Below are 128353 nucleotides of genomic sequence, written 5' to 3' on the forward strand. Positions count from 1 at the left end.
GACCGAGGTCTCTCCACCGGTCCTGCAGGGAATTGGGAGCCCAGTCTCCATTCCCCAGCGGCAGTGTAAAGTGCAGGGAGAGGAGAGCAGTGTCCTCCCTCCCCAGCGGCAGTGTCATGTGCCGGGAATTGGGAGCCCAGTCTCCATTCCCCAGCGGGAGATACAGCAGGGAATTGGGAGCCCAGTCTCCATTCCCCAGCGGCATAGTATCCTACAGGGAATAGAGAGCCCAGTCTCCTTTCCCCAGCAGCAGGACTCTGTGTTGGGAGGAGAGACAGTCGGTCTCCCTCCGCAAAGACTGGAAGTATGTATGGGAGAGGAGATTGTTACCACCTCTCCCCAGTGGCGGATCATTAATGGGCAGAGTGTTCTATCGGGAGAGGAGCTTGTTACCCCCTCTCCCCAGCGGCAGCTTAATGTACCAGGGGGAGACTGTAAGCCCCCCACCGGTGCAGATGGGACCGTGGTCTCTGCACTTACCACACAGGGGGTAGGGATGGGCGGTCCTAACCCCCCACGACAGAGCTGTGTATCCAAGGGGGAGACAACCGGTCTCCCCATTCCGCAGCAGAGCTATGCACCTAAGGGGGAGACAGTCCGTCTCCAGCAACCAGGCTCCAACCAGACTACTCCGGTTGTAGTGCTGGCACCAGGAAAGAGTACCGCTGGTCTCTGCCCACTCAGCAACCCACCAAGGCAGCCTATCAGTCCCATACACAGCCGTGGTGAGGCACCTGGACATGGACAAGTTTCTCCTCTAACCAGGTGTAGTAACCATTTATTGTGGGTGGGCCGTACTGTTTTTTCTGCTTTGTGGGTGGGCTGCTGGACTAACAAGGGCACTGACCGGCAGGAGGTCAGGTACCCTGTTAGTCTTTTTGGAAAGGGGGAGAGATGTGACGAGACCAATCTCGCCACTGGGCATTGGAGAAGCCTGGTTGCTCGCCTCCTGCAATGTGACTATGGACCCTCTCATCAGCCCATGCTAAACATAAACCCCATGGCAATTTGACTGCGTTTGTGGCATCTGAGTGCTGTTTGGATATGTTGAGCACTCAGATCCAGGCTATCTGGGGATGGGTTGAATGTGGGGGTTCTGTTCAGTAGACTGGGAGTTATGCATTTTTGTGTCTTTTTGTGTTTCTTTAACCAATGTGGCTAATGGAGTCTTGCCTCTATCCTGGAAGCTAAAACGTATTCCTGTAAACTGTAAGGAACAGGAAGTCAACTCCTAATATGGTCATCCCAGGAAGTTCTGAGGAGACAGACTGTCTAAGGTGGCTCCCCATTCACCTTTTGTCAGGTGTGCTAATGACCTGACCTGTTGTCTGCTAAGGGAGATATTGACACTCAGAGTAATGTGTATTGAGGGCTCGTTAGGGAACCATTGTTCTGTGTCTGACTATAGTTTACATTGATTGCTCCCTGGGGCTTCTGTCTCCTTGCATTGGTCAAAGCTATCTGACCAATCACTGTTGACTCATTTTCAAGCCCTCATTTGCATGGGCTGGAGAGGACCTTATTGGGAACTGCAAGGACTTTACAATTGACCAATGGGAAAGCGGTTGTTGGGGGAAGGATGTTCCAATTTCTGTATAAAAGTGTGCTGTGTTCTTCCAATAAATGTTGTTCCTGTTTTACCCTCAACTCGCAGCTTTGTCTCGTTCTTGGGGGGATTCACTGTATGCTGTTGGAGACTGATTGCTAGGAGTGTAAGCTGATGTATGCTTTTCCTGTTCGTCTGCTAGCAGCTATTTGTGAGGTTCCAGGTTGGAGTGCTATTTTGTATCCAGTTCGGGAGTTTGGTGTCCTGCAAGTAGCTGTGCCTGTAGCTCTGGAAGGGGAAGATCTCCTAAGCGGATTTTAACCCCTTGTCTGCGGAAACGGTCCGTTACAACTTGCATTACAGGCTTCTATGAACTGAAGTGCATACACAGCCCAAGCTCTTTTTTTCATTATAAAGGAAAGGTTAAACCCTGTGATTTGTTTACCTATGTCCCCTTGAGGAGGTGTCCTTCCTTTTCTTGCCTCAGAAACGCAACAGGATGGTAGAGAAAATCTTTACACAACATGGGAAATCCCCTCTTAGACCCATATGGACAACACAACAGTTGTCCCTATTTCAAGCTCCACTCTCAGCTCCTGTTCTGAAGACAACTACTGTATGAAATGTTTGAAATCACATAACGTTCTATTTCAGTGACAATGATCAGTGGTCAGTGGGTGAATCTCTTTGTCAGGGCATGGACAGCAATAACAACTTGACAGGGGAAGGGAACTGATTGCGGGAACAGCTTTGGAAAAACTATGCTTAGAGACATGTCCAATTTCAACCATTTATGCTATGTTGTTGTCTTCTATATTCCCCTACAGTGCCATATTATATAGATGAGTGGGAAAAGGAGTTGGAGAGTATAATATCACAAGACATTACCAAAGGGTTTATGTGGACTCATAAAATGTCTACAGCCAGTAGAATACAAAATAAAAATAAAAATTATTAGCAAGATGGTACCAATACCTGGTAAGGCTGCACAGAATATTCCCCCAAAAGTCAAATAAATGTTGGAGATGGTTGTGTCCATGGACACTACCTTTTTGGCCAGCTGTACTTGATGCATACGAAGCTATACCAAATACAGAAATTGCTCAAACTCTGCAGATGGGATTGCTGTCCATTATTCCAGGCTCTGTTAGGGAGATCAAGGAGGGTCTCTTACGTTTTTTCTTAATGGCTGCAAAGGCTATCATACAAAAATATTGTAAATCTTCTGACTCGCCAAAAACAATAGAATGGGTAGAGGAAATGCAATGCCTGCGGAGAATGGAGGAATTGACTGCAATGTTAAGCGATTATTATGAGGAATTGATTTAGGTGTAAAATATTGTAAAAAAGTAAAAAGGATTAGGGGACCTGGATGCGTATGTGCCCATAAGTGGGGGATGGGCGGTTGGGGGGGGGGCAGTGCCGGGAGGGGGGTAGGAGAGAATTATATCTTTTTTTTTTCTTTTTCCTTCTTGTTTTTGTATTTGTTTTTTGAGTGAGTGTTTTAAGACTCATATATGAGGATTATAAGTCTTAGGTACCTGCATGATATTAACGGCTGGTTAAACTATAGCCTGTATAGGGGAGGACTGGGCCAGGGGGCAGGGGGCAATTGCCCCCTGGGCGCTCTGATTCCTGGTAAAAAGGCTGGACTGCTTCTGCCACAGACATGCCTAAATGATTCCTGCTGAAGAGAAGTAAAAAGTCCCTGCTGCTGACCTACTGAGTGCAGCATGAAGACAAGTTACGAGCGCAGGGCCCCCCGGCCCCCAGCATGGATGGTGTAAACTGTGTCTGAGCAGAAGCCAGTTCCATGCCCTACTGGAAACTCTCCCCGTCCAGCCCTAACCGAGCTGTCCCTGCTCCCCCCCAACTGTCCCCAGCTGGCCAGGTTCAGAACCCGGATTCTGCCAGTGGGTAGAGAGTACCGGGAGTGGAGCTTCAGCCTTAAATGGGGGTCAGAAAGAGGCCGGGAAAAGGAAGAGTGGGAGGGGGGCCGAGTCGCTGCACCATGGGCCTCTGGATTGAACTTGCCCCCTGGGCCGAAAGTTGCCAGTCATCCCCTGAGCCTTTAAATTGAAATTTGAGGGCCTTGCTCTTATAAGATTATTGAATGATAATAATTAAAATAAAAATTATAATAATAATAAAAAAAGAATATTATTATACATTTTTCATAGTTTTATGATTAAAAAGAAATTTCAAACATCACCTAAAATCCTTGACAGGATTCTGATCCTTCTTTGTTCTATCCAAAGCTAAAAAAAAAAGCATGCAGGGCAACACTACAGGTTCATTTTCATAACAGCACTATCAGCAGCACAAAATACTTAAAGTATTTCTTGATATGGTGCAGTGCGTGAATTCCGCATAACATTGCTGATGCTTGAAGACTGGCTACTCAGGCACATAGTGCTGTCACAAGGTGGTGAGAAAAAGAGTCCTCCACCTTAAGTAAGCTCCAAGACATGCCTTAGGCATAATGTACACTTGATGTTTTTTTAGCTGCACCTAGGGGCATCTGGCATTTTTTTATCTTCCTCGTAAAACAACCCTGTATGTTAGCTGATATGTTCATGTACGCATAGGCTTTTAGAGGAGTTTAGAGACAGGAGTGTTGAGAGGCAGAAAAAAACTGCCAGTGTGTCCAGGAGCAGCAGCGTTTTGGCAGAAAAAACGGAGTACATGTGAAAAGGCGCATTTAATGTTTGAGCATTAATTAAATTAAAATGGCTGATAAAATTATTATTCTGGTCAATTAAATGAATGAGCACCTAAATGCGTTAAATGCCTTTACAAGTGTCAAGTGTTTTTCGTGCCCACATGCCACTACCAGGAGGAAAGGCATCTAGGAGAGATAGAGACACGTCCAGTGTGTATGAGGACTTACATATAGCTCACTCTCGTCAATCCCAGTATACTGGAGGAGACAAGTAAATATCTGCTGTTGGAGCCATCTTGAATTGGCAAAGTACAGGTTCATGTTACTGTAAATTACTCTGAATATGAAGCACTTACAATATGTCTTTTCTATGTAACACTATAGGTGAACAGCAAGCAACACATCGCATTCCTATGTTTTTGACAATAGTTTGCCACTTAATCAAACAGTTGGAAAAGATACAATGTATTTGTGTATAAACTGTAAATACAGAAACTCAGGTGTGGAAATGATAGCTGCTCCACGACCACTGTTTTACTAATGATACTTTCAGTCCTGATCCATATTCTATTACCATGTACTGTATAAATGACACATCTGGCTCTGTGAAATCAGGGAACTCCTATTTTTGCTGTAAAAATAGGCTAGATTCACATGATAGGAAAGATGACCCATCAGTGAAACAGAAGACATGGCCGTCACCAACACTCCGTGGTTTACTAACAGCCATTTTTAGCAGCTCTCCCGGCACTCGATAACCCTACTTAAAAACTGTCATGATAATTAGTTGCTTGATAAGAACAGAAACGTGTCTTTCTATTTCAATCCATAGCTCACAAATATACAAGCAAAACTTCAGGTGAACTATTACCCTCAAAACTATCAAAATTCTGACAATAGGTATTATAACCATCAAGAAGACATTAGAACATGCTGACAACTACAGTCATTCAGTCACAGAAAACTGAAGAGGAATCATAGCCACTCTGTACAGATATTTTAGAACTGCACTTTACAGCAGTGGCCTGTTTCTCAGCTGAAATTTGTGTAAGGCAAGTATCTCAATAAGAGATATGGAGATGCACTTACCTTGCACGCAATGCAGTGCTGGGGGTTCCTAGCAATGTCAGGAGAGCCCATTTTCGCTGGTAAACACTAACGCCATCTTGCTAGCAGCAAGTTGACTTTCACTTTGTGAGTTCTTTTCTCTGCTGTAAGGTAGCAATGGGAGGTTGTCTGCTGGCTTGTGGTTGGGTAAATTAACATATCGTGGTTTCCATGTGCATAAATTACAAACTACAGACATTCTCAGTTCCTTCTTTGAATTACTTTTTTCCTTTACTCTTTTTTAAATTCTTTTCCAATGGTTGTTGGCCTTTGGGTTTTTACTTAAGTGACATTTGCAGAGTACCTGGAAAATAAATGACTTGTAATAGGTCAATATGGCCTTATTTAGTGAAGAAATCTTATTCTTAAGGATTCCCCATTCACAATTGTCACTATTGATGCAGGCAAAGGCCTGAGACCTCACACACAAAATAAACGTTATAAATAACACTATCTTTATCTCTGTGTTTCCATCCAGTGTGTTTTTTTTTTCTTTTCAGACTTCTGCAGCGTTAACAGAATTGACAATAATCACAAGAAATATTGAATGAAGAACAATCATAATCCATCTTGTACTGGTCTGACCCCAGCATAGTAACTTCTGATTGGATGCTATAGGTTATTGATCTTAAAGCTAACTCCAGCCAAGTTTTTTTCATTTTGGATAGCGTGGGAAAGATTTTAAGCTCTGTGTCACACCCAAACAAAAAATGAGGGGTTTATTTGTCATCAGGACAAAACAACACCAAGCTATCTCTCTCAATACAAGGAAGGACATTTCACTCATGGTCTCATGATTACCATGGATATGTGTGGCACGTTCAACAATATGGTTCAGATTGTAGGCAGGTTGGAATGTGTCCAGCAGCTGGCTCAGGCTGGAGAAGGGGTTAAAACATGTTCGGCTCAGTTCCTGGGCTTTGGTTTTGGTGGGCCCACCTGTTATATAAAGAGGGGACTGCTAAGACCAGAGCCAGGAGTCAGGGTGGAGTATGTAATGGTGGGGGTATGGAGACCCACCTGTGAGCGCTAGGTTGGCACTGAAGATACCGGGAGTCATGGACTGCATCCAAGCCATGGAAAATGTCTACATGGATGCTCACCTCACAAAGAAATGCCTGGGCCACTATGCTATTTTATTTAGAACTAGGAACAGGACCATGTTCATGTTGTATTGTCATGATGCCTTTCTACTGTAAAGTTATATTAACTGTCCTTATCCTGGTCTGAAAATATTCAAAGGGGTGCATGCTGGTTAAAGGTGGCAGTTAACGGTGGCAGGTCCTCCGGTAGCGAGAGGGTTGATGTTCTAGCTCCCTCCCTAGCAGTCCATCTTCTTTGGCAACTGGGAGCAGACTAGCGTTACAGAGGCCAATGGCCTGGTCACGTCATGCAGGAAAGACAGAGCTAAGTAGGAGCAAATATGAGGACGGGACCCCATTCTGTTACTGAGAGTGAGGTAACAGAGGTACTCTGGACTGGTGGCGTGAGTGCAGGCTCAACACGTCCCTTCGAATCCAACATACAAGTACAGTGTGTAGTGACATAGGACAAGTTGTTTCTTAGAGGAACTCTGCACTTTAATACTAGAGATGTCGCAAACATAAAATTTTCCGTTTGCGAACGGCGAACGCGAACTTCCGCAAATGTTCGCGAACGGGCGAAATGCCATAGACTTCAATAGGCAGGCGAATTTTAAAACCCACAGGGACTCTTTCTGGCTACAATAGTGATGGAAAAGTTGTTTCAAGGGGACTAACACCTGGACTGTGGCATGCAGGAGGGGGATCCATGGCAAAACTCCCATGGAAAATGATGTAGTTGACGCAGAGTCGGGTTTTAATCCATAAAGGGCATAAATCACCTAACATTCCTAAATTGTTTGGAATAACGTGCTTTAAAACATCCAGTGTGTGAATACGATCAGGTATGATGTTGTATCGATCAGGTAGTGTAAGGGTTACGCCCGCTTCACAGTGACAGACCAAACTCTGACAGACCAAACTCCCCGTTTAACGCACTGCAAACAGCCGCAAACAGTCCATTTGCAGTGGGCACAGTACAGTCTGAGGGCCTGACACTCACTGGCAGGCAACTGCAATTATATTACAGAGGAAAAATTTAATATATAAATATCACTACTTGTACTAAATTAATAGACGATGTTGAAATCCACTGCGCTTTAGGAAATACAAGTAACACAAACCTGACAGAATAACACAAATAACACAAATTGCTGCTACTTAAATGAGTAAATATAATAAAAAATAAAATTCATCCAGAAAAAACAGGAACTGGCGCAGGGATGGAGATAACCTCTTACCAAATAAATAGGATGATAACATATACCAAAATATATGAATCAGATGTGATAAATATAAGCATAAAATCATAAATACATAAAAGCATGAAATCACATCAATAGGAGTCCATAAAGTCCATAGGTATAAAGTGCATAGAGCAATGAAAGTGCAAACCTGAAGGATCACAGGTGCGACTTATGGGGACCACCCTTGCTTGCCACCACCACACAGTGTCGGGAGAATTATCTGAAATTCAGACTCACCAGACGCCTATGCCTAACCACTCTCATGGACTAGGCAACAACAGCATATAGTAAAATCAGGTTTCCTCCAGATCTCTGATTTGTGCTGCAAAGACTGCTCTGGAAGATTTCCTGGTAAGTTTATAGTGCACTATCAATATCATATATTTTGGTATATGTTATCATCCTATTTATTTGGTAAGAGTCACCATCCCATCCCATCCCATCCCATTTGGTCACCATCCCTGCGCTACTGAAATTCGAATGAAAAAGCCAGTTCCTATTTTTTCTGGATACATTTTATTTTTTATTATAGGAAAAATTAAATGACTTTTTTATCTGCAAGGTGCTGTGCCACCCTATATAAGTGGTGGGCAGTGGGCACAGTACAGTCTATGGACCTGACACTCACTGGCAGGCAACTGCAATTATATTACAGAGGAAAAATGAAATGAATGTTTTATCTGCAAGGTGCTGTGCCACCCTATATGAGTGGTGGGCAGTGGACATAGTACAGTCTGTGGACTTGACACTCACTGGCAGGCAACTGCAATTATATTACAGAGGAAAAATTAAATGAATTTTTTTTCTGCAAGGTACTGTGCCACCCGATATGAGTGGTGTGCACACGGTACAGTCTGTATATATATAGAAAAAATAAAATAAAAGCAGACTGATGTACCAGCCCTAAAAAGGGCTTTTTGGGGTGCTGTCAGGACGCTGTCCTTACAGCAGGAGTGGACACAGAACACTGGCCTAGCTAATGATTTCCATATTAATTCAGCAGCAGCACTCTCCCTGCTCTAACTAACACTGCAGCTTCAGAATGAATCTAAGATGGATGCTGTCCTTGCTTTTTTATAGGATGTGGGAGGGTCTGGGAGGGAGGGTATGCTGATTGGCTGGAATGTGTCTCCTGACTGTGAGGTACAGGGTCAAAGTTTGCTCAATGATGATGTATAGGGGGCAGACCGAACATCGCATATGTTTGCTGGCCGCGGCGAACGTGAACAAGCGATGTTCGCCGGAAACTATTAGCCGGCGAATAGTTCGGGACATCTCTATTTAATGCTACACACGGTTAAGGCTCATATCTAAGTTGGGGAACTGCCTTAAAGTTAAATTGTTCCCATGACCGCAGTCTCCACATGGTACCAGGCATTTATAAATGCGCTCCGCACGAGTGTTAGCCCATGTGCACAGGAGCAGTCAATTATTGTTTCAAAAACAAGCATTGGGTGCATCCATGAGAAAAAGTGTTTATCTATTAATATTTCCAAAGGGCGGGCAATACTAAATTGCAGAAAGGTTGATTTGAATAAAGATAGGATGGTGAAAAGTAACTGAAGACTTAGGTGAGAAAGCTAGAAGTAGTTGACCACTTTCAATTGGTCTGCATTATTGAAGATGTTTCTTTACTCAGTAAAGTAGCTTCCTCAGCTCATTTGCTGAGAATGCTACTGGGATGTATATGGAAAAACATCTTCAACATAACAGAACAAGTTGAGCCAAATGTGACTTCACATACACCTAGGTGAGATATTATTGTCTGTCAAGTCACTCGGCATCAGCAAGAACTGAGTGAGGACATTTCAGAAAGAGGTACATTGGGGAATCTACCCACCCACATTACAGTACTTTTATAAACATTATGCAAATCTGATATTTATAATTTTACCACGAGGTATACACTGTTTCTCTTTAATGCAATTATAACTAAATTGATCACATACAACAGTATCAAACATATTTCTTTATATAGATTTTCTAATTGGCAATCAAGGCCTTTTCAGTGTTCTTCTAGATATACATGTAGAATATCAGTTTGCTGTAAAAATTGTTATAAATTTCGGTTGTAGTAATGCTGAATCTTGTTTTATTGTTTATACCATGTTTATATATATAGTTTGTAAATATATATGTACATGGAGTAGCAAAACCACTCAATACATACTCTTTGCTTCCTGCAATATAGTGCTGCACAAGGTTTATGCTTTACTGCTCCTTCTTGGAATGCAAATAAATGGGAGCTTATACCTATGATAACAGTGCATTCCCTCTGTGGGTGATATATTAATATTTTCTATGCAGAAAGGTTGTGTTACTGCAATTAAATATTTTAGGCCTTGTTTAGACTTGCGGTTGGAGGGTGGGAACAATGCTTGGTTGCGCCATGTCTTTGCTGTCCGCCAACTGCCCTGCTCTTAAGCTGCAATAGGCAGCAGAGGGGGAAGTTTACATGGCACAGGCGCAATGCTTTGCTCCGGCGGCAAAGTTGACCCAGTTTGTAGCGATAGGCGGGTTGCACGTCCGAACTCTGCACATTCAGGGCAATGGAGAAGCAACACAAACTCCTCACATTGTGGCGTGTTTGTTGGCAAAAATCGGGTAAAACAGGTGGTGAGAAGGCATTGCATCGCTTCCTCACCACATGTCAGTAGCCACTGGAGTGCGGATTGCCCTGCAGAGGCAAGGGAGGTTTAGGTGCATGTCTAAATCTACCCTCAAAGTACAACTATACCTTTGTACAGTTATCCTATATATGTCCCGTCCCGTCCCCCCGTCCCGAGTGCTGCCACCCAACAAGATGAAATATTTACCTTCAGCCCTGAAACAAGCATCTTTACTGTGCAGTCCTGCAAGGTGCCACACAGCCTTTCTCCCAGAAATGGCTGTGTCATACTGCGTATGCCCCCTGCTCTCCCACTTATTTTTATGGAAAACCTGTACTCCTATAGGAATGAATAGGGCCATAGTGCACATATACAGTATGAACCAAACACAAGGGCCGCACAGTGAAGAAGATCCCTTCTAAGACCCGCATTTACATATCCAAATCTGATGTCACATAACCATCTATGGCACCTTTCCCCGTGATTGAGACCAGTGATAAAAAGCTGCCTTCCTAGTGCTGCCAACTGGTCTTACTGCCACCTTTTATTTGTATAGTCATGTCTTCCCCTGTAAGTCTAAAGGACTGTGTGGGGAACCTTTGATAGGCCGTTTTGGAAGCCAATGGGTAGTTTCCTTGTCACCAGAAGGCAATGTGGGCACTGTAAGAAGTACGCTCTGACGCTACAGACCAGAAGAAAAAGGAATTGGGATGTGGCATGTAGTGAAGGTGGTTTCAGGTAAAAAATTGGTGCTTCTGAATATTTTGATTTGCTAGAGATGCATGGACTGGAAATGGCAAATGTTTTTTATTGCATGGAGCTAAGCTTTACAGTAATGTAGTATACACACTACAAATAGTAGTACAAATAGTATATAGAACCATACTCATATATGACAATTCACTAATTAGCTTAATGGTTATCATACTATATATTATTTCCATTTTACAATACCTGATCCATATCTAATCACTGAATCATAACATATGTTGGTGGCATACCAAAAAACTGGAACATATGTAAACAATGGATCTGAGAGGAAAGATAATTTGCTCTATTTTAAATAATCACACCAAACAGACAGCATGGAATCCACCTGGAAACCAAATGGTACCAAAACAGTAACTCCCCAAAACTTGGCTAAATCAAGTCTGGGTGCTGGTCCCTTTAAAGTGCCATTTACCTCATGCCGTTTGCCTCATCTGCTCACCAACATGTTAGAATAAAGCATATAAAGTGCCTCCCATAGTGTAGTATTTGAAATTCCACAACTAATTTAATTATAATTATGCTTCCATTAAAACAACTTTAAAATTGCTTCAAAAAATACTAAGGTACATGACAATAGCAGCCTCTCACATAACTTCAGGTCCACGATCACCTCCGAGACGCCCTACGCGTTACGTCACACCACGTGACTTCTTCAGGGTACTTCAGGGGATGGCTATAAGAATTAAAGAAGTTTTATTAGTTTATAGAATGTGAAATAATATAGTGAAAATGTACAATATTTGAATAGTATAGTTACATTGTAACATTTTCTTTCTTGGGCCTTCTCAGTGAATAGGAAAGCTTTTAGGGCTCATACACATGTGAACACAAAAAGGCAACCACCATGCTTGATTGCTTATCTATCATCCGCTTGGCTGTCAAATGCAGTGGGGTCTGTTGATTGAAGTAAGCACTGCAGGTAAGTACTGCAGGAAGTAATGCAGGAAGCATTTATTTTGGCATTGCGTGCACACTGTATCTGGTCTGACTCCCATTCTCAAATAGACATGCACTCCAATTCCACTACCACAAATGCTTTAGAAATAAGAAAAATGCTTAATTCATTTAGGGCCCCTTCAACTATAATGACTTATGGCGGAGCATTACTACAGCGTGTTAACCTGAGCTATTTTGCACATTATTGTGCTTTGCAATAAACAGTCAATTCATTTTAAATGTGGTTGGCTGCAACATTGGGCCATTGGCACCTACTAAAGTTTTGCATTGGAGTGCCATTATAAATGAATAGCTCCACAATGCACTGCACAAACTGCAGTCACTGTGATGCATAGGCATGAAGCCAGCCTTAAAGTGTATGGAAAAACAATTTCTTTTGGATTCGCGGTTTTAAAAATGTGACTAGTTATGCTAGCTTAGGCTGTACCTGTGTTTGAAAAAAGGACTAATTACTATGTTCAAAAACATTGCTAGCACGGAAACTGAACCCCGTCCTTACAACCCGGCACTTCCTCGTTTGTGTTTACATACGTGGAAACTGTCCCAAAACCCAGAACTGATAGCACGCAAATTTCATACATTCTACTCTAGACTTTATGCACCCCCGTACCCCCTGCTTACGTCTAAGGTCGAGTCTTTCCTTAGGGATATCCCCCTGCCCCAACTCCATAAGGATCATGCAGAGCTAATGGAAGCACCGTTTACGGAAGGGGAGATGTCCTTGGCTATAAAATCCCTCCACCCGTCCAGGGCTCCCGGCCCAGACGGGTTTTCGGGACATTATTACAAGAAGTACGCGGAATTGCTCACCCCTCATTTATGCTCCTTTTTCAACGACCTGCGGAATGGGGAATCGTTGTCGCCTAGCGATAATGAGGCCTTCATTAATGTCCTCCCCAAACCGGGCAAGGACCACAGTGACTGCTCCAATTACCGCCCAATTTCACTTATCAATGTGGACCTTAAATTGATGACCAAAATTTTGGCCAACAGACTGCACACCTTCCTGGCCCTATACATCCATCCGGACCAGGTGGGCTTTATACCCAAACGTAAGGCCTCGGACCAAACCCGTCGCCTAATAGACATTATCGCTGCGGTTCACTTCAACTGGGATGGGGGTGGTCCACGTCGGGGTTAGTTGTTATCGCTGGACCTTTGCAAGGCCTTCGATTCCTTGTCATGGGATTATATGTTTTATATATTACAGAGGTTTGGCTTTTGAAACCCATTTTCTTACGGTCCTGAGGGCCCTGTACTCGGCTCCTTCGGCTAGGGTGGTCATTAAAGGGCAAAAATCATCCAGGCTGGATATTAAGCAAGGCACTAGACAGGGGTGTCCCCTTTCCCCTTTGCTAGTTATACTGGCCATTGAGCCCCTGGCTATTAAACTCAGACTGCAGGCGGATGTGCAGGGCATTGTTGGGGGGCTGAACATAAATGTGCTATGTTTGCGGATGATATCTTATTACTGCTCTCCTCTCCTAGCACTTCCATACCGTGCCTTTATAGGACCTTACAACACTTTACTCAAATTTCGGGCCTTTCAGTAATCCATGCAAAATCGGAAGCACTCAATTTAAATTTAGATGATACCACTTTATGCCAGTTACGCAGTATCTTCCCATTTAAGTGGCAAAGCAAAGCCCTCCCCCTATTTGGGTATTTATCTGACGCCTACTATAGACGCACTGTATTGGGCCAACTATCCTCCCTTATTTAGATTGCTGCTCCAAGACCTCCAATACTGGGAAAGGAGTCCCCCCTCATGGTTTGGCAGACTGTACACACTTAAAATGAATTTACTGCCGCAATTGCTTTATTTATTCCGGACTCTCCCTGTAGCTGTCCGGATACCTGTTTTACGGGCCTTAAATGCCAAAATGTTGCGCTTCGTATGGGGTCACCGGAGACCACAGGTGAACAGGGGTACACTGTTTACGCCTGACCTGGTCAAATATTTCTATGCAGCGCAATTGTCACACCTGATTCAATTTCATTCCTCCCACTGGGCTAGTTGGATGTATCTTGAGTCTGCACAACATCCCTCCAAACCCATTAGCCATATAATGTGGATGAAACAGAAGGATAGGCCTCCTATGTTATGCTCGACAATACCCTTTTCTTTAGGCCTCTGGGATAGGTTATTAACGACCCATGGCTTTCATTCCCCCCATGCCCCTCTGGCTCTGATAGTGGGCAATCCTGCTTTCACCCCTGGTCTCCAACCTCAAGCCTTTGCCTGGTGGACCTATAAAGGTCTTATCCGTATTGCAGATTGTTGTAACCATAGAGGGATTCTGACGAGGGCTTTTTTGCAGAAGTATAAGCTTCCTAACACAGAATATTACAGATATGTTCAGCTTACACACTACCTCCGTTCCTTGCAGTCTCACGACCTCCACCCCGATGGAATACTTGTGTAGGTCCTATGACAAGCATACTGGGCACATCTCAAAAATATATGGCATTCTTACCTCCTCCTCGGTCAAACTACCGTACATGCAAAAATGGGAACAGGACCTTGGATCTGCGTATGAACTAGAGGATTGGTTTCAGATAGGATGGATCGCCTCTAGGTCATTTGGGAATACCTCTTTAATCTAAGCTAATTTTAAAGTCTTAAGGTGATGGTATATGGGGCCGACACGTATAGCTGCCTATGCTCCGGGAGCCCCGGCATCCTGTTTTCGTGGCTGTGGCCAGCGGGGCACGGTCCTACATATTTGGTGGGCCTGCCCTAAAGTAAAGAGATTTTGGATCAGGGTGTACAACTTTATATACTCTCTTACTCAGGTGAACCTGTCCAAGTCTCCCGAACAGGCATTGCTTGGACATACCCCGGGGCCATTCCCCCCCTGGGGATAGGAAATTGGTGGCATTTATCCTTATGGCGGCCAGACTGGCAATAGCACACTCATGGAGGTCCCCCACTGTTCCGTTTGACCTTGTCAAGCATAAATTGACTTGGTTCATGCTAAACGAACGCCTCTTGGCCACTCTTTTGGATAGAGTTTGGGAACCCTGGATCCAATATTTGTCTGCCTCTTTGTAGTTGATGCTGAACGGCCCCGTCTACTTCTTTGACATAGTCAAATTGCCCTGGTGGTGCCCACTCTTAGACTGCTCTCAATTCTTTCCCCTCCTGTTTCTTTCCTTTGTTGTTTCTCCCTTTTCTTTTTCTTTGTCTCTCCTCCTGTTTTTAGGTCATTTTTGTGACTCAGCTACGGTGCGGCTATGATTCTTAGCGGCCTTTGGGGCGTCGTTAACCCCCTTGCTTAATGACCCTGTCATGTTTGAGGCCAGGTGGGGGGGCGACGCCCACCCTTCTGGGATGCCCGGGTGATGGCCTCCATGGGGTCGCTGGGCGTCTTGGAACCTCTGGTTGTAATCCGTGTTGGGGACAGCTATTACCTTTTGAGAGATCCATTGGCACACGCGCTATATTTCTCTACTTTTAGTTGACCGCCCTGTATGCCTCATGCACCTGTGCTATCCCACTGTTTATGGTTGCCATTGTTGCCTGTGTTCATTATGACAAGTTTTTATATTCTTACATTTGTTTTATTTGAACTGTTGATGATTGTAACCTTGCTTTTGAAAACTTAATACAAATTATTGCAAATGAAAAAACATTGCTTTGAAAAGCTTATGGATTTCAAAAACTGCTGATTCTTTATGGTGAAGACAATTTGAGGAGTAGCGTTTTAGCTTAAATGTTGCCTTATTATTATTTTATTGCTGATTGCCTTATAAGATTAACAAAACTTTAAAGTGGATTTACACACAAAACTGAAAGCTCCACTTATCTGCTCCCCCCCCCCTCCCTCCGGAGCCACATTTGGCCCCTTTAGGGGGGAGGGGGTAACGGGTACCTGTTTTTGAAAGGTACCCATCCCCACTTCCGTGAGACGCCACCTCAGTGAGGTCCCTCGGAAATTCGGCCCCCCTCCTCCTTCCTCCGACGCTGGGCCAGTTAGAAAGTGCAGCGCACTTCGCACATGCGCAGTAGGGAACCGGCTGTGAAGCCGAAAAGTTTCACTGCCAGTTTCCCTTACCAAGAATGGCGGTGGCAGCACCCGAGAGCCAATCCGAAAATCAGCTGGGGTACCGACATCGTGGGATTCCCTGGACAGGTAAGTGTCCTAATATTAAAAATCAGCAGCTCCATTAGTTGTAGCTGCTGACTTTTCATTTTTTTGGTGGGGGGAACCGAACTCTGCTTTAAAGGGTAAGTTGATCTAAATAAAATTAATAATAAATACACATCTTTTTTTAGGTAAAAAAATGTGCATTTATTATTTATTTTAGAAAGGCATATTCATCTTTTTTTTTATAGGAGCCTGTAAAGGATTGTAATCGTGATCAGCAGATGGCTGGTGCAATCCCAGCCTCCTGCAGACTGTCAGTGTATCTGTCTGCTCATATCTCATACGGGCAGGCAGTTACTAAATGACAGTAAGCATCAATAAACTACCTAGAGTGCTCATCAGCACCATGCTAGTTCATTGAGATCTTCAAGCCTTCAGCCGCAAAGGCTGTCAGTACTTGTAGTTAATTCACAGAACTCTGTAAATAAATGATACAGCCGTGTGAAGGGAGCCCCACACGGCCACATTCTTTCTAAAATGTGACAGGGGGTGCAGGGAGAAGATCCCCGGCCCACTGTCACAATTAGAAGGGGGATTGGGGAAAGGCTGCAGGAACATGTTACATGTTCCACCCTAAAAATGGATGGAACATGTAACATGTTCTCAAAGGTAAACTTATCCTTTAACCACTTAAGGACCGGAAGGTTTTACCCCCTTAATGACCAGGCCATTTTTTGCGATACGGCACTGTGTTACTTTATATGACAATTGCGCAGTCATGCAACGATGTACCGAAATAAAATTGATGTCCTTTTTTTCCCACAAATAGAGCTTTCTTTTGGTGGTATTTGATCACCTCTGCAGGTTTTAATTTTGCTATATAAACAAAAAGAGTGCGACAATTCTGAAAAAAAAAACAATATTTTTTACTTTCTGCTATAAAACATTCCCAATAAAAAAAAATGTAACAATCTAATTTTTCATCATTTTAGGTCAATATGTATTCTGCCACTTATTTTTGGTAAAAAAAATCCCAATAAGTGTATATCGATTGGTTTGCACAAAAGTTATCGCGTCTACAAACTAGGATTGATTTATGTCATATTTATTTATTTAATTTTTTATTGGTAATGACAGCGATCAGTGATTTTTAGCGGGACTGCGACATTGTGGTGGACAGATTGGACACCTAAATGACACTTTTGAGGGGACCAGTGACACTAATACAGTAATCAGTTCTAAAAATATGCACTGTTACTGTACTAATGGCACTGGCAAGAATAGGGTTAACACCAGAAGTGATCAAAGGGTTAAGTGTGTCCCTAGGGGATGCTTTCTAACTGTGTGGGGGATGGACTCACTGGATGAACACAGAGATCTGTGTTCCTAAATAGGAGGAACACAGGATCCCTGTGTTCATCTCTGACAGAGCAGCGGTCTGCCTTGTTTACAACGGCAGACCACCATTCTGTCTCCATGGGGAGCGATCGCATCTGCTGGACCCACTGATTGGCTCCCCCTCTGGCCAATCGGTGTGTGTGCATTCCTCCAGCGGTGTGCGTGTGTCCCCACTATCTGTTACACGAAGTGTCGTTTCGCGTATTAGAGCCGACCTGACAACCAGAGACAATCGGATATTCCCTGGATCAACTTTACCTATAAATATTAGTACCGAGTTATATTATGTACACCTAGGAAAGAATCATGGCCTTTTTTTTTTTTAAAGAATTTATGGAATTCCACGCTTAGGATGGCGAGTATATATGGAAAAATGACACCACACTTGGCTGCTGCCCACTTCAAAGAATGCAACCCTAGAAGGGGAGCATTTAAATAAAATGTGGGAGAATGAGAGAAGTGATTGGCGCTGCCCAGTGGGGTATTCGGGAAATCAATCTATGGTTGTTTCACTCCTCAGTTGAGTTGTATATAAAAATATGTGCAATAATAAATTATACTAAAATCCGTGTAATAAAACTATATTAAGACCTGTGTGTAGTATTATAAAATCATGAAACAAAGGGCTAAAACTGTGTAAGATCAGGGATGGTCTATGTGCAAAATCTAGACATAAAATAAGAGACCATCACAATTGGATAAACATATACATACAATGTGTACGGTTGATAAATATAACGTGCAAAAAGTGCAATAGTGGATATCAGGAGTGAAGTGATAAATAATAAAATATCTTATTATAAATTAGCAACCATAGAATCACAATCAATAAATATAATAAATATAGGTGAAAAAAGATATATATATATATATATATATATATATATATATATATATATAACTGCCAATAAGTAAGTGCAATAGTGCAAATGTGAAGAATTATTATATATAGCTGTGCAAAAACGGCAGCACAAAAAAAGAAGTGTCCATATAAAATATCATACAAATAAATCCAAAAACGTGTGCAATCTCAGTGGTTTGATAGATCCAGCAAAGTCCTAGACATGTATAGTCCGTATATGGTGGTTAAGGTGCTCTTTTCTCTATGCCCGGAGTGTGGTGAATGGGCAGAAGGAAAAAGTGTTCCCCTGAGCCTGGGGTCCTGCGCTTACCAGATTCCCTTACCCCTACAGGGGTAACCGGCGGGTCGATATTTAGGGATCGCTCCCATACACAGGCGATCATGATATCCCTAGACCTCGATCTCCCTCCGTTATAGGTGATAAGCTGTCCGCTCAGTAGGTATAGTAAAATCCAGTACAGTACCCGGGTATGAAGAAGAAAAGGGAAGGAGCCTCCGATAGTGTATTATCGTTTAAAATTAACTTTATTAGTATAAAAGACAAGTACTCACATTATCATAGAACCTAACGTGTGTCCGTCTGGCATAGGAGCCGCAACCTCCTCTCTCGCGGTGCACGCTTGGGAGTAGCGTGCGTGCCAACCGCCGAATGTGCGTTCCGAGCCTCGGGATCGATAGACGGAAATGACGTGGTCACGCTCTCGACGCGTTTCGTCACACTGATGATGACGTCAGTGTGACGAAACGCGTTGAGATCGTGACCACGTCATTTCTTTATTTTTTTAATTTTTTTTTTATTTTTTATTTTCTTCTCCACACTTTGTAGAAGAAATCTGTTTTCCTCTAGACGTAAAGAGTGCCCCCTTGTCCTCTGTGTTGACCTTAAAGTGAATAACACCAAGTTCACTTTATGGACCCCTTATGTATTTATACATGTTGATCATATCCCCCCTTAATCTCCTCTTCTCAAGTGAAAATAAATTCAGTTCCTCTGATCTTTCCTCATAGCTGAGCTCCTCCATACCTCTTATCAGTTTGGTTGCCCTTCTCTGCACTTTCTCCAGTTCGCCAATATCCTTTTTTGGGAACTGATGCCCAAAACTGAACTGCATATTCCAGATGAGGTCTTACTAATGATTTGTACAGGGGCAAAATTATATCGCTCTCTCTGGAGTCCATCCCTCTCTTAATACAGAAAGGACTTGCTTGCTTTGGAAAGCGCAGCTTGGCATTGCATGCTATTATTAAACCCAGATCCTTCTCTGCTATGAATTCCCCCAGTTTTACTCCCCCTAGTATGTACGATGCATGCATATTCTTAGCCCCTAAGTGCATAACTTTACATTTATCAACATTAAACCTCATTTGCCACATAGTTGCCCAATGAAACAGTGCATTGAGGTCAGCTTGTAAGTTGGAGACATCCTGTAAAGAAGTTATTCCACTGCAAAGCTTGGTGTCATCTGCAAAGACTGAAATGGTACTTGTAATCCCAGAACCTATATCATTTATAAAGATATTAAAAAGTAAGGGTCCCAACACTGAACATTGGGGTACACCACTGATAACCTTAGACCATTCAGAGTAAGAATCATTAACCACTACTCTCTGAATTCTATCTTTTAGCCAATTTTCTATCCATTTACAAACTGATCTTTCCAAGCCTGTAGACTTTACTTACAAATTAGTAGTGTATGGGGAACTGTGTCAAACGCTTTTGCAAAATCCAAGTATACTACGTCCACAGCCACCCCTCTGTCCAAGGTTTTACTTACCTCCTCATAAAAAGAAATCAGGTTTGTTTGACAACTTCTGTCTTTCATGAATCCATGCTCTGTTGCTTAGAATATTTTTTCCAGCAAGAACTCATCTATGTGGTCTTTTATTAAACTCTCCAGTATCTTCCCAACTATAGAAGTTAAACTAACAGGTCTATAGTTACTTGGCAAAGACTTTGATCCCTTTTTAAATATAGGCACCAAATTGGCCCTACGCCAATCCAGTGGTACTATTCCAGTCCTTAATATTTATTGTAAGGGGACATGCTCAACTCGTATTGGCAGAGATAGACTATGCACAAGATAGGGACACCAAGGAACAGAATATCAGGTTTGTCCTGTGCTTTTATTCAGCAATGCAGCAAGCAAATAGCCTCAATGCAAGAGGGCTTTGTAAAGCAGATCCATAACATAAATAAAATCTTTATTAAGGGTATTGATATAGCACAGACAATTTACATACTGTATATTCACATTGGTTTATGACCTCAAGGGGCCTATAATCTTAGGTCTTTATCTTAAATGCACAAGGCCCAGTTTGGGCAAGGCCAATAAACCTACCAGCATGTCTTTGAGGTGTGGGAGGAAATTACCAACAGGGAGAACATGCAATCTCCATGCAGCTTGTGTCCTGATGAATACAAGAAGTACAAACCACTAAATCACTAAACTCCATGACCATGCACATTAAATCCTCCAAGTAACTACCTAATCTCAGGTTAGTCCTTGACTAATGGTGGCCCCCCTTTTGGGTTTCCCAAAACAAATAGGCAGCACGTACGTATACCTCTTTCATATTTTGTCAGCACTAACATACAGAAGCAGCCTCCCACAGCAGAGATAGAGAGAGCCATGAGCATCAGTTAGCTGGCATATATGAAGGTAATTGGACACATAAGAATAATAATGAGGTCTGGCTAAAAAGTAAGATGTGGACCCTAAGGATAGACACTTTCAACCAAAGTTTTGCAAAGCCTACATGTTCCAGGACTCAAAAGAGCACCTATTAAGATTCTGAGAAAGCAAAAATAATGTTTATTAATTGAGAAACTTTAAGTGGTTCTAAAGGCTCAAGGTTTTTTACCTTCATGCATGAAGATGAAAAACTTTCTCTGTGTATTAGCCCCCCTTAATACTTACCTGGGCCCCATCTCGATCCAGCGATGTGCATGAGAGCTTCGGCTCTCTGGGGACTCTCCCTCCTCATTGAGTGAGACAGCAGTGGGAGCCAATCACAGCCAGTAAGCCAATGAGGAGAGGCGAGAGAGGGGCAGATTGAAGCTGCGGCTCTGTGTGTGAATGAACACCCAGAGCCGTAGCTTGGGATCGAGCCTACTTGGGTGGCCTCATTGCAAGTTGCTTGTATGTATGACATGTTTGTTATTTTAAAAAAAAGTAAGCCTTTAATACCACTTTAAAGCGTAACTCCAATTTTGTTGTGAAAAAAACATTCCCCTCTGGATGATCTATTTACAGTGCAAGGATTATAACAACCTTCGTTGCAGACTCCTACCTTTTATTATTCTGAAGAAATCTCTGTTCTTCTGTGCACCTGTGCCGAGTGGGTCTAATGGGAGTGGTTTTATAATTATTATTCAGCTGTGGCAGCTGCAGAGCACTAATGAGGAAATCTGCTGGGCCTGTATCCCTTTAGACATGTTCCTATTGGGAGTATCTCACCAAAAATGACATTTTTGTTGCAGGGGATGCCTGAAAACTGACTTGTATCTTGGGCAGACTTCTGGGAAAATCAGTGAGCTAATCACACAAGCAGGAAATGCTGTTTCTAGGGTGTGTTCAGTATACATTCAGGTAGCCATATTGCATTGCATTATCAGAAAATTACAGCAGCTGCTGAAGGAAAGGTAATTTTTAATAACATTCAATTACAATATGACCTGTGTCACAATTGTAAAGGCTATATTATTTTTTCTTTATTTCCTGTTTTTTTCCCCATGAAAGTAGAGTTACCCTTTCAGTGACAACAACACATTGCCAAAATCCTGCTCAGCTGTTACATGGCCAGGTGTGTGTTATTCCCTCATTGTCCCATTTACAAGGAGCAGATAAAAGGTCCAGAGTTCATTTCAAGAGTGCTATTTGCATTTGGAATCTGTTGCTGTCAACTCTCAATATGAGATCCAAAGAGCTGTCACTATCAGTGAAGCAAGCCATCATTAGGCTGAAGAAACAAAACAAACCCATCAGAGAAATAGCGAAAACATTAGGTGTGGCCAAATCAACTGTTTGGAACATCCTTAAAAAGAAAGAACGCACCGGTGAGCTCAACAACACCAAAAGACCCGGAAGACCACGGAAAAGAACTGTGGTGGATGACCGAAGAATTCTTTCCCCGGTGAAGAAAACACCCTTCAAAACAGTTGGCCAGATCAAGAACACTCTCCAGGAGGTAGGTGTATGTGTGTCAAAGTCAACAATCAAGAGAAGACTTCACCAGAGTGAATACAGAGGGTTCACCACAAGATGTAAACCATTGGTGAGCCTCAAAAACAGGAAAGCCAGATTAGAATTTGCCAAACAACATCTAAAAAAGCCTTCACAGTTCTGGAACAACATCCTATGAACAGATGAGACCAAGATCAACTTGTCTTAGAGTGATGGGAAGAGAAGAGTATGGAGAAGGAAAGGAACTGCTCATGATCCAAAGCATATCACCTCATCAGTGAAGTATGGTAGTGGTAGTGTCATTGTGTGGGCATGTATGGCTGCCAATGGAACTGGTTCTCTTGTATTTATTGATGATGTGACTGCTGACAAAAGCAGCAGGATGAATTCTGAAGTGTTTCGGGCAATATTATCTGCTCATATTCAGCCAAATGCTTCAGAACTCATTGGACGGCGCTTCATAGTGCAGATGGACAATGACCGGAAGCATACTGCGAAAGCAACCAAAGAGTTTAAGAGAAAGAAGTGGAATGTTATGCAATGGCCAAGTCAATCACCTGACCTGAATCCGATTGAGCATGCATTTCACTTGCTGAAGACAAAACTGAAGGGAAAATGCCCAAAGAACAAGCAGGAACTGAAGACAGTTGCAGTAGAGGCCTGGCAAAGCATCACCAGGGATGAAACCCAGCGTCTGGTGATGTCTATACATTCCAGACTTCAGGCTGTAATTGACTGCAAAAGATTTGCAACCAAGTATTAAAAAGGGAAAGTTTGATTTATGATTGTTAAACTGTCCCATTACTTTTGGTCTCTTAAAAAGTGGGAGGCACATATACAAACTGTTGTAATTCCTACACCGGTCACCTGATTTGGATGTAAATACCCTCAAATTAAAGCTGAAAGTCTGCAGTTAAAACACATCTTGTTTGTTGTTTTATTTAAAATCCATTGTAGTGGTGTATAGAGCCAAAGAAATTAGAATTGTGTCAATGACCCAATATTATGGACCTGACTGTATATGTAACACTACCCCCACAAGAGTTGCTGAAGTTAGGGCTGCACAGCCAGTCGCATAACATTTCCTTCAATTACTCCAACACAGAAAACAGTCCTTGGCTTGTTGTTGGTTTATTAGGGGATGATAACTTGGATGGGGTGGGTAATTATGGGATGACCAACTTGACAATGTCAATGTCCAGAATACAGAACAAGGGACAACTTCCTCCTTGTTTACAAAGATACTCTTCTTCCTTCCTCGTGCACACACTTGGTTCCTCTATGTACAGCACCTGCTGATCACTCCAGGGTAATTAACAGCATTTTTGTTAATTCAGCAACAGCCCATTACAGGCTAGGAACTTCCCGTTCCTTTCATTGGATAAAGTAGTACATGTGGAGAGAACAGCATCTCCTTCTGCTTCCCTATAGACACAGAGCCCAGTTATACCACTGTAGAAAATACCAGCCCACCTGGCAGCTTGCTGCCTTCAATCCTCCTGACTGGCACACACATGGAGATTCCCCAGGGCAAAGTGAATGAGGACTTGGCACACCACAGTCTTCAAAAGAGCACTGTTACAGCTGGCAGTCTCTCCACTTGTCTTGTCCCTGCACCCTGCTGATCTATTCACTGTTTCTCCTTGCTCTCTCTACTGCCTCTTTGGTTCGAATCCTTTCGGCTGCCTCCTGTGGTGGGATCCGTCCAGGCCAGCTTTCCCTGAGCTCCAGCCAGAGGTAAACCCTCCTAGAAAGTCCATCAAGGGCCACGAAAGCCTCCTTCAGCACTGCTTCTCCATCTTCAACACGACTCCCCTGCTGGCATGGCCCATGTCTATTTATGTGTTTCCCAGTCCCCTGCCAGGCCCACTCCTGGGGATTGACAAAGGGCCCATAAATTTTCAAGGCAGCCCCTCCTAGCCTCCGCCAACTATTTTCTTGAATATTCTCCAACATTCTAGAAACAGAAGGAGGCACCATCAAGCTTCCAGGATGAGTCATCCAGCCCTGAACTCTTGTAACCCTGACCCAATTACAGACTTACCATGTAACATGAGTCAGAGTTTAGTTTACCTACTCTCACTACTAGTAGCACACAGTAGAGGGTGCAAAATATATATACTGTATATATTATGCAACTAGAAGATGCATACATTATACATGCATTTTTACTATGTATTGTATTTGTAATTTTAGAGTTGTATATTGTATAGCAGCGTTTGGTTCCTCCCCAGTGGTCAGTGAAAAGATCACTTTTCTTGAGTACCTGCATCTCTACTCAGCTAATTTGTGCCATAAGCCAGAAGATCAGTACTAGTGCTATAGCAATAGGGATCTACTGGCTTGAGTTCCAACTTTGGGTACAGAATCAGGTTCTGTCAGGACCTGGGTCTGAACCTGAGACTTCTGCTGTGTTTGGGCTTGTCTCTTTTCGATGTGTCACCAGGGAAGCTCAATATCTTCCTGTCTGCTTCCTTAGACAACCTTACCTTGTGACTTGTTTCTCTTGAAGTCTCCACACTTGTTTGCCAGTATATTGTTCTCTCTCCAGCTGACATCTTGCTCCTTTGCATACCTGCTGCTGTCCTTATCCTTGCTACCACTCGTGAACAATCTATGGCTTGTTCATTGACTAAGCTTTCATCTGATCCCATTTAGCTACTATGTGTTATCAACGCTTGGCTTGTTCATCGAGTATGCTTTCATCTGCTCCCATCCAGCTACTACTTGTTACTGACCTTAGGCTTGATTCTTGACTTTTCTTCTGCTTGATCCATACCTGCTATATCTGCTACTGGACCATAGGTTGCTCGCCTCTCTGTGGGGCGATCCTGAGGACAGCTGTCACGGTTCTCGCCATGGCTTTCAGACGGCCAGGCGTGGCCGCCGTTAAGTACCTGACATGGGATTTGAACCTGTGTACTTTGACATTCTGTCCTGTTATCCTGCCTCTGAGCCACACTTCAGCTCATATGGATCCAGTCTTGTTAATCTGGTATTGCCTGCAGCACTAGGGGGCTGGACTTCACCTGAGTATACTCCTGTCTCTCATTGTCCACCTGAAGCTAATTGCTCAATTAAGCAAGCTATTAAACACTGCCTCTCGCAAAGTCAGTTCATTGCTGATCTTTGTTCCAGAGTTTGACAGACTTTGTTTCTGTGTTCCTGTTTCCTAAGCGTGTGTTCCAGACTGACTCTGGCTTCTATTCTTACCTTTGCTCCTTGTTGTTCCTGCGATCCTTATCCGGACTCGTGTCATCCAGTGACTACAGTTATTTCTGGACTTCCCTTCCCATTGTATTCCTGCCGGTCCTGCTTATTGGAGCACCTTCCCTGCCAAGTCCCCGTGCACAGATTCACAGCCCAGGTGGCTTTCTTAACTAGTCACCTTGTACTGCGGATATCTGCAAGGGTGAGCGTACATCTCTCCATTACAGACTCCAACAAAGGTAAGCTCCGTGACAACAGCGACCTGGTACTAACAAGCAGCAAAGCCCATCTCCACAATCAGGAGCTCTGGTGAATTCCAGTTATTGCTTAGACCCTACGCCTAAGGAAAGCCTGGATCATTTGCTAGGGGGATCTGCTTGTATATTTCCAGTTGATTACCTGTAAACCTCTCTACTGGTACAGTAACTGGTCTCTGAGCCTGACCCCAGACCATGATCATGACAGATTCCTTGAGGCCATTTTGTCTGCTGCAGTAAAAAAAAAGAGAAAGGAGGTAGGATTAGGGTGTGGGTGGCGCAAACACTAGAGAAAAGAGGCATAGTGATGAGACCCAAATAGAAAGAGTGTGGCATTCATTTGTTAGGAATGTGTTTGGCCTGATAAACAGAAAGTCCCCCATTGTGGTGGCTGCTGAAGATGGTTGAATTGACCTGAGCATCAAGTGTAACATTTTGTGAGGGAATAACCATAGCAACTGCCACACTCTTAGATCTATTATATAAGCCTTAGTTTTTCAGAACCATGTCAACTGGCCTCCTTTTTCCCATAATAATTCCCACACAGGTGCCTATATTGCCCACAATGCCCAAAAGAATGGCTACCACACACATCCCTCCTATGCACATTAACATACCATATTTCTAGACCATCCCAATGTTCATAGCATTTTTGAAGCATTATATACACCCTCTACTACATTATATGCATTATCTGCATGTCCTCTGTACATTATACTGTATATGTACATACTCCTGAGCCTCACCAACATTAGAAATTGAGACAGAAAAGAGATAAAAGATTTTAACTGATAAAAACAGTCCTGTTATTAGAAATTATAAAAAGAGGTTTTGTTGAAAGGAAAGCTTTTTTTTTTTTTTTGTTTATTTTGTGGCTTAAATTACATGTTCTACAAATCCCATTTGATGTATTATTTATAATGGCTGACCTTGCTTGGACAAAACATGTATTTCAGCATTTGATTCAAGCATGCTTGAATGGGTGTGTGTGTTTATGTGAATACATTCTAAGATCCATTAATAGAAGGCCTTTATATCTTTTATCAATACTACCTTTACCATATGTTTCCTGTTCCATATACCTTGTAATGAATTTAAAGGAAAATTGCATCAGAAACAAAACTCCCCAAGAGATGTGCATAATAGGATGCCTGTATGTTTTTTTTTTTTCTTTTTCAAAGGTTATAGAACAGCTTCTGCAGCTGAAGAATAGAGACGGCCTTGCGGTTCGCGGCGAACTTTGCTCGTTCGCTGTCTGCCGATCATGCAAACATATGGCTACCGCCATATTCTTTTCCGTTGTGAAGAACTTTGACCCATGACACATCCATCAGGTGGTAAAGGACAGCCAATTGAGACATTTCAGCACATGGACATACCCCCTACCTTATAAATAGACCTGACCTGGCTGCCATTTTACATTCTGCTTTTTGTCAGTGTAGGGAGAGGTTTGCTGTGTGGAGCAGGGACAGATTGACAGTGACACAAATCGGTAATAGGTCCACAAAAGTCCTTTAAAAGACTGGTATTTGGTATAGGTGTACTATTGTTTGGTGTGCAGTATATAGGGGTGTAATACACTTATAATATACCGTATTTATCGGCGTATAGCATGCGCCGGCGTATAACAAGCACCTAAATTTTAGGAGAGAAATTTCAGGAAAAAAGCTGAAATTTAAAATAAACAGCTTTGAACTCAGAACATTTTTTTTTCAAATGTAGTCTCACCAGTGCCCACGAATGTAGCCTCATCAGCACAGTGCCCACGAATGCCGCCTCATCAGCGCAGTGCCCACGAATGCAGCCTCGCCAGTGAAGTGCCCCCGAATGCAGCCTCGCCAGCGCAGTGCGCATACATGCAGCCTCGCCAGTGCAGTGCCCATAATTGCAGCCTCGCCAGCGCCATTGCCCCTAATTGCAGCCTCGCCAGCGCCAGTGCCCATAATTGCAGCCTCGCCAGTGCCAGTGACACTATGCAAATCACTTTTAAAAATGTCCAGGAAGCAGCGCAGAGAGGTAGAAGGGGGCAGCGGTGCCGAGGAGAAGGAAGGACGCGCTGTCATCGGAAGTTCCGGCGCCTATGATAGACGTCAGCATAGGAGGCGGGACTTCCGATGACAGCGCGTCCTTCCTTCTCCTCGGTGCCACCCACCCCCTTCCACCTCTTGGCTGCTTCCTGGACTTTTTTTTTTTTTTCGGCATATAACACGCACTGTTACTTTTTCCTCCATTTTTAGAAATGTTGCCTCTTTCGCTGTGTTAACTCTGCTACACACAGTGACAAAAGTTACTAGAAAATATTTTTCATAACTGGTGTGATAGACCAGTGGCCCCCCAAAAACGACAGATTCTCTACCACAAGAGTTGGTTTCTGCGGGAAGTATGGTTGCTTTCAAAAGACTCTTGGACGTACATCTCAATGATCAGAGCATTCAGGGGTATGAGAGATGATTACAGCCACACACACCTACACAGGTTGAACTGGATGGACTATTGTCTTTATTCAACCTCAACTACTATGTAACTATGTTATACTTTCATAATAGTGTTTTTGGGTACTGCAGAAATTATGCCTCTTTCGCTGTGTTAACTCTGCTACACACAGTGACAAAAGTTACTAGAAAATATTTTTCATAACTGGTGTGATAAACCAGTGGCCCCCCAAAACGACAGATTGAAGCCTATACCTTCATCCACATATACTGCGCTTCTCTAGAGACTTTTGTCACAGGGTCATCTAAAAAATGACAGGCAGAGGAAGAGGCAGGCCCTTCCGCAGGGGTGGTAGGGCAGGAGCACCAGGCCGGAGCGAAAGTGGGAAGTTACAGAAGGTGCGTTCGATTATGTCAAAGGACGCACTAGACTTGGTTGAGTGGCTCACTCAGCCTTCCTCTTCATCCTCTCTATCTGCACCCTCTTCACTCTCTGCTGTGTGCACCCGCAAAGACACCACTACCAACACCACCACCACCATATACCCTCCGCTTGAGTCACAGGAATTATTTTCCGATCCATCACAAGACATTTACGAAGTGCAGCCATTATTGGCATCAGATCAGGAAGAGGAGGTAGCAACAGCCGCCACTCAGCAGTCTGACGACAGTAATCAGATCAGCCCAAGGAGGTTGGTCCCCGCTGTTGCTGCCTACTCCGAGATCTCAAATGTTAGTGGTGGGGAAGGTGACGTAGATGATGACGTGTCTATGGACATCATGTGGGTGCCCACAAGAGAGGAAGAGGAGGGGAGTTCAGAGTGAGAGATGGACCAGTAGATAGGGAGGAGAAGCAGGCCGAACTTACATTGCACAGGAGGAACAAACCAGACTGGTAATGTATCAGGAGCGAGCCATCAACCATGTATGGTCACATCTGGTGCTCACAAGATGCCGGCACATGGCTCCGCAGTGTGGGCTTTTTATAACCTGTCCATTGCTGATAATAGTGTTGCCATCTGCAGCCTTTGCAGTCAACGCATAAGTCGCGTTAAGCCCAACACTCACCTAGGGACGACCGCCTTAAGAAGGCACCTGGACCATCACAGAGCCCAGTGGGAGCAACGCCGTCAGAACACACAAAGCCTCTCACTCCAGGCTCTCACCGTCCAGCCTCTTCTCCTTCTCCTCTCTCCTCACAATTGTCCTCCACGCCACCTTCCATTATGCCGTCCTCAAGTTTTTCTGGAAAAAGGCAGGCTTCCGTGGCCCAAATGTTGAAGCGTAAAAAATTATGACGCCGGATAACCTTCTCGCCCAACGGTTGACCGCTGGCTTGTCGGAACTGATAGCCCGCCAACTACTGCCATAAAATGGTGGACTCGGAGGCCTTTAGAAAATTTGTGGCCATTGGAACACCACAATGGAAGGTCCCAGGAAGGAAATATTTCTCGCAGAAGGGCATCCCAGAGCTATATGGCCATGTTCAGCGGCAAGTGAATGTATCTCTGGCACACAGTGTCAGTGCCAAGATACATCTGACCACAGACACGTGGTCTAGCAAACACGGGCAGGGAAGGTATACAACTTTTACTGCTCACTGGGTGAACCTTCTGACGGCCGTCAAGCATGTAACCCGTGGCACCCGTGTAGATTTGGTTTTACGGCCACGGATTGCATGCAGGCCTGCCCCTTTTTCTCCTCCTCCATCCTCCCTCTCCTCCTCAGCTGACTCTTTTTTTCCACTGCTATCGTCTCTTCCGCTGCGCCGCCCAAGATCCCCAGAACCTATTCGACATGCCAGGTGAGACGTTGCCATGCTGTGCTGCGTCTGTTGTGCCTGGAAGCCAAGAGCCACACTGGTCCTGCACTCCTTTCAGCTTTGCGTCCACAGGCAGATCAGTGGCTAACACCGCTCAATTTGACAGTTGGTAAAGTAGTGGGCAACAACGGTGCCAATCTGCTGAGCGCTCTGAAACAGGGCAAAATTACACACGTGCCATGCATGGCACATGTCCTAAACTTGGCCGTGCAGTGATTCGTTGCCAAATACCCTGGGGTCTAGGACGTCTTGCGACAGGCCAGGAAAATCTTGGCCCATTTTAGAAGATCTTACACAGCCATGGCTCGCCTTGCTGACATTTAGCGGCGACACAACCTGCCCGTCAGACGTCTTATTTCTGACTGCCCGACACGATGGAACTCAACCTTGTATATGCTTGATATGCTGCTCCAGCAGAAACGTGCAGTTAACGACTACCTGTACGAAATCTGCGGCAGGACAGGTTCTGGGGAGCTTAGGTTTTCTTTCACTGCGCCAGTGGCTGCTCATGCGCGAGACTTCTGCGGCCATTTGATGAGATCACCAAACTGGTCAGTCGCAGCCAGGGCGCCATAGTGACATCGTACCTTACACCTTCTTTCTGGAGCATGCATTGCGTTGTGTCATTGATCAAGCCATCAAGGAGCAGGAGCAGGAAGATGAGGATGCTGGATGAATTCCCAGGGGGTCTAATCCATATTAGACGCTGGGGCGGATGAGGAGGGGCAAGAAGAAGAGCATGCTTTAAACCTTTCTGGGATCCCTGGTGTTGTCTGTGGATGGGGGGGGGGGGAGGAGAACGAGGATGACATTATCCTAGATGAGCAGGAGCCAGGCCACTACACCGCTTCCAGTTTAGTGCAAATGGGGGGCCTTCATGCTCCAGTGTTTTAAGAGGGATCCCCGTATAAAAAGCATAAAAGGGCAAGGACCTGTTATGGATGGCAACGTACTTAGACCCCCGGTACAAACAAAAAATGGCAGAAATGTTACCACCATCACAGATGGCTGTCAGAATGCAGCACTTCCAGGCCTTGCTTCGGGAAATGCTGCATTCTGCTTTTGCGTGCGCTGGCAGAGGAATTTCCACTCACAGAGAAACAGTTGCGGGTAGAAATCCAACAGCGCCTGCAAGAAAAGGGCGGTTTGAAGATGTGTTGGTCACTTCTGATATGAGATCATTCTTTCAGCCAACCCATCCACAGCTGTCCTCTGGATCCAGCGTCAGGGAACGCGTAGACCGACAAGTGTCCGACTACATCGGGTTAACGGCCAATGTGGATGCTCTGAGAAGTGAGGAACCCCTAGACTACTGGGTGGGCAGGCTTGACCTCTGGCCAGAGCTTGCAGAATTTGCAATGGAACTGTTGGCTTGCCCCTCGTCCAGTGTCCTGTCCGAAAGAACGTTCAGCGCAGCAGGGGGGGATCGTGACCTATAAGCGCACTCGCCTAGCTCACGACAGTGTTGACTACCTCACGTTTATAAAAATGAATGAGGCATGGATCTAGGAGGATTTCAATACATGTGACCAGTAGACCATGTTTGATTCCAATTCCTCATGACAGCCCACAAATATCCGCCACCACCCATAACAATTCATGGTCCCTGTCTTAGGTAAATACAGCAGCATAAATGGCCTTTTATGTCCATTGAATGCCTAATTTTTGGGGCCTGTAATGGCCGACACTTATTTATCCTGTTAATGCCTAATGTACCTTCAGCCACAGAATAAAAAGTTGTTTGCTGTCAGGCGAACGCTTGTGGGCGAATTTTTGGGGCCTGTACTGGCCGACACTTACTTCTGTATCCTGTGAATGCCTAATGTACCTCCATCCACAGAATATCAAGTTCTTTGCTGTCAGGTGAACGCCTGTGGGCTAATCTTTGTGGCCTGTACTTGCCGACACTTACTTCTGTATCCTGTGAATGCCTAATGTACCTACAGCCACAGAATAAAAAGTTGTTTGCTGTCAGGTGAACGCCTGTTGGCTAATTTTTGGGACCTGTACTGGCCGACACTTACTTCTGTATCCTGTGAACGCCTAATGTACCTCCAGCCACAGAATACAAAGTTGTTTGCTGTCAGGTGAACGCCTGTTGGCTAATTTTTGGGGCCTGTACTGGCCAACACTTACTTCTGTATCCTGTGAATGCCTAATGTACCTCCAGCTACAGAATACCAAGTTCTTTGCTGTCAGGTGCACGCCTGTTGGCTAATTTATGGGGCCTGTACTGGCCGACACTTACTTCTGTATCCTGTGAATGCCTAATGTACCTCCAGCCACAGAATACAAAGTTGTTTGCTGTCAGGTGAACGCCTGTTGGCTCATTTTTGGGGCCTGTACTGGCTGACACTTACTTCTTTATCCTATGAATGCCTAATTTTTCAGACTGACATTGAAAATCAATGGGTCCGTAAACGTTCCGCTAAATTGTGGAACAGATGCAGACCCATTTTACAGACATGCGAATGGACCCTGTATGTATTTGACATGTATTTACTGACTGCTGTCAGTTCTGGTTGATTTAGAAAAAAATCTATATATATTTTTTGTCTGAAAAAATTTTTTTTATGGAAACTTTTCCAATAGCAATACTTCTGGTATGTCAGTGTCCATGTTGTGGGACTGTGCACAGCTAGTAAGTATTTTGTGGCTGCAAATATGACCTGGGGGTTTTTAATGTTCGCCTGCCATTGAAGTGAATGGGGTCCGCCGCAAACTTGCAGTTCGCAAACATTTGAGAAAGTTTGCGGGTCACGTTCGCGAACCGCCCCGTCCAATATTCGTCCATCACTACTGAAGAAAGTTTTCAGTTGCAGATGGCAGAGATCAATTTACTATTAACTATTTTCTATTAGTATTATGGATAATGCCTATATTAGAATTTTATTATGATTATTATTGTTATAGTATTAAAGTTATAATTTAGTATTTTTTCTTAGTATTGTTATCGATTCATTCATTTTTTCATAACTTTAATGATATGTAGTTTTATTTATATTCCATTTTGAAGATGCCAGAATAATTTTAGCAATACAGTATAAAAGATAAATGTCCTAGTCACTTATCTTCCACACTTCAGCACCACTGCCTTGTCCATCAAACAGGAAGCATTTTTAAACTTGAGTAGGAGACGCTGTTCCTGCTTGAGTCAGGTTCCTGTCAGTGCACCCAGAGTTTCTACCAGTCTTCAACAGTCACTAACTGTCTGCTACAGTCACCCTGGTGTAGCCCGCTACGGTCACTGTGGTCTAGTCTGCTGCAGTCCAGTCATCACTCCAGTCTGCTGCAGTTCAGTCACTACAGTCCAGCCTACTACAGTCCATTCCATTATTGTCCAGACTGCTGCTCTGCCAGTCCAGCTTCCAGTACAGTTCCACTGCTTGTCTTACTATAAACACCAACGTGTCCCTTATTCCATACAGACAATTCTTTAGACAGTTCAGCTTTCTGGCACCAGTCCACCTCTGCGTTCAATATTTGAGCTGGAAGTAACTTGCATCTAAGTCAAAACTCCTTTATGGGGTACCTAGTGGAGAACCAGCAATCTCTTAGATTCCACCGTTAAAGAAAGCCATATTAATGAGGAAAGGGGTGTAATTCCTTATCCCACATCTGCTGAAGGTAAACATCATACCCTCAGTATGCTGTGGAAACATTCAGTGTGCAGAAGCTGCCAGCCTAGTATTTTTTATTCTTCTAAGTCACTCCACCATCATACCGTTGGATGAAAATAACAAAACAAAACTATCATTCAAGTAAACTTTAGGACTCCAGTGTCAGTAATCCACCCTTTGAATGATGTTATCTTGACTTCCTGCTACATGCGCAAAACTTTATGGGACAGGTTAGTTTGGAAATGGTGTATTCAAAAAGGCAAACATAGCCACGTTTTTTGCAGTTTTATGTTGTGTTTAGCCTGTAGCTGTCATTTAGTTACTTTTATTAATACACCATGTTCATTTCCCCATTGGGAAGTGAAACTTAAAGTCTGTATCTGTCTCGTGCATAGTTCTTAGTAGTATTGACCATGAAACCCACTTTTTTTGAGACATTTGGTAATGGTGTGGTAAGAATTAGAGTAATCATGTGATAATTTACTTCCTCAAATATCAACGTAAAGAGAAGTATACCCTCTCAGAGAAGGGTCTATACAGGTATGCAAATCCTCTTTCCATGTTGCATTTTTTATTTCATTTCCACCTTTTATAATTCTAAAAGCAAAGATTGTTTTAAAATTACCACTAAGTGCTAACGTACAGTATCATGGGCGTCCGCAGAACTTTTTTCAGGGGGGGGGGGGGGGACATTTTAAGGTCACCCATGCTCCGCCTCTTTTCAGCAATGTCATTATACTTATTCTGAGTATTTATTTTTAAAGAGCAATAAGCAGCATTTATTTTTAAAGCATTTGTTAACCTAAAAAAAAAAAAAAAATGTATCCTGTTCCCTTAAAGCATGTTATACAGCACAGTGCTTTGCTGTGTAATTCCCCCCCCCCCCCCCCCGTATCACATAAAATACCTGTCTGATCCTGCCTGGCTATGTCCTCCCCTCTGTAAACTGACCACCATATACCATGGCGGCTGAGCCCTGACACTGTGGTCAGTTTATGTGCCTCCGTCATCCTGTGTGCCCCTGTGTCTGTCTTTTATAAAAATAAGCCATTCTTTACAAGTTTTCAGAGTGTCGATCGCCACTCACGGGACCCTCCGCCTCTCTCCTCCTCCCCTCCCCTCCTTACTAACATCAATGAGGAATCCTCGGCCTCGCCGCTGCAGGCAGCTGTCAGACGGGGAGAGGAGAGAGCCGACGGGTCACGTGAGCGGAGCTCGGCCCTCTGAAAACTGGTAAAGAACGGCTTATTTTTTAAAAACACATACACAGGGGCACACAGGATTATTAAACAGACCAGACAGGATGGTATAAATTGGCTTAAAGCAGAGTTCCACCTAAAAAAAAAAATGACATAAAAATACCCCCGGGACAGTCAGGGCTAGTACATTCCACAATGGCTAGTCTCTGAACTGTCCCGGGTTGCACTTACCTGCAAGAAGAAATACTTACCTTGAAAATGTATTGTCCAGCGCTGCCATCTCAGGTGTGGGCAGCTTGAAGCCAGTGCGATCCTCTTCTGCATCCTCTTCCGTCTTCTTCGGTCCCACGATGCACTGCACCGGCCCCGCTGTCACTTCCGGGGCTGCAGCATCATCCCTGCACAGCTTCTGGGCATGCCCAAAAGCTGTTTAGCAAGGTATGACGCGCCTGCACCGGAACTGACGTCGGGCCGGTGCAGGCGCATTGATTACTGGGAGCGATGACGTTCAGCTCCCAGGAATCATTGCAAGCCAGGAAGTGACGACGGGCCGTGGCCATCGAGGGGAGGAAGAGGAAGTAAGGTAAGTATATTTTCTTCTAATCCAAGGTAAGTAAAAAAAAAAAAAAAAAATGCGATTATCCATTTCTTTTTAAGGTGACCTGGCACAAGAAGATGGACAGAAGTGTAATTTTAAGGTGGAACTCCACTTTAACAACCACTTGAAAGGGGAACTTGAGATTCCGGGGGGGGGCATTTGCCCCCCCTTGCCCCTACCTGCGGACGCCCATGTACAGTATATGTATATAGTACACCTGGGACCATAAAGCCAAGCTCAAGCTAAAACATTTTATATTGTCTTGGATAGTGTAGGGCAGGGTCGGGGCCTCTGTCATGTCAATAGCAGGACTACCATTTTTGACTCCTAGTGGAAGTTAAGAAAAAAATGTAGTTCTACTTTAAAGTGTCTGTATAGACAGAAAAAAAATCTTTAGGAAAGAGTGGGGAAAGATTAAAGCAGTGGTAAACTTCTGAAATAAAAAATAAAAATAAAAAAAAATGGGTCCCAGGCAGTTTAAGCCATAATGTGCTAGTATGCCTCACATGCTAGCACATTATTACAGAATTACCTTAAGGCCCCTTGCACATGTACGACCTGAAAGTCGCGCGACTTTGACGTGACTTTGACACGACTTGAAGCAATGCCTGTGTAATCTTGAGGTCTCTGGACCTCAAGTCACATCAAAGTCAGACCAAAGTAGTGCAATTGCACAGATATGAACAGTTCTCATTGGAAGCCATGGGGTATGACTTGTCATGCGACTTTCCAATCCACAAGTCGCACAAGTGTAAAATGTGTAAGGTAAAGTCTACTGGCTTGGAAAGATCGGTTTGTAATTGGATAGAAAATTGGCTAAAAGATAGAATTCAGAGAGTAGTGGTTAATGACTCTTACTCTGAATGGTCTAAGGTTATCAGTGGTGTACCCCAAGGTTCGGTGTTGGGGCCCTTACTTTTTAATATCTTTATAAATGATATAGGGTCTGGGATTAAAAGTAGCATTTCAGTCTTTGCAGATGACACCAAACTTTGCAGTGGAATAACTTCTTTACAGGATGTCTCCAACTTACAAGCCAACCTCAATGCACTGTTTCATTGGGCAACTATGTGGCAAATGAGGTTTAATGTTGATAAATGTAAAGTTATGCACTTGGAGGCTAAGAATATGCATGCATCAAACATACTAGTTGGAGTAGAACTGGGGGAATCCATAGCGGGGAACATAGGCGTGCGCACGGGTGTGCCGGGTGTGCCTGGGCACACCCTAATCACCCTGTGTCTGTTAGTGTAGGGCCAGATCTCCATCTTTGGCACTGAGGGTAGTGAGATACTTGGTGGAGAGGCCGCTGTGCTGTTGGCTCCAGCAGACAGTGAGGCTTGCCAGAGCTGCGCAGTGTGTGTGTGACACTGTCAGGTAATGTTAATGCTTGCAGGGGGAAAGACGAGCTGTCAAAACTCAGGGGTGATGTCGGGGGTGGGCGGGACCGAACATCTATCAAACACCAGCCAATGGGATGGGGTCTGGGCGGCCGCTTTGTTTATGTGGCTCCGCCTCTTTCTTAAGCAGCCCAATCATTGACACCACCCCCGACACCGCTAAGTTTTGACAGCTGGTCTTTCTCCCTGAAAGCAGCTACATACATGAAAGTGTCACACACACACAGTGGGGTACCAATGGGGGGGGGCAAGCCCTGGGGGGTGTCAGCCGGCGTGCTCTGAGATCCCGCATCGCAGCGTGAAGGCAGCTGCAGTGGCAGCTCCTTCAGTCCGTGCTGCTAGCGGGGGGCGGAGCCGCGATGGGAAGAAGGGGGCGGAGCCTCAGCGGGAAGAAGGAGGCGGAGCCTCAGTGGGAAGAAGGGGCGGAGCCTCGGCGGTAAGAAGGGATGGAGCCTCTCCGGGAAGAAGGTGAGTGCGTGCCCATTGCCCAAGTGTGTGTGCTGGATAGGAGGGGGATTGGGAAGCTGCATATAGAGGAATTCATATTTCCCTATTCTTTCTGCAGGCAGACTGAGCGCTTCTTGCAAGTCTCACTGTCTGCTGAATGTGAAACTCCCCCTCTCCCCTGTTAGTGTCCATAAGTGGTGCCCACCAGTGCCACCTATCAGTGCCCACCAGTGCCACCTATCAGTGCCCACCAGTGCCACCTCATCAGTGCCCATCAGTGTCACCTAATAGTGCCCACCAGTGCCGCCTCATCAGTACCCATCAGTGTCACCTAATAGTGCCTATCAGTGCCCAGCAGTGCCGCCTCATCAGTGCCTATCGGTGCCACCTATCAGTGCCCAGCAGTGCCGCCTCATCAGTGCCTATCGGTGCCACCTATCAGTGCCCAGCAGTGCCGCCTCATCAGTGACATCTAACAGTGCCTATCAGTGCTTCCTATCAGTGCCACCAATCAGTGCCCACCAAAGCCGCCTATCAGTAGCCATCAGTGATGCCTATTAGTGCCCAGAAGTGCTGCCTATCAGTACCCATCAGTGCTGCCAATAAGTGCCACCTCTAAGTGCTGCCAATCAGTGCCCATCAGTGCAGCCTCATCAGTGCCAGTCAGTGCTGAGAACAAGTGCCTATTAGTGCTGCCTATCAGTCCATATCAGTGCCTAACATGTAATTTCACCTGTAATACACATCAAAAGGAAAATAAGGCATACTGTACATCTTTTTCAAAACTTAGCAGTGATGGTGGAACCCCTCTACAGATATTTGCCATACAATTTAACTTAAGTGCAAAAACTTTTTAGTTGGAAGGTTCACACTAGTAGAGCACTTTGGAATTTTTATTTTTTAGATTGTTACACTTAATTTTATATGTTTGAGTTACTATTATAATGTAAATGATTGCACTTGAAGTTAATTTTCCACCACCCATGCTAAGTCCATGTCTTTATGGACCTTGCTTTGTGCACTGGTGCGCAGTCACGTTGGAACAGGAAGGGGCCATCCCACAAATTTGGGAGCATGAAATTGTCCAAAATGTCTTGGTATGTTGACGCCCTAAGAGTCTAAGGGGCCAAGCCCAACCCCTGAAAAACACCCCACACTATAATCCCCCGCAACCAAATGATGTGGACCAGTGCACAAAGCAAGGTCCATAAAGACATGGATGAGCGAGTTTGAGGTGGAGGAACTTGACTGGCCTGCACAGAGTCCTGACCTCAACCCGATAGAAAACCTTTGGGATGAATTAGAGCAAAGACTGCGAGCCAGACCTTCTCGTCCAACATCTGTGCCTGACGTCACTAATTCGCTTCTGGAAGAATGGTCAAACATACCCATAGGCACACTCCTAAACCTTGTGGACAGCCTTCCCAGAAGAGTTGATGCTGGCATAATTGCAAAGGGTGGGTCAACTCAATATTGAACCCTACGGACTAAGACTGGGATGCCATTAAAGTTCATGTGTGTGTAAAGGCAGGTGTCCCAATACTTTTGACAAGTGTGTGTGTGTGTGTATATATATATATATATATATATATATATATATATATTTTTTTTATTTATATATATATATATATATATATATATATATATATATAGTGTGTGTGTGTGTATGTGTACAAAGTGTATATATATATATATATATATATACACGCATGCGTGTTTGAGCTTTGGGGTGCACACCCTAATGCAATAGGCTGCGCACGCCTATGGTGAGGAAGGATCTGGGTGTTCTGGTAGATCATAAGCTTAAAAATAGCATGCAATGCCAACCTGCTGTTTCCAAAGCAAGCAAAGTCCTTTCTTGTATTAACAGAGGCATGGACTCCAGAGAGAGAGATATCATTTTACCCCTGTACAGATCATTAGTAAGAATTCATCTGGAATATGCAGTTCAGTTTTGGGCACCAGTTCTTAAAAAGGATGTCAGGGAACTGAAGAAAGTGCAGAGAAGGGCAACCAAACTGATAAGAGGCATGGAGGACCTCAGCTATGAGAAAAGATTAGAGGAACTGAATTTATTCTCTCTTGAGAAGAGGAGATTAATGGGGGATATGATCAACATGTATAAATACATAAGGGGTCCATATAGTGAACTTGGTGTTGAGTTGTTCACTTTAAGGTCAACACAGAGGACAAGGGGGCACTCTTTATGTCTAGAGGAAAACAGATTTCATCTCCAAATACGGAAAGGTTTCTTCACCGTAAGAGCTGTGAAAATGTGGAATAGACTCCCTCCAGAGGTGGTTCTGGCTAGCTCACTAGATTGCTTTAAAAAAGGCCTGGATTCTTTCCTAGGTGTACAAAATATAATTGGGTACTAAACATTTTTTTAGGTAAAGTTGATCCAGGGAATATCCGATTGCCTCTCGGGGGATCAGGGAGGAATTTTTTTCCCCTGCTGTAGCAAATTGGATCATGCTTTGCAGGTGTCTTTTTTCACCTTCCTCTGGATCAACTGCGGGTATAGGATTGTGTATATGGGATTGTATGGTTGGGTTTTCAATACTGTTTTTTTTTTTTGGTTGAACCAGATTGGCTTGTGTCTTTTTTCAACCTGACTAAATATGTAACTATGTAAAAAGGGGTCTAAAACGAAGCCCTGCAGCAGTGCGCTGTCACGGCTGTCAGCGCTTCCATCTTCACCCGGTCTTCCTTCCGGGTTTGTGCTCTCTGGCTGTTTTAATGGCGAGGCAGCAATGACGTTACCCCTGCGCATGAGCATGGGAGTCACAGCCGCAGCACAGCTCTCTGAAATAATGGCACACTCGGTGTGCCGTCAATTCAGAGCACAATGCGCATGTCCTATTGACGTCACTGACTTCTTAAAGTATGAATATCTCCTAAATGCCACAAGTTTAGGGGACATGTACCTAAAGGCAAACCTTAATAGAGGCCTACCTGTAGGTAAAGTTAAAAAGCAGAGTTTTCTACCGCTTTGAAGCTCTGAGAGTTTTTTTTTTTTTACTGTCTATGTACCATTGGGAGTACTTCAGGTACCAGAGACACAACATATAGTTTAAGGAAAGATAGATCATATCTCCCAAAGTTAGGGTAATTTTAGACAGTTGTCCTTGTAACAGGTGCACCTTTTGAAAGATTTCCCCTCTCCTCTTATTCTGGAGACAAGTCTAAAATTTTACGTTTCCCCTGTTTCTTTTTCAGTGACATATGGTCACCAGTAGAAATAGAGGGTTGAATCTCCCCAAAGAGGGGTGGAGACAGCAAAAAAAATCCCCCAAAAATGTTTATGCCTGGTAAAACACTTTAAAATCAGCTGCTGAGTTTCCTTTTGTGCTTGTTTTGACCTTAAAAAAGAAGAAAACATTCCCTTGTATTTCTTTGGGATAAACATAGAAAGAAGTACTTAATAGTAGATAAAAAGGAATGGGACAACTAGAAAAAGAAGTGTTGCCCAAAAAAAGCGCCATTGGTTAGAGTAGCAGCGGTATAGCAAAAAATGGGTCTACAGAAAAAGGTTGGAAGTGAGGGCCCAATGCAGAATAATAATGGTTGGGCTGGAAAGGTGCAAGACATTTTGTTCATCATTTATTGGCTTTTGGATACTAGATATGATTTCTGTGACTCCCAACAACTCTAGATTCAAATGTGAATTTCTCCATTGGTTGTTGCCCAAAAACTGGCATAGACAGGGATGAAGTTTAGAAATATTTGTAATGTACTATGAACAGCAACAGATTAGGAAATCATAAACATTATTAAAGGATAATTCATGCTGGTCTATAACAAGGGTTCAGGAACTTATTTCCTAGTGTATGTGTGCCATCATCTTGAACAATACTTTCCAAACCCTCATTTACCCTACGGAGATAGCCAGTTTTCACAGGCAGACCCCTGGGACCCACCACCTGCCTCAAATATTGCACCACCCATGGACAGCGAACCCAAGGCTGCAGGACCTAACAAAAACATTAAGAAGGAAAAGATGCTGCACTAAGGCTACTCTGAACAATAAATTGGGTTCTAGCCCCAGCGCACCTTGGGATTGGAAACCTAAGGGAGGGCCTGCAGAGCAGTATATTTAGCAGTCAGTACTCACACCACACCATGTGCATATCCACAGCAATATGGGAAACCTAAAAGCTACAAACGTGACATCAGTGCAATTCCAATCCCCTAAAAATGCACTTCAGCTTCAGGCTGGGATCTTTACTGATGCTGGCTATAATTCTTTAACAAGGTTTCAGCAGGCTTCAGAAAATACTAAATCTTGACGACAATTACTTTAAGCCTAACTCCAGGCTGACTTTTGCTAACTTTATGACTAGGCTCCACCCACCACCATTCTCTCCAATAAGAGTACCTTTACTGGCCAGTAAGGTGGTATCACCCAGAAGAGACTTAACTTGATTCCCCCATCAGAACAATCAGTGTTGATGGGGAAATCCTTCCCGTAGAGCCATGGTGTTCTCCCAGTGAGGGGGTGGGGGAAGCCATGTCCATCAGGAAAACACAGTGATTATTCCTAGCGGCTATAACAGCGGCTAGCAATAAGCGCATGTAAAATCTGACAGGTTGGTTGTACTCAAGTTGATCGATCGATCACCTTGGGTACATTCAGCCCGCCCATACATGGTTTGAGTCGCAGCCAGTTCATCGGGAACCGCCTGAGATTCGAACCGTCTATGACTGATATAAGTAGTCAGTGAAAGTCAGGCCATAGTACCAAACTGAACTTCAGAAGAGGGGGGCACCAATAAAGCTTTTCTGGCTTATTAAGTTAAAAAAACAGGCATCTCCTAGAGTATGCTGTTAGGCAGTTCTTTTCAAAGTTTACATTTGAGTACAGCTTTAATTAGTTCAGCTCTAAAGAAGGACCTCTGATAAATGAACAAAGCATTTTGGTCTTTCTCAGCATTCCCTTTCTCTAAGGTAGTCGGCGGGGGGGGGGGGGGGGGGGCGAGCAGGCAGTTTTACTGTTCCCTAATGCCCACCTAAAAAAGAGCATACAGCTGTCCGGGGCTGTACACCAATGCTATGTTTTACAGCTGCGGCAAGAACTGAACACACACATTTATTTAACAAAAATTTAAAATTGTCACAATGCGACCTATTTAAAGCGGTAGTAAAGGCTGTTAAAAAAAGTTTGAAGCATTTTGTGGTGATGTACATCGCATACTACCACATTATGAAACACTTTCCTTAAAACGCAGCCCTCCAGCGGCACGCTGTCACCACAGAGAAGGCTTCCAATTTTACCAGATGCACAGGTTCCAGCCGTTGGAATGGCCGATGATGTCACTCCTGCGCATGCGCAGGGGAACCACGGTTGCGGCACAGTGTTCTGAGGGGACGGCATTCCCTCTAATCAGAGCACATGGGCCGCTGATGTCACTGGCTGAAGAAGTTCTCCTAAACGGAGATATTCCCTGTACCTACAGGCATAGATGTGCGCAGCCTATTGCATTAGGGTGTGCACCCCAAAGTATAAATACACATGCATGTGTTTGCCTACATGTATATGGCCCCGGTACATTACTCTCCCTGCTGGCAAAGTGAAATAGAAGTGTGTGGCACTTCTCTTATGGCAGAGCAGGTCCGAGGGAGATCTTTCCCATCTCCTCACTGGTAAACAGAGCGATAATGCTAATGTGCCCTAGGTGATTAGGGTGTGCCCAGGCACACCCGGCACACGCCTATGCCTACAAGCTTACCTGTAGGAATAAATGAGAAAGTGGTGTTTACTACCACTTTAGGTGAATGAAGCCGCAACCGCTATGCTACTGTAACAAAAATGCATGTAGTTGTTGCTCAGTGGTTAAGCCTCTTTAGGAATAAAACAGGTGGTGAAGAGGTGTCACCTTCTCACCACCTATTAATTGTCTTCCCAAGGGGTGGCAAAGGCTGCCATATGTAAGAACGAGTCCTTACCTGGAACCCACTGTCACTTGGCATTACCATACAGCATGCAAAAATAACATGCAACCAAAAAAAAAAAAGCATTTGCATTCATTAGGTGATGGCAGTACTTTGTACAGGATCTACCAAAGTGAATTTACTTCATTGTTATGGTTAGTGTTGGTAAGAACAACGGAACGTTACAAAATAATATTCAATTAAATTTATTGGCAAAAATGTTTCTTTTTTTTTTTATCTTCTATACTACTTTGCCCTCTAGTGGCCTTGCTGTATACAACTGAACTCTTTCATTATAATATTTTTTCCACTGATCTTAAAGAGGAACTTCACCTGTGTGCTCCTGTCCCTTTTTTCTGTTCTGTCTTCCTATTTGTACAGGGTTATGATCCTAAAAGACATACACTCAGCAAATGCAGCATTTTCGTGTTGCAATACAATACCCTATTGCCACACGTCAGGTCACATGCAGCTATCGTCTCTTTTTACGTCATTGGGAGCTAGCTGTCTCTTCCACATTCTTACAAGGAGCACGCAATGATGCACTGCCAGGTCTGCCCTCCAGCGACTGTGTGTCCCTGCTCCTGCCACCCCTTGGGATATGTAATGGGAATATCCCAGGAGACTCCAGGAGCAGGGTCATGTCATACTAACCTAGGCAAGAATAGAGGCAGATTTTTATAAATTGGGTTGCAGTAGGCAAAAAGTTTGCTTTAAGAGAATTCTGAGCTAACAAGTTCACTTTAATGCACATCTCCACAGATGCAGATAATTACTTTCCTTTTAATTCCTAACTACACCATTCAGTGGCTGGGAATAAAATGAAAGCCCTGTGTAAGCTACAGGTTTGCTGGATTTGTGGCTTACAAAGGGGCATGGACATGACAGCCCCACTGCTTTCACATGGAATGAGTCATATGCTCCTCCATATCCAAAAGTACCAGGTATTTACTTTGGCTTTCAGCACTGATTGGAGTGTCAGGAGAGCAAAAACAATGTTGCTGTAAGTGAATAGGCAAAGCCAAGGACTCTGATAAAGGGGTGGAGCTTGTGCCCCCAAAATTTGTTAGCCACGCCCCCAACATAGTGACATGATGACAGTGATTCCTGAAGGCTGCCGAAGCTCCCCGAAGTCGTTCAGCTGTGGGAGACATCTTGCGCTCCACACTGCCAATCACGGCAAGGTGTATCTGTATCCAGCTTTCTGGAGATCTTCCATACCAATATACAGTATATGCATCTTTTACACCATATGCAGTGAGTGCATTACTTTTTTATTTCTTTATTTGTGCAACAACCTACATTTAGATGGGTGCGCCCTCTCTCTGTTCACTTTCCACCTGTAAAAATATGCCTGGGCAGCCACCTCCATTAGACAGTTAGGTTTTGGACTATGTCATGCTTACTGTTTCAAGCCTGGTCTGAAGTCATTCAAAATGGTGCATGATGGTTTCTGGCATATGAAAAAATTAGGGTTAGTAAAGCACATGTGGGGTATGAAGCAAAGCCTCTACAAAAGGTTTACTCTGCAAGACAAGCAGGAGGAGAAATGAAGACCCTCTCTGTTCACTTTCCATTTCAGTATTAGGTTACTCAGGACCTGTATTTGAGGAGCAGTGCTCTCTTTAATCCCCACCTTTTTGGCATCTGTAGAACAGATATTTGTTGTTTTTCCATTAATTGTCAACAGTGACCTTCCCCCTCACCGCCACCTGTTTTCCTAGCCCCCCGTTTGCCTCCCTTGATATACATTCTCCATATTTAACAGGCAGTGCCATAGTTTTCATCCTTGTCCATTATACCTTTATAGGTGCTATTCCAAAGCTGATGATCCCCAATAGCTAGTAGTGTCCACCGGAACACTAGCATATTATGCTGATCACATGTTGATTCCTGGGTCTTAGATTTCTTAGAATTGTGGTGTTTCTTCATCCTATTAGCTACCGTCCGACTCTCAGCTTTGCAAAGTGCCTCGGAACCAGACCTTCCCTCTATTTATATATAACAACACTTAGAAGGCCAGCCCAAGAGAAAAAGCCTGGGAACTGAGATGCTTACAGTTAACCTCTTCCCCAGCATGGGCAAGCCAACTACCTAATACACAACACTGTAGGCAACCTGCCGTACCTACATATTCATCCAGCCAAACTGCTGGTGCATACATTCTGTGCAAACTGGGCATAATTGAATGTTCTCTGTTTACTCACAGGTCAAATGTTATTGATTAATAAAAAAATAGAGTGGTTTGGAAAAATAACAATTATGCCCACTAGAAGGAGCTGAGAATAACCAGTTATAAATACTGAACTTATTTCCTATGATTTTCAACTCTATGTAGTATTTTCCTAAACCACACTTTTTTAAATGAATAACAATCAACCTGTAGAGGAAGGAAATAGAACATTCAGTTTTACCCCATTTGCACAGAACAAATGTACCAGCAGTTTTGCTGGATAAATAGCTATGCATTTATTTTTTTTTTTAGAAATACACCCCTGAGTGATTTTACTCATAAATATACAAATACATGAATCAGTATCTCACAAAAGTGAATACACCCCTCAGATTTTTGTAAATATTTTATTATATCTTTTCAAATGATACTTTGCTACTATGTAAAGTAGTGAGTGTACAGCTTGTATAACAGTATAAATTTGCTGTCACCTCAAAATAACTCAACAAACAGCCATTAATATCTAAACCACTGATAACAAAAGTGTGTACACCCCTAAGTGAAATTGTTCAAATTGGGCCCAAAGTGTCAATATTTTGTGTGGCAACCATTATTTTCCCGCACTGTCTTAATCCTCTTGGGAATGGAGTTCACCAGTGCTTCACAGGTTGCCAGTGGAGTCCTCCTTGATTACAACATCACGGAGCTGGTGGATGTTAGAGACCTTGAGCTCATCCACCTTCCGTTTGAGGATGCCCCACAGATGCTCAATAGGGTTTAGGTCTGGAGACATACTTGGCCAGTCCATCACCTTTACCCTCAGCTTCTTTAGCAAGGCAGTGGTCGTCTTGGAGGTGTGTTTGGGGTCGATATCATGTTGGAATACTGCCCTGCGGCCCAGTCTCCGAAAGCAGGGGATCATGCTCTGCTTCAGTATGTCATAGTATATGTTGGCATTCATGGTTCCCTAAATAATTTGTAGCTTCCCAGAGCTGGCCGCACTCATGCAGCCCCAGACCATGACACTCCCACCACCACGCTTTACTGTAGGCTAACTGCTAAAACCAATGACCACTACTCCATACTTCTATTACTTGACCTTTCTGCGGCCTTTGATACTGTTGACCACCCGCTCCTTCTTAACAAACTCTGTTCCCTTGGCCTCCATGATTCTGCTCTATCTTGGTTCTCCTCCTACCTATCACAGCGCTCCTTCAGTGTTACCCACAACTCTACCTCCTCCTCCACATTGCCCCTTTCTGTGGGGGTTCCCCAAGGCTCTGTTCTTGGACCCCTCCTCTTCTCTATCTACACCGCCTCCCTTGGTCACTTGATAACCGCCCACGGCTTCCAATACCATCTATACGCCGATGACACTCAAATCTATCTATCTACTCCTCACCTCACTCCTTCAGTCTCCTCTCACATTGCTAACTTACTTACTGACATATCAACATGGATGTCGCACCACTTCCTCAAACTAAATCTCTCTAAAACTGAGCTGGTAATATTCCTTCCCGCCCGTGCCCCCCTCCATGACTTTTCTATCAAAATGAATTATGCAACCATCAATCCCTCCCCTCATGCCAGGGTACTAGGTGTAATCCTGGACTATGACCTGTCCTTTCAGCCCCAAATCCAATCATTGTCAAAAGCTTGTAGACTTCACCTCCGCAACATCTCTAAAATTCGCCCCTTTTTAACAACTGAAACCACCAAGCTACTCATTCACTCCCTTGTTATTTCTCGCCTCGACTATTGCAACTCCCTTCTCATAGGCCTACCACTTCATAGGCTATCCCCTCTTCAGTCCATCATGAATGCTGCTGCCAGGCTTATCCACCTTACCAACCGCTCAGCGTCTGCCTCCCCTCTCTGCCAATCCCTACACTGGATCCCGATTGCCCAGCGAATTAAATTCAAAATACTAACCACAACATACAAAGCCATTCACAACTCTGCCCCGAGCTACATCACCAATCTTGTCTCCAAATATCACCCAAACCGTCCTCTCCGCTCCTCTCAAGACCTCCTACTCTCAAGCTCCCCTGTCTCATCCTCTCATGCTCATCTCCATGATTTGCCAGGGCCTCTCCCATCTACTGGAACGCTCTACCTCAACCTGTACGGTTATCTCCTACTCTGGCTGCTTTCAGGCGATCCCTAAAAACTCATCTTTTCAGGGAAGCCTATCACACCGCCAGCTAATCTGCCATCAGCTCATTCCCTACTCTTACAACCTCTTGTAACACCTGCCCCACCCCATTAGATTGTAAGCTCTTCTAGGGCCCTCTTAATCCTCTTGTATTTTATTGTATTGTATATGTACTGTCTCCCTCTAATATTGTAAAGCGCTGCATAAACTGTTGGCGCTATAGAAATCCTTAATAATAATAATAATAATAAACTTGTCTTTGTACTCCCCACCTGGTTGCCGCCACACACACTTGACACCATCTGAACCAAATAAGTTTATCTTGGTCTCATCAGACCACAGGACGTGGTTCCAGTAATCCATGTTCTTAGTCTGCTTGTCTTCAGCAAACTGTTTGTGGGCTTTCTTGAGCATCATCTTTAGAAGAGGCTTCCTTCTGGGGCGACAGCCATGCAGACCAATTTTATGCAGTGTATGGTCTGAGCACTGACAGGCTGACCCCCCACCCCTTTAACCTCTGCAGCAATGCTGACAGCACTCATATGTCTATTTGTCTTTTCCCAAAGACAACTTCTGGATATGACGCTGAGCATGTGCACTCAACTTCTTTGGTTGACCATGGCGAGGCCTGTTCTTAGTGGATCCTGTACTGTTAAACCACTGTATGGTCTTGGCAACCATGCTGCAGCTCAGTTTCAGGGTCTTGGCAATCTTCTTATAGCTTAGGCCATCTTTATATAGAGCAAAAATTCTTTTTTTTCAGCTCCTCAGAGAGTTCTTTGCCACGAGGTGCCATATTGAACTTCCAGTGACCCGTATGAGAGAGTGAGAGCGATAACACCAAATATAACACACCTGCTCCCCATTCACACCTGAGATCTTTTAACACTAACGAGTCATATGACACCCAGGAGGGAAAATGGCTGATTGGGCCCAATTTGGACATTTTGACTTAGGGGTGTACTCACTGTTGTTGCCAGCGGTTTAGACATTAATGGCTTTTTTTCCCCCCTTCTTTTAATTATTTTCAAAGATAGAAATACAAAGTTATACAAACATTACACATTAGATACATATTGCGTAAAGAGAAAAATAAAAAAGTAAAAATAAAAGTACAAAAGGTATAAACAAAGTACAAACAAGGTTAGATCCAATTTTTAGTGCTGTTATTACATCCATTTAGCTCTCTGTGTTTTCCAGATAAGAACATTGAAATCTTCAATTTGCTGGGAATCTATCAGTCCATAATTTCCATTGTAGGTCGAAACTTTTCCTAGTACCATGTTTAGTAGCTAGCATTAATTCATATTTGAAAAGTAAGCAGACAATCTCAACAGCCTCTGTAAGATTTGGGGCGTTGCTTGATTTCCATTTGCTATAAGTAGTCTAGCCGATAGGAGGATGTGGGTAGCTATTGACCGACAAGAGGGAGGAAATCTGTAGATACCTTTTTAGTTTAGTATTGCAAGCCCAGGATCTGGAGGAGTGAGGATGCCTGTGATATCAGATATGAAATTGAAAATATTCCTCCAGAATCAGTAAGATTCTGGTAAGGTCCAAAACATGTGTAGGAGGTGTCCAGTGCCTCCACATCCCCTCCAGCAAAGGGCGAAGAGGATGGGAGAAATTCGTAAATACGCAGGTGAGTGAGATACCATCTCAATGCAATTTTTTGGGATAGCTCCCAATGCTTTACACAGTGTGAGGCTTTATAAATGTGTTTTAGTACAGCTTGCCATTGTGTGGGAGTATATGATGCACCTAAATCTGTTTCCCATTATAAGTATGGTGTAGATGTATTATAAGTAAGTTTTTTCTGAAGTAAACTATAAAAGATGGAGATGCCCTTAGAAAGAGGTGGGAGGGCACTGAGGAACCTCCAGGCCACAGTAGGGAGGGAGATTTCATGTGATTTTAGAGATCTCAAACAGTGGAGGATTTGAAGGTGTACATAGTGTTTTTGGGGAGATAGGTCAAATTCTGTGTTTTTCAAATGATTTGATTTGCTTATCAGCAAAGAGTTCTGCGATTAAGTGGATACCTTTCCGCTGCCAGTGAGTGAGGGATATGTTTGGAATGAGATCTTCTAAGATTGCAATAGGTAAGGGAATATTGGTTTGAGTGATTGGAGGAGGAGGGATGTTCCCCAGCGCCCTCCAGGCCAATGAAGATGCTTGGAACGTGGGCGGAAGTCGTTGCGGGGGATGTGGTTTCCATAAATCTGATATTAGAAGAGAACAAAGTTCCACTCTGGGGCTGAGAGATGTGTCTATTTGGGACCAAAGAATATCAGGTGATGGGGAAACCTATGCCCAAGGTGGTTGAGTAGAGAAGCATGGTAGTAGTCCATAAGGTCTATTCCACCCATCCCTCCTGCCAGTCTGTGTTTTATGAGGAGCGCACTGGAGCATCTGGGTCTTCTAGAATTCCACAATTACTGTTTTAGTATATTCTGCAGGGCTTTTAAGTTATTATTTTTCAGAGGTATGGGTAGGGTACAAAAGAAGTACAAAATCTGAGGTAGGCATAACATTTTAAAGGAAGCCAAACAACCTGACAAGGATAGCTCCACTCTGGATGGCCTTTTAGTCTACTGGGAAATTTTATTTATCAGGGGTATATAGTTAGCATCAGATAATTTCAGGGGGTCTGCGGTTAGTGAAAGAACTAGCTAAGATATAGCAGAGTCAGTCCAGGAGTAAGGAAACATGGTCTGGAGTTTAGATTTAAGAGAGGGATTTATATTCATACCCAGGATTACTGACTTACTATAGTTGGCTTTATAGTATGAGACCTTACTAAAGGCAGATAGTACTTTGTGAGCATTAGTTAGGGAGGTGGGTCAGGTTGGTTAAACATAGAATAACTTCATCTGCAAAGAGGCTAATTGTGTGGGATCTGTCTTGAAATGTGAAGCCATGTATATTTAGTTTTGATCTGTTAGAAGCTGCGAGGGGTTCTATGAGGAGATAAAATATTGTGGGAGATAACGGGCATCCCTGTCGCATTCCAGTGGTTATAGAGAAGGGTCCCGAGAGGGCGTTTGAAGAGAAAACTTGTGTTGATGTGGAAGAGTATAAACCCAAAATGGAAAACAAGACAGGGCCAGAAAAGCCAAATTTCTTAAGGGTGTGTGTCATGTACCCCAAATGGACTCCCTCGCCTTTTCTGCATCCAATGATAGGAGCCAAGAAGGCGTGTGATGAGCTTTGTAATGGTGAATTATGTTTATGATTCTCCATATGGCGTCTGATGCTTGTCCACCTGAGGTGAAGCCAGACTGGTCAGGGTTTATAAAAGATGATAGGATTGGGAGTAGTCTGAGGGCAAGAATCTTCGCATTGATCTTGACATCAGTATTTAGTAGTGAAATAGTTCTCAAGTTGGATGGAGTTGTGGGGTCTTTCCATCTCTGATGGGAACGAGGCAGTGGTTATTGCTGAAGAGTACACAGAAGCAAGAACAGGGCTGAGGTGTGTTTTAAATACTTTGTAGTAGTCATTCGTTAGACCATCTGGTCCAGACGACTTACCATTAGGTAGAATCTTGACAACCTTAGCAATCTTGGACACAGAGATAGGCGCATTTAATGATGCCAACTGGGTTGGAGAAAGTGAAGGTAGATTGATTTTAGCCAGAAAATGTTGAATTGCACTGTCAGTAGGCTGAATGGTTCCAGCATCTTCAGAGAGGTTAGATAAAGAGTAGTAGTAATCAGCAAATGAGTTGGATATACCACTGGGGTTCCTAATTTTGCTGGTATTTACTGGGTGAGTTAGGTAGTGAATTTTAGTTTGGGTCTTACGGCTTTGAAATCTCTGAGCCAGGAATTTGTCTGCTCTGTTGCTAGAGGAATAATGCGATAATTTCATGGAGGTCACATGTTTGTTATATTGCTCTTGAAGTAAAAGTCTAAGCTCCAATTTCAATTTAGATAGTTTGTGCATTGCTTCTGTGTTCGGTTTTGTTTTGTTGGATGACTCTACCTTTTTGATTTCAGAAAGCAGTTGTTCAAGCCTCTGTGCTCTCTGCTTTTTAACTCGAGAACTGAGTTGTATTAGTATTCCCCTAACGAAGGCTTTATGGGCACACCACAGAGTAGAAAACAGAGGCAAGTGTTAGTTGCAAAGAATTTAGTAAGCTGATGTGCTATGAAAGTAGCATGTGCAGGGGTAATATTGTATGACGAGAAAACATTTTTTTTTTTTTTTTTTTTTATATATATACAGTAAATGGTGGTGGTGAATAAATATGGGATGGTAGTGAAATTAATGTAAAACAAAAAAATGCTAACGCAAATGTATGCTAATTATAAGTGCTAGTGCTTAAGTGCAAACATATATGCTAATAAGCACCTAAAACCAATTGCTTGGTATGTATGGGTGCAAACTTGCACTTTTTGCACACAAAAGATATTTTTGTGATGTAATTATTTTTTGCTGATTGGTAATTTTTTGGGTTTATGAATATTATTGTTTATAAGTATACACCAATGCACTGAAGTACCAGCACCTTAAGTTTGCACCTATACATACCAAGACATTGGTTTCAGGTGCTTATTAGCATATATGTTTGCAATTAAGCACTACCACTTATAATTAGCATACATTTGCTTTAGCATTTTTTTGGTTTTACATTCATTTCACTACCATCCCATATTTATTCACCATCACCATTTATATATATATATATATAAAAAAAAATTCTCGTCATACAATATTTTTACAGATATTGCTCCAAATTCATTTTCCTTACTTGCCACATAGCTTTTGCTATGGTTCAGCGGCTGCATTTCTGGTGATTAATTGTTTTTACACATAAGCTTCCTAGGCGCTGGTTTCCCCATTTGATTTATGATCTGTGACCTTGCTCGCCAAATAAATGTTGGGTTAGCAGTGTTTTCCTCCTGCACAACAAATGAGATCGGAGCATGGTCAGACCTTGAGATTGTGTGGATGGAGGAGGAAGACACGTGCTGCAGTAACAATCTATCAACCAGAAATGCATCAATACAAGAGTACGTATTATGTCTGGAGGAGTGAAATGAGTAATCTCGTTTATTTGCATGCTGACATCTCCAAACATCATACAAATCATTGGTATTCAAAATAGGCTGTAGTGCGGACGGAGTCATTTAGCTTTGGAGGTTGTATCCAAGCTTGGGTAAGCTATGGTGTTGAAGTTCCCACAGATGAGGAGAGCACCTTTTCCGAAGGGAGATGATCTTGCAAAGGAGTTTCCGGATGAATCGAAGTTGATTAGCATTGGGAGTGTAGATGTTGGCTATCGTGTATATTCTGTTGTTGAGTTCACAAATTAGAATATGATATCTGCCCTCTGGATCTTCATGGAGTTCTAGTAGTGGAAAAGCAACTGAGTTCTTAACAGCTATTCCCACTCCTCTTTGCTTCGTGGGTGCTGAGGCCAGAAATACATGACTGAAAAACCTATGTTTGAAGGCCGGGGTATTAGGGGCTTGGAAATGAGATTCCTGGAAGCATAGGATATCAGTTCCTAGTTTCAGGGCTTTCTTCCAGAGTGCTGATCTTTTAGCGGGGTGGTTTAAGACATTAACATTAGAAGAGACAAATCTGATCACCATTGGTAACAAGGAATAGGAAGAATGAACAGTACCTAATCAAACTTAACTTCCGATTCATCAGATCCATGCTGGGAAGGTCAGAGAGAAGTGCCCGCACGGACAGGTAGACTGGAGGCAAGATGAGTTCAGGACTACAGCTCTGTACAGTTTTTGGGTTGGACCTTGAATTGTTAGAACAAAAGAACAGAAAACAGTCAACATAGAAAAACAGTGAGCAAACAATATGGTAATGGTATAAAAGGGAGATCCCAAAGAGAATCCGAAAGCAGAAATACTGCACATTACATCTGGGGGGTAAATTTGTGGGCTACAAGTTCCTGAGCACCATAAGGTTTTTTGTTGCACTTGTTGCTAGGTTAGCCTGGGTTAGTTAAGTGTAATTTTTCTTATTTCGGCATTTGTGAGACACCAGCTGCCAGTCATCCTGAGAGTTTACCTTAATAGACGGGGACTGATGTGGAGGTTCCTGGTCTGGTAGGATATCCCAAGAACGTAGAAGTTTGAGTCCCTCCTCTAGAGATGAGATCACAGTAGATGAGCCATTGCGAGTAATTGTTAGCATGGTAGGGTATCCCCAGCGGTAAAATATGCTGTTATTGCGTAGAGCCTTAATGATAGGCAATAGACTTTTGCGTTTCTGCATAGTGTATTGCGGCAGATCCGCAAAGATTTGGATTGTAGCATATTTAGTAGGCGGTTGTGAATTTTTGCGGAATGCCAGCATGAATTGATCTTTTATATGATAAAAATGCACTTGCATCAGTACGTCTCTAGGGATGTTATCTGCTAAAAAAGCAGGTTTGGGGAGACGGTGAATTCTGTCGATTACTATCACAGAATCAGTTGTGGATGGTAGGAATTCTTTGATAAGATCAGTTGCATATTGATGGAGTTGAGCTGGCTGTATGGCTTCAGGAATGCCACGTATGTTGACATTGTTCCTAAGTGAGCGGTCCTCTAAATCAGCAATTTTAGCTTTAAGCCGGTCCACTTCATCAGTTTGCACGGCGAACACGTCCGCAGGGTACTGCAGAGACTTCGTCAGAACTCTCTCTATATCAAGCTAGAGAAATGTGAGTATGAGCGAACCACCACTCAGTTCCTCGGATACATCATCTCCCCAGAGGGACTAAGTATGGACCCGGGGAAGGTCCAAGCCGTGATGAACTGGCCAATTCCGAGAAACGAGAAGGAGATACAAAGATTTATTGGCTTCGCCAACTTCTATCGGAAGTTTATCCAGAATTTCTCCAAGATCATAGCACCAATCACCCAACTCACCAAGAAAACAGTCCCCTTCTCCTGGACAACCGAGGCACAAGAGGCCTTCACCAAGTTGAAACTCCTCTTGATTTCTGCTCCAATCCTAATCCATCCGAACCCCGAGCTGCCATTTACAGTCAAAGTGGATGCATCTGACTCCGCGGTGGGGGCTGTTCTGTCACAACGGACAGGGGAGAAGATGCTACTACACCCGTGCGCATATTTCTCCCGCCAGATGCCCCCATCCGAGAAAAATTATGACATCGGAACAAGGAACTACTGGCGATCAAGGATGCCTTCTCTGAGTGGAGACACCTGCTGGAGGGAGCCACCAACCCCATTATCGTACTAACTGACCACAAGAACCTCAAGTTCATCCGCAGCGCTAAGAGACTCTCAGCCAGACAGGCCAGATGGAGCCTATTCTTTTCCCTCTTCAACTTTCTCATCACCTATCACCCCGGATCAAAGAACGGTAAGGCTGACGCCCTCTCCAGAAAGTTTTCCGAGCCCTCGCAGAGTAACAAGGGCCAAAACAACATCTTACCCGAGAGAAGGGTCGTAGGAGCCACCTACTCTAAAGAACTCCTGGGCACAATCAAAGAAGGATACGAAAATGACCCCTTCCTCGCCCACCCCACAAGGAATGTCAGCCTTACGTTTAAGTACGGTCATTGGTTTCATCAGGACCTACAGTTATATGTACCAGAAATCGCACGGCTCGAAGTACTCAGACTTAATGATTCCAAGCTGGCCGGCCATCTAGGCGCAAGAAAGACCCAGGAGCTTTTCTCCCGCTCCTTCTGGTGGCCAACATACAAGGAGGACATCAAGAGGTACATCTCCTCGTGCACGGTCTGTGCCCGCAATAAGACTCCTCGTTCCTCTCCTGTGGGTCTGTTACAACCTCTCCCGATTCCCTCCCGCCCCTGGGGCTCCTCGATCTCCATGGACTTTGTAGTAGACCTTCCTCCTTCAAAAGGGATGAACACCATCCTGGTCGTAGTCGGCCTCCTCACCAAGATGGCCCATTTCATCCCCTACAAAGGCCTAAAACAGACGGCCGATCTTATTCTCAGAGAGGTCTTCAGGCTGCATGGGATCCCGGACGACGTGGTCTCTGACCGAGGCGTACAATTTGCCTCTAAGTTCTGGAAGAACTTCTGCCTGGCTCTCCGGGTTAAAGTGAACCTGTCCTCTGCCTTCCACCCTCAGTCAAACGGGCAGACGGAGAGAACTAATCAGACCCTAGAGCAGTACCTACGCTGTTTCAGCTCCCACCTGCAGGATGACTGGCTTGACCATCTCCCCACGGCCGAGTTCGCCTACAACAATGCTGAGCACAGCTCAACCAAGCACAGCCCCTTCTTTGCTAACACAGGCTCGCACCCGGTGTTCATTCCCCACCTACCCGTCGCCTCCACCCTCCCAGCGGTGGCCGAACGCCTAACAACCCTACAGGAGGCACAAAAGAACATTATAAACAACCTCCAGCTCGCCCAGAGGCGCTTTAAACAGGGAGCAGACAGAAGCCGCAAACCCACCCGAGGCTTCCATGTGGGAGACAAGGTGTGGCTGTCCACCAGGAACCTCAGATTGAAGGCCCCCTCCAAAAAGTTGGCCCAAAAATACACGGGTCCGTTCCTGATCTCCGCTCAAATTAACGAGGTCACGTTCTGGCTCGATCTTCGGGACTCCATTAGGGTGCACCCTGTCTTCCATTGCTCCCTCCTCAAGCCATACGTGGAGAACACCTTCACAGGCCGCCACTCGCCCCCTCCACCACCCGTGAGGGTACAGGGTGAAGAAGAATACGCCGTCGCAAAGATCCTCTACTCCAGGATCCACCGGGGAAGACTACAATACCTAATTGGGTGGGAGGGCTACCCTCCAGAGGATAACTCCTGGGAACCAGAAGAAAACATCCACGCCCCCAGACTGGTAAAAGAGTTCCACCAATGGCACCCCGGTAAGCCTGCCCCTGCGGTGCCCAGAGGTCACCTTGGAAGGGGGGGGGGGAGTACTGTCGGGATTCGAACCCGTGACCAGCCACATCCCAGGCGGTAGCTCTGCTTACTAGGCCACCGTCCTCTCTGGACATACCTCCCTAGACATTCCTCCCTGAAGCTTATTATTTCAACCTTAGTCTTGCCAAGCCTTGCTCATCATCCTTGATTCCCCACACCTGGTACTTTCCTATATACGTCCAGCCCCTTGCACACCAGCTTGCTGAATATTGAGCTGCTGAGCCTTGATCAAGCTTCTCCTCACCTGCTGCTCTTGTCTACTACCACAAATCCACTGCTGACCAGGAATTGACTACCGACTACTCTTCTGTCCCTACCTATTGAACTGCTACCTCTGTTGCCAATCCAGATTGTCTGACCACGCTTACTGCTGCCCGTCCCGATCTTTGGCTCGTCTGACTTCTCTCTGGTTATCCCTTGTCTGCTCCTCCGCCTCTGGACTGAACCTGCACTCTGCCTGGCTGGGCGAACCTGAGGACCGCGACCTGGTGTTAGCTTGCAGCACAGTCTATCCCCACCATCAGGGGCTCTAGTGAAAACCAGCTAGCACTTAGTTTCCGCACCTCAGGTGAACCCGTGTCCTCATCAGAATACTACCTGGTGTCCATCAGGTATCCAGCACTGCTACCACTGTAGCCAACCCGGATTGTCTGACCACGCCTCTGCCAGACTTCCTGCACCTACTACCTGCCTGCGGTCCTTGCCACTGGGCTCCACTCCTACCTCCGGCCAGCAGTCCTCTGACTCAGGTGAGCCTGTAGGATTGTTACAGGCTGGCATCTATGGTGACCATCCAGTACAGGGGAAGAAAGATTTTCCCTGTCGAAGCGCCAGAGAGCAAAGCCACCTAATCAGAGACCCTCTCGTACCCCTGGCTCAACAGGATCAGATTGTCTAGACTGTGGGTTCTTGCCCCACATGGCAAAAATCTCTCTTTGCTGAGGTCTCGTTAGGAACTGTGCAAATGGAACCACCTCTAAGGTAGACACCATCAGACCCAGCACCCGCATGCCAGTCCAGAAAGACGACCGACTGCTGGACAACAGGAGCCAAATTCATCCTGCAGATTTTGGAGCTTGTCCCATGGGAGAAACACCCTGGCTGAGGCAGAGTCCAGAGCAGACCCAGGTAGTCCAACTAGGTGGACGAAACCAGAGCCAATACCTGGAAATTGAATTTCCAACCAAACTCCTGCAGAGTCCGCACAGTAATCTCCCAGTTGTCCTTGAGAGCTGTTGGAGACTCTGCTCACAAAAGAAGATCATCCAGCTACTGTAGTAACGCAGTCCCCCGCTGGTGCAACAATGCCAACACCGGGGCCAACACTTTATGAAGCCCCGAGGAGCGGAGGCAAGACCTTGATAATGCTCCTCACCCACGGCAAGCAGAGGAGGAGGCGCGGATGACCGACATATATCGGAGTATGAAAGCAAGCGTCCTTGATATCGGTAGAGGCCAGAAGATGCCCCTTATGTAGGGATGCGACTACAGTACGAATGGACTCCATTCAGAACATCTGTACACGCACAAGTAATTCAGAGCTTTGACGTCCAATATTGGACGTACCTCGCTTTCCTTCCTGGGACCTGTAAACACGTTTGAATAAAACTGTCAGGACGGCAGGTGGAGCCTGACTAATAGAGAGAACTCTCACCTGATGAAAGGCTGCGGTAGCAGAGCTGGATGCCAGATGGACACTAAGGTAAGTACTCTTATAAGGACACAGGTTCACCTGAGGTGCGTAGTCTAAGTGTTAGCTGGTTTTCACCAGAGCCCCTAGTGGTGGGGATGGACTGCGCTGCAAGCTAGCACCAGGTCTCGGTCCCCAGGATCACCCAACCAGGCAGAGTGCAGGTTCCGGTCAAGAAGCGGAGAAGAAGACAAGGGATAACCAAGAGAGTAGTCAGGCGAGCCAAAGGTCAGGGCGGGCAGCAAGTAGAAAGGTCAAGAGGAAGCCGGGTCAAATAATTAGGAACAACAGGTACACAGGATCACAAGTAAGAGCTGAATATAACACAGCAATTACCTGGAGTGACTGCTGTGTTTAAATAGGCAGTTTTGGCGCCAATTTAGTAGCCTCAAACTATTCCAAGGTAGCCTCGAACTATTCAAATGTAGCCTCAAACTATTCTAGGGTAGTCTCGGACTATTCCAAGGCAGCCTCAAACTATTCCAAGGTAGCCTCGAACTATTCAAATGTAGCCTCAAACTATTCTAGGGTAGTCTCGGACTATTCCAAGGCAGCCTCAAACTATTCCAAGGTAGCCTCGAACTATTCCCATAGCAGTGGCTCCCTGACAAAAACCCATGAAAAAAACTATCCGATTCTGAGACCAGAACAATCACCCCTTGTAGTAGCAAGTTTTGCATTGCCCCGAAAAGACCTCACAGGCGGTCTGGGGATAAACGCAGGTAGGAAGGAAAGAACCTCTCTGGAGGATAAGACCGAAACTCGATTTTGTAGCCAGACCAAAGCAGGTCATGGACCCACCTGTCTTGAATCAGGGAGGTCCACAGGTACAAAAGGACCCGCTTTCGGCTTACCAGACCAGGTCCTATTAGAACCTCCGGAGGAGGTCCTTACAGACTTAGATCCCTTGTCTTGTAATCCTGCTTAATGACATCATCCAGGGAGGATACGAACAGGTGATCCCCCACAAAGGGAAGATCAGATAAGGCGCTCTTGGAAGTCTGGTCAACAGACCAGCATTTCAGTCATATCCTAAGGATCATTGCTGTCAGGAACAGCCTAGAGCAGCCTTTTTCAACCAGGGTGCATTGAGGTTTATTCAGGGGTGCCTTGGCAAAATGTCTAAAATTGCCCCAAAATTGTATACCAGCCGGAAGGTGGATGAAGCCTGCCTTTTAGTTACACAAAGCTACAGGTTTTCATTGTGCACCATGTCGGTCACCTACACAGTAGGGATCAACCGATGTCAGTTTTTTCGTTGCCGATACCGATATTTTGGCCATCGCATATCGGTATTGGCTGATATGGGGTGCTATTTTGTACATCCTATGTCAGGGTCCGAGACTAGTCTTCTCCTCCTCCCACCAATAGGTGGTGGTGCTCATGTAAGGGTAAAATGATGTCACATAGCATAATTCCGATTACAAATGTTATTGAATATGCCACTCACATATGTACAAATGAAAGATATAACCAAATATAAAGATATACTGCTCTGTCTCTCACCCGCTCCATCTCCCACCCACTCGATACCGATCCGTCTCTGACCCACTTGCCGTAAGTGACACCCGGGTGATACCGCTCTGTCTGGCATACGATCTCGGAGGTCACGTGCGTGGTCACGCCCAGCGTGACCTCAGAGATCGTCATCGTATGCCAGACGGAGTGGTATCACCCGGGTGTCACTTACGGCAGGTGGGTGAGAGACGGATTGATGATATCAGGAGGGTGGGTTCTTCAGATGGAGCGGGTGAGAGACAGAGCAGTATTGAGTGGATGCTGAACGGAGCGGTATCACCCGGGTATAACGTATGGCAAGTGGGTGAGAGATACTGATCTGCCAGCAGATCTGCTAATGTGGAATTGCTTATATCTTTATTATTTGTACATATGTGAGTGGCATGTTCAATAACATTTGTAAACGGAATTATGCTATGTGACACGATTTTACCCTTACATGAGCAATAATTGGAATATCCGCAAAAGCCAATATCGGCCCTCGATATATCGGCCTTGCCGATTATCAGTCGATCCCTACTGCACAGCATCCTTGTTATGCCTCGTACACACGCATCGATTATTGGCCGGGAATTTTCGGCCAACGTCCGATTTTCAGCTTGTTAGTATGATCTTCCGACAACCGACTCCGACCAAATAAAATCTGGTGTGCAGGCTATAAAATTTTTGTTGGCCGTCAACACAACGGCCGATTTTCCGTCAGTCGGTACAGATTTCGGCAGACAAAAATCTGATGAGCTAGACTGGGCATGCTCAGAGAAGAAAAAACACACGGAAAGTAAACCAGAACATGACATCACTTCTGAAGTAGATTTTGGTTGGCCGAGAAAATTTGTGTGCAGTCTAGGCACATTCCAACCAACAAAACACCACTCTGGACAAAAGTCGGACGATCGGTCGGCCGATAATCGTTGCGTGTGTACGAGGCTTTAGCCCCTCTCCATCAGCATGGGGTCACATTAGCTGAGTGATGGAGAAAACATTGGAACACTAGTCAGTATCAGTTTGCTTTGGAAGAATAAATGACCTTTAGCGTTGGGTGCCCTACCTATGGATGTTGCTGTGTTATATAAAACTTTTAGAATCGTTTTACATTTTATCAATTCAAAAGAACGATTCGTTCACGAACTGCACAACACTCACTACTCCCGGCATATGAGCTCTCCTCAGAGAACAGAAAGCTCCCTCCTATCTCCCTCAATAGGACTTCTTGTGTCTCCTCAGCTGGCCGTTTACTGAACCCTCGTGCCCGTCCTGCCTCGCCTCACACAGCCCCGCCCCGCACCACACACGCAACGTTCACCTTCAGCACCGCCCTTTCATTTATTTTGCAGGAACAGGCGAACGGCAGGGGCAGCCTTGTTCCTATGGACACCAGGGGGCCTGAGGTTTGAACTGTAGCCGGCCAATCAGAGTGAAGCAGGGGAAAGCGGGACGGAGGAAACAGAGTGTAGTGAGAGAACGGGGGACGAGGCGGCGGAGGGCTGGAATAGAGGGCAATGTAAGTGAGGAGGGAACGGAAAGTGAGAGGAAGGAGAGGCAGGGAACGGAGGCTGAGAGCCGGTTCTGGGGGGAGAAGTGATATGAGTGTGGAGGGAGCACTGAGGAGCTGTACTGAGGGGACAGCACATACCTAGGCCGCTCTGTTCTAGGAGGAAAGAGGACGTGCAGCTCTATGGTGGGTATAGGAGTCCTGTGTAGGAGGTGAGGACTGAGTAGTTCTGTATAGAAGGTGAGGAGTGAAGGGTGCTGTATAGGAGGTGATGACTGAGGAGTCCTGGTGTATAGGGGGTGAGGAGTCCTGTGTAGGAGGTGAGGAGTTCTGTATAGGAGGTGAGGACTGAGTAGTCCTGTGTATAGGGGGTGAGGAGTCCTGTGTAGGAGGTGAGGACTGAGTAGTTCTGTATAGAAGGTGAGGAGTGAAGGGTGCTGTATAGGAAGTGATGACTGAGGAGTCCTGTAGGTGATCAGGGCCTGTATAGATAGGGTGAGTGTGGAATTATCCCCTCCTGTGTGATCACAGAGCTGTGCAGAATGAAGCCATCCCCTGACTATCCTAGCCTGGCCCGGCTGGCAGTTATTCAGCATCTTCGTTCATATGGCATCAAAATGAAACACTGGAACAGCAAGCAACGATCGGAGGCCGGGAAGGGGTCTTCCGCTACAACGCACAGTGTGAGTATGAGGGGTCTGATTATGGTGATTACATGTAACTGTATGCAGACTAATGTCTTGTACACCCCATGAGAAAACCAGATGGAAAATACCGCTTTTGGATCGATCGTCTGATAATCCGATCGTTGGTATACAGCTTTCAATACAGTTCTTGTGAAATTATCCAAAGGGACAATCAAGAAAAAAGGTTTTGTATGATAACAGAACACACTATTTTCGTTCCGCACAGTATTCATCTGTAAAAAATCGAGCAACCAAGACTGTGATGGCGACCTGACCAAGGTGAAAGAATTAATTACATCTTTGCAGGAAGTTGTGTTCTGTCTTATGACAAATGGATATCGTAAGCCCAGATCATCCGCACCACTATGAAATCGGCCCCTTACAGCAAGTCTCCTACATATGAATGAGTTCCGTTCCGGGAGCTGTTTGTAAGTCCAGAAAAGATCAGTGCTTGCAGACAAAGGCCAGTGTGCGCTGATCAGTGTGTTCTGGCCGGGGGAGTCCACCTGTCACAATACAATAGCACAGCTGGGGAGATCGCTGCACCAACATTGCTTGTGTTGATACAGCGATCTGTCAGTTTTCTCATTCAGCCCACTGGATTGAATAAAAAAAATAAATAAACTGCAAACAGTTCGCATCTTTGAAAGTTCGCAACTCGAAGGTTTGTATGCAGGTTACTTAAAGCGGAGTTCCACCCAAAAGTGGAACTTCCGCTTTAGGTAGTTCTAACCCCCTGACATGCCACATTTGGCATGTCATTTTTTTTGGGGGGGGGGAGCGGGTACCTAGTTTTGACAGGTACTCGCTCCCACTTCCGCTCGGAGCGCCTCGCCGCCCTGAGCGGAAGTTTTCCTCTCCCCCTCCCTCCCTGCAATCTTCTGGGACATGTCAGAGGTCCCAGAAGATTGCCGGTCAATCACGACGCGTAGCGCAACTCACGCAGTGTGTACCCGGCTGTGAAGCTGCAAACTGTCACAGCCGGGTGCCCACACCAGTAATGCCGGCGCCGCAGAGCAGAGAGGGAGAAGAGCGAGGCTTTGGGTGGTCGCATCGCTTGACCATTGGACAGGTGAGTGTGTGAGGCTGGAACTCCGCTTTAATGTATATACTCAACCAAGAATAGAATCACAAAGCTGGGGTGCCAATATAATACATTCCGATAGGGGATAAGTGGAGGTCTGACTCCCATCAATCAAATACCTAGGAATTAGACAACATGGAAACCTAAAGATTCATAGAACGCAACAAATACAGTAATCAAAACTAGGGATCGACCGATTATCGGCAAAGCCTATATGCTCTTTCCCCAATATATCAGAATCGGTCCCTGAGGTTACCGACATTGCCAATTATTTCGGGAAAGTGCTTGTACCGGAGTGATGCCTGCAGCTAGAGGCATCACCCTAGTATCGGCGTCCATAGCCGACAGTCGGCTGTCTTGTAATGACAACCGATGCGGAGGAGGCGGGGCAGGCACGGCTCAGTACAGGTCAGCTACTGCGAGATTTCTGGAATAGAATACATCCCAGCAGACACTGCGAATCGCCGAATGACGTCGTCGCCGATCGGACCCGGAAGTGAGGAGAGGAGGAATAAAGCAGAAATTAAGGTATTTACTAGCAAAAAAAAAGTTTCCATTGGTAAAAGCCATTTTAAAGGGGATTACATAGATCTATGTATTCCAACCTATTAAAAATGGGTGGAACTCCGCTTTAAGTGCAGAGGAGGGGTTTGGGATCTTTTAGACCCCCAGATCCCTCCAAAAGAGTACCTGTAAAAAAAAAAAAAAATTTTAATGCTCAAAAAATATCGGCTGATACCGATATGCGATGACCAAAATATCGGCAATAAAAAAACGATCACTAATCAAAACAGCACCTGAGCTCGACCAGTGTATATGTGTCATAGGGTCAGGCCAGGGTTCAAGGGGGCTATCACAAGAACCCTCCTAAACAATATACAATGTTAGACCTGCTCCGGTGTAGAGAAAGTGTCTCATCTAATATTCCCATCGTGTCTACCAGGCTTTATTCTGTCAGTCCTAATTCTACAAGGCCATCCAGTCCAGGGACTTGTCAGCGGGCCGTCTGTCAATTGTTGCATTTTCCATGAGAACACGTTCATCTGCAATGAAATGGAAACAGCAGTGTTTGCCGAGGAAAGGCTGAATTTCACTCGAGCAGTTCAGACACGGCTCAATCGGACGCGTTCAAAGAAACGCAGTGCAGAGTGGCCCTAACAGCCTCTGAACTGCCATGTGTACGGCTCCTTTAGGCTGCATTCACATGTCAGCTTATAATCGCGGGCAGAACGTCCGCGGTTCCGCCCGCGATTCGGAGATTTATTGCAAATCGCGGGACGCCTAGCGTTGCCCGTTGATTTGCAATAGCCCCCCAAACGCTGAGCGATGTTGCCGCGATTTACGCCCGCCGAATCGCGGCAACATCGCGCAAACAAAATCGCGGGACGCAATACGCTCCAAAGAAGTACAAGAGCTTCTTTGGAGCGTATTGCGTCCCGCGATTTTGTTTGCGCGATGTTGCCGCGATTCGGCGGGCGTAAATCGCGGCAACATCGCTCGGCGTTTGGGGGGCTATTGCAAATCAACGGGCAACGCTAGGCGTCCCGCGATTTGCAATAAATCTCCGAATCGCGGGCGGAACCGCGGCGGTTCTGCCCGCGATTATAAGCTGAATGCAGCCTTAGGGCTTGTTTACAGCTGAATGTGTTTTTCAATAAGCCTAATATTTACCTTTCATATGTTTTTTATAAATAAAGTACAGAATGCTGCAATTTTTCACACACAAACATATCGGAATAAACGTGAACAAACGCATGTAAATGCAATTTAAAAAAAAAAACGAATTGCAAAGGAATGTAAATGCACATTTACTTTAGTTTTATTTGGTACTAATTGCTGTTGGTAATTTTATTGTATTTAGTTCCGTTTGTTATTGTGATCTTGTGTTGTCTTCATTGAATGTAACTATCTTAAAGTGCTACTAAAGTCTTGTTTTTCTTTTTTTTTGGTTAAAACAACAAACATGTTATACTTACCTGCTCTGTGCAGTTGAGTTTTGCACAGCCTCTTCTTGGGTCCCTCTTCGGGGCTCTTGACCCCTTAAGTGCCCCCACAGCAAACAGCATGCTATGGGGGTAGCTGAGCCGCAGCTCCCTGCATCCAGACGCAGAGCTGCAGCCCGTCCCCACCATATCTCTCTCCTCGTTGGCTCACTGACTTTGATTGACAGCAGCGGAAGCCAATGGTGCTTTGCTGCTATCTCAGCCAATCAAGAGTGAGAGTTCCAGGCAGCCAAGTCTCTCTTGCAACATCGCTGGATCAAGAGAGGGGGCTCAGTTAAGTATTAGGGGGCCGGCTGCCCACAGAAGGCTTTTTATCTTAATGCAATAAGATGCCTTTACAACCACTTTAATAATTTTACTTTGGGATTAATAAAGTAATCTGAATATGCAACTGTACACTGTAAGTTATGTTTCAGCATACATGAGCCCTTACAGCAGTATTAAACCCAAAAGTAAACCTTTATTATATTGTAGCCTACCAATTCCTAGAAGTGATGGCTGCATTAGTTTTCTTTTTAAGGCTTTTTTCTTTTTTCATCTGGGAATCTAGTCAGTAAGTCTGTTTTCAAAGGACCAAGCTCTTTCAGATGTATCAGTTTACAAGGATAAAGAAAAATTAACACTGGCAGCGCAGGGGTGCTTACAGCAATCAGCTTTTATTTATTCATGTAAAACCTTTTATCCCACAAGGAGAAAAATAAACGGTTTGCTGTAACTGACTATAAAGCTGGAGCTTGGCTTCAATTTGTTGTATTATATCTGCTAGTACATTTCCCCCCCCCTGACTGACAATTCTGCTGTCCAAATGTGCCCCCTGTGCTCATTCGTCCAGAGTGGAGGCACTCTATTACAGGGGCTGTGTTACTGGCCAGATCACCAGGTGAAAACAGAGGGGGAAAGACTAAAAATAACATTTAATGCAGCTGCCACATCTAATGGTTGGTAAGCTGTAATATATATTACATTTTTGTGGGTTTAATTCTGCTTTAAAGGGTTAGTTAATCTTTTCAAAACAAAATGAAAAGGTGAATGAACACCCCTCCCCGCCTTTCCCCACCCCCAGAGTCCTCGCTGTACTGCTCCATGAGGAGCTGCCTCATGCAGCCAGCGATGTGGTCAGAAGATTTGAAATACCCGCTCTGCTTCTTTCTGTGGGGCTTTCAAGACAGATCAAAGCCATTCTGATTGGTCAGAGCCAGCACATGACCATTCTGACTGACTGGAATTACTTTGATCCATCCTGGAAACCCTAAGGAAAAGGGGTAGAAAAGGTGAGATTTTAGGAGTTAATATACAGTGCTGGGTCAGTGTTCTCTGATGTGGAAATGGCATCAATGAAGGCTCTGGATGGGAGGACTCTGGTGAAAAAGAACTGGTTTTACATGTAAAGGAAATGTTATCAGTTGGCAGGATGGGTTGGGGCGTTGGTTGTAATACATTTTGAGTTTAGTTGAGCCATAAAATCAAAAGGTTTTTACTGACTTGCTTTCCAGATGCAGGATAACATTGCCCATCAGCATGAATCCTAAAGGTCCAACCAATCAAATACACACTGAGACCTTGTGAGCATTACCACCAAATACATACATGACACCAATGGGCCCTTATAGATCTTTTAGGAACGCACCAAACTGCAGCGGAGAGAAGGAGATTTCTACGAAGTGCATTATTCTGCAGTAAAACGTTTTACAACAGGAAAACAGAAAGGTGTGAACAGCTCCTATATTAGGTTAAGGAGCCATACAGTACAGGTCATTTTATTCTCCCACTAATGGGCACTTTATTTTTTTTTGTCGGAAAGTTGTAAACCTGACAGTTTGTTTGCTGTCCATGCCTATTCACTGAGACTTTCCTTTACTGCCTGCCCTGGGAAGGCAAAATGAAGTGAGAAGAAATGTCTACAAAGTGAAGGAAAATTTCTCTGAGTGGTGACACAGTAAAGATTTAGCTCCCCCCCTTTCTGATTTAGTGGGAACATTTATCAGGACAAAATAGGTCGGCTTTAAATCTACCTGGCAGGGATACGGCAGTAAAAACTTGATGGGGGTTCTGATCCTTTCCGTAATTAAAGCAGAACTCCAGACAGATTTTTCTTTATTTTTCCTCTGTTTTCTTATGGGGTATATGCATTGGCCAGGTTGCTGATGTGTCCTTTAAAACGGCTACTTTTCTTAATGCTGGATAGTATAGCTCTCTGCAGATGTGGCTCTCATACATATACAGAAGTGGTGGTGTCATTTATCCACCCCCTTCCCTCTCCCCTAGGCCATTCACAGAATGTGGTGTATAGAGCAGGACATGGCACCCTTCCTTTACAGAGAGGTACGTTTACCTCACCAGTATGTTTGGTGACCTTGAGAAGGAATCGCAACTACAGTACATATATTTTTGCTATACCTTTTGGCACGGTGTTCATACTAATTCCTGCATAGACTTGTTTTTTTTTCTTCAGAAAAATGCAAAATTAACCCGATGTCTTTATAGGCATTGACTCACAGAAGTGCGTTTTATAAAGTTTTCAATCGTCACTATTTTTCTGTTTTTTATTTGTTTTTTTTGTTTTTTTTAATTCCATTTTTCATCCCGTTCCCATTCAATTTCAGTAGTTAGGTGAAGTGACATTTGGCTAGTATTTGAAGGGAACAGTGTTTGGAAATATTCAGTGGATCTTCTGGTGGAAATGGAAATGATCCCTTGCTCATAGGATAATACAAGCAGAATTAAAAAATGTTGTTCATTTAGATTTGTTATTAGTGCAGATTAACTTGTTACATCATTCTCTGATTGAAGCAGTATACTTCCAATAGTGGCTGGTGAATCTAATGTGCCTGACATTGCCTTTTATTTGTACACTACTTGCTCACATCAAATTATACTCAGCTGTTAGGTTTGTGGAAGAAATACTTTGCCCTTTGTTCATCTTTTTTTACATCTGCAGCCCTGTGGAATGTTTTGTGTACAGTGCAAAACTTGACTCAGTAGTGGTTCAGGTCTAGACTTGAAGGTTTGGGCACGGTGAACAAAGTATCTTGGCCAGCTTTATGTCCTATAATTCAGTGCAGCCATATCTCCCCAACTCGTTTTGCTGAGTTTCAAAGTTTTATATATGCTTTTATTATATTGCATATTTTAAAATGGATTAAAACTTCCTACACTGTAAGCCTAGGTTCACAGTGATGCTGTGCGGGAAACCCCACGATCCATGCACGTTTCCTGCACTGCATTCAAATGGCACTGCCCTTGTGATCTTCTGTGGGTGTCAGGTGAATCTTAACAACACCCCAAACGCAGGTGGTAAAAACAGTGCGTTTGCCTTGTACCATGCAATCTAGTTGCACTGCAGTTCCAAAATTGGTGCATGCATGACTTTGGCACGATGCAATGCTATTTGCCCCCATTCAAAATAAATAGGCTCCGATCGCACTGCATCGAATGGCATGTGAAATGAACAGGAATGCAGTGCAATCGCATGCAGTTCATAGTGTGAATTGAGGCTAAATCAGCCTCCTGAAATAATAATTAGAGAAGTAAGGTTGGGCCTAAATTGTGGTGCTGGTCATGTGACAATCTTATTTTTCTGGTCATTTTATGAAGGGGAAAGGTCAGTGTTTTGGTACTGCCTTAAGGTGATCATACTTATACAGTCTGATTGTACAATCTCCTTTGGATCTGCCATCAACTATGTAGGATTAGAGCCTGATTTGATACAAATCTAAAGGATTGTTTAGATGTGTCCTCGGATTACATCGTTTTGGTACCATTTAGAGTGTATGGCCAACATTACTGTCTAGCTTCTTTGGCTGCTCTTTATTCAACTCAGGGTTAGCCTAGACCTCAGTGTCCAGTCTGGCTGGAGAGGAGGCAAAAGCTGATTTTTTTTTTTTTTTTTATGTCTCTATGCTGGGTTACATAAAATTAAAACTGGAGTTGTATTTAAAGCTGATGGTTAACCTAAAAATAAAACTGGAGGTCATTCCTCTCTGATGGTGGGCCGATCCTCAAATGTTGCAGAGTGTCACCTAATGACATAATTCATTTTGTTGATATTTAGAACATTCTTTTGTGGCTCAGGAGTGACTTCTGTATCCTAAAAGCAGATTTGCTGAGCCTGGAAATATCTGTGCTAACAAACGCAGTTCTCCACTGAGATCTTGGCACTGATAGAGGGGGAGTATAATTGGACTATAGTCCTGATGCTGGATTACCTTGCAGGAGAAATGGAAAATAAGAATTGTCTCAACTGTGTCTGGCTAGCTGCAACTTCCTCAGAGATCAGTTGGCCAGGGAGATCTGGTTTGGTTTGATTTGCTTCCACGTGTTGTAGACTGCTCCTCTTAACACTGCTGCTACATACAGGAAGCATGATCAGGGCTCCTGCAACTGACAATTGTTTATAAGCTCCTATCCCATTCCTGTTATCTCTCAAAGCTGCATTCCAAAGTGGATTTGGGAACCTCTTTGTACATTTAGTGCAGACTGTTTAATATATATTTATAAGACTGTTGAGGGTCATGTCATCTGAGCAGCACAAATCTTTGGTTTTAGGTATTATGCCCATAAATATAGGGTAGCAAGGAGCTGGATGATATTGCCTGCAGTATAAAGAGACGCTCTGCTGCAGTAAGACTGTTTTTCTCTTTAGTGCTCAGCTAAGAGACTGTCATCACATCCTGACAGAGTGGTTAACATCAGGGAGTGAAGCAAACCATCTTGGGGAGTTTTAGTCCCAGGACTCACACTCGGGCCAGACTGTAATGAACTACAAGTACCAGCCGCCTGGAGTAAGAGAATAGAGAGGAGAGGAGCTGTGAGAGGATATAAAAAAAAAAAAAGCCTGAGCTAGGCCAGGATAGCTTTCTTGGAACCCAGGCCTGGATCTGCAAGAAAGTGGTTCAGTGTCAAACTGTGCTGTGGTCAAGTCGCGGCCTGTGCTTCCGAGAGTCAACGCATATGTGTACAGAGACTTCAATCACCGGCTACTTCTGTATGTCCAGCGGCAGACTGGAGGCTGCTCTCATCACATCACACCAGATCCAGCTGAGCTGCAACGTAGTGCAACATGAGGTCAAGCGCCATCCCTTGAGCCAAAACCCTGCGGGAGCTATCTAAGGAGCCCGAGCTCCATTCTTCAATACCACCAGTCGCTTGGATCGGTGAGCAGCCAGCTGTCCATCTGGTTACTAAAATTGACTCTGCATGCCGACATCATTGCCTTTCTCTTAGCCTACACCTGTAGTTATCTGTTTTACATGTTCTCCCTTTGCCAAGCAGCAGCAGTGTTAATTTTTCTTCAGGATACCACAGGCATTATGTGCATCTCCTGCTGTTGGAACCCATCAGCCAAATTTGGCCCCACTTTGCTTATCGGGAGACCTTCAGTGTATCACCAAAGAGCTAGCTATAGAGTCAAGACTTTCTTCCATTCAAAGGGACTACACCTTACCCAATTCCCCCCCCCCCCCAACACAAGGGATTAATATTTGGGGTGCTATACCGGCCCTACTTTCGCCTGAGACTTATTATATACTCTGAAGACATGCTGGTAGGTTAATTGGATCTTGTATAAAAAAATTGGCCCTAGTATGTGTATGAATGAGAGTTAGGGACCTTAGATTGTAAGCTCCTTGAGGGCAGGGACTAATGTAAATGTGCAATGTATATGTAAAGCGCTGCGTAAATTGACAGTGCTATATAAGTACCCGAAATATGAGTGGGTGAAGGACCTAAATCTTAAACTGTTTATACTGAGTTAAGTATAGGGTTTTCTTTCTTTCTTTTTCTGGGCCTGTGGTGTTTGAGGTACAGAAGGGAGTGATTTAACATAAGGGTCATTCCTCTGCCTGTTCATATAGGTTTCCAACTAAACAGTATTGTGTGAGTAATTAATTCCTAGATTTTTAATAAGTGCTAAGTTTGTTACTGGAATCTGATATTTCTTACACCTCAGTAAACAAAGCTCAACTGTTTTACTTGAATTTTGTGTGTGTCTCAAGTTATCTTGGTCACCACTCGCCTCCAAAAAATGTCTGAACCCAGGGTGTCTGAGGACTTGTACGGTCATGGCAAGCAGTGGGTACAGATTCAGTAACTGCCTTCACGGGAGTAGCGCTACAATAGCGTATATGGTGTCTGACTTTTTGGGATCTTTTCTAATGGCACTAGTAAAAGGGGTTGGCTCATAAACTGCTTATGGACTGGCTACTGATTTGTGAACGACTGTGTCCATCTGTAATTTATGTATTATCCAAAGTCTTAAGTGTTGGCCGCCGACAAAGTGTGGGGAGATCTCTAAGCAGAACACCAACCATACAGTGGGTTAGGATTAGAACCCCCAGAATGTTTTTTGGAAGATTCACTTTACTTCCTGTGACAGATGGTCAGTGGGACAAGACATGGGAGCAATGACCTTAATGGAAACTCTGAAAGCAGTAGACACCTGAAAGCTTATAACCCCTATCGCAGGGATCCTCAAACTATGGCCCTCCAGCTGTTGTGGGACTACACATCCCATGAGGCATTGTAAAACTCTGAGATTCACAGACATGACTAGGCATGATGGGAATTGTAGTTCCAGAACAACTGGAGGGCCATAGTTTGAAGACCCCTGCCCTATCGGTTCAATTGTAAACTATAAAGGTTTGGCTGGATTTCTGCTTAAAGTGATTGTAAAGACTTATGTGTTTTTGTTTAAAAAAAAAAAAAACGTTATACTTACCTGCTCTGTGCAGATGGTTTTGCACAGACCAGCCTGAATCCTCCTCTTCTCGAGTCCCCGTTGGGCTTTCCTAGCTCCTCTCTCCTGTCAAGTGCCCCCACAGTAAGCAGATTACCATGGGGGCACCCGAGCCGAGTCACTCACAGCTCCCTGTGTCGATTCGGACACGGAGCTGCCGTTCGGCCCTGCACCCTCTTTCTCTCCTGATTGCCTGACTGACTTTGGCAGGTACGAGAGCCAATGGCGCCGTGGCTGTGTCTCAGCCACTCAGGAGGGAGAGTCCCGAACGGCCAAGGGACTTGTGGACATCGCTGGGGAGGCTGCTACATGCAGAAGGCTTTTTATCCTAATGCATTAAGACTGGGCTCGACAAACCCCAGGCGCTAGGCCTGGCACCTAGGTTCACTGCGTCAGGTGTCTTGTCGCCAGACATCCCAAGTTTCCTGTGAGGTGTGGGAGTCTCCTGCATGCAGGCTGTGACTCCCTGACACCCGTAAGTGCCGTGCCTGCATGCAGGAGACTCCCACACCTCGCAGGAGACTTGGGATGTCTGGTGACAGAATGGAGCCGATGCTTCCTGTATAGTTCCGGCTCTGTCCTGTCACAGGCGGAGTGATATCAAATGCACTCCGCCTGTGAGGAGAGACACGGGAATCATCGGCTCTGCATGCTTCCTCCAGCGCCGCTCATCACACTCTCCATAGCCAGCAGTAACCGCCAGCAGTAAGTCACATGTGCTAGGGGTGCAACATAATTGTAAACATTCCAGCATGTGCAGGGTTTCTGACTCCTACCACCATCAAATCACTGAAGTGGTCATGGTGGTTGGGGTGTTCCTTTTAATATCTCTCAGAAGTAAACCAAGTACATAAGGGTCGAATGCCGGGTAAAAATCAGCCGGTTCATTAAAAACTGGCCGCCATTGGGCCCGTGTGTATGGCAGCCGGTTCGACAGAAGCTGTCCATTTGGCATGCATGAAATAAAAATGGCTCCTAGCTTTAGCTGGTTCCTAGATTTCAAGCAAATTTGTTAAGCCCTGCATTAAAATAAAAAAAAAAAAACCTTCTTGCTTTAGAACTCCTTTTTTATATTTTGATTTAAACCCAAATTTGAAAATTGTGCAATAATAAAAAATGGAATAAAAATTTGATGCAGTAATTTTAGCAAAAATAAAAGTTTCAGTAGGCATGTAAAATGAATGCCTGTGTCTGTTGTTTTTGATATTTTGAAGAATAAACAATAATTGGCTATAACATTGCTATCAATTGCAGATCTGGGCGTATTTTTGCTAGTAATACACATTCGCATGTGGCCACTGTATAAGTGTGTGTTTTTTGAGAAACATGATTGCTTGGGCATGCGTATAATTCATTTCTGTCTGCTTTGAAATTTCTGTTTATCAAGCTTCTTTCTTTTTTTTTTTTTTTTTTTTTTTTTTTTCTTTTAGGGTAAAATCTTTGGAGCACCTATTCATTCCTTACCACATTTGTTTATTCCCCAGTATGGGAACATTCCAACGTAAGTATAAATACATGAAATATGCACAGATTTTTCACTTCCTTTCCTGTAGACTTTGAAGGCAGTAATAACTTGGATATCTTTACGATGTTGGGGAAATCCCTTCTTAGACAGTTGTCACAAAATCAAGTTTCCCCATTTGAAGATCTCAGCTCTATTCCTGTTCTGTTTGCAACTGAAATTTTTTTGGATCTTTACTCCCTTTTATTCCCAGTGCCATTGGTGATCAGAACCATTAGTGATTCATTTAATGATTTTTACATGTTTTTGAGAGGGTCAAAAAGAAAATAGATGTACAATCGTTACAGCAATACCCATAAATTGTAATCAATACAGGAGCATTAACGAGGTATAGCGGCATAACATGGAAGCATTAAAGTGATTTTAAACACTCTCCTTGTAAAATATCCCCATTCAGTTTACAATAGAAATAAAAGGCAAAACCTTTTTGTATAATTCTACCGTGAGCTTGAAATATCACTGTCTGAAATCCTGTAAGGGAGAGCAAAGATGGAGGAAAAATAGAGGGGAGGGGGGCGCAGAAACTGGATATGCCAGAAGGGGACGCCAGGAGCATCCAGAAGTGCTGGCTCCGGAATGGGAACTGCACTGGTAAATTCCCCATGTACCAAAAGTAAAATCAAATAGGCAGGTGATTTGGCATGTGTTGCTTGTAGTGATCCACAGAGTATTTTCATGAGTACTCATGAAAAATGATACAGAAACCGATACGTTTCAGTGTGATTTGTGTTCATACAAAATGAATTAGCACGAATCGCATGAGATTTGAATAGGAATGTGGTGCAATTTCTGTCTGAAACGTATGCAATTTCCCCCACCGCTCCTGTATGTGAGAACCCAGTATAGAAAGGGAAACATTATCTAGTGCAGCAATGGCAAGTTTTTTATTAAAAATTTTGAAACCACTCACATTAAAGTACATATCTAGTCAAATCCAAATCTGCATAGTGTCCCTGTCCCACTCATAGAAAACCATGGCAGCTGGAGGCGAAGTTCTGAGACCCCTGTGGGTATAGGGCGTAAGTGATGTCAGCTCGGAGGATGACTGCCTGTACATCTCCTGGATTAATTTTGTATGGACGCAAATCACACCGCAAAGTACCAGTACTCGCCGATAATAAAAAAAAAAAAAAAAAATAGTATTGGTGCAAACCTAGTTGCTTGTATAGGTCAGTCTGTCTTTTGAAAATCAGCCATGCCGTCCCAAGTTTTAGCATAGGAAGATATGTTCTCTTAGATGGAGGAACTGGTCCATATAAGCAAACTGATCTATTCCAGAAAAGCATTCTGAAAGCTCAGATGTTTTAGTCGAGTTTCATAGTCTGGGAATGTGTGTTTTTGCTGCATTACAAGTGACTGTTTGTATGCGGTGGGTGACAGTTGTGTGGTGTACCAAGCACAAGGCAAGGTTGAAGAAGAGCTCTCGCAGTCTGAAACTTTCTCAGTATGGTGATGAACCTAGGTCCAAAAAGGGCGAATGCATGAGCAGGATCACCAAATGTGTAGAAGTGTTCCCTTATCCTGTAGGCATCTCTAGCATTGGTCTGAGATAGTCAGTGGAAATTTGTGTAACCATGCCGGGGAACGGTACTCTCTACTGCAGAGTTTTTTTTTTTCCCTGAATATTTACTTTGATGGAGCCCTGGCGAGGGTTCGTATTCATATGCTCCCAGTCATCCCCAGAAAGCATCACCCCTAAATTTTTAGTTCAGTCATCAGCTGCAAAGACCCATTTAGGTGTATATTCATGACAAATGATGTATATCTGAGGGGATAAGGTGTCCTTGAAGGGGGGGGGGGGTGTGGAGCAGCACAATTTCTCCAAATCAGTAAAGCCTGGTGTGGGCAGTGTGATAAGTTATGAGAAGTACCTAATTGCAGATATGCCCAGGGTGGAAAGGGCAGATTGCTTCTATTCTTGCAAGGATTGTGGGTATGAAAGGTATGTTGAGTGAAGACCTGCTGGGAGTAACCGTTTATCCCACCATTTATTAATCTTCCTAACTGAAACACAGGCAGCTATAAAATCCTGGCAGTGGCTCTCTCCCTTCACCATGCTATTCAGATGTAAAAAAAAAAAAGTTTTATCTTCTATTTCAAAAAGCAATGTGGAACTTTAATTGTCTTGGTCATCCTTACCGCCTCTGGGAAAAAATGTCAAAGGGCACGTGTGCCACTTCAGCTTTCTGTGGCAAATAACGCATAGCAAGCAGAGGCAGGTCTCTCTGCTACCCATGGGCATAGGGGTCTCTACCTATGGCTAGCTTTATTTTGTGACCCTGTCACTTTGACCAATGATAAATGCTGCTAGAACTTGCCACAGCTTCTGTTGCTCTGGCTTGGGTGGCACGTCAGGCTGTGATTTAAATCCAGCTAATTCAATCAGGTAAAACCCTGTAAGTGTTCTGATTGGGTTCTGCATCCTCTCACTAAAAGGAATGTGGTGGAAAAGTTAGCAACCTTCTACACTACCAGAAGGTGCCATAGCTTTGCCCAAACAGTGGACGAGCAATCATGTGGAACAGGGAATCTACTACCATTATTCCAGTAAGCTGTGGTGGGTTTTTTTTTTATACTGGAACTGACTGCACTGGTGTGAATGGCAACCATACAACCTATCCATGCATTTTTGATGTAGAAAAAAAACCTCACTGGACTCCATGCGGTGTGAACTGGCCCTTTGGCTTTTTGTCCTGTTTTCCACTGATAAGTAACACACCTTGGGTGGGGGGTGTTGAGTGCACTAGCAGATTTAAATACACTAACATGTTGAAGCTGCACTCCAGCTAACAGCAAACTTGTTTTATTTTTCCTTTTGGGATAAATGTTTTACATACAGTAACTAAAATCTGATCATTGTAAGCATCCCTGCCAGTGTTGAATTGTTTCTTTCATCCCAGCAACTGATAACTGCAAGAGCATTTGTTCTTTTGAGAAAAAACAACAAATTTACTGGTTGGATCGCCAGATGAAAATAGAAAAAAAACATAAAAAAGAGAAAACTAATACAGCCACTACATCTTAGCTGCAATATGTTTTTGGGTTTAATGCTGCTTAAACGAACACAGTTTACATTAACACTTTAATTTACATAATGAATAAATAGTTTAATTTATGAAGGCCATTAATGTAAAAGGGTAGGGGTATTTTAATACATGATCCACCTGAAATAGTCTTATTTATGTTGTGTGTTTTTTTTTTTTTTTTTTTTTGCCCTTGTTGAAAAAAGTCTGATGGTACGTTTTTATATTCCAGATTCCTTGTTGATGTGTGTAAGTACTTGGAGAGCCATGCTCACACTGAAGGGCTTTTTAGGAAGTCTGGATCTGTTGTGCGACAGAAACTGCTAAAGGTAGAATTTATCCCAGTACAAGTCCATGTGTCTATTTCCTCTTTACATTTCCTACTTATTTCTATGTTGTTGCACTTGCTTAACCACTTCCCCCAAATGGACTTACCCGTACGTCCTTGGGGTTCAATGGAGATACTGGGATGATGCCTGCACCTACAGGCATCATCCTGGTATCCTTTTTTGCAACCAGTGATTCTCTTTTTTTTTTGGCAAAAGTGATCTGAGTGGCTAATGGAAAACTGGGAAACCGGGAGCGACGAGTATTCATGAAAAAAAATTGTAACTGAAAATTACAAAAGTGCGCTATTACTAAACAATAAAACAATAAACCTTGTCCATATGTAAAAAAAATCAAAAAAACAATGCAGAAAACAATGAGGAGTCTATTCCATCTGAAGGGGAGTGTTCCCAAGGTGATGCATGTAAAACGGACCAACTTGATTGGTGATGGGTGAATTAACCTCTTACCAAAACTATAATCCAGTAAAACGTGACTTGGTGCAAAAACTGAAAACTTAAGGTGACACCCAGTGATGTGAATGGACTCTTACCACAATGGAGAGATAATGGAGCATATGCTGTGGTACCAGGGAGTCCAGTCAAACAGCCACACTTGATAAAATATCCAGAGGGATGGATGGATGGACAGAGCTTCCCGGTATCTTCTGATGGGTCTGGAGGCTTCCACAGGTAGAATTGCCAGCAGGAGGGCCACAATAAAGAAGAGGAAGGGACTGAAGGAACGTTACCCACGGTTTATTGAATAAAAAATGGTAAAAACACTTGTGTTTTTCACTTGTGACGTCATTCTGCCTTCTTAGGCCACCTCCCTTGCCTTAAAAGCAAACATCCTTTGATGTTGACAGCAAAATGCTCAGAAGTCGCGGTCGCCTGCAGTGCGATCTGGGACCTGTAGCAGCACGGCTGGCTCCCCCCGAGGCGTTTCTACTGAAGAGTCGGCTTCTGGGATTGGAGCTCGAGTATTCGTCACTTCCGGTTCTGCCCCTTTGTTTACCAGGCCATCAGCGGCCAAAGAAGCCGCCGATCTTGGTCTAATCAGCTGCATGGGGGGCAGAGGAGAGATTTGGGGTCTAATAGACCCTAAATCTTTCCATAAAGAGGACCTGTCAAGGCCCATGCTGTCACAAGGGATGTTGTTCATCCCTTGTGATGGCAATAAAGTTATTACAAAAAAAGTAAAAAAGAAAAATTATATCGCCCCCGTCCCACTGTGCTTACGCACAAATGCGAACACATACGTTACTCCTGCACGCTCGTGAGGTATTGTTGCGATTGTTGGAGCGGGAGCAATATTTCTAGCACCAGACCTGTACAGCTCTAAACTGGTAACCTGTAAAGGCATTAAAAGTGTCGCCTATGTAGAATTTTAAGCACCGTAGTTTGCTGCCATTCCACAGGCAGATGCAATTTTAAACCGGGGCATGTTGGGTATCTATTTACTGGTGTAACATCATCTTTCACATTATACAAAAAAACATTGGGCTAACTTTACTGTTTTGTGTTTCTGAAAAAAAAAGCATGTGTATGTATGTATGTATGTATGTATGTATGTATGTATATGTAATTTGAGGGTTCGAAGTCATTTTCTAGCCAAAAATAGTAGATTTTTACATGTAGGAGCAAATTCTCAGATTCGGCCTGGGAAGGAGGTGGTTAATGAGGAGCCTTAGTCATTTCTCCTATAAAAAAAAAAAAAAAAAAGTGTTTTTTTCCACTACACTTACCTGTCATGCGGCATTGTCCTGGATTCAGATACTCCGCTCCCCAGCAGATGTAGCATTGTTCTGCTGCGATCTGCTGATTAGTTGTAGCTGCCCAGGTCGTGCTCCGCCATATTAGTCATCCCCAGTCATTGCAAGCTGGCTGCCTCTTCCAGATTCAGGCAGCTGGCCTCTAACTACAGTTCCGCCCACCAGCCGTAGTTATTGCCTTCTCCTGCAGCCTCCTGAAATGTGACTTGGAAACCCAGGAGGGGGGAGGCAGCAGGGACAAGTCATTCTCGCCTAGGCGGGTCGGTTGGACCAAGACTAAAGTGTTTAAAAATGGCCAAAAAAATGCAGATTCATACCGTGGAGGGTAGTGGTCCTGCACAGAACTTTAGATGATCCGGAGGGTGAAAGATCACTTTAGATCAATTCTAATTAAACAGACATACCAGGTAATTGATTAGATTCCAAGTGTTAACATAACTGATTTGAAGACTTTCACCATGGTGTAAGGTACATGGTGTGGTGCAGTGGGTTATTCATCTGGAATCATGCAAACTGCAGTGTTCTATGTTCTTCATGCACTTCTGTTGATTTTTGTTTCTTTGCTTTCCTTAGACTAAGCTTGATGGAGGAGATAATGACCTCTCGGATGCTCTTCCTTGTGATGTGGCTGGCATTCTCAAGCAGTTTTTCAGAGAGCTACCAGAGCCCATTCTTCCTGCAGATCTCCAGGATGTGCTGTGCAAGGCCCAGCAATTGGGCAGTGATGTTGAGAAGACCTCTGCAACCATGTTGATATCCTGCTTAATGCCTGAACGGGCAGTTTCTATACTGCGTTACTTTTTTAACTTTCTGCAAAATGTGTCTATGAGGTAAGAATTTCACTTTGGGTAGACTTGGTTATCAAAAATACAAAATTACATTTTTAATTACTATAGATTAATATATCCTGCAGATCTGACACCAACCGAATGGACAGCAGTAACCTGGCTGTGATATTTGCTCCTAACCTTCTACAGACAGTGGACAGTGACAAGATTTCTGCAAGCACTGAAAAGAAGCTTCGTGTTCAGGCAGCAATAGTGCAAACTCTGATAGACCAGGCAGCAGATATAGGTGAGCACTAAGGTTTCATTGTAACCATGATCTATGCTAAAGATTTTTGTGGCATTACGTATACATAATGTGTTTTTGTCTGTTAGGAAAAGTAGGAAAAAGATAAAATCAGTCCTTGATAGTGGGGTACAGTATATATTTTAAGTATCGTATTAGCAGTGAACTGCCATAAATTCCACAATACCCCATTTGCTTCGCTGGAGTGTGTACTGAGCTCACGTCAGCTCAAGGCATCCATTTTAACTCATTGTTTTGTGGGGAGTATATTTGGCGATGTTCGCAATGCTCAGCCTTTGGCACTGTGGAGCATCATAGAGCCAGTCTTAAAGTGGTTGACACCTCAGACGTGGAAAAAAAGGAACAAAACGTATCCCTCTATGGTGTGTACTAGGGATAGACCGATATGCTCTTTCCCCAATATATCTGTATTGGCCCCGGAACTGGCTGATATTTTTGTGACATCATTCTGCCTTCTTAGGCCACCTCCCTTGCCTTAGACAGCCTCGTATGGAGTCGGGACTAGTCTCGCGGGAGTGTATCACAGCCATACGCCCACCCACAGCAGCCCGGTGCCAGCCAGCCACCCACATCCACAGGCCCTGTACCAGCCAGCCACAGGCCCTGTACCAGCCAGCCACAGGCCCTGTACCAGCCAGCCACAGGCCCTGTACCAGCCAGCCACAGGCACTGTACCAGCAAGCCAGCCAGCCGCCCACAGACAGGGTGCCAGCCAGCCGCCCACAGACAGGGTGCCAGCCATTAAGCATTAAACAAAAATTAACATGTTCAGTACCATATTTGTGTCAAAAATTCTTTATTTTTCAAAACTTTAAATGTACACAATATTGGCCGATACCGATATGTTGTGACCAAAATATCGGTATTGGCCCTGAAAAAACCCTATCGGTCTATCCCTAGTGAGTGCTCATAACTAAAAGTACAAAGTGTCATTTCTGTCTACTGCTTCTTTCCTCTATCGAATGAATCCCTTCTGACAAGTTTTTCTGACACCAAAAGAAAAATGGTGACAGGAGGGACCTCCAGCTATTAGACAGCCTAAGCTCTGTTCCTGTGATCTGTGTGGAGGGGGCTGTGTCCCTTCCCTTCAATCAGCTCTCGGACCTCTTCTCACTGAGCTCTGCTGAGTGTAACCTCAGCTCTCCACTTACTTTTTTTTCTGTACTCTTGACAAGCTGTAAATTCAGTGAGGTCCATAAAGACATGGGTGAGCGAGTTTGGGGTGGAGGAATTTTACTGGCCTGCACAGAGTCCTGACCTCAGCTCGATAACACCTTTTGGATGAATTTAGAATGCAGACTGAGAGCCATGCCTGGTCTCCAACATTGGTGTCTGTGCTTCTGGAGAAATGGTCAAACATTTCCAGACACACTCCTAAACCTTGTGGACAGCCTTCCCAGAAGAGTTGAAGCTGTCATATCTGCTAAGGGTAAAGGCAGGCGTCCCTATACTTTTGATAATATAGTGTATCTGAAAGATCTGCTGAGGGAGCAGTGGTCCCAGATCTTGACCATAAACATCTTAAACCATCCAGACCTCGCCAAGGTTTGCTTGGGTCTTGACCCGTTAGAAGTTGGTGCTTGATCTGACTCATTGCCTTCACAAGGTAGTTCTGGAACACCGATTACCTGATTACGTGGGGCTAATTCTAGATTCAGATCAAGCCAGAGCTTTTCTTCCTTGGTGGAAATAGAAATGTCCAACACTTCATTCCAATAGTCACTGGAATCTCCACTTTTGCTTGAGAGTTCGGAGATTTAATATTAGCCTCCTACGTGGCAGCTCCATTGCCTGGCAGATGTTCCACAGATTGTTATCCATGACTGTCCCCGTAAAGGATAACCAGCTTCTCACGACACCATTTCTTGGTGGCTCAGACACATTTTTAGCCAGGCCAATGGCTTAAAGACTGATTTCACCCTTTACTATCAAGGTGCATTCTGCTAGATCTGTAAGTGCTTCTTGGACATTTTGGCATCAAGCAATGGTTTCCCAGATTTGCAAGGCAGCCACCTGGTCTGTTATCTAGGTTTCTTACCATCTGGAATTTCAGGCCTCTTCTGATGCCAACTTCAGACACAAGTTCCTTCAGCCAGCGCTTTTAAAATATAAGTCCACTCTAACACTAGAATCCCTGCATCTACAGACATTCATGATAGAACACTAACCTATCTAGCCCTGTAAAGAAGAAATCGGTATTGATACTTTTTTTGAAGCCGATCTGACCTGATCTCATGCTGAGCTGTCAGCTGCGGCTTCTCTGTGGAGGCAGGTGCAGAGGACACAGCCGACAACGGAAAACTCTATGGATGATGTCACTTCCCATTATTTCAGCCGTTGGCTGTGTCCTCTGCAGAGCTTCTGCCGCTGGAGACCGGATCAGATCGACTTTAAAAAAGGTATGTATAGTAATTTCTTCTTTACAGGGCTAGATAGGTTAGTGTTAGATTGTGGCTGCCTGTAGATGCAGGGATTTTAGTGTTAGGGTGGACCTAAACTTTAATTTGCTTGTAGCCCCAGTTCTGTTTTTGTGTGGGTCTTTTTGCTGTTGCCCACCCTCCTCAGTTTATGCCCCAGTTGCCTCTGAATTCCTGTGTCTCAACTAATGTGAGAGAAAATGGGTTTATGGAATTTATCACAAAATCAGGGAGTTCATTGAGGGATGGAGTTCCCACCACTCTCTCTATAATTAAGCTCTTGCTACTGCTTTTCCACTAAACTTGAACATGCTCTAAATAGGAGGAGTTTTATATGGTGCTAGTCACACTTTGTTTTCCAAGTCTTCCTGTATGCAGCAGTATAACTCATCAGTGTTGTTAATTCTTGTCCCCTTCAATTTAACTCCCACAAAATTATTTTACAGCATTTTTCTAGGTGAATATATTTCTAAAGGTGCTATTGACATGAATTTTTCACCACGTTGGTAACAACCTACAAAGAATCCAAAACAAATAAGTACAAAAATGAAGTTATGTGTAATAAAATGGAATGACAGGGAAAAAGTATTGAACACGCTAACTGAAACTTATTTAAAGAGGAAATAAAGTCTTGAAGATTTTCTTTTTGTTTACCCGCTAAGTAAATGCATAATGTGGTGGTAGTATGCAATGCATACTACGAGCACATTAAGTGACACTTGCCTGCAAACGAAACCCACGTCATCCCCCCCCCCCGCTGGAGGCCGCTATCCATCTTCACCCGTCTTCCTTCCGGGCCTGCGGACTCCGGCTCTGCTACTGACCGGAGCCACGTGACGTCACTCCTACGCAGGAGCCACCGGTCATGGCACAGGGCTCTGAAGAAACTGCACTTCATTGGCTGCATGCAATGTAAATATCTCCTAAATGGTGCAAGTTTAGGAGATATTTACAGTACCTATAGGCAAGCCTTATTATAGGCTTTTTCTATAGGTACAAACAGTACAGGGGGGTTTACAACCACTTTAATACTTTGTACACATTTCTTTGTTGGTAATGACAGCTTCCAGATGACTCCTGTATGGAGAAACTAGTTGCATGCATTGTGCAGGTGTGATTTTTGGCCCACTCTTCCACCGTCTTTAAATCTTGAAGGTTCCGTGGGCCTCTTCTATTTACTCTAATCTTTAGTTCTTCCCATAGATTTTCTATTGGATTCAAGTCAGATGATTGGCTGGGCCATTCTAGCAGCTTTTTCTTTCTTTGAAACCAATTGAGAGTTTCTTTGGCTTTGTGTTTGGGATCATTTTTCTTGCTGAAATGTGTCCACCCTCGTTTTGTCTTCATTATCCTGGTAGATGACAGCAGATTTTTTCTTTGTATGCATGGATTGCAGACGTGATCAATACTTATTTTACCGTGTGTGTGCATACATACAACATTTCTTTTTTTTTTTTTTTTTTTTTTTTTTTTTTTCTCTTTCTTAGGCTGCGTGCCTAATTTCCTTCTTGAGAACATACCGGGCATGCTTGGATTGGATGTTGGCTCTGATACCCCTGGAACTGAGCAATTAGAGGAAGGTGATGCTGACTCCCCTGGTGAGAGGAAGCGCAGGAGGCGGAGAAGTGTTGGAGGTAAGCTGTCAGTCCTTCGTGGTCTTCTTTTTGCACACATGATTTAAAAAAAAAATAATTGTAGGCCTGAAGATTCTTCTCTCAAAACTTTATCTTCTGAATGCAGAGACTCTAGAGAATAAAATGGTGGTAGTTTCAAAGCTTTATGTCACACAATTATAGTGTTCTCCTTTAATGTGGCATCAGGGATTGTGATCCATTAGCTTCCACAACCGCTAAAGAAAGTGACAGCAGAACATTTTGGCATTATATACATCTGCTCCGGGATCTTACAAGGTAGGGGAGATCAGCAAACAGACATTCGCTGTTTTCCCTTACCTCTATCCGAACTTGCAGGTGGGACATTGAAGATGGCACGGGTCCAACACCAATGACTTTCCTCATCTTGGCTACAACAGGAAGTTACAGTCGTAATGATATAAGACCCAGGGGTATCCCAGAAACTACGCTAGGACTGCTCTTGCGGGTAACTAACAGTTATTATAAGCAATATTCTGGGCAAACCTTAGTGATATCCTAGAGCTTGATTAGATACAGTCCCCAGAATCCCTCCTAGGTCAATCTGAGAGACGTGCTATGACATGTCATTGAGGTAGGAAACCGCTTCAAACAGGTTTTTATAGATGATGCAAAAGTGAAGCTTACACGCTGTAGGAGGGCATTTGTACAAATATGGAAACAAACCAGGCAGAATGCTTTTCAATGCCTGCAGTAGTACAGCGCAGGGGATTTACATTTCCAAAATTTTCCTTTAAAGCATATCTATGGTCAAAATCCTTATGTTATGTTTTCAAGCCTACTCCTCTTTCTCTGAACATTTTTAGGTTTGTAAATTTTGCTTTGTGAAGGTCCCCACAAATTTGCTTCCTTGACTTCCGTGACCTATATTCAGTATGCCCTGTTGATTGGCACTGCTATCATGAAAAGTGTTTTCTGAAAGTAATTTAAAAAGCTAAACCTTTTTGGCCCTCAGAGGTGCTAAGAGGATGTGTTTCAGGGGGAGTCAGTACAGGGATCACAACTTGCAAGGTACCATAGGATATGTAGTCCTTTGAACTTGAAAGTATACTGCCAAGGGAAAGCTGCAAAAAATGCAGGGAATCTATGAAAATTCTGGACAGAGGTGGCCTCTTGTTATGGGGGCACTTGTGCTGGCTTGTTTCCTAATTGCGCTCCTGTGAATGAACATTGTCTATTCAAACACAGAGTGGGGCTCGGCCTCTGACTGTTGACACCAGGAGGAGCCAGTGAGTAGAGAGAAAAACGATAATAAAATCCGCGCTAAGGAATCAAAGGATATAGATGTGTGCTAATAAGCTGCAGCCTCACTTAGACTATAGCCGAAAGGCTATATAGATAGATGAGAATGGAGGTGATGGCGCTGCTTATATTATAAAGTGCAATTAGGTAGATATAAATATGTAAACATGTATCATCAGATGACTTGTATATAGAAAAGACTATGGCAAATGGCCACAAGGTGGCGAAGTGCAATGTGCAAAAGGTGCTGAGATAAATATGTGTGTATATAAAATAGTGATAAAAAAATATATAAATAATCAGCAAGATTAATATAGCATAAACAGCATTAAATAGATCAATAAATGAATAATATAAAGTGAATCAAAAATCGCAATGATAAAAAATTATTAAAATATTAACCAGTCCAGGTGAATGTGCAAATATACAGGGGAGTGTTATACAAAGTGCACCATGAAGTGATATTAATAATTAATATATAAAATAAGTCCGTGGACAGGGATTGTGCAAAAACCGACAACCCTCCGCTGCAGAAGACGTCACATGATGAAACGCGTACAGCGCCGTCACGTCATTTCCGGTTCCGGTTTCCAGTTGGAACGCATTGCGTTCCGGGACGCCAATACCACGCTGTTTACCTTATAATCGATTGTGAGTATCCATTTATTTTATACTGCTGAATAAAATATCCCCTACGATATCACACTATCGAGTCTTTTCACTTCCTATGACCCTCCCATCCATACACTTGTGAGTGGCCATACCAGATCCCCCCACGGAGCATCGGATACATTGGAACAGGACCCTATTACTGGACCCCACGTTGGGATACCTGTGACCAGAGATGTATAGTAACGAAGTAGAACTACTTAAGTACTGTACTTAAGTACCGAAATGCGGTATCTGTACTTTCCTAGAGTAGAATTTTTTTCTCCTACTTCTACTTTTACTTCACTACATTTTTTCGATGATTTCGATACTTCTACTCAAGTATTTTTTTTTTGTGCTGAATAGTTACTCGTTACTTTTAAAAAAATTACCACTGCCAGAACAGTAGATGACAGGTTGCATAAAGCTCAAAAAAATGTGTATAATGTCATTTGTAAATCAGCGCATACGAAAATAAAGGCTGTGTATAATAAAAGCTGCTATACCAAATCTTTCCAATAAAAAGAAAATATGAAACAAACAAATAAATGGTGCTACAGTGCTTAAAGTGCATCAAGAAACTACTAACAAACACAGGTTAATCATTTGAATAAATCATTTGAAATAATAAAAAACAATATGATGTTCAAACTTTTGACTTCTTTCTTTAATAACTACATAACACAGTACTTGTACTTCTACTTTCAGTACTTGAGTAGAAATTTTTTTTCAAAACTACTGGTACTTTTTACTTTTAGTACTTAAGTAGCAAATTTTTTGAAAAAACTACTTGCAATACTTAAGTAAAAAAAATGTTGAATACTTTAGTACTTCTACTTAAGTAACTTTTTCTGTGAGCACTTCCACTTCTACTCAAGTCACTTTTTGATCGAGCACTTGTACTTTTACTCAAGTAGAAATTTCGAGTACTTTATACAAGTCTGCCTGTGACACCCCGCGGACCCCATATCATTCTCCCCCAGGAAGGGAACCACCACACAGAGTAAAGACCAGCGAGGCATATCTCCATTACCCGCTCTATACCCCTGTGTGGGGTGGGTACATCTGGTGAGTAGGTTTTTCATCAGTAGCCATTTTGCAGCTCACCAGTCACCCACCTTGGGGATCACCGTAAGTCACTGCCTACCTATCTCACTGGGTATACTCGCCTATTTATGGATTTATTCCAATATATGAATTGACTGACCATCACTTATTGCTGCACTTTGGAAAAAAAGTTTCCCGCACATTCATTGTTTTTGCACAATCCCTGTCCACGGACTTATTTTATATATTAATTATTAATATCACTTCATGGTGCACTTTGTATAACACTCCCCTGTATATTTGCACATTCACCTGGACTGGTTAATGTTTTCCCACACTATTTTAATAATTTATCATTGCGATTTTTGATTCACTTTATATTATTCATTTATTGATCTATTTAATGCTGTTTATGCTATATTCATCTTGCTGATTATTTATATATTTTTTTATCACTATTTTATATACACACATATTTATTTATCTCAGCACCTTTTGCACATTGCACTTCGCCACCTTGTGGCCATTTGCCATAGTCTTTTCTATATACAAGTCATCTGATGATACATGTTTACATATTTATATCTACCTAATTGCACTTTATAATATAAGCAGCGCCATCACCTCCATTCTCAGGGAGTAGAGAGACACCCTAGAGAGCTTCTGCTCTCATGCACATTGCTGGATTGAGATTGGGCTAAGGTAAATATAAGGGGAAGCTGGGAGGGGTTTTTTACTTTAATGCAGAGGATACAATAAGGTAAAAAAACTTGAGCCTTTGGAACCACTTAAAAACAAATAGTTACAACTAGTTAGAGGTACGTTCCTTGCAAGGAAACAAAGCAACATACCTGCTGTATGATACCCCTTTATCCATCAAAAGAAATAAAAACTCATCTAAAACACCTTCCTAAAGTGGTTTTAAATGCTAGACATTTTTTTTTTTACCTTCATTGATTTTTTCCTGCATTATGGTAAAAAATGTCTCGGTAACAGTATTGCCCCCTCCCCCCAAATTTTTGAGTCCCCAGCGTTGTGCCTGTCTGTAGTGGCTCTCGCCTCTGTCTTTTGAATGCAGGGAGGGAGGAAACCATGGGATCCATAGGCTCCCATAGTGGTCAATCAAATCCTGTTAATGGGGGGTGAGGCTGAGCCATGCTGTGGCATGAGGCTGAGCTGTGCTGTATGTGTATGTATCTATGGATGCACACAGCCCAGCTCAGAATCGAACACCCATAACAAGCATCTTGCTATGATGGCGCAAACAGAATAGGAGAAGCCCCGGAGCACCAGCAACGGACTCCAGAAGAGGAGGATCCATTGCACAGAGCAGGTAAGTTAATAATAAAAAATGTGTATTTTAGAAAATATTATTATTATAATACTCTGAGACCCTGTCCGTCTCTTCTGTCATAAAAGCTTCCTCCTGCCTGTCAGCCATCATGTACACTAAGCCGCGCATGCGCAGCTCAGTGTAGATTTACGGCCCCTGATCTGTGCGCCAGCGATGTGACTTCTGCGTGCATGTGCGGGAGTTACATCATCATGGTCTAATAAATTCACTTGGCTGAAGACAGGGAACCCAGAAGGAAGACCTAAGTGAAGATGAAAGCATCGGGGACGTGCCAACTCCTACCCTGCCCCGCCCCCAAACACGCTCTCATAAATTCTCATGAAATGACACTGTTAAATGTTTATTAGTGCTGCCTTATCAGTGCGGCCTCAGTGCTGCCTCATCAGGGGCCACCAGTGCAGCCTATCAGTCCCTATCAGTGCAGCCTAAGAGTGCCACCTCATTAGTGCAGCTTCATCAGTACCCATCATTGCCGCCTCATAAGTGGCCATCAGTGCAGCCTCATCAGTGCCCATCCATGCAGCAGGGAAGAATCGGGAGGATCTGGCAGCCGGATCACACAGAGCGGGGATCTCCCTTGAAACACGGCTTGTATATGAATATCCAGGATAGCTCCTGGACCAGTATTGAACCAGTATGCTATCTATCATAGTAGCCAGTCCAGGAGGCGGGACCTTGTTTGATAGGGGCCAGCTATTTATATACAAGCTGTGTCACAGCGGGAGATCCCGCTCTGTGTGATCCAGCCGCGAGTCTTCCTGACAGTTGCCTGGCTGATCACTTCTAGCAGATGCGGTGTGGCCTTTTTTATAGGGTATTAGAGAGGCCCGGGGGGGGGGGGGGGGCAAGGAGACCCCCTCTGGGCCGCTCTGATGGCTGCATCACTTATGTCAGAGCCGATCAGCCAGGAAACTGTCAACCCAGCCCGCCCTTGCTCCACACTCTCCCTCCACTAATTTCCACTCGCCAAATTCGAGAAGGCGAGTGGAAATTTTTAGGGCTGTATTTGCATGCCGGGGGCTCCTAAAAAATAAACATTGTACCAGATTTATCTACCGCTTTAAAAACGCAATGGTTTGTCAGGATCATGGAGATTGAGCAGATGGGGAGCTTTACTATGGCCTTGAAAGACCAGGGAAACTGGCAACTCTTGACTCCCTGGGTTCTCTATAAAGATAAAAAGCCTCCAGCTTCCTAACTGATTGGATAGTCATGTCTTGCACCTACAAGAAGACAAGATTGTAACCCTTTCCCAAGGGTTTAAACCATAATCGCCCTAAAAATACAATTGAAACAGCGCTTACTCCAGTCCCCCTGAAAACTTCCTGACTGCAGAGAGCAAAACAGACATGACACCCTCTTCAGCACTTCAAAGATATCTGTTGACAAAAAGATAGTGTTGCAATGTCCATTATATTTACAAATCTCCATACGGATTGAAATAGACCTGAAGCATGCAAGAGACATGGGCCACTGCTCAACATAGAACTCAGTGGTCTGACACACCTTGTGCACTGTGCTTCAATCAACAGCAATCGCATCTGAGCAGTGATCTTAATTGATGCACTTTTCAGGGAAAAGCGTGGGATATAATTTTTTTTTTTTTTTTTTTTTTTGCAAGGTTTAGAGTCCTGTACCCCATGCAGGTGTTGCTGCAGTTTTCCTTTCTTGAATTGCTGGGAGCTGCTTAAATGTGAGAGGATACCCAGGAAGGCTTGTAGAGATGGGTTTGAGAACCTGTGTTTTATGGAAACACTATTCTTGCTTAACTACCCCCAGTTTTACCACCATTAGGAAAACAGAATTTATAGCTTTTACTTAATTGGCAGAGGGAGTATACAATGGGATTTGATGGTGCATCTGTGAAATGACTTACATTATGTGACCCCTGTAGTCTACTTTACTTTAAATTTCTTGGAAGACTATTTAGTTCATGTCTTGCATTTCAGATTTTGTTAGTGGAGCACTGAATAAACTTAAAACTAATAGAACACCTACTTCCACACCCCAGACAGACAGGACTGGTAGGTATTTACTAACTAATGGTCACAATGCAAGCCACATTTATACTTTTCATGCATGGATTGCCTTTAAGACCTGTTCACTATAAACTGGAAGGGTTTCATTTACATTTCAATACTGGCTTTCACCGCCTTTTATCCATTGCTTCGTAACTTTTTTTTCATAAAATATTTACTGTACTCAGTTTGCTTTTGTAAGTGTATGTTTAAGGAGATAATTTTATATAGTTAAAATGAAATTATATTTTGAATGTACCTGAAACCTTTTCAATTCATTTTTTTTTTTTTTTTTTTTCCTGACGCTGCAGTAGAATGCAAAACACTTGGGGGCATATTTATAAATCACTAAATCCAACATATAGCAAACATTCTCTGTGGAGGAATCTTCCATGTCTTTTTAAATGACAACTGATTTACCACCAGAGAGAATCTTTGTGAACCTTGCATTTACATTATAAATAAACCCTTTTGTGTATTATCTTGCTTGCTTCCTAAATTCTATGCTTGGAAGATGCTTTTAACACTTTCAGCAGGCTAATCAAGTTACTTTAGAGTTGGATCTACTTCTAATATGTCTAATATTTTGCAGCCTTACATTATGCTTTACAGCAGTGGTTCCCAACCTTTTTTCACTTTCGTACCCCTTGGCAACCAATTTCCATAAATTGTACACTTCATATTCGCAAAATGTTTGTAATATTTCCTGTTATTTCATTTTCTTTGTTGCAATTGTAAATGGGGCAATAATGTGATTATAAAATAATCGACTAGTAAGGTAGTTTACAGCCCTAAAAGGGTTGTAAAGGCAGAAGCGTTTTTAACTTAATGCATTCTATGCATTAAGATAATAAACCTGTGTGTGCAGCAGCCCCCCCCCCCCCCAATACTTACCTGAACCCCATCTCTATCCAGCGATGTACACGAGCGCCTCGGCCGTCTGGGAGTTTCCCTCCTGATTGGCTGGGACACAACAGCGGTGCCATCGGTAACACATGGAATCGCAGCTCGGCTCGGGTGCCCTAAATAGCAAGCTGCTTGCTGTGGGGGCACTCGACAGGAAGTAGGGGCCGGGAGCACCGAAGAGGGACCCGTAAGAGGAGGATCTGGGCTGCTCTGTAAAAAAAAAAAACACTGCACAGAGTAAGTATAACGTGTGTTCTATTAGGGAGAAAAAAATGACCTTTTAGTATCGCTTTAAATCACAGATTTAGGCAGCCCATAGATGATTCCTTTTTTGTGTTGAACAAAAAACGTCCCGGCCGTTAGAATACACTGATTGTTGCTGCCAGCTATAGCCAGCAGTGCTGATTGAGTGGCAAAAATTGCAAGATCTGCTTCTGTACAAGCACTCTTGCCATACGTGAATTGAAATTCAGCCAGTCCCTGCTGAACTGGCCAGGTTTCGCTCTATGGATGGCTTTAGTGTAATGGTACTCAACCAACTTCAACAGGAACACTTTGTATTATCTTCTCTCTAGGTTATCCTTTAGGCATAGGGTGCCTCTGGCTTTGTCAGCAAATGCTTTATGGGGAGGGAATTGCTACTTGGCTGTGGCAGGCACTAGCAGAATGATACAGCAGCGCAGTAGTCTGTCATTGTAAGTAAGTCATCTGTCATCAGTAAGCACTCAAGCACAATGAGGGTCTTCTCCCAAAGTTCTGCAGTGCCCTGGGAGGCTGTTTTAAAATGCCCAATGTGGCCCCAGCAACTTGGCAGGTCACTGCTGCACAGACTCAAGGGTAGACACAGACACCTGCAGAGCAGGTGGGAGATTGCTGTGATTGCTGTCGATGGATGGAACTTGAGCCAGAGGAAGGGGACCTCAGATATTTCTGCTCTTGCTTGCCTAGACCTGCGCTGCCGTAGTCTAGTGTCCAAGTGACACTGTTTACAGTCCTATTATCAATTTACAGTCTGCCATTATTCAGTTTTTACACATACCTCTGAATGCCCTTGTACAAACCCTGGTTGGGACCCAATGCTTTGACATTTCTCATTGTTGCAAAAAAATAAACTATTTTTGCTTTTTGTCCATTCTAGTTTTTAGCTCCATGGTGACACCTTTAATCCTTACTCCAAGCACCAAAAGAAAACTTCCTTTGGATTCTGTGCAGGGAATTTCAAACAAGAAAAGAAAATCTATAAAACAGAATCTTACGTTTGAGCTGCTACCGAGTACTCTATTTGGTGGTGGATCCACACCATCTTCTGGTAAGTAGTTGTGTTAATATAGTCAGATAACGTTGAAAAAAAAAACTACCAAGTTCATCCTCTTGCAGCTCCTGGAAATTTTGGTTCAGAGGAAATCAAACTCCCTTCCTTAGGCAAACTATTGCCAATTTTAGCATTAAGGGAGGTGGGGAGCCTCTGGGAGACAATTAAAACAGAACATTGATACATTACATTTAAAGCTGAACTCCAGGAATTCAGCACAATTTGTAAAATGTTCTGGCTTACTGTAAGTTAAGCTGAATGAGGTTCATGCCACCTTGTGGACTTTTTTTTTTTTTTTGCAACTGACTGTTTTACTGAGTACGGGGGAGTACATGCAGCATCACTACCTACCCCCCTCCCCTCTGATGTTCATTCACAAAATACAAAGTGCTCTGTGATTGGGCAGGGGGAGGAGAGAAGCAGGCACTACGCTACAGGAGCTGAGACCGAAGGTCCAGCACTGGAGCACTAGAAATTTAGCGATGGCTATTGCTTCCTTGTGCAGTAAGGATTTACACTGATTAAACTGCATTTTATTCTAAAGAATCCCTTCCTAAACAAATTGTATTCACTCTTCAAACATAACTTATGTCCCTTGGTTTTTGTGCAGTCCTTGAGATTAAGATGTAATTTGACAAATATTTCCTGTCCTTTTTAATATGTTTAAATATGCTTGGCTGACAAGTATGTTAAGTATATACAGTATGTCTGTTGCTCAGATATAGTGAAACAGACCATATTGTCAAACACAATATTGTCAAAACACAATATTACATATATTTGGCCTAAGTCATTACTTTTTGTTTCCCATCAAGCCCGTACAGAGGGAAGCCCTTGTGTTCCATTTGAAATATCAGAAAATTCTTTCTCACCATCTGTCTCTGGCAGTAAGCACCTCACTAGCACTAGTAACTTGAGGCGCAGCAAGCGGTATGAAAACCGGAAAGTACAAAGGTAAAATCATTTGAGTTCTGTTAACTTTTATGCTGTTGGTGGATTCCAATATATTTTCTAGATTCCAGTTTTTGTAATTCTTTTTTTGTCATGCAGGGTGGAATCAGGAAAAACAGGCTGCTTCTCCCCTAAAATAAGTCGCAAAGAGATGGTACGCAGATCGCTTAGACTTCGCTTTAGTTTGGGGAAAAGTAGTAAAGAAGTGGTAAGTGGCTAAAAAAATTACTAAGGCAGAGTCAAAAGACTTGGTAATATGTTGTTACTTAAACATGATATTGTAAAAATACCAATAGTAATTGCAAGCTTGTGCAAAGTTTCAGGAATATATCGCAGCTCAAGCCATTTCAATATGTTCATTAGTTTGTAGAGGGATACTAGTACGGTGAGATTTGTGGACTTCTGATAATGATTCTAGTAACTTCTCAGTAGCAACTGTACCGTGGGAGTCTAGAACATTCCCAGTGTCAGTAATTTACTGTTATTGGTATAGTAAGCTTGAGAAAATATAATCTGCCATTGTTGAACCTTCCTTTTGCAAAAAAAAAAGGGGCTCCTGCACGAATAAGTGACCCAAACCACCCTTAAAAAAAAAAAAAAAAACGCACACCCTTATTAGTGTACAATGCTTTCCATTGTCAGTGGTGCCTCAACACTAGGGATGTAACGATATCAAAATCTCACGGTACGGAACAATTTCGATATTGACCTCATGGTACGATATTTATTGCGATATTGTGGAAAAGCTCACGGTATTGTTAAATAGCTCATGATAGTGTTTGTGATGATGATAGCGAAAAAATACCGACCTTTATTCTGCTTTTGCCAGTCAACAGACAATTTATTGTTGTATTTGTGGATCCATGACAACATAAAACACTGATCACATAGTGCTTTTAAAGTGCAAGTTGTAGTCAGGAACATCAATATTCTGTATAATATTTGGTTGCATAACTGATTCTTCTGTGCAATGTTCAAGTTAAGAAGCAGCTAGAACAATTGTAAACAAACAATAGGCAATTCCCTTTAAGTGCAAACAAAGATCAAGTTAAGTCAGGTTTAAATGTGCAAGGCAAATAAAGGCAGCCTTTTAAAACTGGTATTTAGGAACATAACTTTAACTTAAATAAAATAGTCAGTCAAAAAGCCTTTAAAAAAAAAACACTGACCTATCATTTAGCTTATGTTCACGTTTTTCATCAGAAAGATCAAAATATCTACATTGCAAGAAAAAAAAAAAAAAAAAACCGTAAAAAAAATCCTTCAACTCTGGTCTATGTAGTTAACAATGATTTGTTCCGCGGGACTGTGTTTATTCCTCTTGCTTTTTGAGGGACAGCTGTCCTTTTAAATATTGTAACCCAACCACGACGATATCGAGACACGTTTCTAGGGCTGCGCATCTTCACTTACCTCACGATTCAATACGATTACGATTATTAGTGCAGCGATTCGATACGATTTGATTCCGCGATGCATCACGATTACTGCCCAATGCCCATGCCCAGCCCATAGTGCACTGCAAACATATAGGGGGTCTCCTTAGGGATGTGATATATACATGGCAGTGTATGGGGGTCTCCTCAGGGATGTGATATATACATGGCAGTGTATGGGGGTCTCCTCAGGGATGTGATATATACATGGCGGTGTATGGGGGTCTCCTCAGGGATATCCAGGGTGTGATATATATATATATATATATATGGCGGTGTATGGGGGTCTCCTCAGGGATGTGATATATACAGTACATGGTGGTGTTACACCACCATGTATATATCACATTCCTGAGGAGACCTCCATACACCGCCATGTATATATCACATCCTGATTATCCCTGAGGAGACCCCCATACACCGCCATGTATATATCACATCCCTGAGGAGACCCCCATACACTGCCATGTATATATCACATCCCTGAGGAGACCCCCATACACTGCCATGTATATATCACATCCCTGAGGAGACCCCCATACACTGGTGTATGGAGGTCTCCTCAGGGATGTGATATATATTATATACATAGCATTGGATGGGGGTCTCCTCAGGGATATCTGGGTTGGAGAATCACCGGTGCTGTGACCATAATGGATAGTCCAGCCCCCCCTCTCACTCAGTGTGCTCCCCCTGTCTGCCCCCTCATCTGGCTCTGCTGCTCCCCCTGGCAGTGTCATGTCAACAACATTTGTAAATTTGTAATAGCATTTGAAGACTTAGGTTTGTACCTGATCAGTGATGATGACAGTCACTGCAAATTGCAGACGCCTGAGCCAAGGAGGAGTTGGGGTCCGGGACGCTCACTCGGGGGTCTCCCTCTGCCCACAGAGGCCTTTGTGAGGAGGATGGTGGACACATGGACACTTGCTGGAGGACGGTCAGGAGTCTCAGGACAGACACTCGCTTGAGGAGGACGAGGACTAGCGCGCATGTGGGAGCGGGGAATGTTCGCTCTGACACTCAAGTCTCCCGCAGCAGACTGAGTGTCCGAGAGTAGAGATGAGTCCTCACGTGCCCGATCCCGCCAGGAACCGACACTGCACTCCGGTAATCACTGGCAGTGAGACATTTCCCAATCTGTGCAGTTGCTGATCGGGAAGTGTCTTACTGCATGTGAATAAGGAGTGCAGTGTTGGCTTACTGGAAGGATCGAGCATGTGTAAAGGGTAAACAAGAACAGTGCACACTGCACACACACCGTAGTCCATCTCCTTCTCTTCAAGAGTCAGGGAGTGACACTCGCTCCTCGTGTCTCCTCTTGCCGGGCGGCTGGGGATGACGTCAGCGGGAGGCGGGAAAAGAGGGCGCGGCTATGAAATTTAAAGAGCCATCTCTGTGCGGAGAGGGCGGCACTTCATGACGTCATTAGTACATCGATTAAAGCCGGTCGCAGCATTGATGCAGAATCGCGGGTGGTCGAATCGCGATGCATCGATGCTACGATTAAATTCAGCAGCCCTACACGTTTCCCACCGCGATATTGCGATATCGTCAATATCGTTGCATCCCTACTCAACACACAGAACAATAGCTTCCAATGAGTTTGTGTTGATCTCTGATTAAGCCCTTTTTGGGTAAAACGGGTTGGAGTAAAGCTTAGTCTGAGCAGACGCTTCTGTGGTCTAGTCCAGGAATAATAAAGTTTTGTGAAGGCTGATGGAAAGCAGCTTGCTTCTTCCTTGCATGTGTGTTGTGCTGCAATGCTTCAGCAAAAATGTATTAAACCCAAAACCAAAAATGTAATATATTGCAGCTTACCAATCATTAAATATGGTGGTTGCATTTGTTTTCTTTTTTAGATTTTTTTTTTCCTTCTGTTATTTTTCACCTGCTTATCTGGCCGGTCACACACTTCCTGTATTAGCCCCCCCACTCTGGATGACTGCACACAGGGGCACCTTTGTAAAACTGCATTGTCAATCTGGTTGAGGGGAGTGTTAGATGTACGAGCAGATTTAAATACAGTAGCAAATTAAGGCCAAACTCCAGCTTATACTTTATAGGCAAATACAGCAAACTCGTTCGTCATTGACGGACACAGCTCCAGATCTTCTTGACCATTGGGTTATGCTGCCCCCTGCAGGAGTAGGACACTAGGCAGGGAAAGCTTTTTTGTTACTCCCACTTCCTGCTATAGCCACTAAGTTACTGGCACTATAGGTACCAGTACATTGCTGGTCCTTGTTGGGCATATAGTGTAGGGTTTTTTTTTTTTTCATGCAGCCTGTGGGCTGAACGAAAAAAAGAGAACCTACAGAAATCTCTGCAGGAAAATTGTGCAGTAAACACACCATTAACCGCCCAAACATCCAAACCCACTTCTTAATGGCGGGAATACGTGACAATATTCCACGTATACCTAAAGGTATTTTAACTGCAGTGGTGAAATCAACCTACCACAGCGCTGCCATCAGAGGTATCCATGTATGCTGAGCGCAAAAGCGTGTCAGAATATATAAAATCAGTGTGGCAGCCGACGAGTACCTGCAAGGGAAACATGTTCAAAAAATAATGAAAAACAATGTACAGTAGGAAGAGTAGAAGAACATTAAAAAAAGGTTTTGTAACTTTTTTTTTTTTTTTTATATTTTTTTCTGAACTGCAACTTTCCAGCTTAGGGTCTCTCAAAATGTCGATAACCATCGAACATCTTTCGAGACCCTGTGTTAGTGTGCTGTACCCTACACTAATACTCCACTAGTGTGTGGTAGCGTTCAAATCCTTCCCCGATGCAGAGACCAGGTTGGTCAATAATAATGGGTGTCGCGCCTAAATCCGCGCCTGCTACAGACACGACCTCTTCTTTGGAAGTGTCTTTGGGTAGGGGTACTCTGGAGGACATGTGAAAAAATGCCTCTCATGCAGCCGGCTCACTGCATCTGGAAGGGGAAGTTGGGCAGGAACACCTGTGTACAGGTAGGCATTGATGATCTCTTCCTGGAATTCTCGGAAGGATCCGGTTCGTCCTGACGCTCTGTATAGTACAAAGGCATTCAGCATAGCCAATTGAAATAAACAGACACTTTTTTGTACCATCGTCTGGCTTTACGGGCAACTAAGTACGGCGCCAAAAGCTGGTCGTTAAGGTCCACCCCTCCCATATTAAGGATATAGTCGTGGACACAGAGGGGTTTCTCCATAACACCAGCAGGGCATAGTAATTTGGACCGTCATGTCTGCGTGAAGGGAGGACAGAACAAAAACATTCCATGTATCCATCCACTTCACTGCAAGAAATTTGTCCGTTTTTCAAGCAGGCTCTCTCCCCCCGACTAAGACGGGAATTTACAAGCCGTTGGTGGAAGCCCCGGCGATTAGGTCGCACGGTGCCACATGTGCCAATTTGTAACTCGAGTAGGTGACTAAATAGTGGCACGCGTGTGTAAAAATTGTCCATGTAGAAATGGTACCCCTTTCCGGATAAGGGTGACACCAAGTCCCAAACTTATCTTGCCGCTGCTCCCTATGAAGTCTGGGCAGTTGGGGGGGCTCCACAGAGCTATCTTTTCCCTCGTAGACCCGGAAACTAACTGTATAGCCTGTGGCCCTGTCCCACCGCTTATACAGTTTGACCCCGTATCTGGCACGCTTGCTGGGGAGATACTGTTTCATAGCAAAGCGGCCAGTAAACGTGATCAGGAACTCGTCAACGCAGACAATTTGTTGGGGGGTAAACAAGGCTGCAAACCACTGATTGAAGTGGTCTACGAGGGGTCGAATTTTGTGGAGCCGATCATATTCAGGGTCTCCCCGAGGACGACCGATTTTCATTGTCGTTGAAATGCATAAATTGCAGAATTTGCTCGTATCTTGCCCTGGACATGGAGGCAGAGTACATGCGCATATGGTGAATTGGGCTAGTGGACCAATATACCCGCAATTCACTCTTTTTGATTATGCCCATGTTGAGGGAAAGGCCCAGAAACGTCTTAAACTCGGAAACCGTTACAAGTTTCCAGCCGAATTGTCTGGCAAGGGGCGAATTTGGGTTGGCGGCGATGAATTGACCAGTGTATAAATTAGTTTGGTCCACAATAGATCTGAAAAGATCTTCCATGAAAAACAGCTCATAAAAATTCAGCAGAGTAAAATTGGGGGGGAAGGGAGTACGGGTGCTGTAGTATCAGTGGGTTGCCAATCAGGATATGCCAGCGCATCAGGGAGGGCACTATGAGCTTCTACGGGCCTGTCTTCGAATACGCAGTGGCTGCGGGCCACTACTTGTGCTAAGCCACTGCACCAGCTTCAACTGCACTTATGGGACTCTCCACGTCACCAAGTGTTACTGCAGTGCTGGTTGTACTAGGTCCAAGGTGTACTAGGCCGCTGGTGCTTGCCAGTTCACCAGAAGGCTGAGCGGCACTAGTACCGACACTCTGCTCCATATGAGCACTCTGCGATCTCTGCAACTCCAGAATGGGATCGGGTACGCCTGGTTTCTAACAGGGACCCATCCGTCGTCGGAGCGATCTGTCAGGGAGCCGCTGCTTTCTTCAGGTTCGTATACTGACCCTGATTCTGCCAGTGAGGCTTCCCGATCGCTCTCATCTGACATGGTCAGTATACTGTAAGCCTCTGCACTACTGTACCACCGTTTTGGTCAGTTTAGCAACTAAATTTACCGGTACAGTAGTGTAACTCGCAGGTAAAAAAAGCACCTGGTTGTCAAGGACTATTTCAACTGCTACCAAAAAAAACTGCTAATGCTAGCAGGGATCAGGCCTGACTCTGCTAACACAGCGGCTTTGTGTGTTTTGTGTTTTTTTTTTTACTACACTTGCCTGGGTGGGGTGGGGTGGGCTGGGCGAAGGGGATAAACTCAGTTGCTGGCAGGAATCAGAGCTGATCGTGCAAACACCGCGTTTTGGGAACCCTAAACTATGGGGACGCTAGTATAGTTCTAATCAGATATTGATCTATTCAAACACTATACTAGTAATGGAAGTGTGTATGTGGTAATCAAGGGGTTATTTCTAACATGTGCCGGGGATCTGCGCTATCTTAGATTAATGCTAACACTGTCACCTGTAACACTAATAGTGATCAGAAAAAAAACTGTACACTATAAAAGTGACAGGGCAATGAAGGGGTTAACTGGGGGTGATCAGGTGATTAAATCTTTATTGGGGGGGGGGGGGGTTGGCGGGACCCTAAACCTCCTTGGGACAGAAACTAACTCGCTAGCACTAACTGTGCAGTATGATGGGGGGAGGGGGTTAACTGGGGGGGATCAGGGGGTTTAATCTTTATTGGGGGAGGGGGGTGGCGGCTATCCTAAGGTCACAAGTCACACTTATACGGGTATATAGGAAAATGCTATATACTGTATACAGTGTGTGTTGTGACAGGGGGTGTAGGGGTTAAATGTGCTTAGCCTAGGTGTGTATGGGTGTTTGGTGCAGTACTCACAGTTCAGATCCGCTCTCTTCTCTCGATGATTCCAAAAAGGATTTGGGGAGGGAGAGAGCAGGTCTTTTCTGTGCCTGTGTTTACATTGCACAGGCAGTATCTGATTGGGCAGGACAGATAAACAGGTCCAGGCCAAAAATCATTGGCCTGGACCTGATGACTGATCGGTTCTGAACCCAATCAGATCATAAGCGGGGCTGGGGAAGCACACCCAAGAGCGGCGGGGGCAAGCGAAGTGGGGCTTTGTTGCTTTGACTGTAGGGGGCTGACTGCCGCAGTTAATAGTCGTGCGGCGGTCGGCAAGTGGTTAAGCAGCGAAACCTTTTGGTCCTTAAGTGTTTTAAGAGAACTTGTATATATCACTTTGTCCCTTATGTGATTGGAAAAAAAAGTTTAATTGTACACCCAAGCACATAAATGAGAGCATTAATTCTAGCACCAGACCACCTTCCTAACAATAAACTGATGACCTATAGGTTTTTTTTTTTAAAGAGTTGCCTATGGAAAATATGGGATACTGACATGGTTAAGGTTTGACATGTTGGGTAGCTATTTACTCATCCTCTGCTTTTATATTTTACCAGTAAAATGGGTAACTTATTGTGTTTTTGTTCCCTCTAAAATTATATTTTTAATGTGTTTTTTATTACTAAAAATTTGCGGTAATATGTGACATTAAAAAGATTAAAGAAAAAAAATGAAACTACCACTATTTCATTCTCTAGTGTCTGCTTTTAGAAAAAAATGTTTTGGGAGTTTTATGTAATCTTCAGGCCTAAAATTATTTTTTAAATGTGTGCAAAAAAAACACAAAAGTGGCTGTGAAAGTGTTAAAAGGATAAGTTCATCTTCAGGAACATGTTAAAGTGATACTAAAGTCTGTTATTTTTAACAAAAAAAAAAAAAAACTGTTTTATACTTGCCTGCTCTATGCAGTGGTTTTACACTGAGCAGCCCGATCCTCCTCTTCTTCTTGGGTCATTCTTCGGCTCTCCTGGCCCCTCCCTCCTGTTGAGTGCCCCCACAGCAAACCGCTTATGGCACTTTTCCACTGCAAGTACTGGCTAGTACCAGCTCGGCTCTACTCGGCCCTGCTTGGCCCGGTTTGCTTTTCCCACTGCTGGTACCGCATGGTATAGTGTCGGAACGGTTCGGTACGGTACGGTACGGTATAGGTTTGCTTTTCCACTAAAGTTAAGTGGGTGGGATAACAACGGGGTGGGTGGGATTCTCTGACCAATCAGTGGCTAGTAGTGACTGCATGCAAAGGATTGTGGGATATGGTACCAGTTTGGTACCTGTTGGAACCACAATCGAGTAGGTACTGTTTTTTCAGAACCGTACCGTTCGGTTCCATGCAGTGGAAAAGCAAACCTATACCGTACCGTACCAAACCGTTCCGACACTATACCATGCGGTACCAGCAGTGGAAAAGCACAAAAGCGTGCCGAACCGGTACGGTTCCATGCAGTGGAAAAGCGCCATTAGTATAGTATAATGTACCCCTATAACAAGGTGAAATAAAGTTCTGGCTTTTTTAGAATCACTCACTTCCTTCTCTTACCTAGAACTACATATCTCACGAGACATTGCTCCTCTCACGAGACATTGCTCCTCTCACGAGACATTGCTCCTCTCACGAGACATTGCTCCTCTCACGAGACATTGCTCCTCTCACATTCACAAGTTCTCAGACACTTACTGACCTGCATGAACAGTGTACTGAGCTGTATGTGTGCTGTACTGTGTATACTGATGTGTAGGGATGGCTTGCTGAGCTGTATGTGTTCGGCACTGTGTATACTGACGTGTATGAATGGTGAACTGAGCTGTTGTATAGTGTGTGTGTGTGTGTTGCACTGTGTATACAGACGTGTGAATAGGTATACTGAGCTGCATGTGTGCTGCACTGTATTTTCTGATATGTAAACAAATTCATTCTGTATGCAGGCCAACTAATCGATTATGGAAATAGTTAACTATTTTCATAATTGTTGAAGTCGATTAGTAATTTCAGTATTATATTAAAGGCCTTTTTTAAATAAAAAAAAAAATCAAATAACATGTTGTACTCTCCTGCTCTGTGCAATTGTATTGCACAGAGGGGCCCCACACCTCATTCTCTGGAGACCCCTGTCGATTATCTTGACTCCTCTTATTCTGTTATGAGAGCAGATATGCAAGCTCACTCCCGAGCTTGACCATAGACACACAGCGTGGCTTGTCCCTGTCCCCCTCGCCCTCCTGGCAGGATTTGATTGAGCAAAGGAAAGAAATCAGGTGCGCTAAAATTCACTTGTGTCACAAGTCAGGAAATGGGTATGACACTAGAATGTCGTAGTGTCTAGTGTCATACCTATTTCCTGACTTGTGACACAAGTGAATTTTAGCGCACCTGATTTCTTTCCTTTATTCTTTATCCCCATTTGGTTCTAAGGTAGCAGCTTATTCACATAACTGATCCTGCGCACATATATTCTTTATACACATCAGGATTTGATTGAGCGCAGCAGAAGCCAGTGGCTTACCTGCCTTTTTAAGCCTTTTAAAACCTGAAAAGTGTTGGGGGGGGGGGGGGTGCTGTTGACCATGCTATCTGAGCAATGACACAAGCTAGAAAGTTGGGACAAAGTTCTGCATGTACTTTGTTGCCTTGGTGATTGTGAGCAAAAAGTGTTACGAGAAAACGTACAATTTTGTAATTGTTCTAAAAATAGTTTCCTGTACATTTGTATTGATGGAAGACTGTCCCTTATTCTGTGGTACTTCTGGAGCTTGGAGTAGAAAGCTGATGTTTTACGTTATTTGTCTAGAGGTCAGCTTTTTGGTAGGACATGCTGCTTTTTTACTGACAAATAATTTTGGATTCCTTCTAGAACTCAGGTTATCCTTCTTCTAGCGCTCGTTCTCAAAACATTGGCTGGAGACTAGCAAACTCACAAGAATTGTCAGTTCCCGGGAACAAGTTGGAGGCTCCCTCTTCTCCAGTTGAAAGTCCATTTGTAAGTGCAGGTAAGAGTTCATCTCGCTTAAATTAGATATTTCTAGTGTAAGTGTTGGACTTCTCAAGTAATGTAAACATGATCAAAGTCCTTATTGTGTAACATTTCCTTTCAATGATTATTAGATAGTGCTTCAAATTCCCACCTTCTGGGACAAAGCCTGAAACCTGCATTACAGTGCAACTGTATAGAAGGCAGTATTTAAAAGTAACTAAAATGTACACTTTTAATGTCACTAGATATTTAGGAAAGATGCAACATTTGCTATAAAAATAGAATCTGTAAAATCTTAAAGCAATAGTCAAGACTCCAAAATTTCAATGTAGGATACCTGGTACATGCATTAAAAACTTCACACGCACACACAAAATATAATAATAATCTTAAATTGAGTCACATGATCCACTATCTTCCTATTTCAATAGAGACATTGGTAACATTATGTGCAGATTATGTGTAGAACCCCCTAATTTGTCCTAATTAATACTAGGGACAAAGTTATTGTTTGAGAAATCTGGCTGGCTGCAAATTTTAAAGGTGTATCTAAAACCAAGACCAAAATTGTATGCATTGCCACTGACCAATTCCTTAGATGCTGTGACTGTAGTAATTTTTTTTTTTTGGCTTTTTTTTTTATTATGACCTGGTAATACACCACCTGTGTTGGGCTGGGCTGCCAATGCTCACTTTTCCGCTGTATCTGTGAAAATGGAGATTTAGATGTACTTTACATGGCAATGTAAAGTCCAACTCTAACACACATTTTTTTTAATGGGATACCATTAAAGTTCATGTAAATGCAGGTGTCCCAATACTTTTGTGTGTGTGTGTGTATATAAAATATATAATTTCACTCCCAAAAGTGAGTACACCCCTCACATTTTTTGTAAATATTTTATTATATCTTTTCATGTGACGACACTGAAGAAATGACACTTTGCTACAATGTAAAGTAGTGAGTGTACAGCTTGTATAACAGTGTACATTTGCTGTCCCCTTAAAATAACTCCACACACAGCCATTATTGTCTAAACCGCTGGCAACAAAGGTGGGTACACCCCTAAGTGAAAATGTCCAAACTGGGCCCAAAGTGTTAATATTTTGTGTGGCCACCATTATTTACCAGCACTGCCTTTTAACTCTCTTGAGCATGGAGTTCACCAGAGCTTCACAGGTTGCCACTGGAGTTTGCTTCCACTCCTCTGTGATGACATCACAGAGATGGTGGATGTTAGAGACCTTCCGCTCCTCCACCTTCCATTTGAGGATGCCCCACAGATGCTCAATAGGGTTTAGGTCTGGAGACATGCTTGGCCAGTCCATCACTTTTACCCTCAGCTTCTTTAGCAAGGCAGTGGTCGTCTTGGAGGTGTGTTTGGGGTCGTTATCACGTTGGAATACTGCCCTGCAGTCCGGTCTCTAAAAGGAGAGGATCATGCTCTGTTCAGTATGTCATATATGACCAGTATGAGAGAGTGAGAGCGATTACGCCACATTTAACACACCATCTCCCCATTCACATCTGAGACCTTGTAACATTTAACGAGTCGGATGACACCAGGGTTAAAAAATGGCTAATTGGGCCCAATTTGGACATTTTCTTTCAGGGGTGTACTCACTTTTGTTGCCAGCGGTTTAGACATGAATGGCTGTGTTGAGTGAGTGTTTTTTTTTTTTTTTTTTTTTTTTTGAGGGGGACAGCAAATCTACAATGTTATACCAGCTGTACACTCACTACTTTACATTGATGCAAAGTGGCATTTCTTCAGTGTTGTCACATGAAAAGATATTATTATTATACAGGATTTATATAGCGCCAACAGTTTGCGCAGCGCTTAACAAAATGAAGGCAGACATTACAGTTACAATACAATTTGGAACAAAAGGAATCAGAGGGCCCTGCTCGTTAGAGCTTACAATCTAAAAGGGAGGGTCAATTGATACAAAAGGTAATACCCGTGTTTCCCCGAAAATAAGACCGGGTCTTATATTAATTTTGGCTGCAAAAAACACACTAGGGCTTATTTTCAGGGGATGTCTTATTTATTTACGGTATGTACAATGACTATCTTAAAGTGATTGTAACCCTAAAATAAATATGCTGATCCTTTAAAGCATGATAGACAGCACAGTGCTTGTGCTGTGTCATTTTGCCCTCTCTATGTTCTAAAAACCTGGAATAAAACAATAGAATGTTAAAAAAAAAAAAAAGTTCTCTCCCTCTGTCAGCTCAGGAGTCAGCATTATGACAATCTGTAATCCCAAAAATAAACCTTGGATAAAGTCATTGTTAAATGATGTAATCGATTTTGTAAAAAGATTATTTAATGTGCAGGGTGTCTCCTTTTTGTAACTTTATTGTGGAAAATACCTTCTTTACAGCGCCGCTAGGCTCTCATGTGACCCTCCGGAGCTCTACTTTCCCTCTCCAAATACTGCAGAGGGAGGGGCTGAGATTAAGGATTTTACTAGGGCTTATTTTTGTGGTAGGGCTTATATTGCAGCCATCCCTGAAAATCATACTAGGACTTATTTTCGGGGTAGGGCTTATTTTCAGGGAAACAGGGTAGCTGTGGGGGATGGGCTGATGGAGCAAGTGAAACAGTGTTATTAGTTAGTAGCCGGGTAGGCTTCTTTAAAGAGAAGGGTTTTCAGGGATCGTCTAAAGATGGGTAGATTAGGGGACAGTCGGACAGATTGGGGTAGAGTGTTCCAAAGAATGGGAGAAGCTCTGGAGAGATCCTGGAGGCGAGCATGGGAAGAGGTGACAAGGGAGCTAGAGAGCAGGAGGTCTTGGGAGGACCGAATAGAGCGGCTTGGTTGATATTTTGAGAGCAGGTTAGTGATGTAGCTGGGGGCAGAGTTGTGGATGGCTTTGTAAACTATTGTTAGCACTTTGAATTTTATTAGTTGGGTGAGTGGAAGCCAGTGAAGGGATTGGCAGAGAGGGGTGGAGGACACTGAACGGTTGGTAAGGTGGATAAGTCTTGCAGCAGCATTCATTATGGATTGAAGGGGGGATAATCTATGTAAGGGTAATCCAATGAGGAGGGAGTTGCAATAGTCGAGGCGAGAGATAACCGGGGAGTGAATTAAAAGCTTGGTGGTGTCATTGGTTAAAAAGGGCCGTATTCTAGCGATGTTGCGGAGGTTAAGGCGGCATGATTTGGACAGGGATTGGATGTGAGCTTGAAAGGACAGTGCAGAGTCCAGGGTTACCCCTAGCACCCTGGCATGTGTATATATTTACAAACAATGTTGAGATAGATTCGTGAGATACTGAGTGTGGACACACACACACACACACACACACACTATTCATACACCTTGACTTTTTTTTTTTTAATGTGACAGACCAACACAAAGTGGCACATAATTGTGAAGTGGAAGGAAAATTATAAATGGTTTTCAATTTTTTTTACAAATATCTGAAAAGTATGTCATGCGTTTGTATTCAGTCACCTAGTTAGTAAATAGAGTCCACCTGTGTGTAATTTAATCTCAGTATAAATACAGTTGTTCTATGAAGCCCTCGGAGGTTTGTTAGAGAACCTTAGTGAACAAACAGCATTATGAAGGCCAAGAAACACACCAGACAGGTTGTGGAGAAGTTAAATCGGAGTTCCGGCCTCGGGCCAATTTGAGCTAAAAATACCCCCAGGACAGTCAGGGCTAGTACATTCCATAATGGATAGCCTCCGAACTGTCCCGGGTCGCACTTACCTGTAAGAAGAAATACTTACCTTGAAAATTTCTTCTCCAGCGCTGCCATCTCAGGTGTGGGCAGCTGAAGCCGCAGCGTCCCTCTTCGTGTACTCTTCCGTGACGTCGGAGTCCCACAGCGCACTGCACCGGCCCCGCTCTTCACTTCTGGTGCAGGCACGGAATCCCTGCACAGCTTCTGGGCATGCCCAGAAGCTGTTTAGCAGTGAATGCTGCACCTGCACCGGTAGTGACGAGCGGGGCCGGTGCAGGCGCATTGATTCCTGTGAGCGATGACGTTCAGCTCCCAGGAATCATTGCAAACTGGAAGTGACACGCGGGCCGCGGCAGCAGAGGGAGGAAGTGGAAGGAAGGTGAGTATATTTTCTTCTATAATAAGGTAAGTGACCAATAAATAAAAATCGGCACTATCCATTTCTCTTTCAGGTTTCCCTCAGCAAGCTGATGGCCCAAAATCGTGTTTTTTTTTTTTTTTTTTTTTTTATTTTATTTTGAGTCTGGAACTCCGCTTTAAAAGCGGGGTTAGGTCCTAAAAAAAAGAGAAAAAAAAATTCCGAGCTTTGAGTGTCTCATGGAGCACTGTTCAATCTATCATCCAAAAAATGGGAAAGAGTATGGCAAACCTACCAAGACATGGCCATCCACCTAAACTGATAGGCTGGGCAAGGAGAGCATTACTTAGAGAAGCCGCCAATGGTAACGGTGGAGGAGCTGCAGAGATCCACAGCTCAGGTGAAAAAAGCTGTCCATAGGACAACTATTAGTTGTGCACTCCACAAACCTTGCCTTTTTATAGAAGAGTTGCAAGAAGAAAACCATTGTTGAAAGAAAGCCATAAGAAGTTCAGTTTGCTAGAAGCCACGTGGGGGGATACAGCAAACATGTGGAAGATGATGCTTTGGTCAGATGAGACCAAAATTAAAAAGTTTGGCCTAAAAGCTATGTGTGGCGGAAAACTAACACTGCACATCCCTGAACACACCATCCCCACCGTGAAACATGGTTGTGGCAGAATCATGTTGTGGGGATGCTTTTCTTCAGCAGGGACAGGGAAGCTGGTCAAGGTTGAAGATGAATGGAGCCAAATACAGGGCAATCGTAGAAGAAAACCTGTTAGTCTGGAAAAGACTTGAGAGTGGGTTGGAGGTTCACCTTCCAGCAGCGCAACAACCCTAAACATACAAACAGAGCTACAATGGAATGGTTTAGATCAAAGCATATTCCTATGTTAGAATGGCCCAGTGAAAGTCCAGACCCAAATCCTATTGAGAATCTGTGGCAAGACTTGAAAATTGCTGTTTAGATACTCTCCATCCAATCTGACAGAACTTGAGCTATTTTGCAAAGAAGAATGGGCAACAATTTCCCTCTCTAGATGTGCAAAGCTGGTAGAGACATACCCAAAAAGACTTGCAGCTGTAATTGCAGCGAAAGATGGTTGTACAAAGTATTGACTGGGAGGGGGGGGCTAAATATGAATGCATGTCACACAGATATTTTATTTCAAAAAAAATTTGAAAATCATTTGATTTTCCTTCCACTTCACAATTATGCGCCACTTTGTGTTGGTCTATCACATAAAATCTCAATAAAATACATTTATGTTTTTGATTGTAACATGACCGAATCTGGAAAATTTCAAGGGTTATGATTCCTTTTTTCAAGGCCCTGTATGTATGGTGTGTGTTTAATTTACTAAGGCCCTATTCACACCCGTGTGTTTTTCTGCATGATTTTTTTTTTTTTTGTGTTTTATGTAAGACAGCATAGAGCAGCCCATTTATATGAATAGGTCACCCTACGCACAATAGACGTGACAAGGTAGCTTATGGAGCATTTTGTCACTTTCTGGTTGTATGTTTTTTTTTTTTTTTGTACTGCACCTTTTGCAACATAACTCACTTTGCTTATCGCATTTGGGGTTCCATTAATAATGGCACTGCAAGTGTTTTTTGCACGTTTTGGGACTGTGTGCTCCTGTAGAGGTGTGAATGCAACCTAAAGGATCATAGGTTAAAGCGGTTGCTACCCTAAAAAAGATCCTGTTCCTTTAAAGCCGGTTAGACAGCATAGTGTTTGTACTGTCTAACCAATCCCCCCCCCCCCCATGTGAACTGACCACAATAATCATGGCTGCTGATCCATGATAACCATGGTCAGGTTATGTGCCGCCGTCATCCCGCTGCTTACCTCCCCCCCATTTCCTTGCCTGTCAGCTCCTGTGTGTGAGCAATCGCTTCCCTGCCCCTCCTCCCCCTCTGCTACTATTTAGTAGCTGGCAGTAAAGTCAGGGAAAGATTACTGCCAGCCCCTCTGTTCTACCAAGCTATACTACACAGTGTAAATGTTTGTATAAATTATGCTGCTAAATACCTTTTTATTTATGCTGATAATCCTTCTCTGACTTTACAACCACTTTAAAGTGGTTGTAAATCCCAGTCATGAAATATGAACAGAGCTAGTCCATTTTGCTGAAATTTTGTTGCAGCAACTCAAAATGGTTTCATAGTTTATATGGCCCTTGCGTGCTTGTATGCGTGCCTGACAACATTGGGGGCATGCTCCTAATAAGACAATGGATGGCATTCTGGGGTATTTTCTCCCAGATCTGGACCAGGGCATCACTGAGCTCCTGAACAGAATGCAGTGCAATCTGGCAGCATTGGATGGACCGAAACATAATGTCCCAGAGGTGTTCGATTGGATTTAGGTCAGGCGAGCGTGGGGGCCATTTAATGTCAATTCCTTCATCCTCCAGGGACTGGCTGCATACTATCGCCACATGAGGCTGAGCATTGTTGTGCACCAGGAGGAACCCAGGACCCACTGCACCAGTGTAGGGTCTCACCATGGGTCCAAGAATTTCATCCCGATACCTAATGACAGTCAGGCTGCCATTGTCTAGCCTACAGAGGTCTGTGCAACCCTCCCATGGATATGCCTCCTGAGACCATCACTGACCCACCATCAAACCGGTTATGCTGAACAATGCTATAGACAGCATAACGTTTTGCCACGGTTTCTCCGGACCCTTTCACGTCTGTCACATGTGCTCAGGGTGAACCTGCTCACATCTGTGACAAGCACATGGCACCAGTGGTGGACCTGCTTTATTCTGGTGTTCAATGGCAAATGGCAATCGAGCTCTGCAATGCCAGGCATTGAGCACATGGCACACTAGAGGATGTTGGGTCCTCAGGCCTTTCTTATGAAGTCTGTTTCTGGTTTAGTCGGAGACATTCACATCTGTTCCCTGCTGGAGTTCATTTTGTAGGGCTCTGGCAGTGTTCATTCTGTTCCTCCCTGCACAAAGGAGCAGATACAGGTCCTGCTGATGGGTTTAGGACCTTTCTATGGCCCTGTTCAGCTCTCCTAGAGTAACTGCCCGTCTCCTGGAATCTCCTCCATGTTCTTGGGAATGTGGTGGGAGAAACAGCAAACCTTCTGGCAATGGCACGTATTGATGTGCCATCCTGAAGGAGTCAGGACTGCCTGTGCAACCTCTAAATGGTCCAGGTATCCCCTCATGGCTACAAGTAGTGTCACTGACCCTAGCCAAATGCAAAACTAATGAAAAACAGTCAAAGATAAGCAGGGGAAAAAAATATCAGTGGCCTCCACCTGTAAAATCATTCATGTTTTGGAGGTGGTCTCATTGTTGCCCATCTAGTGCGTCTGTTAATTTAATTAGCACCAAAGCAACTGAAACTGATTAACAACCCCCTCTGCTACTTAACTGGCCAGATCAATATCCCAGAATTTAATTTTTAAATTCAACTTGATGCTATACTCTGATTAAAAAGTATTCCTTTATTTTTTTGACCAGTGTATTTGTGATGGGGATAAGCACATGGATTAACTAGGTCAGAATACAGCTCTGCATGTTCCTTTGTTCCTCTGCATAGGTGGAGGGGGGTATGTGGTCCCTTTAACTCCAACCAGCTCTCACAGTGTATAAGAGCTGTAACTGCAGCTCTCCACCCCCTCCTCTGTACTCCTCACAGATGCAATCAGATTTTATCACAAATCTGCTCTTTGGAAGAGTTTTAGACAAGAGAAGACTGCAGATGAGCAATCACCTGATTGGAAGGACCAATCATAGCACCCATATATCCTGGTCAGAGCCATCACAGGATCGCACTGCTGTGCGCCCCCCCATTGTAAGTGACTTACAGGTACGTCCACTCAGAACAGAGAAGCTTCCACCTGCTGTTTATGTACAGTAACTGGGTGGGAAGCGGTTATTTGCGCTAACAGTGATTCTTGATTAACTGGTTAATCCTGCTGATTCCAATGCTAGTGTGGTCAGTTTACATCCCCTGTCATCATTTATTTAGATAAAAGTACGCTTGCTTAGCGTGCTTGCTTAGTGTGTTTGTATCTTCCTTGGACTGGGTAAAGTCTCAGTTGACTGCCAGCGACGTCACTGGGCTTTGCTGGGGAAAAGGGGAAGTGACACAGTGCCACTGGGTATGATTGTGCTTCACCACCTTGGAAACTTCCTGCAGTGATGTCCATCTGGCTCTGTAACTTCCCACCTGCAAGTATGCGTATCAATGAACTAATATAGAGCTACAGGCAAGTTTGTTTGTTTTTTATTTTGTTTTTACCTCTTCCTGCCCTAGGCCTGCAGCTGCTGCAGGCATCATTCAGACATCATCTGTTTCAGCCGGCGATTCCCTACACCGTAAGAACAATCCTAGCGGCAGTTCACTAGTGCTTCTACTGGATCGGTGAGCCAGAGAAGGAATCCTTCGGAGGCCCAGGCTCGATGTTATGACGTCACGTGTGGCCCGGCAGATGTAAACACTGCCGTGTACTCTGCTGGAAAGGCTGCGATATTTCTTCTTTTTTTTTTGTTTTTTTTTCAGTCATTCCTGCCTAGAGGAGAGATGTGGGGTCCCACATCTCTCCACAAAGTCATGTCACCTGTCATGCCCTATTCCTATAACAAGGTATGTTTACTCTCCTTGTAATAGGAATAAGTGATGAGAAAAAAAAAAAAAATTAAGGGAAAGTGTAAAAGTAAAAAAAATAGCGCCCACTTATGTAAATGGCATTCAAACCACATGTTTGAGGCATCGCTGAGATCATTAGAGAGAGAGCAACAATTCTAGCCCAAGACCTCCTAAGCTAGTAACCTGTAAACATTTTTAAAGCATCGCCAAGGAGAGTGGGTTCCGAAGTTTGGTGCCATTCCACAAATGTTTGCAGTTTTTAAAGCTTGACATGTTGGGTATCTATTTACTTTGCGTGACATTATCATTCACATTATACAAACAAAATTGGGTTTACTTTTAGTTTCTTTTTTTTTTTCCCAAAAAAAAAAAGTTTTAAAAATTGCTGCGCAAATGCCGCTTGACCTAAAGTTGCAACAACCGCCATTTTATTCCCTAGGATCTCAGCGAAAGAAAACATATGTAATGTTTTTTGTGCTAGAATAGGCCTGGTATGGATGTGATTTACCTACTTCCGGGCTGCCCACCGTGTATTTACGTCGCTACTTTAGCAGATAGCTGCCATAACCTCGGTATTTTTTTGTACACAGCAGGCGGTCTGCTTTAATATGAAAATAGTCCCAGCGGCAGATTCACCATGGGATAATTTTTATGGGCGGCGGGAGAGGTGCCCACCCTCCTATGTTTACATAAAAGTATTTAAAGTGATCAAAACTCGCACAGAGAAGCGAACACATACGCAAGTTGCACCCCACATATGTAAACGGTGTTCAAACCACACATGTGAAGTATTGCTGCGATCTCTTGAGCAAGAGCAATAATTCAAGAACTAGACCTCCTCTGTAACTCTAAACTGGTAATCCGTAGAAATGTTTAAAGTGTCGCCTATGGAGATTAAGTACCAAGTTTGTCTTCGTCCCACGAGCTTGTGCAATTTTAAAGCATGACATGTTGGGTATCAATTTACTTAGCATAACATTATCTTTCACATTATCAAAAAATGGCTAACTTAGAATTGCGTTTGTTGGACCACTGCTCAAATACGGTGTGACCTAAAGTATTGTAACGATCTCCATTTTATTCTCTAGGGTCTCTGCTTAAATAAAAATATATAATGTTTGGGGGGTCTATGTAATTTTCTAGCAAAAAATACTAATTTTCATTTGTAAACAAGTGTCAGAATTAGGCCTGGTCCTTAAGTGGTTAAGCAGTCAAGTATGCTATCATCTCTTCAAAAATTGTTTTTCTCAGTAATTTCCTTTACAACCACTTTAAGGCCCCTTTCACACATACGGTCTGATCAGATCCGCCTGTCAGTTTTTCAGGTGGACCTGATCGGATGCTCCATACACCCCTATGGAGCAGCGGATGTCAGCGTAGACCTCTCCGTTGCCATCCGATCCGATCCTGTTTGTCAAATGTGGAGGGATGGAAACCCTATTTTCCATCCTTCTGGCGGATTGGATGAGAACGGACAGGCGGTCCATTCTCATCAGATCTCCCCATAGAGGACAGCGGGGATCTGACAGCTCCATCTCCGCACACAGAGCAGAGACGGAGCTGTCATCCGCCTGCTCAGCGGGGATTGGCGGATCGATCCCCCGCTGAGCAGAACGTAGTCCGATGGCGGAACGGACAGGTGTGAAAGGATCCGAAGACACCCACTGTAATATTTTGTATTTTTTTGTTTTTTTCCTGGAGGTTTTGGTGTGTGTTTTTTGTTTGGTTTTTTTTTTTGTTTCTCTATGAATAAGTGTTGTGTTTTTGATAATAAAGAGATGTTTTTTGCCTGGATAGGGTTTTATAGGTGACGAAGAATGTTTTAGGTTTGTGGAGATGGTCATGAGCCCATAGTTAATCCCCTTTTAAGGAGTTTGTAAACCTTTTTTGGTTTGGTCTCAACCTTCTAGCTAACACTTTTGCTGGACAGCTTCGATTTGCTAAAAGATGTTGATTAAATAAGAGACCTACTGGCAGGATCAACAGGTAGTTCTACATAGGGGACTCAGTCAAACAGACTGCTGGTAACAAACTACGCCCTGTCATTTTGTTTTATTTATTTAAAAATTTTTTCCTAGGCCCCTTTCAGATGGAGCGGACCCTGCTTAGCGGGGAATCTCTCCGCTCAGGCGGATAACCGGTCTGTGTCTGCTCCGCTCTGCAGAGCGCACATGGACACAGCCCGCTGTTCTCTATGGCATGGTTGGATGGAAATGGACTGCCTGTTCTATTTCCATTTGACTGTCATCCGATCCGCCGGACAAATAGGGAATGGATCCCCATCCGTCTGTTTTTAGCGGACCAGATTGTATGCCACACATGTCCATTGACATCCACTGCTCCATAGAGAACAATGTGGGATTTTCTCTTGGCAGCAGAATTTTGTCAGAAAAAATGTTTTACACTTGTAAATGTGTCTAGGAGCGTTTTTAGGTGCGTCATGGGCTTTGACGTTAATTTATTTTCAGTGACCAGAATAACATTTGGTTGTACAGTATATTCCTAAAACATGCTTGTTAATTTAACAGGTAGCATTTATATACCTTTATCCTTTCCTACATTCCATGCATTGTTTCCAAACAAAACAATTTTTTCTCTCCTAAACATATATATTTTTTTTTTTTTTCCTCTAATAGGTTCAAAGAAAATAAGCAAATCTGAAGATAACTTACTAACACCCAAAACGTCTGACTCAAGCCATCGCATGTCCTGGACAGGACCTCCTCTGTTAAATGAGGTTTGTGATGATGGAACACCTTTATCAGGATATCTGTATGCTGGAAACTGCTATTCTGAGCCTGTTCTTGTAACTGGGAAACCCCCTGCCATACCCAAAGAGATTAAATCTGTCACTGGCAACTACAGCAAAGAGAACAACCATACTGAAGATTCCCTGTGTGGGGATGAGGAATGTCAAGCACAGAACACGGTACAAAGGATTACACAAGCATTTATAGAATCAGGAAGTGATCTGAGTGCATTTGTTGGATGTAGCCAGTCTTCAGCTCAAACACCAGCAGAGTTAATTTCAACAGCACAAGAACCAGCAGCATTTATTTCAGACCCACAGACAGAGTCTGAAACTTTGGTCATTGGGTCAGTAGTTGATCTTGATCAAAAGACCTGCACATCTGAGCCAGAAACTGTGTGTGGCACTCTGTTAAAGGCAAACAAGGACTGTGATGGTGTTTCCAATGAAAATTCACCAAAAACGAACTACAAAGAACAAAAGGTTGTTGAAAAGCATTTAACTGCACTAGGGGCACCAGTTGAAAATGTGGAAGTTAATATACATCAGGATTCAACACTGACTTTATTAAAAATTGTGGAGGACAGTGATGCTGATTCTACAGGCCTACCAGAAGCTTTACACCAGGAACTAAAATGTGACATGGATAGGTTTGGATCCAGATGCGGCAACTCCAACTCCTCCATAAAGTCAGACTCTCCAGTTCCTGAAAAAGTTGTGGGTCTGGTAAAATCACAAAATATTTTATCCATTCCAATGCCTAACAAAGAGAATTGTTCACGAGTTTCTCAGGATATTCACTCAGTGCCTGCACCAGTTCGCAAAACCAGTAGGGTGTCTGATCACATACAGCACTTCAATAGACTGTGCCTAAATGACAGTGTCCAAAAAGTAAAGTCCCCTATTAAATTTCAGCGTACTCTTGTACGTCAGTCTGTTAGACGTATAAATTCACTTTCTGCAATTAAGCGGGATGTGGACAACTTGCAGGGAACAGAAAGGATAGCTAGCTCACCTATGGTGAAATCAGTCAGTTGTGATGGATCTCTTTCATCAGAGCTTTCCTTAACTCATTCAAACCACAGACTTTTCTCTGCAGGTAATCAAGAGAACTCCACCTCCTGTGAGCATTTATCTACAGTTTCCTTTCGAGGAGTTGGTTCTAGGTTTTCCATGAAGACATTTGCAAATGCACCAACCTCAGTTCTCTCCTCTGTAAACCAAGTAAAGTCTGTATTAGAAGACCTAACAAACCAAGATATCACAAGATCTTCAAGTACAAAATCTGATCTTTCATTGAATGCTCCAAATGCTGTGCGTATCCTGTCTAATAGAGAACGTACCCGTTATAGAGGATCCCCAAAGAACCCAATAGGGAGAGTAGCATTTTTGCCAGCTAGTAAGCCTTTAGATTTATAAGGCTGTGTTTCTTGAATCGACCTTGCTTTGTTGGCTTTGCCTTTAATCTTTACTGCTGGAAAAGTGGATTCTGTTTACATGCATGGAAACATGCGAGCCAATGCACCTGAACTATGGTGTCCTTTTTTACATCTCTTCCAAAAGCACCTTGCACATGTTTGGAATAGAAATTGGTTAGTTTTATTTTTTTTAAGCTAGTTTTAATTATGGAGCATTCCTCACAGCGGAACAGCAATGAAACCTCATTTACTTCAAGCAAATTTGCTGTGGATGTTTTGTCCTCTTATGGGACATGGTTATTGTATGACTGGGACCCTCTTCCCTCTTTGCAGAAGATCTGAATATAAAGAGGAAACTTGCACTCAGCAACTCTTTAAACTTTTTACTGTGTACACGGGTAGTGCAGCTTGAATCTATTTGGGAGGTGTTTTCTATACAGTATTTCATTAAATGTGTATTTAACTGTAAATATGCAATTTTCAGATAGTAATTCTAGTTATGTAGTATAACGCATGGACTGTTTTTTTACGGTTGTGTCCTAGTTTCCTATGTATGTTTTCTGGTGGAGGTATAGGTTTTGAAGGTGCTGCAGTCTTTCTAATCTGTATCCGCTTTCCTAATCAATGTTTAAGTGCATTTATCACATGGTGCTGTAGTAAGTCTTGGCAGTATTGCATTAGGGAACGCCAGTCGAGATGGGTACCAGCATGCCAAGCTAACCAACTACAGCAAGCTGAAACACCAGCCCACCTAACTGGCTCAGGCTGCGGCAAAGAGTTGTGATCATATTTCCTAATACAGTGCCATTCTAGATGAACTTGTATGTATGGAAATGCCTTTTTTAGATGCCCATAAAATGTTATTTAATGTTTGAGCTCTTCATGTTAAAAGGATTTGCTCTCAACCTTCTACCAGTGTGCCCCCCCCCCTTTTTTTTTTTTTTTTTTCTATAAAATGAAACCTGCAAATACACTGTATTAAATGATGGTGAGAACAAGTTTGGGAGCCAAGCTCATGGGGAAAATAGACCTAATGCTCATGTTCAGTTATTGTGCAGCACCCAACATCTAACCGGGTTTGTGAGCACTAAATAATTGAAATGCTCCACTAGAGAATATGCATAGGACTAAGAATGGTTCAAAGTTACAATCGAAACGGTCTGGTTTGTAAATGTTCTCACATGGTCTGAGGAATTCAACAGAATTTGAGCTGACGTTTTTGAAATTGTGTGGATTACGGTTCTTGTATTCCCAGCGTAGTTTTGTGTTTTTTTTTTTTTTTTTTTTTCTTTTCTTTTCTTTTAGATTTCATTTGTCTTAATTATAACTTGAAAATATTGTTTTTATTTCTAACTGGCACATTGCCTAACCGCTTACAAGCAGAAACATTGGGTTTTAAACATAACTGTAAATATACAAAATCTATTTAAGTAGGTTACTGCAGTTGGATGACTGATCAACATAGTTAATGGTGAGTGATTGTATGGTCATATTTATTTCTTAATGACTGAACATGTATGTATACATTCCTTCCCCTTTTAAAACACAGGTTTATTTCTGTGATTTTTAAGTACAACCCCAAATGTTTTCTATCGAGACTTGAATATCAGACTGATCAACAGAATAGCTTTAAGAGCATGTATTGGATATAGAAAATCCACAGACACTGTTTTTACCTGTATTGGTAAAGTGGTTGTAAACCTTTACATGTATCCAGTGAAGTGACTAGCATCAAGCGATGCACAAAGATGCAACAAATCCTCCTACATAAGTTGTACCTTTTATCTGCAGCCATTTCTTCTGTAGATCCTTCTGAAATCTTGGAAGAAAGGATTTATCTTTTAGTTCTCGGAGCAGGAAGTGGGGATCTGAAGTCTTCACACAGCCGACAGCTTTGATCCCTGGTTGGAGGGAAGGGACACACCCCCCTTCCATCACTATGGATAAAAAGCACAGCTGTGGGTAACAGTCACAGGCTTGAATGTTGCAATTCCCTCCCCGTCACCATTTTAACTCTTGGTTTCTGGAAAAGCTGCCAGAGTCATGTTATAAACAGAGGAACCAGGCAGCAGAGAGAAATGACACTCAAAAGCTTTCGAGAGAGGCAAGTACACAGTATAGAAGGATATGGTTGTTATATATATATATATATATATATATATATATATATATATATATATATAAATTTCATGTCTGAAGTTTACAACCACTTAAATGCAGCTAAACTGTCTTCTAAAAATAAGGCTCAGTACATATTTGTTTAGGTTTGGCATTTGCAGGTTGTTTCTCGGGCCATCCCAGGTTCCCAGAAAAAGCAACAATGTGCACAAGCCCTGAAATGTCAGCGCTAGGTTATTTTTATTCAAAGTCATATTAACAATCCCAACAATCTTTGTTTCTCCATGCTATGGATTTATTTTATGGCTTTCTTTGAAGATGGAATACATGTTAAAATTTAAAATGGCATGGCTAACTGATTAATCTAAAGCTGTTGATTCTCAGTATTGCAGGATTTTGTGCAGCTTAACAATGTCTGTAATGCTGTGGCTGACTCTCTTTTTAGTGATGGATAAATTGTACTTGTCTAAATTTCACGCGTATGGTGTTTTTATTTATTCCCTGTAATTACACTTTTTTTTTTTTCCAGTGAGTGAAACACTTGTTTTGTAAGCAAAATGATTTACTCTGTCATAAATAGTTACAGCAAAGAAAGCTAGCTGCAGTTCCATTAATACTCACTTTTTTCGTTTCAAGTTGATAATGCAGTCCTTTGGTGAGAACTGCAATACATGTGTTTTTTTAAAGAGGAACCTCCACAATCTATATTCTATTTTTTATATATATATATATATATATATATATATATAATTTTCTTTTTTTTTTTTCCTTTGTGCAAAAATATACTTTTAAGCCTAGCCGACCCAGCATTTGTCTGCTCTTTTCACACGGCTCTCCTACTACAGTACTTGGCCTGTCCTCTTTCTTTTTATATCATGAGGAGCCAGCTTGTCTCATCCTGGTTCTTGCAACTGGCTCTACAATTGTGGTGCCAGATCTCACACATGCATACAGATCTCCGCCATGCCTTTGCTTTTGTTGCCAGCCTGCAAGATATCGCAGGACTTGGTGAATGGTAAAAATAAATGCCCAGAATATGTGCTGTAAGTATCCCCAGGAGGCAGTGGGAGGACAATGCAGACATTAGTGGGGAAAGTGGGAGGAAATTTTTATTCTACAACTGGGGTGGGGGTGTGAATGGTTTTAATAAAATAAGACAGCTGTCGACAATTTGGTAAGAGGGCAGAATGATCTGAGGCTTGTTTTCACTTTCACTCCTCTCTTCATTGCTGCTTGAGCTGATCTCAAGACCCAGCTGGACTTTGACATTGTAGGGATATTATCAAGATTATACAGGATTTATTAAAAAGGAAGAGAACCAGGAAAGGGCAGAATCAGAGGCCAAGGAAGTGGAGTTTAAGGAGTCGGGGGTAGTCAACTGTGTAGAAGGCAGCAGAAAGGTCCAAAAGTAGGAGTATGGAGTACTGGCCATTGGTTTTAGCAGTTAGGTCATTGATGAGTTTTAGAAGGGCAGTTTCAGTGGAATGTTGTGGGCAGAAGCTGGACTGTAGGGGATCAAAGGGCCCCAAATTTTTTCCTGTTATGTATTCGGTCTGACCAGACTATCGAGGTTGAGCAACCCTCCCCACCCCCCCACACACACCTGTACTCAATCAGTGTCCACCATCAAGTGGATATAGGAGGAGTCCCCTGTAGTGCATTTGCACATCCTTCCCAGCAAGGAGTATTATCTCCAAGGGTTAGAAAGGCTGGATTCATCTCTTTTTCATGGATAGTGTAGGACCCACTGATAATGGGGTACTTTGACGCAGTAGTGGGCTTGAGCACGATATGGCCATATGGTGGGACCAAACCCCCATTTTTATTTATGGATTGTCTTCAGATTTGGTAGTTATTTCTTTTGCATTTGCGCGCTATTCTTTTTTAAGATCAAAGGCTTTTGCCAGTGAGAAGCTCATATGGTTGTGGACAAGGCATTCAAGAAGCTTGGAGGCAATCGGGAGCAGGGAGATGGGTCCTAAGTTATTCAAACAGGTAGGGTCCAGTGAGTTTTTTTTTTTTTTTTTTCGTTTTTAGGCATTGGGGTAACAAGTGCTTGTTTGAGCGGGGAGGAAAAGGTTAAAGATGTGGGTTGAAGTGTTTTGGATAGAACAGGAAGCTGGTTGCAGTAATAGAAGGGACAGGTGGTGAGCTGGGCCATGGAAAGGAGTTTGGCAACTTCCTCAGCGGTAACAGGGCTGAAGGAGGAAAGTATTGAATGTGGTGTTGGACCTGCTGTGCTGGTTTGGGGAGGAAGCTGGGCGCTTTATATCTTATCACGAATTGTTGATGTTTGTTTTTGAAATAATTGGCAATCTCCTGGGCAGTAAGCAAGTTGGTGGGTGGAGGCAGTGGGGGTGAAGTAGGGAATTAAGGGTAGGAAAGAGCTGACAAGGTTTGGATGAGAGGGTTTTGAGGAGTGATGTAGTAGGTATGTTTAGCGCAGTGGAGAAGGGCAGATTTGTAGTTTAAGTCTTGCAGGGATTTCGTTTACGCCACGCTATCTCAAGAGCATGGCTGCGTCTCTTGGGACTTCTGGTGACATCTGTTTTGCCAGGGTCGTAGCAGACGAGCCCTGGTTCTGTGTTTAGAAAGGGGAGTTGATGTGTTCAGGGAGGACGACTGTGTGTTGACGGAACTGGTAAGGTCTGGGCAGGACGGGGGTGCAATTTTATCATAAAGGCAGTTAGTAGCAGAATAAAGAAGGGAAGGAATGAGGTGGCAAAGGTTCCTGCGGGTAACTGTTTGCAGGTTGGCGGCATGGGAGATAGACAGGGAGTGTGTGAAATGGGTAAGGTTGTGATTGGAGAGAGGAAAGGGGGTGTTAAGAGAGGTTGTAGGGAGTGTAGAGGTGGGAAAATACGAGGTTGAGTGTTACCATTGGAGTGAGTGGTGGTTTGTATCCATTATGTTAGGTTAAATGAGGGGGTTAAGTTGTTAACATTGATTGGAATAATAAAGTCACCAAGGATGATGGTGGGAACTTCAGAGGAAAGAACGTAGACTAACCATGTGGAGAAGTCGTCGAAAGCGTGACAATGGGCCGGGAGGCCAGTAAATTACTCCAGTCCTCAGACCGGAGAAAAGAGTTGAATACAGTGCACTTCGAAAGAGCAGAGGAAAAGAGGGAGGTGTAGGAAAAACCTGGAAAGTGCTCTGTGCGGAGAGACGTTTTAGCTCTGTCTTCTTTTTGTCCACTAAGGCTAGGTGAGTGAGTCCAAAGGCGGCCACCATGGGAGAGGGAAGCTGGAGAGGCAGTGTCTGATTCCTGGAGCCAGATTTCGATAACAGCAAGTGCAAGGGTGTTCGAGAGGAAAAGAGGCAAGTTTGTAAGAGACTGAGCGGGCATTCCAGAAGGCACACATAAGAAAGTGAGAGTTGGGTCTACTGTCAGAAATGTCGGGACTGTGGACCTCGCGCTTATGGGGTGTGTGGTGTTATCCAATTAAGTGTTTATAGCTGCCTGCTGCAATGAAAGTGCTAGTGCTTTAAATGAGTGAAGGTCAGTGGTTGCAGCGCTGCTATTTTAAATATATATAAATAAGTGTTCATAAAACAATTTTAGAAAATGGTGATTAAACCATTCATGTAAATCATTAATAAAGTGCTATTCAGTGCAATTATTGTGCAAAATACAAAAAATAAAAAAAATGAAAAAAATAAAAATTGCAGATATTACAATGTAAAACTTCAAAAATGCAAACTGAGTGTGAATAGTCCATAAAACAGTTCTTTGCAGTAACAGGAGTAGGATGCTTGATCTTGCAACTTCGGGGTCTCCCCCTTAGGGTATCTACTTACCACTATGTGGTGTTTTTAGAGCAGATTGTAGTAGAGTGAGCTGTTGTTGTTTCTTGCAAAGCTGTTTGGACTATGTTGGAAGCGATCCTTCTTCTTTAAGCGGTATTCTCAGGTGTCCTCATGAAATAAAGAATGGCTGAACATAGTGAGGACCGTTTAAACTGTGAATTTATTAGGTTAAAATACAGTAGAATACTCACAAACATACAACATGATAAAGCCTATAAGTGCCTATGTTAGGTGCGGTGGTGTATCGCTCCTCAGCGTTCTCCTTTCCGACCTGAAGTCACGTGGCTGCCTCTCGGCCAATGGCTATACGCGTTTCGCTGTGAACACAGCGTCATCTGTAGCTCTACAGATGACGCTGTGTTCACAGCGAAACGCGTATAGCCATTGGCCGAGAGGCAGCCACGTGACTTCAGGTCGGAAAGGAGAACGCTGAGGAGCGATACACCACCGCACCTAACATAGGCACTTATAGGCTTTATCATGTTGTATGTTTGTGAGTATTCTACTGTATTTTAACCTAATAAATTCACAGTTTAAACGGTCCTCACTATGTTCAGCCATTCTTTATTTCATGAGGACACCTGAGAATACCGCTTAAAGAAGAAGGATCGCTTCCAACATAGTCCAAACAGCTTTGCAAGAAACAACAACAGCTCACTCTACTACAATCTGCTCTAAAAACACCACATAGTGGTAAGTAGATACCCTAAGGGGGAGACCCCGAAGTTGCAAGATCAAGCATCCTACTCCTGTTACTGCAAAGAACTGTTTTATGGACTATTCACACTCAGTTTGCATTTTTGAAGTTTTACATTGTAATATCTGCAATTTTTATTTTTTTCATTTTTTTTTATTTTTTGTATTTTGCACAATAATTGCACTGAATAGCACTTTATTAATGATTTACATGAATGGTTTAATCACCATTTTCTAAAATTGTTTTATGAACACTTATTTATATATATTTAAAATAGCAGCGCTGCAACCACTGACCTTTACTGTCAGAAATGGTAGACTGACAATTTGAGGGGTGAGCAAGGAGGGTCAGGGTTTGGGGTGATATCCCCAGTTATGAGTAGTAGGAGGGTGAGGGGGTTAAGGTGGGAGTGGGATTCGTATGAGGGCAGGTGCAGCAGTGAGGTGGTGATTCTGTGTGGGCTCAGAATGAGCAGGGGGTGAGAAGTAGGGATGCACCAATACCAGGCATTTTGAGCGAGTATCAGTACTCGCCAAGACTCTCACAAAACTGATACTTTGTGGTGCTGAAAACTGAACAGACTGATGACATTGGGAAAATAGATCACAAGCTCATGCAGGGAGATGGTATGTGAGGCACTGTAACTCCTGGGTTCCATAGTGGACTCTGCTGAGCCTGGTGGCGTGAACAGCTGCCTCTAACCCAGGAACTCCTGGGGATGGGTGGTGAGCTGATCATTTGGTTCCCCCTCGTTGGTTGCCTGTACAGTACTGTCTATATAGTGGAGCACTTCCACCTGCTCTTGGGAGTTTCCCCCGGCCTGCGGTGACAAACCCTGACCGCAGCTGTTGCCGCCTCTGTCTCTCGATCTGGCATCTATTGGGCTTGCCGCCAGGCTCCAGGGTTATAGGCATCCGTTCGCTCCCCTCCAGGCTGAGCAGAGTTAACAATGGAACCCGTGAGTCAGTGCTTCACGGTCACAGCACAGGGCTCTGAAGAAATGGCACAGGTGGCCGTTCCTTTAGAGCGCATGTGCTGATGAGGTCATCGGCTGCATGCAATGTAAATATCTCCTAAACGGTTTAGGAGATATTTACAGAACCTATAGGTAATCCTTATAGGTTTACCTATAGGTATAAACCATACCCAGGGGTTCACAACCACTTTAATGTCATCAGTCTGTTCAGTTTTCCAATAAATTATTGCTGCTTTGAACTTTTCTTTACCTACTTACTGGAACTGCGCTCCCTCTGCTGAATTTTGTGAGGTCTAAACTGCCTAATGGATTTGTGCCAATTTTTTTGGTATTGATGCAAACTGCACAGCAAAGTATCGGTACTCGGTATTGGTGAGTACTTGACCGAAAGTATCGGTACTCGCCAATAAAAAAAAAAAACTGTATCGATGCAACCCTAGCGATAGGGCAAAAGTGAGGGAGATATGTACATTTGCGGGAGGGGGGGGACTGATGAAATGAGTTGGAGGAGGGTGGATGTTGCAAAGAAGAAAAGTAGGAGCATGTTGGGGGGGGGGGGTAAAAGAAGGCTGAGGGAAATGGAAAAGATAAAAGTGAACTTCCAGACAACTTGATGTGGTGCACTAATGTTCGTACTTGCTTTTTGTAGAAAGTGCCAGGCACTTAATGCCAAAGTGGCCCTTTGCTTAAGAATTGGCCAGCCTAACCTCGCAAGGCGTCCCAAGAGTTTAACTGAATTAATACTGGGATGGGGGAAGGTTAACATTTATTCAATTGGGAAAGCCTGGAAGTCCTCTTTAGACACTTGGTTCTGCACTGAGCACTTTCCAGGTTCTGCTGGGGTAATAAGTTAGCTAAGGAGCACTTTCCAGATCCGGAACTGTGGCATTGTATATGTGCATGCCCTGTATATAAAGACTCAGTTTGTGAGTGGGCCGGATAGGCCTCTTCAAGTATAGGTTGCTGGGCTCCTTTTTTAAATTCCCCACTTTGTCAGCTTCTACGACAACACACAAACTAAATGCTGACCTTATCCCCTGAATAGCACCTCCAAGCATGCACTCTTTTTTTTTTTTTTTTTTTTTTTTGCATCAAGCTGCATTTAGACACCTCCACTACTGCTCCTCCTTTGCAAATGGCCATGAGGAATTCCAATCTTTGGTCTTTTCCTGCTGCTCATCCACAGTGACTTTGGGCGTCTCTGGCCACCTGACCCTCACCTATTATCAGCTATCTGGGTTTCTTAAAGGCTAGGTTCACCTTTCGGGCAGAATTTCACATAATAGAAGCTTTTTGTAATTTTAATTTCCTGTCCAGCTAGCCCAATGTGCCTCTCTCTCAATTACCTCATCTACAGTATAGCTTTGCAATTTCACCTGATTGAGTTTTTGATGTTTTTTGCTTACATAACTTCTGTAGATTATTTTTCATCCAGGAAACTTTAAATCCCCATCATGCACTGGCTGCATCGTTAAGAGGGCATGTTCACAACTCTGGATTACACCTCACTCATTACTATACCATCTTCCACCCACTTTCTGAGCAATTTGAACAATCTCCTTTAGATCTACCATCAGCTATGTAGGACAAGGGCCTGCCTGATTTGATACAAATTGAATTGATTGTCCAGGTGGGTCCTCTTATTCCCTAGTTTTGGTAAATCTAAATGAAATTGAACAATCAGATTGCAAAAGGAAAATAAAAAAAATCTAAGCTACCCTTTGCTGGAAATGTGCTACTTATGCTGTGCAATGTCTTAAAAAAAAAAAAAAAAGTCACATAGATTGCATACACATAAAACTCAATGCAAAGTACTGTATGGTTCTCCAAAGGTGCTATTACTTAATAAACTAAACGTGTATTGCATTCACTTAGTGATACTAAAAGTCTAATTTCTCGATCGTTCATTGACGGACGCAGTCTCTTATGCATATTAGTAGGGTTATACTGCCCCCCTACATGAGCAGGACACTAGGCAGAAAAAAAGTTCTGGCTACGCCTATGGGCAGTCCCAGGGGGGGTATACCCTCTCTCTTCCTGCATAGGATGTCAGTTTTAATCTGCCTCGTTAGTAGTAAGGACCTAGTTCTTTGCTGGGATCTCTGGTCCTGGCAAAAGTATTTTTTCCTAGATAATTTTTTTTTTTTTTTTTAAGCTAGCTTTTTTTTATCCTGTGAGTTCTACAAGCAACTATGCCAGAGCTGGGCGACGGGCTGGATGTTTAGATCCAGTGGTCACCACAGCCGGCCAACGAGCGCGCGCAGGCCTTAGCTCCCCGCTGGGTCGGCCGCGACATAGTCCCACTGGACGGGGACTAGCCCCGCGAGTCAAACGTCTCACCAGGTTGCATACGGCCGGGGTCTAGGCCCGAGTTGCACCGGTCCTATTTGGCCGACAGCCCCCACTTTGGCGGAGAGGGGTCCTGTCAGGAGATGGCGCCCGCCTGTGCTCCGTGTATGGTAAGTAAATGTTCCCCCCTCTTCCCCTGGCAGATTTTGGGGTAGACGAGGGCCCCTCCCTGGGACGGTTGGACCCTCACAATCCCGGGTTCCCCTCTGTCCTGTCACGCACCCCCTCTTCTACCTACCCCCTCACACTGGGGGCTGGGACCGCGTTCCAGGCCGGGTGGGGGGTGCGCCGCCTGTGACGGAGGAACAATTGGGGGGGGGGGGGGTCTCTGTACCTCCAGGGCTTACCTGCCAATCGATCCTGTTGTGGAGTCCTCAGCTGCTCTTTCTTGGGGGGGCTGCCATTTTCTTGTAGCCTCGTGCTGAGATCGGACCCAGCTCGGCTATTTTGCAGTGGTTTTTCTGTGGGTGGAACCCCTCCCTATTCCCTGGACGGTTTCTCAGCTCATTTTCTTTTGGATTGAGCTTGCTGCTGAAATGTGCAGGCGTTCTGGGCCTTCTGCTGCATCTTGGTAAAGTGAATTTCTCTCTGCTGGGGGTCTCCAGGGCGATTGCCTGACCTTTTGGGGGGTGCAGTGGGACTTTTAAAAAAAAATATATATATATTTATATTTCTGTCACTTTTTTAATCTTTTGCTGGCGAGTTCCCCTGGTGCAACATGGACCCTACAGATCATGTGTCCCCCACCTGACCCCCTGGGGGAGGCTGCAGGGCCCTCCAGATCCCAGCTGTCTACTGATGCAATTTTGGCGGTCCTGGAAGCATTTGTGTCCCAGTTGGAAGTGGTCTTTAAGGGGTGAGGTGCTAAGAAACGCCCTCCGCCTACCCCTGCCTCATCTGATTCCTCAGGATCGGAGTCTGACTCAGACGTGGGTCTGCCTGCAGGGTCCGCTACCTTGCGCCCTGTCTCCTCTTGACAGGTGAGGATGACATTTCTACCTCCACTGTCGCGCAAGATAAGGCGCTGGTGGACACACTAGTTGTGTGGTAGACCCTGAAATTGGAGGACGCAGCTGCGACTGGGGCGCAGGTTACGTTTGGCACTCACAAGCCACCCAGAGCGGCAAAGGTTTTTCCCTTTCCCACATATTTTGACAACATGCTCAAAAAAGAATGGGACCGCCCAAAGCATTCCCCTGGGGTGCCTAAGTGGATTGCTAAACTGAAAATAAAATTAAGTGCACTGTCCTATAAAATATGTGAAAAAAACTCGCTATGTGTGTGTGTAAAACACACACAAAAATCCAAGGTTCTTGTAACTCACAAGTACTGTATAAGACAATACTCCTTTGAAATATAAATCGAAACCGTGAAACAATAAAACGCAACTCGAAACAGTAAAACAATAAATGCCTAGAGGCTTAGTGTGCATCAAGATCTAGTAAAATATGTGACCAAAAGATCACTAAAAGAGTGAAAAATACACAAAGTTCAGTGGTATTTTGTGTATACGCTGATAAGTGAAAGAACACTATTCCCCTGTATTGTCCGTAAAAAACTAAATGTATGATGAAGTATTCAAGTCCTGTGTGTTCAGTCTGCAATACTGAAAAAACGGTTCTTCCAAATACGAAGGGTTAATTTGCAGTGGAGTCCTGTATATTCAGTATGTGAGAAACTGAAAAGCAGTCCTTCCAAATGCACAGAATAAATTTGCAACAAAGGTCATAGGCGGTCTCCCAAAATGTAATGGAATAAGCGGATTGCTAGACACTACCCTTTTTGAAGAGTCCCTGATAACGAAGTGGACCCTCTGGTCTCAAGACTGAATAAGACTACCATTATCCCAGTGGAGGATTCCCCGTCCTTTAAGGATCCAGAGGATAGGAAGGCAGAGGCTGTGGCCCGCAATATGTGCTCCCTGGCGGGATCTGCACTAAGAACGGTGTTTATGGTTGCCCTTGTCACGCAAACATTAACTGAACGGGCTAAGTTACTACGCCGTGACCAGGAGGGGGAAACTGGTTCCCCTTGCCTTCGAGGAGCTGTTGGACCAGCTGGTGCAGGGGCTGCAATTTGTTTGCGATGCGGTGCTGGACACTGCTCCCATAATGGGCCAACTGTCGGCCGAGTATACTTCGGCTAAAGTCCTGGTCTGCAGATCAAACTTCAGAGAAGGCCTTGACTGATCTACCTTCTCAAGGAAATCGCCTGTTTGGAGCTACCGCGGATGACATCATTAAGGGTCTCACAGGGGGGGGGGGGGGGGGGGAGTACTTTTCTTCATCAAGGCTAACATGGGTAAGGATCCTCGTTGCAGATGGGGTCCCCCCTCCTGTGCGCACAGGTTTTTTTTTTTTTTTTGTTCCTCGGGTCAGTCAATAAGGCGAAGCCCTTCAAGACTCCCTCGGGCGGGTCCAAGCAACCCTGATCTGGCAAACAAAGTCTGGTTTCTCCAGACCTGTGGACAAGACTTCCTCGGCCTGAAGGTGCGCCCTCACC

General features: G+C 43.7%; 1 protein-coding gene across 4 annotated transcripts; it reads left to right on the plus strand.

Annotated features, from left to right (window-relative positions):
• The first annotated feature begins 61860 nt into the window (after positions 1 to 61860).
• LOC309569603 (rho GTPase-activating protein 11A-like) lies at positions 61861 to 116540 on the plus strand. Of its 4 annotated transcripts, none has more exons than XM_082275487.1 (12): positions 61861 to 62035; positions 73289 to 73359; positions 76636 to 76732; positions 79078 to 79334; positions 79418 to 79578; positions 83501 to 83647; positions 89906 to 89980; positions 92019 to 92189; positions 93008 to 93146; positions 93243 to 93355; positions 102935 to 103063; positions 114371 to 116540. In XM_082275487.1, the coding sequence occupies exons 1-12, from the start codon at positions 61895 to 61897 to the stop codon at positions 115900 to 115902; spliced, it is 3033 nt and encodes a 1010-aa protein (XP_082131613.1). In that variant the 5' UTR covers positions 61861 to 61894; the 3' UTR covers positions 115903 to 116540. The 4 variants fall into 4 exon arrangements, with proteins under 4 accessions (XP_082131613.1, XP_082131612.1, XP_082131615.1 ...); XM_082275486.1 differs by having other exon boundaries at positions 93243 to 93351; positions 102928 to 103063; XM_082275489.1 differs by having other exon boundaries at positions 93243 to 93351; positions 102928 to 103053; positions 114371 to 114520.
• Positions 116541 to 128353: the final 11813 nt, after the last annotated feature.

The sequence above is a fragment of the Pelophylax lessonae genome (assembly GCF_965119305.1).
Source record: "Pelophylax lessonae genome assembly, chromosome: 13".
Classification (NCBI taxonomy): Eukaryota; Metazoa; Chordata; class Amphibia; order Anura; family Ranidae; genus Pelophylax; species Pelophylax lessonae.

Bases quoted from the DNA above. Each gene is read 5' to 3' on its own strand.
- LOC309569603 (XM_082275486.1), top strand. From the start codon at position 61,895: ATGAAGCCATCCCCTGACTATCCTAGCCTGGCCCGGCTGGCAGTTATT. The intron at 62,036-73,288 runs GTGAGTATGAGG...TTTTTCTTTTAG, and splicing joins CTTCCGCTACAACGCACAGT to GGTAAAATCTTTGGAGCACC. The intron at 103,064-114,370 runs GTAAGAGTTCAT...TTCCTCTAATAG, and splicing joins AAGTCCATTTGTAAGTGCAG to GTTCAAAGAAAATAAGCAAA.